This window comes from Mytilus galloprovincialis, chromosome 10, assembly GCF_965363235.1.
Source record: "Mytilus galloprovincialis chromosome 10, xbMytGall1.hap1.1, whole genome shotgun sequence".
NCBI lineage: Eukaryota > Metazoa > Mollusca > Bivalvia > Mytilida > Mytilidae > Mytilus > Mytilus galloprovincialis.
Window position 1 is genome coordinate 18,837,130 of NC_134847.1, and position 132,100 is coordinate 18,969,229.

Here is a 132,100-nt window from a genome sequence, read left to right on the forward strand (position 1 = left end):
TTGTCAAAAAAACAGTGCAATGGAATAGAAATCCTTAGCTGTATTTGGCAAAACTTTTAGGAATTTTTGGTCCTCAATGCTTTTCAACTTCGTAATTTATTTGGCCTTTTAAACATTTTTTGATTCGAGCGTCACTGATGAGTCTTTTGTAGACGAAATGCGCGTCTGGCGTAAGTGTAAAATTTTAGTCCTGGTATCTATGATGAGTTTATGGTAAAGGCTATGGATTTTCAAAATAAAAATAAAAAAAAGGTCTACAATTAAACCAACATAAATGAACAAAATGGTTAAAAATTCGGCTCATGTGCATGTATAAATGGAAATGTGAAAGATAGTAATTATGTGCATCCCCTTTGCCATGCCCTGATATACTATAATTGCGTGATTTTTGTTGTTGTCGATATCCAGTGATACACACGACAACATTTAAATACCATGTGTCCATATCTACGCTGTGATGAAATTCATTCTAAACTATCAGAAATTCAATATACATTGTGTTTACATATATTACTAAAAGTCGATCCCTTTTCCCCACATTACATGCATACATCCAAATTCATAATTGATGACAACTCCATAATACCTTCATGAAAAGATTATTTAACGTTTCAAGTTTTAATCAAACATAACACACAAAACTTCAATACCTCAAATTTTTAACTATAAAATGGATAATTTAATCTTACGCCTAAGCACAAAACCACAATATTTAATATTCATTTTAATCTTTATTGATAAAGAATATTTTTTTTTTTTAATTAATTCTTTGGTTAAGCGCAACTGAAATAGCAAGTCATTAGCCATTGACAAATACAAGCTGAGAATATCGAAAATCAGTCAAGGTATTTTTGGTATTCCAACAATGTGTCTAAGCACAAAACCACAATATTTAATATTCATTTTAATCTTTATTTATAAAGAATATTTTTTTTTTAATTAATTCTTTGGTTAAGCGCAACTGAAATAGCAAGTCATTAGCCATTGACAAATACAAGTTGAGAATATCGAAAATCAGTCAAGGTATTTTTGGTATTCCAACAATTTGTTAACGTTGTGTCGTTTGTTTTCTCTTATTTTTGAGTGTGAATTCACGTAACTATAAGACGTGTCACGGTACTTATCTATCCCAATTCATGTATTTGGTTTGATGTTATATTTGTTATTCTCATAGGATTTTGTCTAATGCTTAGTCTCTGTGTGTGTGTGTGTGTGTGTGTGTGTGTGTGTGTGTGTGTGTGTGTGTGTGTGTGTGTGTGTGTGTGTGTGTGTGTGTGTGTGTGTGTGTGTGTGTGTGTGTGTGTGTGTGTGTGTGTGTGTGTGTGTGTGTGTGTGTGTGTGTGTGTGTGTGTGTGTGTGTGTGTGTGTGTGTGTGTGTGTGTGTGTGTGTGTGTGTGTGTGTGTGTGTGTGTTACTAATTAATGTTGTGTCGTTGTCCTCCTCTTATATTTAAGGTGTTTCCCTCAGTTTTAGTTTGTTACCCCGATTTTGTTTTTTGTTCATGGATTTATGAGTTTTGAACAGCGGTATACTACTGTTGTCTTTATTTAAGATTTATTTGATTATAATAATTAGTGATGCAAAATTTTATGTATAGTTTTTTATTTGAATTTACAACTGCATTGACACTTCTATGTAAAGTAATAAGACAAATTTGTTATGAGTTAGCAATGAAGGCGTTTTTTATTTTTTCTAATATCTTTAGATGTTTATTCCCTTGATGTTTTTCAGTATTTTCCATGATGGTTGAAGATTTGGTAAGCCTTAATTTCAGAAAAAGATACCCGGCACGGTAAATGAAAAGGTTGATTCTTCGGCAAGGGTTTATTCTAATGCAACAACGTCTGTAACGTTTATTTTGATTTGATGACGTCACACAATATCATGGCATTAATTAGAAATCTGCAATGAAGACGTACGCGCAAGCGCAAGCGACGTATGACCTATTTTAAATGTATGATTTGACGTAGTTTTCAGCAAGTTTCATTAGAATGGAGATAACATATTGTACTTTAAGGTCCGACAGCATCAATATTGATTTGATGGTAGCAAATACACGTTTACAAGCTCCGATAGCGCGTCGCCTGTAAACTTAATGTTCGACAATAAAATCACCAATTGATACCGTCTGATCTTAACATACAATTCAGCTGTCTCCTCAATCTTAAATAAATGTTTAGTTATGGTTGGAAAACATAGACTGAGTTGCGTTAAATTTTTGATGGATTGAATTTTCTCTGACCGCTTTATTTTTCATCCCTGGGTACATCGAGGTTTGACCTAGACTTATTTCTAACTGACAGTACAGCTTGTTCGGTGCAACATTTTTACAACGAGATGCCATTTTCTTAGGGTTGCTTATCTGCACTAGGTTCAAGAAAACTCGTCCTTAATAAAAAAAAGAAAAAAAAGGCAATAGATGCATTTTTTTAATCATGATAATAGCAGGAATCTTCTCAGCGCAGTTTCAGTTTACATCGTATATCATTTTATATTCGACGTCACGCGATCGGCATAAACTTTAACTCTGAAACCTTCTGTTAAATTGGATACTATCTAGGTATGCTAGATTCTTAAGAAGTTTAGTTTTCGAAATATGTTGATGACCTAAAAACATTGGCACCAAAGGTTAAAACAATGCGTACATTTAGAATACACATTAGCAAAATCAAAACAAACAAAAGATCTTCAATCGTAAAATAGAAAAACCTAGTTAATAAAAAATAATGACATCATGCTGAGAAAGAATCGTCATACAATAATTGTAAAAATTTAAACATGAAATATACGTTATGCTGTGAATGACAAAATGCATTCAAAACATTATACTAGATATATGTATTATCTTTTCAGAAATTTCCTGAAATTTAAAAAAAATGCACTTTTATTTCTGTTTGAGAAGTGTAATTGATGACAATGAGGATTTAATCAGAAGGACGATACAGTGAAACCTTCCAGGATCGAAATATTGTTGCAGCGCACCCTGTGTGCTGATTTTTATTTTATAGTTTTTGAAAAAATACTTGTTTGTCACAATAGATGTAAATCTGTTTCATACAAGTGTATACTATAAGGGACAACAGACTGTCCACATGATATTTCTCTTTCCTATTTTTACATAAAGTTCAAACTTATATGATAGTTAAGCACTGTGTTCATAACTCCTTTTCTGTTTTTATTTCTTTTTTTAAAACAACATATGAAATTTCCATCAGCCCTTGCACAGTAAAATGAAGAAAAAAAAGGTAAAATTGAAAAAATACCATGAGAAAATTCAAACGAAAAGTCATTTCCCAAATGGCACAAAGCTCAAACACATCAAACGAAAATAGCAACTGCCATATTCCTGACTTGGTACAGGGATTTCCTTATGCACAAAATGTGTCTCTCATTTTATTTTCGCCAAATAAGGGTTTTAAATATAATTAGTTAATATCGTTTTTATCCAAACTTAATTGGTCGATCTAGTTTTGAAGATTGTAATGGACAAATACGGTATTTTCATAGGTCAAAATACCCTTATGAATACTTGTAATGGCTGTTCCCCTTTTCCTCGTTCGGATGTATGAACATTTCATTTCCATATTTACCAAGCTATTTTAATAAAAACAGGGTGAATATAAAATGTTTTAATATTATATAGCAAGAATGTTAACAGTCAGGTTGTGCGCATGTTTCAATCATATGTTGTTCTAATTAGAATACGGACTTGTTTAAAGGCTAAATAAGGACGTCAAATGAGAATACATGTTATCACCTGTTATCAATGACCGTCTTAATTAATCGCGTACAAAAGCTGGACTATCGTTAATATCAACAATTTTATCAAAATCATTCCTTCCGTAAAAGAACAAAATCTTACGCGGGGTCAATTTTTGGTTCGTGCGGTCATCTTTTATTAAAACAACAAACTCACGATCTTTGTTTTATCTATCTTTAAAGTTTACACAATGTCTTCTCCATTGATAAAATAGTATGTTGTGGTTTCCTAACCTATTTTTTTTTATCGTTTTTCGTCAACAAAGCCAAGGTTATCTGTCAAAAAGGAACTTATTAATAATAAACTCATCATAGATACCAGGACATACGCCAGACGCGCGTTTCGTCTACAAAAGATGTTGTAGCTATCTTCCCACATACTCGACAAAAAATCCGGTTATTAAAATCTTGTTTAGGAATGAAATTCTTCTTTCCATAATTTTATTGGAATAGTAGCAGCGTTGACCAATTCACATTTTGTTTACCTTAATCATTTAAAAAACAAGCATTCAATTCTTTAATTACATTTTCAAGCAATTTAAATCGAACATTTATCCATATGACCATTGTTAAATCTTTGTTATGACTTATTTAAACATGCGTTATTGTTCAGAAACTAAACAAACGGACGAGACACAAGAATTACAACTTAGCGATGTCTTCTCAAGTTGTCATACAGAGCATCAGCAGTCATCCATTTAGCATTTTTGGGAGTTGTTTTCTTAAATGTTAATTTTGTTCTTCACATTTTTTCTCCAAAGTTTTGGCTTGGGAGTTACATATATTAAAAAAAATCGTCTCTTTAGTAATATTTATTAAGGAGTTTAAATCTACTCTGTGAATCTTTTATGTATGTGTTATTTGAGATCCCTACTTGTTTTTGGTGGGATTCGTGTTGCTTAGTCTTTAGTTTTCTATGTTATGTCTTGTATGCTATTGTTTGTTGTTTGTCTTCTTTTTTTATCCATGGCGTTGTCAGTTTATTTTAGATCTATGAGTTTGATTGTCTCTCTGGCATCTTTCGCCCCTCTTTTATTTGATCCATCATACTAAATGTTTCAAATTATAAGTAATAACTATGAAGCCTTTTTTATAACAATCAGTAGTACTAAATCAAGCGTCTCCGTGTAGGGTAATATTGTGTATTGGCCATGAGACCTGGTAAATTATGTCGCACTTGTTAAACAATTGTGATCTTGAATATGTACATGAAGGATAAAAGAGGGACAAAAGATACCAAAGGGACAGTCAAACTCATAAATCTAAAACAACTGACAACGCCATGGCTAAAAATGAAAAAGACAAACAACAGCACACACGACACAACATAGAAAACCTAAGAATAAACAACACGAACCCCACCAAAAAACTAGGGGTGATCTCAGGTGCTCCGGAAGGGTAAGCAGATCCTGCTCCACATGTGGCATCCGTCGTGTTGTTTATGTGATAACAAATCCGGTAAATAATCTAATTCGGTAGGTCACATTCATAACAATACATCATTTTTTATGATAAACATGTGTAGTAAGATTTGAAGTTCAATAAATACTTTTTTGGATATTTCATGTGAAACAACTTTGCTCCCAGCTCACATGACAATGTGTGCAGTAGTGTGTTATTGATCTTATTCACATGTGAACATATACAATTTTGTGTAATATATCTTTTCTTCCGTGCTTCATGAAAATGGGATGGTCTTTTGCGTTCGTTTTGTTCAAAATGTGCAACAAAACAAAACACCAACGACCATCTTTATAAGACAGAGCTATGAATCAATCAAATTAGGGTCATCACTCAAGAAATTTTACGGTCGCCATCATGAGCTGATTGACCATTATGACAAAAATGTGTCAGAAATCATATCTGATATTCTTCCTCAGTCATAATAACCTTACATCATTACCGAACTGAACAAAGAAATAACACGACGGGTGACGTATTCGGTGCAGGAAATGCTTACCCTTCCGGAGCACCTGATTTGTGGAGTTCGTGTTGTTTCTTATTTACTATTTATAACTGTTAATGTAAAAGTCCTTTGGTTTTGTGAGTCTTTGTTTACTCCTTGGTTTTGGTTGTTATTGTCTTTATTACGACGGACAATGTGGTAACATTATAATATATGAACAAAATATAAAAATCAGTCGAACATGGCTAACCCACTATATTGACATGAGGCAAATTAAAAAAAAAACAGAAGTAGAAAAGAAAAAAACGCAGATATAAGAGACTCGGCACTTGCTGTAACTGAAATCTTGTTAAACAACAGCTGATAAATAAACCATTGTCTCCCATATTAAGTATTAACCAAATCCAACTGATTACACAGAGGTTCTCTCCAAAATGTATGACTTCAGGCGATCGAAGTGACAAAAATAAAATACTGCATAATGGCTTGATTCCATGGTTTTTATCCCCATAATAATATAATAACAAGAAATGCAATACCGATTTATATATTCTAAATAGTACGCTTATACAGACCACATTTACACAAATATAAAGTGCATAAAGAAACAATTGATTTTCTAATTTCATTCAATTGACATATTACCATAACTCTATATATCTATAGCATGTGACACAAAATAAAATTAAAACAATATCAATAACATCATTAATATATATAATGAAATTTAAAATACTTTAAGAGTCATCTGTCCTCCGATCTTAAGACTGTTGTAAAAAAACAATCTCATTTATAAAAAAAAATAAGACTTTTCTTTTGTAACTGTAACTATAACACTTTAGAAAGAAGTACATTTCATCTTCGATTATTTTACAGTTTTTTTTAAATCTTTCATTTAAACAACATTTAAAGTGAACTATATGATCCTATGTTAAATGTTCGGGTTTACGATAACAACCTTGATAGCATGCAAGTTTATTATTATGACTTATTACTGGCCTTTCTTAACCCAAATTACCAAAAAAGAGGCTAAAATAAGAAGGTCATATTATGAACTTCACACGGTTCTAAAATAAACAAAAATCAGCAAATACAAAAGCAAGTGTAATACAAAGATTGAAAAAAACAACCACAACAAACGAAACACACAGAGTGCTTATTATCAATGAAAAGGTATTAAGGAAGACTTTAGTAATAAGATATACAAAGAATGTATTAGTAGTGTTGATAAAAGTCTACCGTATGAAAACAATTTAAATCCGTCGTTTTAAAATTACAATTCTTTCATAAATTAGATCCTTTTATTGAAACAGTTGTCGCAACTCCTTTGTATATATAAGAGAACGATAGTCACTTTTTTAATGATAATGTACAATAGACAGAGAGTGTTCATCATGAAAAAAAGGATGATTATTCTCTTAAAGAAATGGGATATAATTAAATGGTCAATACCGGCTGAAATGATCTCTTGATTGATTTAAAACAAGATTTTTTCTCAGGAGCTACCGAGATTATGTTTACTAGTAGTGTTAATTCGTATATTTCATGTTTTCTATAAATAAAATGTATTATATAACCTGTTTACTATAGTTTTTTTTTTCATTATCAGTGCAATGTTCATTATAAAACAATGACTTCTTTTTTGTGAAGGAGGGGGAGGGGGCAGAGTGTCTTATTTATTGATAGGTCTTTGTATTCCCATTGTTTTAAGAGGAACAATTAACATACAAAATATAGTTACACTACACCATATATTTAAAGTATAAAGTACTGCTGTCAAAAAAATGGAAGGAAACAGCTTATAATTGGTTGCATACATGTTTATATAGGCAATACAAACTCCCATAGGAACTATGTTTACGACTAATACTGTACCCTTTTAACTATTTATTACATTGGTTGCAATAAATTACATTGATTTCCCAATAATTAAATAAAAACCGATAACTTCACATGTGAAATAAACGTGGTTATTTCACTCTCTGACGTCATGTAACAATAGGCGTTGTCAAGACGTCGATAACGGCGGTATCAAAATAAATTGTGAATGCGTAGAAAAAAGATATAGTTTCTTACATGTTTTGCATTAATTAAAAAAAAAAAGCCATTTGCCAATGTAATAAAAAATAATAACTAATTAAAGAATTCAAATATCGAAAACTATTCAACTCGTGACCGAACAACACTGATAATTAATTCATGCGGTACGCGCATTCGTGAATTAATGTGTTGTTCGGTCAATCGTTGAATATTTTTCTCTATTTGAATTCTTCGATTAGTTATTCTATAAATATTGTTCTTAACATTTTATTGTATCGAGGTTATCATTTTTAATATTGTGCCTAGTAATTTACAATTCATGTTTTAAACGATGCTTTATAATTATTTTATAGAATAAACTATTTCACTTTATTTCATTTTCTATATAAATAAAACTAATTCCTCATTTCAGTTTTGATATATAATCACTGAAAATGATAGTGATTATAAATAATCCCTAAACTGCCCAGTGATTCTACATAATCCCTGAAGATTTTAGGGATTCTACATAATCATTGATTATACAAATTCACTGTTACATATATATACCCAAAAGAGGCGGAGTTTGTGAAACAGTTGTATTTACGAAGTGCAACTGAAACTTATCAAATGTATCAAAATCATTAATAAATATGTGTGTACTCCACATGGGTTAATTTAGTGCGGAGCCATCCTTATTATAGCTTATTAAATGCCTTGTACTTTAAATATTGAATATATATTGTACATATGCATTCCTCTATACATTGTCAAAATGTGGGTTTATTAAGAATAAATATATATCTATATTATGTAAGGATCGAGTTCGGATACAGGAGGTTGTAAATAATTGCGTTTTAGACCTAAGGATAATACACCTCTGAGGAGCCAAACATTTCAAGAATTAATATTTTCTTTTTAATCTGATTTTTGGGTTTATATGACTGTAAAAAAATAATTAGTGAAGAAAACGTTATATGATTTTGCACTTCTTTTTTTGCTTCAGCCCTTTGAAAGTACCCAATTATGAGGATTTTCACATTTTTTAGTTCAGCCATTACAATTGAAATTTTATAGTGGTCTTTCTATGTTGTGCTGTTACACTATTGTTTCAGATAAGGGTGACGGTATAGTACCATTAAAATGTTTAAACCCGCTGCAATTGTTTGCACCAGTTCTAAGTCAGGAATATGATGTTCAGTAGTTTGTTGATGTGGTTCATAAGTTTCTCTCGTTTCTTATCCCAGGCATAGATTACCTTAGCCGTATTTGACACAACTTTTTGGAATTTTAGATCCTCAATGCTCTTCAATTTTGTACGTGTTTGGCTTTATAAATATTTTGATATTAGCGTCACTGATGAGTCTTATGTAGACGAAACGCGCGTCTGGCGTATTAAATTATAATCCTGGTACCTTTGATAACTATATATTCTCTTTTTTTATAAAGATAAGACCGTTGGTTTTCCCGTTAAAATGGTTTTACATTACTATTTTTTAGCCCTATAAAGCTTGCTGTTCGGTGTGAGCCAACGCCCCGTGTTCAAGACTGTACCTTGACATATAATGGTTTCCTTCAATAAATTGTGACTTGCATGGAGAGTTGTCTCATTGGCACTCATACCACATCTTCCTATATCTATAAAGGGTAATAAACTAAAATTAAATGATTAAATAGCATGCATTTTAAATTAAATTCACAGGTTTAGTGACACTCTCGCTCCTACTCATATCGAGATATTTAAGAAATAAAAATTTTCACCAATCGTATACTGCGCTGTGATAGGTTAGATGAAGATTGAGTGCTCACAAACATGTACATTCTGTAAATGTTTGTTTCAATTCGGGAGACTATGATGCTTTCGTTTTCGCAGGTTCATGTTTGTCATATTGATCCTGTTTTTTTTTTTTTGTAAATGATATTTTACAAATGGAGACCGTTAGTTTTCTCTTGTCTGAATAAAATTGTTCCACATTTTCTATGTCGGAGCGTTTTATAGATGATCAGGTATGTTGGTTTTTTTCATTGTTTACGACTATTTGGTTATCTGTATTTGCATGTATCCTCTATTTGAACTCTGACGGATGGTTGTCTCATTGGCAATCTTATAACAGTTACTACATTTTGTCATTCGTAGCATATTTTAAGGAGAAAACTGCATAATAGATATAAAATATTTTTGTTTTTTTTTACATAGACCATTGAAAAGTATTTTCTAACTTTCAAAGTTTTAGCTTTGCTGAAGAGTCCCTACCCTTATTCAAAATCTTTTTAAAAACATTTTCAATATTATTTTCCATTTGATATTTTCACAATCACTGGGTACTCTCTGTTGTTAAATTTTTATAAATGACTTTGACTTTCCAGATTATTTATCCAATTCATCTAGCCACCTATCTTTAAGTATACCTAGAATTGACTGTCTAATGTTTGCAGATGACTTCATTTTATTATATCATTCTCCTATGGGCCTCCAAAACAAGCCCCAAAAGATTACAAAAAATCTGTGATGATTGGTAAATGTAAATATAAATGAAACAGAAATTATATAATAAATTATAATATTTGATAAATATGGAAAATTATTACGTGACGTATACACACTTAATTGCACAACTCTGGAATGCGTGAAATCATTTAAATACCTGGTCATCATATTCTCCTGTTCTTGTTCCTTCACTGGAGCACAAGATAAACTTTAGAACAAGGCAAATAAGGCCATATGGAAACTTAAAAAATATTTACTTTCACTACAACCATCCATTTAACTTCAAGTCATGTATTTGACCATATTATGAAACCCATTTTGTTATGTTGCTCTGGAATATAAGTGATATTAATATAAAGGTTAAATCAGATGTTTTATGCAGCTTTGTTAAATAAACAAATGTTTTCCCTGGACCAGCCACCATTTTTCGAAATTTACTCTAGGAGTTTTAAGGAACAGCTCAAATTTTGCTTTAGTGAGCGAAGTAGGACGCTACACTTTAGTTATGGATATATTCAAAAATATAATTAAATATTTAGTTCGATTAGAAAAGTAAAAAAACTCATTATTGGAAAATGCTTATGTAGAAAATGAAATGTTACACTATCAAGGAATCTTATTAACACTTGGTACATATATTTTCTACTTGTTTCAAACATTGTACATATTGATATTTCAAAATTTAAACAGATACAAGCCACACACTTTAAACAGTAACTCAAAACATACTTTTCTAAATTTTACCAAAAAAAACGTGGGCAGATACAGACAAAAGTTGATCATGGAAAGTTGTAAACTACGTACATATTTTAAAGTTTAAATGTTCATTGAAAAGGAGAAATATCTGGATTTTATTCAAAAATTCAATAGAAAAAAAATATACAAAGTTTAGAATAAATAATCACAAATTAATAGTTCAAACTAGGCAATATATTAAACCAAGTGTGCCTTAAGCCTCGGTCACACCTTACTGGATACGGACGCCTAACGGATAAAAAAAAAGTTATCCGTTGACAAAATTTTTATCCGTTGAGAGTTCGTTGGTTTACTAACGGACATGTAACGAATGCCTAACGGACACACAACGGACATTGAACGTACGTGAAACGGATACGTACCGGACAGAACGGACGTCGAACGTACATCCAACGGACGAGTACCGGATAAAACGGACACCTAACGGAAGCGTAACGGATAAAATGGATGAACAAAATAATCTGAAAATTTAAGGCAATAAACCATCTAAAAATTTAAGGCAATAAACCATCTGAAAATTAAAAGCAATAAACCATCTGAAAATTAAAGGCAATAAACCACATACACGTGACCTTAAAATGATTGTATCTAGTACATGTATATATGTTATAATATTTGCTTCTGGGAAAGTGTGGTCAGTAGGACAGGTATCAAGGTCACACGTACCAAACAAATAGAACAGTTTATCCGATTCTTTTTTTACGTTTTTACACACGAGGGTCACTGTAGTTAACAGGTTTAGTTGATTTTATTTTGTATTGCGTCTTGTTTAGCATGATATGTGTGCAAATATAGAGCTACTCTGATTAAAAAAAATCAAGGTAGAAGCAGTGTGGTAATTCAGTCTTATAGAGTTTAAGTTGATTTTCTGAATTTGTTTATATTATGAACCTCTGGTATGAAACGGGAAAATGTGTTATACGGAACTCTTCATCCGTACTGCATTCTACGATATTTTGCTCCAGAAGCAAGGTGTCTAAGTGTAATTGCTAACTTGAGTCCTGGTTCCAGTGGATTTCTGTAAAAGGTATTCTGCTTGGCTATGCGAGGTCCAACTTGCAATATCTCGTCGAACATCTCTGTGGGCATTCGAAGGAAGTGTACAAAGGACTGCCAATCCTCCCGCCTAAGTTCGGTCATGAGTTGGTCATATAGACCAAAACTGCATCGTCTTTCAGGACTAAGCCATGGTCGTGTCCACCATCTCCTTTGTCTTCTCCTTCTTCTCCTTTCGACAGCTAAAAGGTTTATATTTGCTACATTTAAGTTGAGTCTGGCCTGAATTAGAGCTGTTTGGTAGCGAAGACGTGCTCTTACTCCAAGATCCATCACGAATAATAAATATTCATGACACTCAAGAAAATCTGACATACCAATTATTGGCATTTCTAACGCGAAATTTCAATTGGCATTTGTCCGTTTTACATCCGGTAGGCATCCGTTTTATCCGTTATCCTTCCGTTAATGTCCGTTTCACATCCGTTTTATCCGTTAGGCGTCCGGTAGACGTCCGGTAGACGTCCGTTGGTGAATTGGTCTACCGGATCTCCAACGGATGCATAACGGACACGTAACGGATACAAAACGGACGAGTACCGTACAAAACGGACGCCTAACGGACGCCTAACGTCCGTCAACGGATAGAACGGACGCTTAACGGACATGCAACGGATATGGACGGACGCCTAACGGATAAGAACGGACGTCTAACGGACATGAACGGATTGAAAAAAGTTATCCGTTAGACGTCCGTTCGAGCTATCCGGTAAGGTGTGACCGAGGCTTTATAAAGAAACAATATGTGACAGGTGTTCTTCTGATGATGTTGACATTTGCTGTGATAACATATGAAAATTATATGTACCAATTTTCATGAAAAAGTCAACAACTTTTGTTTTAAATTTCATAAATATAAAACAAAAATTACGGGTTTTTTTTCAACATTCATGAACATTTGAAAAATAAAAGTTATTCAAAAAAAATAAAATGTACAAATTTATGGAAGGTTTATATAAAACAGAATTTACAAATGATTTAACAAAAAATATGGGTTTATTGTTAAAACAAAAACATTATGTATTTCTGTCGCAAGGAAAAATACGTTCACAAATCCGAATTTAAGCAAATATCTGAAATTTTGACCTCTACTTATTTAAATAGTAGCACATGAAGGTATATTTTTATTACATACTTGAATAAATCAGATAACAAATTACCTATATTGAAATTTTCATTAAAATTTCTTTAAAGAATCAAAACTGTTTCGTATGCCCTTAAGACGAAATGCGCGTCTGGCGTATCAAAGCCTGGTACCTTTGGTAACTGTTGTCAACTCCTCGTGTCATTTGCTCTCTTAAAGTGAGTTGTCTCATATGCAATCATCCCAAATCTTCTTAAATATTAATCGAATTTATTTGTTTACAAGACCCTGATCAACTGTTTTTGACGATCCTTTTTTTCTGGAATATGCGCGTGTTCGTTCGTTCGTACGTTCGTTCGTTCGTATGTCCCGCTCCAGATTAACGTTTTTTGGTCAAGGAAGATTTTGATGAAGTTGAACTTTAATCAACTTAAACTTAGTACAAATGTTCCCTATGATATGATCTTTCTAATTCTAATGCCAAATTTAAGTTTTTTCCACATTTTCACGATCCACTGAACATAGAAAATGATAGTGCTGATTGGGCATTAGTGTATTATGGACATATTCTTGTTTGATGATATTTTGTTTAAATAGTTCAACTTGTCAGGGTAAAGTGGTCGTCAATATTTCAAACTATCTGGAAGGTAATGATTCCTAATTGTATTCTTTAAACATTTGTAAAATCTATTCATGTCAACTTCAAATCATATCCAAATCAAATGGTTAGATTTAAAGGAACAGGTCTAACGTTGAATGTATAACCTTCAACACATGGTCATTATAAAGTATTGATACCAAGGTTGTTCTCTCAATTCTTTCGGTGATGACCTAATGGATAATACCAATTGACTTCTATCTGAAATAATTTAATACTTTAGGAAGGTTTAAGTTATTTCAGAATAAACACTATCGTGTGTCAGTTTAATCATGAAAATTCATTTTAACTATTTAAAGGTTTGATTTTTTTTTTCTACCGTAGCCAATTCATGACAATCAGAACGAAACATTTTCTATGTCAAGTGACACTGTGCATCATATCAATAATAATTATAAAACTAAAACATAGTAAAAGCATTCGAAAATTAATTACAACAAATGGAAATATTATATCAAAAAAAAACTCTCTGTCGTTTTTACTAAAAAAAATTCCACAACAAAACCCAATCCACCATCGTGTAAAGTTATGATAGACTTGTAAAGACTTTGTTAAGCATGCATACAAATGATAAATTTGTGGAAGCAGTTACCAGCCGCTTAGACACAAGGATTAACTTAAAAGACTAAAACAAATTAAAAGACAAGTATCCAACAAAGACGGGGGTTCCTAAGTTATTAATATGTCAACAACATTCCATATTCTGTCTTCTTCCAATACTATATAAAGAGTACTTTAAAACTGAGTGTTACATTGGCGTTATATTATAAAACAAAAATGAATAACACATCTTTCAACAAATATTGCAGTCATTTGTAAAATCCTAAGAAAAAATCCATTGCAAATCAAGAATATAAAGAAAATAAACTTTAAATAATTCTGACTTTAATTTTTAATATTATACTCATGTTCTTTAATAATGTTGTCAAAGGTCAGCAGTTACTTAATAGTATGTTTTTTTATGTTTTAGTAACGAAAAATCATCATCTAAAAATATGAAATATGGTTAGGCCTCTAGCTATGAATTCTAAGTTAACTAATTATTGGAATCCATGTGTTTACCTTAGGACGATCGGTGGAAAATAAATGAAGTTTGGTTATGATTATCTCCCGTGAATCAAGTTTGACCTGTGACCTGATTTCTCTATCAAAAAATTCACCTGTAAAATTGATCAAATGATTATTTCTAAATCTTATATTTATTTGCAGCGACTTGAAACAAAGGTAAGTACGGGTTTATAATGGACTAAAGCATCTTTATCAGAAAAGGGAAGTTATAATATCTGTTAAGTAATATATATATATCTTGTATACTTTGTTGACATTGTAACGAACACTTGATCATATTGATCTATCAATCAAGGTAGATAAAATTTCATAATCACATTATATTCTAAAATAAATTATTTTGACCTCAAACTCTATGTAAAATTTGTCCGTTTTTATTCTGTGTTATTTATTTAGATTGAGGTGCAATGATTACAGAAGTGTATGCATAACAAAAGAACATTATCACATTTCATGGTAACATAACAGGAAGAAGTAATCACTTCAGTTAAACGTCAAGGAAACGATTGTAAAATTTCCGGTTGAACATGGTGCATCAATTCATAATTATACACGGACGAACAATAACATATAATTGTAAGTGTAATATGCTTGCATACAAGCCTAATAAGAATTAAGAAATACCTATATTGTAACATTAATACGTGATCATATCTGAGAAGTATGTAAAGAGTATTTGTTTATTCATACAATGTACATTTGTATTATGTAGATTGTTTTTCTGACGTCAGACACGCGAAATTGTTTCTTTTAAAATTGTAACAAGATGATGACTGTGTTTGGCATGCCACAAAACCAGGTTCAACCCACCATTTTTTTCCTGTTAAAAATGTCCTGTACCAAGTCAAGAATATGGCCATTGTTATATTATAGTTCGTTTCTGTGTGTGTTACATTTTAACGTTGCGTCGTTTGTTTTCTCTTATTTTTGAGTGTAAATTCACATTGCGATAAGACGTGTCACGGTACTTGTCTATCCCAAATTCACGTATTTGGTTTTGATGTTATATTTGTTATTCTCGGGGAATTTTTTCTGATGCTTGGTCCGTTTCTGTGTGTGTTACATTGTAGTGTTGTGTCGTTGTTCTCCTCTTATATTTAATACGTTTTCCTTAGTTTTATTTTGTTACCCCGATTTTGTTTTTTGTCCATGGATTTATGAGTTTGAACAGCGGTATACTACTGTTTATTTACTGTACCCATATTTTTACTATTTTATTTATCATGTCTGTTTAGCTCACGCATCATTGTACATATAACGGAATTTGATGAGACTGTCGTACAAATGAGAGGTTTAGCACTATAAAACCAGATTTTACCCACCATTTTCTACATTTGAAAATGCCTGTACTAAGTCAGAAATATGACAGTTGTTGTCCATTCGTTTTTTATGTGTTTTGTCATTTGATTTTGCCACGTGATTAGGTGATTAGGGACTTTCCGATTTGATTTCCTCTGAGTTCAGTATTTTTGTAATTTTCCTTTTTACATTGATGTGTTTTCAAGAAATAATGGTATCAAAGTGGCACATTGAAATCTGGTCAATATACATACATGCTGTGAAGTATGCATTTGTCTTTTGTAATTTGATGCAAAAATACGAAAATTGTTTCGTATTTTCTGTAGCAAGTTCAAACAAGAGCTTCTTTATATTTGGTACCAGACTTTATATTAATAGACAAAATATTTTTATTTCAATCATGTTGAATCTTTCCACATTGTTTACAATATGTTGTTTTTCTTTTTTGCGTGAAAGAGCACAATTCACAAATCATGTAGACACTAACAAACACTCACAACTTTACACACTAAATACAAACATTCGTGATATTTATTAGTTCGAATTTGAATTTTTGTCTAATGTTCATGAATTGGCTTTATAGGCGGTATTTACAAAATATCAAGCTACGCAATGGATGTTTATATAAAAAGCAGTCTTTAGGGCAACAAATAAGTGACACGTGTTGTTTTCTTTTTCAGTGGAAATAATAGCACTTAGACTGTAAAGTTTGATTGCTGGCAAATCCGAATAAAAAAATCAAGATAGATCTGAAAATCTACGAACTTCATTAAAAATTTCAAACCCAGGAAACTTGCAACATAGCAGTGACAGACAATAACATTAAACCAATCATATAGATAATACTTTGCAACTAAGAGACATTATCTCGGACTAAATCAGCGGTCAGTTGATAGTACAAAATTACAACAATAAGCTGGAGTCATGATAGAAGAGGTCGATCATCTTACAATTGATACAGAATTATTTCGTAAGTGGTCACAATGAGAAACCATTGAGATTAAAAGTAAATCGATGGACACTTCTCTAGAAAGTTAATTTTGGAAAACCCTAATGATAGAAAAATTATTACTGAAAACTGAGTTCAAATGAGCGACTTGGCAGCAAAAAGCGGCCAAAAGACTATTGATAACCCGATAGACTTGATTGAGGAACATACTCATTTGGTTAAATATAGGAATAGTGAAAAACATGTTGACGATTCTGTTGACCAGTCACACGACACAATCTTCTTTTATAATATGAATGAAAATTCTCCTACTGAAAATCAACAAGGAGCAACTCGCGAGTCAATTCATGTCGCAAAGATTGAAACTAAGTCTAATGACAACGAAGTTCACCAGAAGACCGTAACATATACAAAATCTTTAATGGATGTAAATACTAAAGCAGAAAAATCGCCAGACGAATTACATGTTGTCAATCCATCATCAAAAAGTTCAAAGTTAGACGATTCCCCGATAATGCAAAGACCCCCGTCACACATTACTATCTATAAATTGACACAAACAAATACACCTTCAAAAGAAGTGAAACAATTTGATTTAGACAAAATGACTGAAGAGCTAGATACCCTAACAAGACAAAATTCAAGAAAGAAACTAAACGATGTAGGTCTTGATGATATTTCTGAAAATGGCATAGAAATAGGAAACTCTACATTTTACATAGATATTGAATCCACTTTAGAATCGATACAAAAGAAGGACGAAAGCGATTATTTACTTGAAACAAATAATGATGATAGGGTATACTACGATAAAGACCGATTCTCTTGTAGCAGTTCCGATGATGACACGGATTCAAATATTTTACACTCATCTTTTCAATCGATGAAGCATGATGAGAGTGAGGCTGGTAGAAGTTGTATGGATTGTATTAAACCAGTAAAAGTTAAAAACTGGAAGGAAATCAACCAAGGCGACCATATTATTCTTTCAAGGAGTTTATATGACCATCATGCAATTGTGGTAAGAGTATTTCCATCGAAAGATGATAACAGTGATCAAGTTGGTTTGGAGTTAATTCACCAAACAAACAGTGCTATGGGTGCGTTAAGGGATAGTATGCGTCGTAAAGGAAAGCTAGCTAAATTAGAACGTGCTACTAAATCTGTGAATTTAAAGACGGATATAGTTAGTATTTGTAAATATTGGGGAAGTATAAAGCCGAGATCCCCCGAAGAAGTAGTTAAACGGGCAATTGGAGCTTACCTTGCACGTGGTACTAAGGAAGAATTTGCTTATGATGTGTTTGATAATAATTGCGAACATTTTGTTTCTTGGTGTGTAACTGGGAAAAAACTCAGCATTCAGATAAGGAAAGCTGTGGTTGTTTTTAAAATATGTTTTCAGTTACAGAAAGGATTAAGTGGACTTAGTGACGAACTATTAAGGAACCAGGTTGAATATAAACATGGCATGCTTTGTAAAATGTGCTTCGAGAGAAATGAGAAAATGCTAAGTGTTACAAAAAAGAAAGTTTGGCTTAAGGACGACTTACAAAAAGGTGACATAATTTTGTATAGATATTTCAAACTTCAGCACTGTTCGGTGGTTCTCGACATAATCAAACGAAAAGAAAAACATATTAAGTGCGAAATTGCACACTATGCATTCAATGGACTTTTTAAAGAGAAAAAAATACAAAGTGATATTTTGAAAGTTCCATTTAATGGAACAGTTTCAGTATTTGATTATGCGAGCGATTTTACAACTTATGAACCAGAGGAAGTAGTTTGTAGAGCTAGGGAGCGAATAGGAGAGAAAATGTTTTCTTATTTTTCTAATGACTCCAGCCATTTTGCCCGCTGGTGTAAATTGAAATTGTTAAACTAGTGAAAATTGACATTTTTGTTCTCTCTAGAATTTAAAACGAACTTGAGTTGGACTGAAATATTCGATTGCTGATTCTGTTCATTTATTTAACTGGTCTAATGTTAAGGCAAAAAATAGAATTAAGATTGTTTGCTGTTTCCTACTAACCTTCTTTAAAAACAGCCTATCCAAACAACTTTATGATACAAATCGTTTCAAATTCATATTTTAAAGATTTCATTCTGCTAGAATGTCGTTGATCGTGTCTAAAACGTGATAGAAAACATGAGAGAACACTGTTGCCTTTAGAAACTTATCTATGACTATCTTTTGTGGCGTTAAATCCTGTCGTTGGACGGACAATACTTGGTTCTTTTGTGTCGTTTTTATACGACCGTCTAAGACGAGACGTATTGTGGTATACCGCGATCCGTCCGTCCGTCGTCCACACTTCGGACAATTACTAAAAAACGCTTCCACAAACTTTTATGAAACTTTGTGGAATTGTTTATATCTATTGATGTAAGCTCCCTTTCGATTTTTTATAAATTTCAGATTTTTCGTTTCCATGTTATGAAGTTTTATCCTTAAAAAAGGGGGGATTTTCCAGTTTTCGGACAATAACTTAAAAATTCTTTCATCAACTTAAATGAAACTTTGCTGAATTGTTTATATTTATTGACGTAAGCTCCCTTCTGAAATCATAAATGCTTCCATCAACTTTAATGAAACTTTGGTGAATTGTTTATATTTATTGACGTAAGCTCCCTTTCGATTTTTATGAATTTCAGATTTTTCTTTTCCATGTTATGAAGTTTTATCCTTAAATAAAGGGGGATTTTCCAGTTTTCGCACAATAACTTAAAAATGCTTTCATCAACTTAAATGAAACTTTGGTGAATTGTTTATATCTATTGATGTATTCTCCCTTTCGATTTTTTAAAATTTCAGATTTTCCGTTTCCGTGTTATGAATCTTTATGCTGAAAAAGGGGGGGTTTTCCAGTTTTCGGACAATCACTCATAAACACTTTCACAAAATTTGATGAGACTTTGGTGAATTGTTTATATCTGTTGACTTTTAAGAAATTTAACAACTATAGGTCACGGTATGGCCTTCAACAATGAGCAAAGCCCGCACAGTCAGCAGTAAAAGACCCTGAAATGACAAATGTAAAAACAATTCAAATGAAAACACTAACAGTCTAATCAACGTACCCAAAAAAAATTTAAAGCATAAAGACAAGCTTAAAGGGCAACGGGCGTATCATGCACTTATAGCGCAGCTCTTTATTGTGTGCTGTCCGAAGTTGTTTTACGTGTTCGTTTATATTCTGTGGTCAGCATGTCGAAATGTACTAATGTGTTGTTTATTTGTGTATTTCTCTGACGTGAATGTTTTTGCATTTATTTGTTAAGTATTTCTGTCATTTGAGTGTTATATTTAACATTGCCAGAAAAGCGCGAGGTTTGGCTAGACATAAAACCAGGTTCAACACACTATTTTATTCTTAAAATGATCTGTACCAAGTCAGAAAATGGCAGTTGTTATCATATAGTTCGTTTCTGTGTGTGTTGCATTGTTGTTTGTTTTTGTTGCACCTCAGTGTTTCTGTTGTTTCGTTGTTTTCCTCTTATAGTTGATGTGTTTCCTCGGTTATATTTGTAACCCTGGTTTTTTTTTCTCTCAATAGATTTATGACGCTCGAACAGCGGTATACCACTGTTGCCTGCATTTTTATAGTTTGGTGTGACGTCCATTTTCATTGAAATAGTACACATTTTGTTTAAGGGCCAGGTGAAGTCCGCCTTCATGTGAGGGATTTTCATGCTGTGTTTGTCATGGTGTCTCTTTGACACATTCCCCATTTCCATTTTCAATTTTGTTAATTCGCTCAAAAAACTATTGTTACAGCCTGTGTTTTATTCCTTATTGTGACATTTTGACTCAGTGGGGATTTGCAAGATGGTTGGCCTATGCGCATCAATCATTTTCTTTTTTAAGATCTTTATTTTGTATATTTTTAACTGATTTGAATATTGGAAAACTACAGTTACTGGTAATTATACTCCGACTAGATCTGGTCATGAAATTAACATGATATAGAGGTAACGAATCTATTGTTATCTCCTAAATTCCGCGTGTTCTATTTCATAAGAAAAAAACATCGGACCTTTTTTACAATAGAAGTCATTGGTTGGCATTAAAAATAAGATTGTTATGCTTCCAATAAATAAATAATTGTAATTGCTTTGCATGATGTTATTGTGTAAGAGTTGAAGGGGTACATTGTAAAGGTATTTTGTGATAAAATAAATAAATATATATTGAGAAAGCGTTATTTAATCGTTAATGATAGTGCAACTATGAAATTTTAAGTACAAAATGATGGGGTACGTCTGACATGGTATTACTTAAGCGCCAAAACTTGTCAGGTATGACGTAAGAAAAGTTTTAAAATATTTGAAGATAAAAGAAAATATCCCCCCAAAAAAATATATTAAAGTCAATGCATGGCAATGTAAATCTTTTTTGAATTTGAATGGAATTAAATGCAAGTGAACAGGCAAAATTCAACTTTGAATTTAAGTTTCGGGTTGACATCTTTAACAAGTGAATATGATCTGTTTTAGCACATTTAGCAGATCTTCTTTTTTGTCATTTATACAAAGAAAAAAAAACATCTATATGAAATTATACTCATAACAAACAGACCCACATAAGTGAGAGAAAAAGTCGGGTACTCCGCACTGAAACCTTGATCCTCAGCTGGAAATGATTGCGCTATCTCTCGTATTGATTTATTCTGATTGTCAACAATAACAACTGTCTGATAGAAATAATCTTTCCATTATGATTTCACAATACCCTTGAAAGGGTAATACACACCTTATTTGATACCAAATTTTCAAAGCAAATTGAAAATTACACGAATAAGCAGTTTGTTTACTTATGTTTTAATGTATATATACATATAGATTTATTGCCAGACATTTTTAAGTGTAGCAGAGCTCGAGGTTATTTACTTCATTTTATTTCAAAGATCAAAATATATTTTTTTTACCTCATTTAAGTATAACGATTTGTTTTTAATAGCGTAATTTCATTGAATTGTGTTCAATTTTTTTATCTTGATTTAAGATTTTCTTACGACTGCAAAAAAACATGTGAAATATTTTTAAAGTTATCATCACATATTTACATTTCCTTAAGAATTGCAATAAACTTATATAGATATAAGAAGAAGTGAGTGACAATGAGACAACTCCATCCAAGTACAAATTAATAAAAGTAAACCATTTTAGGTCAAAGGATGGTCTTCAACACGGAGCTTTGGATCACAACGAACAGCAAGTTCTATAAGGCCTCAACAATTACTAGTGCAAAACCATTCAAACAGGAAAACCAACGGTCTAATCAATATAAACGAGAAACGAGAAACACTTATAAACCACATCAACAAACGACAAGTACTGAACATCAGATTTCTTACTTAGAAAAGGTGCAAACAATAGCAGCGGGTTTAAACGTTTAAATGGTACCAACCCTTCACTCTCATCTGAAACAATAGTGTAACATCAAAACATAGAATGAGACACTGAAAAATATCAATCAAAAGACGTATTGACACAAGTGAACATACACTGAACGAATAAATTTGATCTATGATACAATGCAAATACAAAATCAATAAAATAAGGGGTGAATAATTATAGTAAAAGTATTATCCCGTTGTGAAATGTTAAACAATTTCAGAAAAAACACAACCTTGAACAAAAATCCGCCATTTGCAAAAATATTATACACAGGTGTATGAAAATAGAATTGTTTTAGATTAACAGTATAAAAGGGGAAAAGAAATAGTTTTACAAACAAAAAAAATTGAAGTTCATAGTAAGAAGAAGTGAAAATGTATAGTATTACTAAACAGTTATCAAAGCTGGTATATAGACCAGATATAACCCTCAATAAGTAAACATTAAATAACAAAAAAACATTACAAATAGTATCAACAGGTCAAATTAACAAGAAAGTACGATTTGAGAGTACTTGCAGTTACTGACAGCTAGATAAAAGCTAAAAACAATTAATAATAAAAAATCATGAATCAGAGACAAAAATCAACTAAAACACAGGGTTTTAGTATTTTAACTTCATGGACAGTCAAAGACAACATGGCTTTTGCAATGCCAAAATAAAATGTATCGACAGGCAATAGGATAGTTAGGAGTTAACCTCTTTATAGATAAAGAATGAACGTGGATGTGTCTTTATGCATCCCGTTTGAAAAGAATACAAATTTAGTTATGATTAATTTGCTGATGACAAAATAGATATAATTGTCAATGTAAAGTATATTCAAAGATCGAATTAGGCCGTGTTCCCATTGTCCTAAATTCGGTGTTGTGTTAGTGTAACTCACACGTAAACTAAACACAATTGCTTTCCCATTGATAAAACTCAATGTTTACATGTAGTTTAAATCATGTTTTGTCTACACACAGTCAATAGTCAATGTAGGCCTTGTGTAGGTTAAGTGTAAACAAAACTAGGCATTTAGGACATTAGTTTTACCGTGTATATATTTAAGAAGGAAACTATTTTTGAATAAAATTGATTATTTTGATAATTATTAATAAAGTTCTTTACAGAAATTGTTGTCTAAAATTTATATGTTTATTTTGGTTTTTTTTCAGAATGATATTGAACTTCGATGTACCCTGAGCTAGAAACATGATACATTTTAGTCAATCGAACACTAAATTCAAACTATTGTTTCAAACCATTTTTCCTATAGAAAAACAACAAGTTGGTGTCAGACAAAAATCAATTATTACAACTGTCATGAAAAATGCTGAAAAGTTACTAAACAAGTTTCATACAATAAGCAGTGTTGAGTTCGTCATTCTACATCAAATATACACGTCAATGTAGTTGAATCAGATTTTAAGGAGCAAATATACAGATAACATTGTTATGATTACTTATTAGTATAAAACTTAATCATGTCTAATCAAATTGATAAAAGTACTTGAAATACCTCTGATAAGTTTTGATAGTCTGATAAAGTATTTATGAATGTTTGATTATTTGATATATTAAAGATGCGGTTGACCTAATGAAAAGTTTATAAATAAATGTTTTTGAGACGATATTGTGTGTCAATGTCTTACAATTGAACAAGTTATATTATATTGCAAGGTTAAAAAGGCCATGAAATTAAATCTAGTGTATTCATATTATATAAAAATTAAAGATTGAATGGCTTCATCTGATATTGGGAAAAGGGATTGACTTTTTTTTATAAATGAAAACACACTTTAGTGAATCCATAATACTTTATGCTATCCGTTTGAATGTTTAATTTTATAGGTAAATTTTCCAAACATTTTAAGTTATTTTATGATAACTATACTTACGTTATACAGAATAGGACTAATACATTTACATATCATTAAACAATATATATTCAGTTCTGACGTAGATTAAAAGAATGCAGAAGTTACGACCGTTCACAAAACACTACATTCAAAACTATAGACTAAGAACCAAGAACCAAGCCAAACATTTTGCGTGATATCAAGTTCTCTAAAAAAAGTAAAATCACAAAAACACTTAACTCCGAGGAAAATTAAAAACAGAAAGTCCCTAATCAAATGGCAAAAGCAAATGATAAAACACTTCAAACGAATGAACAACAACTGTCATATTCCTGACTAGGTATAGGCATTTTCAAATGTAGAACACGGTGGATTGAACCTGGTTTTATAGCGTTATATCTCACTTGTACGACGGAGGCATCAAATTCCATTATATTGACAACGAAGCATTGAACACAATGTAACAAATAGGGGTATAACAACAACACGAACCTCACGAGCAAGCAAATTGTGCTTTTTCAGTGACACCCGTAAAGTTCTAATTAGTTGTACAAATACGGTGACAAGGGATCAGATATGTCATACTCGAGGAAAAAAAGGATGGAATTATGTTTACGAGATTTGGAACAAATCCATGGTTCAAGATTATATGTGACATAGAATTTATAAACATTAAGAACAACCACCATATACAACCAGCAACGTTGGAAACTTGGCAAGTTGTTTGAGTTTTCATATTAATCATTGAAAAAATACACTTCTTGTGTTCTTGTTGCACAATCTTTAGGTTTTTGATGGCGTTCTCGCTGCTTAATTAATGATTATTTTTTGTTTAATTATTTTCGGCTCATAGAGCTTTTAAGACAGTAATTTTGGCAAAAAATACCAAGGTAAAAATCATGATGTACAAGTTTATATAAAACTGGCAAAACAAAACGTATGTATCATTTAAATTAAAAACACTGCCATTAAAGCGGGAAGTTTGGCATGCCACAAAAAACAGGTTCAACCCACCATTTTTTCATAAAATGCCCTGTACCAACTGAAAATAGCCATTGTTAGTTATAGTTCGTCTCTGTGTGTGTTACTTTTCTTGGTTGTGTCTCTGATGTGTCGTAGTTCTCTGATATTTGATACGTTTCCCTCAGTTTTAGTTTGTGACCCGGATTTGGTTTTTCTCTATCGATTTATGTATACTACTGTTGCCTTTATTAGAGGACGTTTTCCCAGTTATATTCCAACAGGAATATTAGTTATCAGAAGAAAAAAAGTTTTCAAGACCTTTGCTCACTAAAACTGTTCAGTAGATAATATTGACTTCCTATATGAATCAACTCAAGACAAACGTATTATATACTTCTTTCCTAATGGCGCCTCTAAGCACAAATGTGTTTGTTTTGCTGTTTTTTTTTCAATCGAAATACAAATAAACAAAGTGATAATATTTTAAATGAGAGATTTCGAAGGTTTTAACTGGTCGATGCAATATTTGATCTCTTAAAACGTGACTAGGTCTAGGTTTTGTTTTCATTATAAAGAGAAACATCTAAATAATTCGATTTTGATAGAAAGTAATACAACACAACGCAGACAAGTTACGTACGTCGACAATTAGATAAAATACGTAATATAATTGCATTATAACATCATACTATAAATAAATCAGGAAAACGATACGAATGATATGTTTTTACAATTAATTGTAAGTTGTTTTTACCAGACGGATTACTAAAAATACAAATAGTAAGAAAAAAGAAATATAACGATTTTCAACAATTTTTGTCTTTCCTTTTACGATCCTAAAAATGTGTATTTTATCAAATGTTGAACATCATCGCTTTTGGGGTAATCTGATATGTAACAAACGATTAATGACTTCATTAAGGTACTATTTTACACTGATCATATAAAGCTGCCATTAATGTATTTAGTATCTATTTAACCGATGTCGTTTTCATAATATTTACATTTTCTTTGTTTATTGGCCACATTTTGATTTTTTATAAAATATATGTATAAAAGGTTGAATAATCTCACAAACTATACCAGGCTCACAATATGTAAATCATATTTACTATAAATTGAGAAATAATCAAATAAAAGGAGTTCCTTAATCATTAGGAAGACTTGCGGTTAAAATGTTTAAGTTTCGTCCTTCGTGAAATTGTTTAACACCATGTTCCATTGTTGTGTATACTTAGTGGATAATTGGTGCGGCGAGTTAAATCCGGAGCCTACTACATTCCTCGTTTGGAAAACCCAAGGTCGATACAGTTGTGTTTGTGAAACAGCTAAAACAGTGATGGGTAGTATACCTATCCAAACGACATATAAAGTACTAATACAAAAGGAGTGTACATTTTTGAGGCATTGCAACTCAGATGTCATTTTCCCTCCAACATGTTTCTAACAATGTGAAGGTTGGTTGAAGGCTATAAAACTAAAAAGCTCCGTATAGCTCTTAAATTCATTCTCAGCTTTATTTGCAATATGAAGTTTGTACAAACAGGACTTTTGATATTGGTTATTTTTCAGCTGGTCTCTCAAAGCATGGCACACTGTGGTAAGTTTCCTTTCTTCAGAATTTTCATTTCAAAAGACTGAATTTTATTTTTAATAATAATAATAATAATAATAATAATAATAATAATAATAATAAATATTTGAAATCCAAAGCTTATATAAAAGATGACGAGCCATTATCCAAAAGGTTCAAAAAGTATAGCCAAATCCGTGAAAGGAATCAGACCTTTCCATGAGGGAGATACATTCCTTAATTTATAATAATTTCTAACCTATTATAACAGCAAATTTTAATAACACAAAAAATCCGTATTTTCATGCCAGTACCGGAGTACTGGCTACTGGGCTGGTGATCCCCTCAGGGACTAACAGTCCCCCAGCAGAGGCATCGACCCAGTGGTAGTAATAACATTAACGGTAAAATATGCAACATTGAATGTTTTTCTAAAATTTGCAATATTTAGAAAGATCTTTAATCTAGTGACAAAAAAACCCATATTAGGATAGAAGCAAATTTTTACAGTAAAATGGTTGACATCAAGTATATCAACAAATATATCAAAAAGAAATTAATTAAAACCAATGCAAAACAAAACAAAACAATTACACAAAATACAAAGATAAAATGCTGAAAAGAAGAAAAAGCGGGAGTTTTTTATGGATATTTGTTTCATTTACTTTCACGACGTTTTTTTTTAAATTATTTATCATATCTTTCAAAGCAGACATTATAATTTATCAGTTTTCAATAATAATTTACATAAATGCGTTTTTTTATTATCTACAAACCAACATTGTAATTAAAAGAACAAATGTTTCAAACTCATAGACAGAATGTATAGCTAGTAGGTATGACCATTTTTATAAAGTTTCAATTTACAGTTAAAGTTTAAGGCCCGTGTCCTGACTTACTAAAATAAAAAGGCGAAAACTATAGATGATAAAATCTTTAAAATGAAGTGGGGGATCACTTGAAAATTGTGCTGAAATAAAATTAATGTCCGCATTCAAATCGTTTTATTAATTAACGAACTACGTTATTAGACAAACGGACATCAATTTCAAACAAAACTACAGTTATTAATAAAACATTAAATATCATTCAATTTTTTAACAATTTTCGTTTATAAACAAATACAACAGCTTAAAATCAGGGCAAATAAAAAGGAAATGCACAAAGGAACAATTTCTATCACCAGCGTCTAAGATTAATGTACAAACCTAGGAGATACGATGCAACTATAATGCTGAATTAATGTTATAATAAAGTCTTTTAAAAATTAATCTGATTATTAAATTTATACAATTTTATTGTAGCCTAAACTATACAAGGATGGCGTGCATTTAATTTTATACAACTTATAATTTAATACATTTCCTTGACCGAATTCTTTATTTCATTACTCATATATATGTATGGTTTTCGCGACAATAAGTATTAATGATGTCTTCCAATTGTCTTTCAATATTCTTAATATATATATTATTATTCAGATTTTGATTGACGATCACCTTTCTATTACGTATGCTTTCTATCATTATTGAATGATTATTTTGTTACATTTTGAACCTTGAGTTGAACAAATATATGTAGTAAATAAAAACCCGCGTTTTGAAGAAGCTATTTACACCACGAAAACAAAATCGACGGTATAAATACACTATACCTGTGGTTTAAGAATTACACAGACCATTAAGCAAACATAAAATTATAAATAGGGCATATCAATTTCATAAAGGGTGACTAAGAACTATATATAGTCAGACTGTTACATTAAAACTAGAGGTAGTATATTTTATGATTTATACAAAATAGAAAAAAATAAAATAAACCAATCTGTCATTTTAAATCGTTTAGTAGTTAGCGGAAAAGGGATTGGACAGTTATATTATATATTTTGTTATTTATAATATGTTGTTTCAAACTTGTAATCTGCTGTTTTCAAATGATTTATATTGTATTTTTGTAGACTGTTCCATTAACGATCTTGATCTTGTAATATGTGGCAATAAAACAGCCAAGAATTGTCTTCATTTACAGAACAAGGTATAGTTGTTAATCCTTTTACGTAATCGAAAAATGGGTTCTTTATTAAATAAGCTTTTGTTTTATACTTTACAACCCTAATAATGTATTACATCCTACCACATAGTGTAGTTTAACGATTTCTTAATGGTTTGGTGTTTTTTTGGCTATGAACACAAAGATATTATCACATTATAAGCACAACTTTCCGGAGTTTAAGAGAAATTTAATTAAGTGGCGACAATTGAGATAATTGACTACTGGTTTGAAAAAAGTCAAAGTCCGAAAAGAACATGCATGTTATACATTGTCACATGATCCCTATTGTAATTAAAGAAATGCGATGTGTTAATAAAATACAAAGTAAATTGGATGAACAGTTGAACAGAACTACAAGTAGATATATTACGAAAAATATAATTATGACTCGACTCATTTGTTTTCTTCTTTTAAATGTCATAACATATAGATATAGGAAGATTTGGTATGAGTGCTAATGAGACAACTCTCCATCCAAGTCACAATTTATAATAGTGAACCATTATAGGTCAAGGTACGGTATGCATGTTTTAAAAAAATAGTATAGCAAAAGCACTTAACTCCAAGGCAAATTCAAAAAGAGGATGTCCATAAAAACTGAAAACGTTAGACAATATTAATCAACGGAACAAGAGAACAACAACTGTCATATTCCTGTCTTGGTATTATTAGTTACATAGTGTGCTAGTGACCTAATACGGTATATATGGGGTCAGTAAATTCCATATAGGGTGAGAGCGAAGCACGAATCCCCATATGGAATTTACTGACCCCATATATACCGTATTACGTCACTAGCACACTATGTAACGAATTTATCTTACCGACTATCTGAACGTGTGAAATTAAGACTAGTGATTCTCAAAATGAGCAAGTCTTCAATACTGTTAGCATTAAGAAAATACTTCCATTGATCCTACAAAAACAGATGCCAACAATAACGACTTGTAAGGTTTGAATGTGTTTTATGAATTTATTTCAATCTTAATCATCAATTTCTTTGTCAGTTGGAACTTTTAAGATTTTTTCTCAGTACCGGTTTGTTTTTATAAAAGGACATAACACCATTACTAACCGTGTATAAAATACGCCCCGCCCCCTCCTTACCTAATATGGAATATAAAGGGACGTAACTCCACTACTAACCGTGTATGAGATAAGCCTAATATCAAATATACACGGTTCGCACGCGGACGCTTTAACCAATCATATTCCTGGAAATGTAGAGTAGGTAAGATTTTCAAATGTAGAACACGGTGGATTGAACCTGGTTTTATAGCGCTATATCTCACTTGTACGACGGAGGCATCAAATTCCATTATATTGACAACGAAGCATTGAACACAATGTAACAAATAGGGGTATAACAACAACACGAACCTCACGAGCAAGCAAATTGTGCTTTTTCAGTGACACCCGTAAAGTTCTAATTAGTTGTACAAATACGGTGACAAGGGATCAGATATGTCATACTCGAGGAAAAAAAGGATGGAATTATGTTTACGAGATTTGGAACAAATCCATGGTTCAAGATTATATGTGACATAGAATTTATAAACATTAAGAACAACCACCATATACAACCAGCAACGTTGGAAACTTGGCAAGTTGTTTGAGTTTTCATATTAATCATTGAAAAAATACACTTCTTGTGTTCTTGTTGCACAATCTTTAGGTTTTTGATGGCGTTCTCGCTGCTTAATTAATGATTATTTTTTGTTTAATTATTTTCGGCTCATAGAGCTTTTAAGACAGTAATTTTGGCAAAAAATACCAAGGTAAAAATCATGATGTACAAGTTTATATAAAACTGGCAAAACAAAACGTATGTATCATTTAAATTAAAAACACTGCCATTAAAGCGGGAAGTTTGGCATGCCACAAAAAACAGGTTCAACCCACCATTTTTTCATAAAATGCCCTGTACCAACTGAAAATAGCCATTGTTAGTTATAGTTCGTCTCTGTGTGTGTTACTTTTCTTGGTTGTGTCTCTGATGTGTCGTAGTTCTCTGATATTTGATACGTTTCCCTCAGTTTTAGTTTGTGACCCGGATTTGGTTTTTCTCTATCGATTTATGTATACTACTGTTGCCTTTATTAGAGGACGTTTTCCCAGTTATATTCCAACAGGAATATTAGTTATCAGAAGAAAAAAAGTTTTCAAGACCTTTGCTCACTAAAACTGTTCAGTAGATAATATTGACTTCCTATATGAATCAACTCAAGACAAACGTATTATATACTTCTTTCCTAATGGCGCCTCTAAGCACAAATGTGTTTGTTTTGCTGTTTTTTTTTTTCAATCGAAATACAAATAAACAAAGTGATAATATTTTAAATGAGAGATTTCGAAGGTTTTAACTGGTCGATGCAATATTTTATCTCTTAAAACGTGACTAGGTCTAGGTTTTGTTTTCATTATAAAGAGAAACATCTAAATAATTCGATTTTGATAGAAAGTAATACAACACAACGCAGACAAGTTACGTACGTCGACAATTAGATAAAATACGTAATATAATTGCATTATAACATCATACTATAAATAAATCAGGAAAACGATACGAATGATATGTTTTTACAATTAATTGTAAGTTGTTTTTACCTGACGGATTACTAAAAATACAAATAGTAAGAAAAAAGAAATATAACGATTTTCAACAATTTTTGTCTTTCCTTTTACGATCCTAAAAATGTGTATTTTATCAAATGTTGAACATCATCGCTTTTGGGGTAATCTGATATGTAACAAACGATTAATGACTTCATTAAGGTACTATTTTACACTGATCATATAAAGCTGCCATTAATGTATTTAGTATCTATTTAACCGATGTCGTTTTCATAATATTTACATTTTCTTTGTTTATTGGCCACATTTTGATTTTTTATAAAATATATGTATAAAAGGTTGAATAATCTCACAAACTATACCAGGCTCACAATATTTAAATCATATTTACTTTAAATTGAGAAATAATCAAATAAAAGGAGTTCCTTAATCATTAGGAAGACTTGCCTTTAAAATGTTTAAGTTTCGTCCTTCGTGGAATTGTTTAACACCATGTTCCATTGTTGTGTATACTTATTGGATAATTGGTGCGGCGAGTTAAATCCGGAGCCTACTACATTCCTCGTTTGGAAAACCCAAGGTCGATACAGTTGTGTTTGTGAAACAGCTAAAACAGTGATGGGTAGTATACCTATCCAAACGACATATAAAGTACTAATACAAAAGGAGTGTACATTTTTGAGGCATTGCAACTCAGATGTCATTTTCCCTCCAACATGTTTCTAACAATGTGAAGGTTGGTTGAAGGCTATAAAACTAAAAAGCTCCGTATAGCTCTTAAATTCATTCTCAGCTTTATTTGCAATATGAAGTTTGTACAAACAGGACTTTTGATATTGGTTATTTTTCAGCTGGTCTCTCAAAGCATGGCACACTGTGGTAAGTTTCCTTTCTTCAGAATTTTCATTTCAAAAGACTGAATTTTATTTTTAATAATAATAATAATAATAATAATAATAATAATAATAATAATAATAATAATAATAATAATAATAAATATTTGAAATCCAAAGCTTATATAAAAGATGACGAGCCATTATCCAAAAGGTTCAAAAAGTATAGCCAAATCCGTGAAAGGAATCAGACCTTTCCATGAGGGAGATACATTCCTTAATTTATAATAATTTCTAACCTATTATAACAGCAAATTTTAATAACACAAAAAATCCGTATTTTCATGCCAGTACCGGAGTACTGGCTACTGGGCTGGTGATCCCCTCAGGGACTAACAGTCCCCCAGCAGAGGCATCGACCCAGTGGTAGTAATAACATTAACGGTAAAATATGCAACATTGAATGTTTTTCTAAAATTTGCAATATTTAGAAAGATCTTTAATCTAGTGACAAAAAAACCCATATTAGGATAGAAGCAAATTTTTACAGTAAAATGGTTGACATCAAGTATATCAACAAATATATCAAAAAGAAATTAATTAAAACCAAAGCAAAACAAAACAAAACAATTACACAAAATACAAAGATAAAATGCTGAAAAGAAGAAAAAGCGGGAGTTTTTTATGGATATTTGTTTCATTTACTTTCACGACGTTTTTTTTTAAATTATTTATCATATCTTTCAAAGCAGACATTATAATTTATCAGTTTTCAATAATAATTTACATAAATGCGTTTTTTTATTATCTACAAACCAACATTGTAATTAAAAGAACAAATGTTTCAAACTCATAGACAGAATGTATAGCTAGTAGGTATGACCATTTTTATAAAGTTTCAATTTACAGTTAAAGTTTAAGGCCCGTGTCCTGACTTACTAAAATAAAAAGGCGAAAACTATAGATGATAAAATCTTTAAAATGAAGTGGGGGATCACTTGAAAATTGTGCTGAAATAAAATTAATGTCCGCATTCAAATCGTTTTATTAATTAACGAACTACGTTATTAGACAAACGGACATCAATTTCAAACAAAACTACAGTTATTAATAAAACATTAAATATCATTCAATTTTTTAACAATTTTCGTTTATAAACAAATACAACAGCTTAAAATCAGGGCAAATAAAAAGGAAATGCACAAAGGAACAATTTCTATCACCAGCGTCTAAGATTAATGTACAAACCTAGGAGATACGATGCAACTATAATGCTGAATTAATGTTATAATAAAGTCTTTTAAAAATTAATCTGATTATTAAATTTATACAATTTTATTGTAGCCTAAACTATACAAGGATGGCGTGCATTTAATTTTATACAACTTATAATTTAATACATTTCCTTGACCGAATTCTTTATTTCATTACTCATATATATGTATGGTTTTCGCGACAATAAGTATTAATGATGTCTTCCAATTGTCTTTCAATATTCTTAATATATATATTATTATTCAGATTTTGATTGACGATCACCTTTCTATTACGTATGCTTTCTATCATTATTGAATGATTATTTTGTTACATTTTGAACCTTGAGTTGAACAAATATATGTAGTAAATAAAAACCCGCGTTTTGAAGAAGCTATTTACACCACGAAAACAAAATCGACGGTATAAATACACTATACCTGTGGTTTAAGAATTACACAGACCATTAAGCAAACATAAAATTATAAATAGGGCATATCAATTTCATAAAGGGTGACTAAGAACTATATATAGTCAGACTGTTACATTAAAACTAGAGGTAGTATATTTTATGATTTATACAAAATAGAAAAAAATAAAATAAACCAATCTGTCATTTTAAATCGTTTAGTAGTTAGCGGAAAAGGGATTGGACAGTTATATTATATATTTTGTTATTTATAATATGTTGTTTCAAACTTGTAATCTGCTGTTTTCAAATGATTTATATTGTATTTTTGTAGACTGTTCCATTAACGATCTTGATCTTGTAATATGTGGCAATAAAACAGCCAAGAATTGTCTTCATTTACAGAACAAGGTATAGTTGTTAATCCTTTTACGTAATCGAAAAATGGGTTCTTTATTAAATAAGCTTTTGTTTTATACTTTACAACCCTAATAATGTATTACATCCTACCACATAGTGTAGTTTAACGATTTCTTAATGGTTTGGTGTTTTTTTGGCTATGAACACAAAGATATTATCACATTATAAGCACAACTTTCCGGAGTTTAAGAGAAATTTAATTAAGTGGCGACAATTGAGATAATTGACTACTGGTTTGAAAAAAGTCAAAGTCCGAAAAGAACATGCATGTTATACATTGTCACATGATCCCTATTGTAATTAAAGAAATGCGATGTGTTAATAAAATACAAAGTAAATTGGATGAACAGTTGAACAGAACTACAAGTAGATATATTACGAAAAATATAATTATGACTCGACTCATTTGTTTTCTTCTTTTAAATGTCATAACATATAGATATAGGAAGATTTGGTATGAGTGCTAATGAGACAACTCTCCATCCAAGTCACAATTTATAATAGTGAACCATTATAGGTCAAGGTACGGTATGCATGTTTTAAAAAAATAGTATAGCAAAAGCACTTAACTCCAAGGCAAATTCAAAAAGAGGATGTCCATAAAAACTGAAAACGTTAGACAATATTAATCAACGGAACAAGAGAACAACAACTGTCATATTCCTGTCTTGGTATTATTAGTTACATAGTGTGCTAGTGACCTAATACGGTATATATGGGGTCAGTAAATTCCATATAGGGTGAGAGCGAAGCACGAATCCCCATATGGAATTTACTGACCCCATATATACCGTATTACGTCACTAGCACACTATGTAACGAATTTATCTTACCGACTATCTGAACGTGTGAAATTAAGACTAGTGATTCTCAAAATGAGCAAGTCTTCAATACTGTTAGCATTAAGAAAATACTTCCATTGATCCTACAAAAACAGATGCCAACAATAACGACTTGTAAGGTTTGAATGTGTTTTATGAATTTATTTCAATCTTAATCATCAATTTCTTTGTCAGTTGGAACTTTTAAGATTTTTTCTCAGTACCGGTTTGTTTTTATAAAAGGACATAGCACCATTACTAACCGTGTATAAAATACGCCCCGCCCCCTCCTTACCTAATATGGAATATAAAGGGACGTAACTCCACTACTAACCGTGTATGAGATAAGCCTAATATCAAATATACACGGTTCGCACGCGGACGCTTTAACCAATCATATTCCTGGAAATGTAGAGTAGGTAAGATAATATAGTAACATAGTGTTTTAGTGTCCTAATATGATATATACAGGGTCAGTAAATTCCATATAGGGTGAGCACGAACCCCATATGGAATTTACCTACCCTGTATATATCACATTAGGTCACTAGCACACTATGTAACGAATATATCTTAACGACTATCTTTATTTTTTTTAATTTAGACTAAAGATGTCTTATTCGCTATCATAACACATCTTCTCATTTCTGTATTAAAGTGTTCAAGACAGTGTTCAATTTTAAGAACCTTCTTCAATTGGTCTGCACTAAAACACTAATGTAAACGATAAATATTTATTGTCAACAACCTTAATATAACAATATTAAACAGAACTTTCAATACTTTTTAATTATCAAAAAGTCTTAAATCTTCTACTAACCGTGTATTGAAATAAGCCCCACCTCCCTACTAACCTAATATGGAATTTACACGGTCTCCACGAGGTCGCTTTTAACCAATCATATTCCTAGAAATGTATAGGAGTAAGATAAATGTTATTATCTGTACAACCCACATTAAATAATAGAATACAATACTTTCAAACATTAAAAAAAGTATTAATCGGAAGAAAAACATGTGTTGCGTCAACGAACTGACATTATTCATATGTAGATTTGCTATAATAATATAACCACATATATTTTTTAATGTGTCTTCACTTTTGTGAATTTGTAAAAATTGTTTCAATGTTTACTCTATGTCAATCGTAAAGGTCCTTATCAAGGCCAATATATATGAGAAACAAAATCATATCGTATGACCAGTTAAAGATTTTATTTATACTCATAAAATGTCTTATTAACATATGGGCAGATGAAAAGGATAATTTGATTCCTCGCAAAAAGTTCATGATTCCTCAAAACTATATGTTAATATTGATCATACTTTACTACATGATAAGCCTAAATAAGGACTTTATTGTTTTCATAGCATATTTAAAATAAGAGTATAAGCGAGTTTGTAAAACAATACACTAAAATACTTATATTTTTATATGCCAGACTTGTTGAGTAAAAATGCTAGTATTTGATTGAAAATTTGTCTGTAAAAGAAAATAAAAAGTAAACGATTTTGAGTCTATTATCATATAAGAATTTTTTATAACAATAGAAAAATGTTTAGCACAGTTTTTACAAATCATTTACATCATTATTTACAGGCTATTTTGTTCCTTTTTTATATTAATATTTGCAATGTTCGTTCCTAGATAAATTAACAAGTAAAACTTTATGTAGTAACAAACTCATGGAAAGTATAATAATGATTATACACAAATTACATCAGATCTAATCATCGTCTAATGCTAATTTGCTTTATTCTTTCTGAAAAGGACAAGCCAACTATATACTTATCATAAAGTTAAATATAGCTCTAAATGCAACAAAAACCTGTATGTTGTTATGACAGATATTCAAGGATTAATTTCTACACCACTTAGCATTTTGAAAAAAAGGTGTCATTCTGTATATACTGTTCATGCCAAGTCAACTAATTTATCAATAATATGTGCTCAAATTATAAAAAGATACGTAGATGTGTATGATCATACTTGTACACGAAACAGTTTAACATGCAAAATAAATCAATCTATGACCAAGGAAAGATAACTCCAATTCAAAATATTGCCAATTTTTTTATTCGCTTAAGGTGGTACCCAACACTTTCACTAATATTAATTTGGCTTGTTTAATTTTAATAAAATTTTGTCAAAGTATTAACTTTGAGACTTTAATAAAAATGTATAAATTTAAAAAAGTTTGAACCAACCGTTTTGTCAGAAAAAATACACTGGTTATATAGCAATTTGACAAACACCAATTTTGATCATTGAGAAGATAAATATTCCTTTTACAACACAACGTAATTAAAACGTTTAGCTGACTTTACAGAGTTATCTCCCTGTAGTGTAGTGTACCACCTTAATACTATTAATTTTACAATGCCACACGAATGAATAAATCTTTAGATCTCACACGTCTATTGCTATATTCTGCTAATACCTGTCATATCTTCATTGGAATTTGAAGACAATAAATTCCAATTTGTTAGACAACAAACTGTTACATTTTAAATTGGATTTAATAATTGTGTATATTTGATCTTTGAACACCGGTCTTGCTCGAAGACATGTCATTTTTTTTTAAAAAGGGCCTTGACTGCAATGTTAGATTTTATAAAACCTTATCTATTAACAATAATATGCGGTAAATGAAAACGGAGTTATAAAGCATTTTTAGATATAAAGAAATAAGTAATTAATATTAACCGCATTCATGATGCATTTACATTAAGAGTGTCTTCCGTATTATTTCAGGTTAAATCTTGTGGGCAATGTCTTAAACGTGCAGAAAGACGACGTAAATTCCTGTCTGATTAAGTGCATTTATGAAACCGTTGGGGGATCATTGAGCCAACGGGACAGCTAAATGCAGTTAGGGAATCATTGAAACAACAGGACATATAAATGCAGTTAGGGTAATCATTGAAACAACAGGACAGCTAAATGCAGTTAGGGGGATCATTGAAACAACAGGACATATAAATGCAGTCAGGGTAATCATTGAAACAACAGGACAGCTAAATGCAGTTAGGGGGATCATTGAAACAACAGGACATATAAATGCAGTTAGGGTAATCATTTAAACAACAGGACAGCTAAATGCAGTTAGGGGGATCATTTTAAACAACAGGACATATAAATGCAGTTAGGGGAATCATTGAAACAACAGGACAGCTAAATGCAATTCGGGGAATCATTGAAACAACAGGACAGCTAAATGCAGTTAGGGGAATCATTGAAACAACAGGACAGCAAAATGTAATTCGGGGAATCATTTAAACAACAGGACAGCTAAATGCAATTCGGGAATCATTGAAACGACAGGACAGCTAAATGCAGTTAGGGGATCATTGAAACAACAGGACAGCTAAATGCAGTTAGGGGAATTATTGAAACAACAGGACAGCTAAATGTAATTCGGGGAATCATTGAAACAACAGGACAGCTAAATGCAATTCGGGGAATCATTGAAACGACAGGACAGCTAAATGCAATTCGGGGAATCATTGAAACAACAGGACAGCTAAAAGCAGTTAGGGGAATCATTGAAACAACAGGACAGCTTAATGTAATTCGGGGAATCATTGAAACAACAGGACAGCTAAATGTAATTCGGGGAATCATTGAAACGACCGGACAGCTAAATGTAATTCGGGGAATCATTGAAACGACAGGACAGCTAAATGTAATTCGGGGAATCATTGAAACAACAGGACAGCTAAATATAATTCGGGCTATCATTGAAACAACAGGACAGCTAAATGCAATTCGAGAAATCATTGAAACAACAGGACAGCTAAATGTAATTCGGGGAATCATTGAAACAATAGGACAGCTAAATGCAATTCGGGGAATCATTGAAACGACAGGACAGCTACATGCAGATCCCTCGATACATGTATACTTGCGAAGTACTTCGGTACTTGAAAACTGACATGTGTACCAATGGAATGTTGAAGGACAAACTTAGAGATACAATTTCAAAATCGACATTGATTGTGTAATGTATTTGAATAAATGTCTATCCTTTATATTTGTCAGTATTTATGGACTTTTTCTAATTTAACTAACAGTTCGCTATTTTGTTATACTTTTTATTCCTTTAAAAAAAGAATCTCATTAATACTTGAATTTTAGCTTGAGAGCAATTTAAGAAATGTGAGTCGCCGAAACAATTTATGATTTCAAAAAGTGGACATATATGACACTTTATATAATAAGTGTTTCAGCAGTCCTGAATTATATAGTTTAAGCAATGCAGGTGCAATGCTACTACTGTTATAGGTTGGGGTCGGATACGACGTCTGTAACGTTCAAGTATATAGATAATAGATCACCTTAGCTGTATTTACCAAAACTTTTAGGATATGTTGTTCCTTCAAAATTTGATAAGGTCTCTGTTTAATTAAAGTATTTTTTACATAATATCAATTTTAACGTTCAGTTCTGCAAAATATTTACTTCTCAAAAAAACAAAAAATCTGTAAGTTAAAGTGTGACCTCAATATCAAGATAAAAATGTTTTGGTACATGGTTATATTGATATCAACCAGTAACCAACAACTGGTCACATTTAATACAATAGTTACATAATAATTTGGTAAAAAATAGTATGATCTAATATATATGAAAGTTTCAGGATGTGCTAGTGTGTTATACTATTTCGTATATCTCATTCAAACTACATTTTTTGATAAAAACAGTGCATTTGATTATCATGCTCATTTAGAAAATATGTAGATAAATGATGGTCAATAGGTACCCATGTGGAGCAGGATCTACTTACCCTTCCGGAGCACCTGAGATCACCCCTAGTTTTTGGTTAGGTTCGTGTTGCTTATTCTTTAGTTTTCTATGTTGTGTCATGTGTACTATTGTTTGTCTGTTTGTCTTTTTCATTTTTAACCATGGCGTTCTCAGTTTATTTTCGATTTATGAGTTTGACTGTCCCTCTAGTATCTTTCATCCCTCTTTACTGATGTTCAAGACACGACAATCAATTGACAATATACAAAAGAAGAAAAAATAAAAGGCCACTTGTATGAACACCAAATGGTTCGTCTTTAAGAGCAAGCGACTTTAACAACTCTGCGTGAACCGTTCGCAATACTAATCGATCTTCGGTTGAAATTTCACAAGATACTATGAATACATGTATGAACAGATTACGCGATTTGTCTTGAAAATAAAGATCTAAGAATACTACAAAAAGTCAATCATGGTATATATATGATGAGTTTATTTACAACCATTGGTTTGAAGCCACTACTGGTGGAGTTTTTATTTCCTGAGGGTATAACAAGCATAGTTGTCAGCATTTCTTTGATGAAGCAAGTTATCCTTGATATGGTGACAATTATAAATTAACTGTTTACAAAACTTTGAATTTTTTAGAGAAAAACATAAGGTTTTTCTATCTCAGAAATAGATTACCATAGCTGTATTGGGCAAAATTTTGAAGAATTGTTGGTTCTCCATGTTCTTCAAATTTGTACTTTTTTCGGCCTTTTAAACTTTTTTTATTCGAGCGACACCCATGGGTCTTTTGTAGACGAAACGCGAATCTGTCGCAAAAACAAAAATTCGATCCTGGCATTTTAATGTGTTTATTCACAACAATATCCTTTCTTGGAAAATCCAAATAAAACACACGAATAGTTTTCTTACGGATGAAATTCGTTATAGATAACTAGTCTTGTTTCTTTAGTGTTGTATATATTTTTGCACCATTTAGTGCATTACCATATTGTTGTCGTGTTTTGTTGATGGTTATTTCCTGCATATTTTTTGTTCAAATACATCAATCGCTTCGTGTGTTTATCCCTGTACCAAGTCTGGAATATGACAGTTGTTTTTCCAGTCGTTTGATGTGTTTGAGCTTTTGATTTTACCGTTTGTTAAGGGACTTTCTGTTTTATATCTTTCTTGGAGTTAGATATTTTTTTAATTTAAAAAAAGCAACAGTAGTATACTGTGTTCATTTTTTCTCTAAATCAGCCAACTACCACTTTGTACTGCTAAGTCTGACAACAATCCGGGCTTGTAAACCACGAATGTTTGACGACTGATGCTGCTGATTTCTTTCGTGTTTTTTTTCGTTTTTATAACGTTATTCATACTTAAACATAATATGACAGACGAATATTGCAAGCTAATTTCTTCTTGTTTTTTTACTCCGTTTTTGCACAATGTTATTCATGCTAAAACATTTTTATTTAAGTCAATGAAAAGAACTGGACAAATTGTTGAAATAAAACCCGATATTTTAAAAGAAAATTTGCCCTGTCTTTCTTTCTTCATCTCAATATTTAAGTAATGAAAACATTAAATACTGCTGAATGAATTTTGCTTTTTTATAGAATTGAAAATGATGGAAAATGCCATTACATGTTTGGAATAAACATCCCTATAATGCAAATTGCTAAAGATGGCGTTAATGATACTTTTAATGATGCAAAACTTCTTTCTGTATCATGAAACATATAACGATTATGAGCTCTATGAGTAAATTAATATTGCTTCCCTAAAATATATAAGGTTAAACGTTGCAAAATGTAAAGGAACATTAAACAATAAAATCGAACGTACGATTTTTGTGCTAATTTCCTATGGTAATTACAATTCCATTATATGTGAAATATTTAAACTTGTTTTTTAATGATCAAAGGTACCATACGTAAGAAATATTATATGTAAATCTTTAAACTTAAAAGGGTCAAAATATTCAGGTACTTGTAAAAAGTCGTATTGTGATGAACCACGCTTTTCGGTTCATTGTTAACACAACTTTTCTTAGAGAAAGCTTCTCAAGTTTCCATTCATGATTTCCTTGATGAAGGGTTACTGCTCAATCGAAAGCTATTCATCCAAGAGTTCCATGAAGTGAATTGAAATCAATCCTTCATAAATTTTACAGACGCCATCACAAGTAATTTGACCGTTACGGAACATCCGTTTCATAGATAACAATGGATATGTTCCAATTGTATTAACTTCAATCCCGTCCTCTTTCACCCGAAAGGGCCCTACATAATAGACTTATGACAGTGCTGTACTAACACCACGAGCAACACGGCAGATGCCACATATGGAGCATGATCTGCTTACCATTCCAGAGCACCACAGGTCATCCCCTTTATTAGGTGGGGTCCGTATTGCTCAGTTTTTTTAGGTTGATATCTTGCGTTCAGTTTACTGGTGTTTATTTGTTTGTTTTGTTTAAGCCTTTGCGTTGTCTGTTTTTTTTTTTTTTTTTTTTTTTAAGGGGGGGGGGGTGCATAAGTTTCAGTGTCCCATTGGTATCTTTCACCTTTCTTTTCCAACATTCCTTCGTCTTTTTCCTAAGGTTTACATTTCTTAAAAAAAACTTGTATCTCAAATACAGTCTAGGTAAATAGAGGAGGAGGTTATTAAAGACACATTAAAAACTTTTACAGTGCTTATCCAGTGACCTTTGGGGTATCACAATAGCAATGGCCAAAACAGTTTACCAAATTGCTGTTAGATTTCTTCTCCAACTAACTGATCAACTGGTAAAATGTTTTAGCAGATTGCTCAAGTAAAATGTTGTTAGTATGAAGTGAGTGCTGTGAAATCAAAAGTAATACTTACCATCCAGATCCAGTTAGTTGATATCTTTGTCATTTGTTTCAAACACAAAAATGACTTACTATAGTATGAGTCACTGAATAAGAAGGTCTAATTTTGACATGAAAACTTCTATCATAAATAGATTTTATAAATAAATAGTTCAAACCATTGTTTTGTAGATGTATATTTTATAGCTTTGTCTTCTAAGACAAAGTTATTGTGTAATTATGATTCGTATAATATTTTCTATACAAATTACTGATCTGCTGGCATTAAAGGGAAATAATTTTTATTGAGTTATTGTACACTAATAAATTAATCAATGATACCTGGCTTCTGATTTTGCCTGCAATTTTTTTCAAAATTTTAATCATCTTAAAAATGAATTTCATTGTTTCTTTTCAAAACAGAGGATAAAAGTTTAATAATCATAAAAGTAATGTTACAAACAAATTAAATGAGGAAAGTTGATATTTGTCAGACAAAAATTGTGACAACATTGTGCTGATTTTCAGTAATGTAAATTATTTCCCTTTAATGGTAGCAGATAAGTAATTGCTTAAGAAAAAAAAATCCAAATTACAATTATGCACTAACTTGTTGTTTGAAAACGGAGTTATAAATCATAGACTTACAAAACAATGTTTTCAACTATTTATTTATAAAATGTATTTATAATAGAAGTTTCCATGTCAAAATTAGACCTTCTTATTCAGTGACTCATACTATAGTAAGTCATTTTTGTGTTTGAAACAAATGACAAAGATATCAACTAACTGGATCTGGATGGTAAGTATTACTTTTGATTTTACAGCACTCACTTCATACTAACAACATTTCACTTGAGCAATCTGCTAAAACATTTTACCAGTTGATCAGTTAGTTGGAGAAGAAATCTAACTGCAATTTGGTAAACTGTTTTGGCCATTGCTATTGTGATACCCCAAAGGTCACTGGATAAGCACAGTAAGTCAAAGAGAAACTTACTACACCATTGCAATAACGATAGACGAAGAAAACACTGCATAGTAAACGAAACAGCAAGCAACACGAAACCAACCAAAACATTTGTGTAAATTTTGCTCCAGAAGGGTAAACCGATCCATTTCAACTAGTTTCAATATAATGTTATGTTATTCTAAATTATTGAGTGAGAGGAAATCTTCTATATAGAGGATCGTGAAGTTAAAGGATAATGATAGCTTATTTTCAATTTTCCTGAGAAGCTCTTTTATAAAGTCTGCTTTATATGAATAGAAACACTATAGACATGATAAACTACATCAACAAACGACAACCACTGAACATCAGTAAATATTTGTATTTTATCAATCAAAAAAGAAGCATTTACTAATTATACTATCCTAGATTCATTCAAGAATCAATACATCCTTGACGTCCATGTTTCGGGTTTTAAGCGCTCCTGATGAATGTTGGTCCAGGACAGCGTGTTGGAGATACCAAGTTAATACAGTGTTATTTTCATTGTATGAAATGTTTTTTTTTCCTATTTCAGAATCTTTGATCGAGTTTTTTTTTATGACATTATTTACCAGGTTGCTGTTTTAAACATACTCATTAGTACAGTGGCTGATGTTTAATGTTTAATGTGTATTTCAGTAGATCAGGTATGAACGATCCCGAACATTAAGTCCAAACTTAATCATGCTGACAGCAATGGTTGGGGTACAGACGCTTCTTGTAGATTCTAATTGTTAGCTTTATATCAGAAAATGTTCATTAGCATGCAACGTTTCGTGCTTTTATTATAAAGTGGTCAGTTGTGCAAATGACTATTGGTGGCCATTTTGATTGTGTTGGTTATTTAGGAATTTGTTAAAATGACTCCATTTTCCTAACTTATTAACTAGCACTGTGCCAAGTTTCTGGCTGTTACTATAAAAAGATCAATTATACCAATAAATTTGACTTAGCCTCTGAACCATTGGTGGCTATTTTAAATTTGGCGACTGTCAGTTAACTTTTTTAGATGGCTCCGTACAGGGTTTCCCCTGGGTCAATTATTTTTTTCGCCACCTCTTTCGCCAAAACAATATATTTTTCGCCACTTTATTATTTTTTTCGCCAAGTAAGATAACTATATTTTTCGTTTAAAATTTACCTTTGTTTCTTACACCCCACCCCCTTTTCCCCATAAATAAGGTGCTTTTGCCCAATTGTGTCTATAATTATTCTGTCAAACTTATTTTAGAGTCTACATTGAATGAATAAACACTAAACATTTACTTTAAAACAACAGATTTTGTTTTTAACATAAAAGGGAAAAATATTCATTGTATTTTAAACAACTTTTCTAAATGAGGGGGCCACTATACTTTTAATAATAAAGAAGATATAAGTCCTGGAATACAACAAAATTAATGGACAGGTTTTGATTATATAATACCAGTATAGTTCATAGGGAAAGTTTCTTTAAAAGAAAAATATTGATGTGCCCTTTTGTACTAAGAAGTGGTTTTACAACAAAACAAAAGCTTTTATCACATGATATTTTGATCACTCATTTCATGTGTAGTCATAACATTGAAGGGCTACTCTCATTCAAGGGGTTGTTCCCAACCTTTTGGATAGATTTCTTCATAACGACAGGTTTCATTTCTTGACCATCGTAAATGAAAAAGTTGAGACGTAAAACTATGCTTGAAACACACGTGTCACTCAAACAACTTTAAAGTAGTCTCCCTAATCAAATACCTTTATTAAAGTCAAAGGATAATTAAAGTTTTAAATCGGAGATTTTTCTTGTTTTTGAAAATTTTTCGTCACAACAACAGGTTTCTTTTCTAAACTATCTTTAAAAAGAGAGGAGACGTCAAAAGTTTGCTTCAAAACACGTGCGTCGCAAAGTGGTAAATAAATTATGTATGTGACATTTAGCGGAAGCCATTTAACCATATCATTTTGTCAAACAATTCAATCAACACCTTTATTAATTAGTCCTTTGTTGTCGATAGCTATAAAATGCAATCAGCTGATTATTGATTTTCTGTCCAAATCTTAATGATGTCAAGGTGAATTCCGAGTATTGTCTGATAGGTAAAGTCCGAGAAACTCGATAAAAGTAAATAAACAAGATGGAGGAAAATAAATCGTTCTATATATTTCTTTCGCCAAATTCTTTCGCAAATGACGAATTTTTATCGCCACAATTATTATTTTTTCGCAAATTGCGAAAATGGCGACCGCCAGCGGAAACCCTGGCTCCGTATCCCAAAATGATTGTTAGCGTCATAAATAGCACTGTGCAAGGTTTCAAGCTCTTTAAATTAAGTGATGAAATACACCAACAATATAGAACTTTATCTCTTGACTATTGGCCATTTTTAATTTGGTGGCCATTATTTTTATTTTTTTATATGGCTCTTTACCAAAACTGTAAGTACGCGTCATAACTAGCACTGTGCAAAGTTTCCTGCTTTTACGATTAAAAAATAAATCATACCAATAGATAGGATATAGGCTATTGACTATTAGTGGTAACTTTGAATTTGACGACCTTTTTGGAAATAATTTAAATGGTTCTATATCCAAAGTTGTTTATAAGCATCATAACTAACGTTGTGCGAAGTTTCATGCCATTACCATAATTGCGTCAATATATTGAATTTTGCCGCTGAACCAATGGTTGCCGATAGCCTTTTCCCCAATCTAAATTGCGAAGAACTTAAGCTGATAGCACTTGTCTGATAAGACACAACATGCAGCATATTTATGTGTTTGTGATTTAAAACAGATAAAAACAATAAGATTCATGATTTTCAAATTCAAATTTACGAATTTGTTTATAGTGTCACTACATTCTTCTTCAATCGATGAACCCACGTACTTACTGTTTACTATCAAAAGTCGGACATGACTGATTTTGACACGAGACCACAGATATTACTTGAGTGGAGTTACACACTCATGCCAAAAGATGTTTATCCTATCAGTACACCTGGTTTCAATCTAATTAATAGCCATCCGATGATTCAGACTACAGATATTTCTCTCGCGTTATCTATTTTTTATTGGTTTTCTGGTGTTTAAATGGACACAATTATACAACATTTTCTGTTTTTGTATCAAAATGGTATACACTTTAATAGTTTACTGGTGTTAATAAAACCTTCGTCTGAAATGCTTTTGTGCAGCGGACAATTTGTTAGGTAATAGACTTGCTACTGATATGTTCAGTAAATTTGGAATATTTTTTTTTAGTTTTGAGGGGTTCGTGGCATTGATTATACCATGAGATATCATTGTTGTCATCTTATTACTAGTTATCATTTTCTAGTTGATTCGCTACCAGACGCGCATGGTAATGAACAGGATAGCATTACATGAGCTGAAATATATTTGGCTTTATTATATTTGTATTGCTAAAAAATCAATAAAATAGTGTTCATTGCATCTAGAGCGAGGCGGATTTCAAGATATTTTTGGTCTCATTCCAGTCTTGTTGTTGATTTTTTTTCTTTGGTTCTCTTTAATGCCCCTCAAATCGTTCTTTATTTGTTTATTCATAAATGAAATTTTTAGAAAGGACCTTAGACCCCTTTCCAATTGAGTTTTAAGTTGAAACTACTAGCTGAACGCCCTTGTAATGTTAGACTTCCTAGAGTGAACACGGACACATGGTTGTCCCCGTCACTTTCTGTGTGTGCCTGTCCAAAATCCTGAGCCAAAAGAATGTATGCAGACTTTGCCAAAAGATCGAATGTAAATATCCTCGAAAATACAAGTTTTACTTAATCAACGAAGATTGCTTCCCCAGAAAATAAATGGATCCACATTATACAAAAAATTAAATGTTATGATACAAGTAAAAACAACAATTAACAAAACAAGCAAGATTTTCATTGCTATAAAAGGTTTAACAATGTATCGCAAACTTTACAATAACAGCAAATCCATTATTAATTTAATAACACACATAAATGTATATATCAATAAACGTGTGACAGCGATGTCGACATGGACGATAATGTAACCTGATATATACCATCCAATGCCATATACCATCAAAATATGGTTTACCAGCAAACAGTAGGAAATGTTTCTACAGCAATAAGCTGTCAAAGGGTTATGTGTAAAAGAACAATGGTGTATTTTAAGTTCTTTAACAAACATCTAAAAGATATGATATCGTGGCTGTTCCAAAAAGCTTGTATTGTCACAAGACTGTGAGGTATTTGATCACACTTCATATGAAAATTAAAATAATAAAACTACTGAACTGCGAGGGAAACTCATAACAGAAAGTTCCTAATCAAATGGCAAAAGCTTAAACACATTAAACACATTAAACGAATTGATAAAACTGTAAATGTTAATAATTTGTTGTTTGTTAATAAGAGGGTAACAATCTTCTTTAACACATGTCTCTGTTGGTAATAAATTATTAAACTTTACAAGGTTATGCCAATACTCATTAAACAAACATTAGCAAAATAAAAACCAATAATTTAACTTTAACTATAATCGAAAATACAATAGAAGAAATTAAATAAAATAAATAACTGAGACGGTGTTAAAAGTAAAAAAAACAAAAATACCGAACTCTTATAAAAATTCAAAACTGAAAGTCCTATTTCAAATGGCAGAATTAAAACCTCAAACACATCAAACGAATGGACAATAACTGTCATATTTCTGACTTGATGCAAGCATTTTGTTATTTAAAAATGGTGGATTGAATCTGGTTTGAAAGCTTGCTAAACCTCTTACTTGTATAACAGTCTCATGCATGAAACTTGCTTTTATTGAAAACAATGTGTGACCAAAACAAACGAACAAAAATAGGTTAAGAGCCTATAGTTTCGGAAAGGCAACTAAGACATGTTTATATTCACAATTTTTTTTTTATATTGCCTTCTATTTGAGTTATTGACTGGCTGATTGGATGTGTTATAGCTCTTTGTACCATGTGTCTTTTACTACAACCAAATAACACGTGCATCGGGTATTTTTAACTCGTTTTCTTATCAAGTTTATAAGTTTCGTTTTACTTTAGTTTGAGCTTATTTCCGCATTGAATCAATCCGCTGTTAGTCCGAAACAGTATCATATGTTCAGATTTTTAAAAATTGGTCTAATTTAAAGCCTGGTATCTATGATGAGTTGTTTAATTTTTGAAATTCTCCTTATAGGATGGTCTACCTTTAAATCACAATAAAAAGACAATTAGACATTTCTTTCAAAAAAGTACATTTACAGAACAAAAAATAGTTACTCGTCATCTCCATCTCCTTTCAACAGAAATTGTACAGTTGATTCAATACTAAGATCGTGTCCTTACATTCAAAGAAACATTGTTTATCATTTTTGATTAAGATGTAATTCTAAATTGTACAGTTGATTCAATACTAAGATCGTGTCCTTACATTCAAAGAAACATTGTTTATCATTTTTGATTAAGATGTAATTCTAAATACTAAAACAAGAAAAACAATATTTGAAACATTAAGAATGTTTTAACAGACATACAAGTGTCCGAATTAATTAATATATATGGCTATGCTCATAGTTTTCCATATTTGTTGAGAAGCATATATTTTTTTTATCTATCGACTTATTTTGTTATTATTTTCCAGTTTCAATTTATCACACATATAAATCATCGAAAAGTTTCTGAAATCAGGTCATACAATTTTGGTCTGCCATAAGAATGTGTTCATACATTGTGTGTATTCAAGTCAGTGGCAAATTATCGCTGTCATAATCTTCTATCTTTATTTATTAAAGCTTCCTCTATCTTCCTAAAGAACGAATTTGCCTACAAAATTAACAAATACAATGTTATTTCTAAAAGGGAAAAAATACATAAATGAATAACCGATATATGTTCATCTATGTAAATATATTTACAACTCTAATTTCAATGACAATGCAAAAGATCAAGTGTGCATGTATTGAAATAGTTCTGTTAGTATTTATTTCTTATGTATAAGGGGTTATGGCAAAGGTATATTACTATTTTTATCTGTGATGTGCTGATTAGTCCTAGACAAAAGGGAAGTTCCTTTTTTATCAGGTGATGTGTTTTAAAGTAGAACTACTTAAAGTAATGTTATTCTTCCTATCATTGATGTGTTGAGTAGATCTAAGTAAAGGGGGTTTATTCTTTTATCTGTAATGTGTTAGCGTTGTAATAGTCCGTTTCGTCAATGATTTTTGAGCATTTAAGTCAAATAGAACGGGGATAATATGTGGTACTTAGAATATCAGAATATATTCATGGAAATGGTTTACACAAGCGTTTTAGTGATTGGCAAAAGCTCATGTCTCTTTATTTAAGTCTACTAACGCCATGCACATGGAAAAGTGAGATAGATTGCATGCTCGTTTATACATTAAGGTTCACTCGGAAAGCATATACATTTGTATATAAACTAATGTTAAATAAATACACAAATAAGTCAAGTTTCCATTTACTGTCCACATTACCATTCTCATCGTACTTCGATGACTGAATGATGTTACTATTTGAAAGGTTAAAAATTCATATGATACCTAGATACCTTTTAAATAAATACGCTTCATCCGAACAAATACTTCAAGAGTTAACATTTGATTTTCGTACATGTAGTTTCACAGATATTTCTCATTTTTTGTACAGTTATTTTTTTCATGCTGAATATTTTTCTAGATGTATTGCGTTTTGTGATTGTCCTTCCGGCCATACTAGTAGTGGAATTAAAATAAATTCTTTTTCAAGACTGGATTGATCTATTTTGATTCAGTATTCTAAAGTGGCAATCAGTTGCGGTTTCTATGTCAGTTGAATATCTTGAACCGTTAAGTATGTCAAACTGACCTATTAGTTGTTAATTTCTGTGTCATGTTGGTCTGTTGTGGAGAGTTGTCTCATTGGCAATCATACCACATCTTCTTTTTCTTATATATATATAAAGACAAACATGACGAAAACACATTTATGAAATCAGTATTTGTAGTGAAATTTTTGTTTTCTTCAAGAATTTTCATGGTCAAATAAAATAGTTTGTTAAGATTGACATTCAACATTAATCGAACAAAAGAAACAATTTTTATAAATGTACATACCCATTTAAAAAACATACAGCCAATTAAATTTTCATCTTCCCCATTGGGGCAATTAAGTTGTTGATCACAGAGATGGCGGTCTTCTATGCAATAAAATGTTTGATAGGCATCTGGTGTTGGACATGCAATTAAATCTTCTGAACCTTCATACTTGTTACATTCTGAAAAAAATGTTGGAAATTAAAATTCATTTTTAAATAAGCTATTAAAAAAATTGTTTCCATACACACCTTTATAAAAAAATAACAAATAGTGTAAGATAAATTGAAATAGGGGGAAGTCCGTTAAGCTTACAAAACAAAACGTTCGATTACAAAAACCAACGGAACAACCAAGAAACAGCCATCTGACTTGGGTACGTTCTGTAACAAGTAACCCATTTTTGCAATTGCTTATTTTAATCTACCTGATTTTTAAACCAGTAGTAAATGTATGGCTTCAATAATTAGTGAATGCATTGTTTAAAGATGACTATTTTTCGGTGCAGACTGGTAAATCATTATAAGGTATGCATATGTTATAAATAATGTACGTGTTAGTCTATCATTATAATATGACTTGCTTCTTTATCTTTGTAAACAAACCCATGCTCGAAATCCAATAAAATGTGTTTGCACATGCGTATATTGACTACTGCAGAAAAACTAATTTTATCAAATTGGCATATTTCATTAACATTAAAAAACTTTAAACTCTTACATGATGCACATGATGTTACTAATAGGTTACAAGAGCGCAATTATTCGTAATTCATTTTCCATAGGGTACCACTAGAGTTCCGTATTTTTTTTCTCGAAGACTACACAAACTAGGGAAAACGGGTAGCAGTTCCTGTTACTAGAAATGCCAGTGTTGCATTACAACCAAAAAAAAATATAGGGTCATGCGGCTCAAATTGACTTGAAATGCAGTTGAAAAAGATCGTCTCCTTTTTTCGCTTAATGAAAAAGGCATATTTTTAATGGCTCCGACGTGCAGAAATGGAAGATATGTTCTATACTTCGTAAAATGTGAATATTATTTTCGGCAAATTTTAAACCTAATTGGATAAGCTTTCGATTAAATGTAATTCCAATCTTGCATCCACCAATTACAAGCCGTATAGGATTCTATTCTGAGTACCATCTTGGGGTAAAAACTTGCCGGTAAAATGTAAACAAATAATTGCGCTCTTGTAACCTATACATATATACAATGATTACGATTCGTAGTTGACATATTTGACCACGATTCGTGTTTGCTGTTCAAAACCACTCCCTCCGGAAAAAACACATTGCATGCGTAATCCTGATCATGGAATAGCATTATTTCTTAATCTAAAAGGTATGGTTCTACAGCGTGCACCTAGAAGTGAGAACAACTCGATAACACAAATGTTTATATAATGTCGGCAATATATTTATGTAATCCTCGACACAAAGCTGCTTTAGCTGATGACGAAATCAACATGTCACTTTTACCAAAAACATTTTTATTTTATGGGGAGAGTAAAAAAGTACGCTCGGATATGTCTAAAAGTGAGCTCCTACATGTACGTCTGAGTAGATAATACATATAATAACAAATGATACTAAAATTGCATGCATAAGTTTGGTTTTATTATTATTGTATGATTAATTTTCTTTTCACATTCCTACATAATTCGCGACCCTCAGAGAGGATGGTGCTTGTTTTTGCTTCACGGGCGTATTTATTGTAATGTCACACTTAAGATCATTAACTAAAACATAAAACTTAAACCGAAAACGATAGAATAGCTGCTAAGGAGTTAAACTTTCAACGAGTTCGACACTTATATTTACAAATAATTCAATTTCTTCTATCTGATCTTTTGTTAGCTTAGCTTGTTTTATTTGTCGACATAAAATCAAGTATTACCTAAAATGACCACAATCTATATATTCCTATTAATATTTCATTTTGAAACAATCAATCGAATGTTCAGTGAACCGTGATGAATGGTTAAGTAATGCGCCATCATCATCTTCCTGTAACGTCAGTGTGTGCTCAGTCATGCATCACACATGAAAAGATAATTGTATTTTAAATGACCTTTTCTTCATAATGGTCTCTTCACAATGTTACAAACTTGCTTTGTTCCAACAAAAACTACAATAACTCAATGGAAACATGAAATGATAATTGCAACATCATTAGCTATGGCGACGATAATATACCGGAAGTTGAAAAAGCGACCCTTTTCAATACACCTACTAAAACTAACTTCATATTCTTTCAAATTGGACTGGTTTGAAACTTAAAACAGTTGATTGGGTTTATTTTTACTTTAGTCATCTAGCACGTCTAACTTATTTCCATGAAATCGATTAATCGTGGAAATAATTGTATCAATATTATCATGCACTTTAAATTTAACGCTTTGACATGTTTATCTTGTCCCAGAGACATATTTAGAGTAAGGTCGATAGTTAATGCCAGGAACGAAGTTACACAGGAATTTGGTATGATTTTCTACTTGCCAATCTTCGGTACTATAAAAATATCGGTCTTGTCCAGCGACTTAAATAGACTGATTTATTTAGTACCGAAAATTGGCAAGCGACTAAAATGACTGAATGTGCAGGGGCTGTATGGCCAGTTAAGGTCGTTACAAACTTCCACATATATAGCGACTAATTTATCTAATATTCTTTGGTCTTGTGGTGCATATCGATACAGTTAAAAGGAAGTAACACTAATACATTGTTGCCATAAAACTGCAAATTTCCGGGTTCCAAAAAACTTTAAATAATTGGACAAAATACGTATTCAGTGGATAGATAGACAATAATAGTGCATTGACTTGACTTGACGCAACGTCAGATATTGCTACCATTTAGTATAACAGAAAAATGACGTTAAGGTGGTACCCAACACTATTAATAAAATTAATTTGGCTCGTTTAATTTTGATAAAATTTTGACAAAATATTTACTTTGACTCTTTAACAAAAATGTAAAAATTTCAAAAGTTTTGAACCAACCATTTTATCAGAAAAATTACACTGGTTATATAGCAGTTTGACAAACACCAATTTTGATCACCGAGAAGCTTAATATTCCCTTTACAACACAACGTAGTTAAAACGTTTAGCTGACTTTACAGAGTTATCTCCCTGTAGTGTTAGGTGCCACCTTAAATTGGAAACGCGCTTTATCTAATTCTTCCTGCTTTCCTTTTTGGGTAAATGCAAAGTATAACACACAAGTATAAATGCCGTAAGAATCCAATCCAATATGATTTTATAATTAACATAGGATATTCAATTTTACTGATAGTAATTATGTGTTTTGGAGGAGTATTGCTGCATTATATACTCAACCCGAGTATGATTTTATTCAAGCAGTGACATACAATAGCTTATACTTATGATACTAAAGTTTTCTTACTTTTTGATCGTCTTATAGATGTGTATTTTTGTAATGTGTGCGTCATTTCGTTTTGTTGAAAGCAGGACATTTATATTTAGGGGAGGAAGGAACACGCGAATGCAGTTCATGCCGTCTCTAGCATATTACGCTTTTGGCGACGTCAAATTATGATAACGGACAATCTTGCAAGACATTTTCATTAATTCGTATTTTTCATAGATAACCCTGTAATATTAATGATGTTTGGTGTACCAACTTCAACTTTAAAAGTACTTTTTATTGGTATAGTTATCAAAGCCGAAAAATAATCTTCACGAAATCAATCTGTGGGTTTTTTTTTTTTTTTTGCCGTAAAAGTTTTGTGAAGGCATGAAAGTTAAACTCGGACATTTCCGCAAGACCTTGCAAATCTATTGTTTTGAATTGCAAAAGTAGCTCAATTTATTTTTCAATTCGAATTTTGAGAGCTAACACTTAGTACAAAACGATCAATTTAATGAATTATCTGTCAAAATTTTATTTTTGAACTGAAATGTTTCAAGTTTCCAAATTAAATTTCCGATGGGACATTTCCGTACATCATATTCTTTTGAAAATATGTATGCAAATTTTAAATGGAGACAGCCATGTTAACCAATACTGAAATAGATCACGTAATAGAATGTTCATGTAAACTTTCGAAGAGTTGCATGAAGATTTCGCGAATTGTTCGAGTTTTATGTTTCGAGTTTGTTACATGGGACAACGCTAAGTAAACGTTTTTCGGGTAATCTGTGTCTTCCTAAGGCTATGAATATTATATTTTTATTCTTTCTCTATCATACTGTAAAAATTTAAGAATCAATCTTTATTTCCGTGTATAATTTGAAATATTTATTTCAGCATTTTTATGAAAATTTTCCCGTCAAATATTTACTTAACGCTATTTTTTCGTGGTAGTAGCAATATCTAACGTTGCGTCACTATTATCAACGATATAAGGGTGAGGCTTAGAAACGGGGAAATGCGAGGCTCTGTCGAGCTATTTCCCCGTTTCGGGCCGAATCCTTATATCGTTGATATGTCAAGTCAATGCACTATTATTGTCTTTATACTGCAATCTAAAAAAAAAACATTTTCGATTGTTGTTTAATGTGTTAATGTTATCATTTTGATTTAATATTGGGAATTTCCCCCTTTTATGAGGCCCCTCATGGGGGGGTCCTAGTAATCACATAATCACCATTTTTTTGCCAATATAATCACATAATCATTACATATTTGCTTATCTTTAGTAATCAAATAATCATAAACTAAAAATACAGTCCTAGGTAATCAAATAATCATGAAATATTTGGCTTAATAATCAAATAATCATTAAAAAAACGGCCAAGTAATCACATAATCAAAAACCCCATGAGGGCCCTCTTTTATAAAAAGGTCTCATATCATGCAGGCCGAGAAATATACAACACGATGAAATGTACATTACCTGTTGAAATTCGCAATCGATGGGGAACGAATTTGTTTAAGAATGAACTAAAATATCAACAATAAGCATAATACATAATAATTTATAGTTTGCAGACCAAAATATGAACAAGTTAAATCTGTTTTTTAACAAAATAATTAATTATAATTTCGGAAATTTCTATTTAAATATTCATGGGAAAGTGATATCATGTCAGTGACTGTATTTGACATAGAAATATACGGTCAATGCATTCTGACTGCACAAATAGAACGAGTGCAGTATAGGTGGCACGGTAGTATTTGCATTCCAAAATTTAGGTTGCTCTTTTGTGTACCCTACTTAGGTAAATGTATCTAAACAGTGTGATTGAACAAAAAATACAGTATCAACTGAGCATACTTTCCAAAACTGAGGGATGAATCAGGTGTAGAAAAAAATGAAATAATTTTACATACAGAATTGAATTTTTGAGAAATTTTTTTAATTTTGTATTCACTACACCATAAAAGACCTAAAAGTACTAGTGGCCTTAGGTTTTTAAAAATAGCAAAAAAAAAGTAACTGTCATGATACATATTCAAATTCATTTCTGAATAGTAAAATGAAAGTACTTCAGTTAACTATGAATGTAGAAATTTTTGCAGTGTTAGAAAGTGGTTAAAATTCTAAAAAGGCTATCATTATCCCTTATGGACCAGGAAATACTACCGTGCCACCTATAATTATTTTAACTATACTCAAATAGTTCATCTGCAGTCTACACCGGAAGTTTGTAGAGAGAAAAAAAAATAATAAAACATAAATGGTCGACCATGATAAATACATTTTTCAGTTTTCAAGTAGTTTCCCATTAAGCAACATGAACACAATGTGTATAATTATGACGAAGGAGTTCGGTTAGTAAAACGTAGTTTAGTAAGCAACCTAACATAATAAGGATAACAAATAGGTGACATACAAGCGCTGTGTGTGCAATATATCAAGCACTATAGATAAGTTACGTTGAAATCTACAAACGACTTTAAATTTCTTAGCTCACACATATAAGAAACAAGCATCAACACATACACTTCTATGACGAGTTCCCTAATTTAGCATATAAAAACATTTTGGTGGACTTATTATAGTTTTTCTTTCTTCGAAAGGCTTCAGCTAAATACACAGAGAAAATGTATTTAAAAAATCTGCCATGAATGCATTCTTTCCATCATTCATGAATTCATATTTTCAAACAAGACATTGGCGTAGTCTATCGAAAGTTGTTCATCTTTCGTAGTTCTAAATCTAATATTTTATAGAAGTTAGTTTTGTATCTATCAGGTACCATACAGTACAGAAGTCGATAAGGGCCATTCGCCCTTATCGGCTTCCGTAATAAAAATGATAAAAACTTGTAATTTTTATAAATTTAGGTAAAAGTGTATTACCTTTTTTTTAGCTTACAATGCGGTATGGGTATTTATCTTTTTGTTTATTGTTGAAGACAGTATAATGACTTATAGTTGTTAACCTCTATGTCGGGTGTTTGGTGGAGAGTTGTCTTATTGGTAGTCAAACCGAATCTTCTTTTTAAATGTTTTTACTTTATTTTGATTGTGGAAGGTTTCTTTTGCGAGTTTATAGTTCTTTTGGCAGTTTTGAGGGCTCCCAAATTAATTTTTTTTTGTTCTCCTCAAACTTAACTGGAGCAAAAGAAATTTCCCTGTCAAACTAAATGGAAGATATTGACGCATATGCACGTATAAAAGACCTAATATTTTTTTATGTTGGTATTTGTTAATAAAAAGATAAATAATCTCATGGTCATTTTTCTTACATAAATCAGTGACAAATTTATATCTTTCGAGTTTTTAGGTTCAAAAACAATTTTAAAGTGTAAAATCTTACGGTAAATTGTTCTATGACAAAGAGCGCTTAAACAGATGTTATCATAAGCAGATTTGCATTTTAAATTAATTTCAAACCAATATTGTAGGCGGCTTGTTAAATTGAATGCTAACAATTCTTTGTATAATTGGAATTATTCAAATTTGTCGATGTTGTCCTCTTTTAATCTTATTATTCCAGACAAAAGTAAACTTTGGCTTGCAAACGTAATTTCGATTTACCAATTTAATTTTTTAATCAATTATATATAAATATATATTCCTCTGAAGAATGTCTGATTATAGATAGTAATGTTATATATCAAATGAATTAATCAATATGAAAATAAAAAAAAAAATGCCATGATTTAAAGCGTTTAATTTTCCTTACCGAATGTCACGTGCGGGGGTGTCGTCTGCTTATCTTATAATTGAAACGATATCATTTAAAATTGCATTCTTCAAATATTGCATGTTAAGTGACGTGACGTAACGTGATTATATCGGGACCATAGTTGACAGCGTCCTTATATGCAGATCTCAATGAAATTTTAAAACCCAATATCATCAAGTGAGATATTGATGTCGTTATGAGATTCCATGTAATAGTATTGTTCATAGGGCTTTGTAAAATAGATAAATAAAAAGGAAGGAGAATTACAATACCACCACTCATTATCATAGCAAAAAAGTACTGAAGACGAGTTAGGGAGATACCATTTGATTTCCATAGGAGGAGGGAGCTAGGATGAAAAATTTTGTTCTGTATATTTTGTCTTTTTTTTTTTTTTTTTTGTAATTGCTGTCATTTCTTTTTTATTTACATTCGATTCGGTCCTACCTTTTTTATTAGTTTATCATGACTTTTTTAATTTGCAAAGTGTCTCATCCTGCCTTTTTCAAATTTTATCCTGGTCCACAAAAATCAAATCATAGCTCCCTTAATTATAAAAGAAGTAGAAGATATCAAGGGAATATTCACAACTTTAAAGTCGAAGAGACCCAAATGTTTCTCAATGATAAGTGTTTGCATGTATATTTAATCTGTATTATATAGAAATACCGATAATGGTGCGCAATGTTTCGGAGTAGTAAATATGTCTATTCCTAAATGCAGAAAGACCGGTATAACAGTTTGGTCCAATATTTCGGAATAGTTATTGTTTTCGTTGGGTTTTCTTCTGAAGTAAGAGCTTACAGCAACCCTTTAGTGTCCGTGCTGGGTAATCTGTTGTTTTGGTTGGTGTTTAATGATAGTTCTGACGCTCTTAGCTATACCATGATGCCCAAATTGCATTGGTGGAAAACAACATTTTTAATACCTTAACTGTTACAAAAAAAAACGTTTGTTTTCGTTGTTCCAAGATTGTTATCTTTTTATTTATTATTATATTTTTTTCATTATCATCATCCTGAAGAGTAGTAGTATTAGTGTTGTTGGCACAATAGCTATGATACTTCAGTTTAATATTTCACAGGAATTTCTTTTTTCAGTGAGTAATTATTTCGTGGATTCGTTTCCAATACCAGAGCATTAAAGCAGTGACTTAAACACCTTTTTTATTATTCATTTACACAAGCAAAAAAGGCAAATCAAGTAATAGTCTTGATTTATTCATAGCCAATTCCTAAATTAATTAATATTGTGAATACGGCGGTACCATATAATATTTCTGCTTTTTGATTCTGAATTCTTACGTCCTGATTATTCCAATATTCCTCCAAAAAATCATTATCCGCCCCCGAAGCAAAGTAATAAATTCTTTATTTATTCATAAGATTAAATAATCTCCTATCAAAAGAAATATTGTGTTTCATGTGTAAATAGGCATTAACATAATCTTTCTTTGGACATTGTATTGCCAATTTTGCATACACTTCAGGATATCTAATGACATGTAATAAAATTGTCTGCACTTACAGCTTAACTTACTCCTACACTGCTGCGTGTAAAGACTGTCACGTGATCTTTTTGAAGTCGTTCACTACATCAGATTTCCTTATGTTAACTTACAGTACCGATGTGTAGATTCAAAATTCACACAACAAGTACATATGCGCTCCTCGGCTATCTGTCTGTATCTGTATTGGTATGTGTAGAATCCTATTTAGGCTGTGATCCAGTGCACAGTGTTGAAGACCTACTTTGACCTATAATGGTTTACTTTTACAAATTATGACTTGGATGGAGGATTGTCTCATTGATACTCGCATCACATATCTTATATGCATAACAAGTAGGGAAACAGTTAAGTCCAGCTGTTTGTTTTGTCTTAAACTCGTTTAGTAGACAATTAAAGTATGATTTTATATATTTCATGAGAATGACTGTTGAGCGGGAATTTTTTTTAGAAAGTACAGAAAACAATGAGAGGAAAGAACCCAACCCACATGGAAACTCTCTCATGTTTATCCTCATGTCCGCAAAGTCGAATAACTCGACTCAATATTTTTTTAATTTGTAACTTTAGGATACGGTTAAGTTTTTCAAAGTGCACTACAAATGCCAGGAATTATATTCAAACAAAAAATTCTAGAGCTGCCTGACTTTAGTTGAATGCATTTATCTTCAAATTGATTTAATGGTTGCATATGCATTTAATGAAATGTCATTTTCAGTGCTACCGGCTGTATTGTGTTAGAATTATACATGGGGGGAATTACAATTAAGTGGAATGAGGAAATACTTTTTGAAATAAGAATTAAGAGAAAATAGTACTTGTTCTTGCTACATAACATATAACAATATTTAAATGCGTCAATGAATATTCTACATATTTACTATACTAAACAAGTGTGGACACAGATCAGTGTGGATAGTATGTTTTGATGTTTGACGGTGTTTTCTGACAAAAAGAGTTCTCTGGTTTCCGGATATGGTTCTATGTTGAACTGTTGTGCCTAGTGACGACTGTCAACCTGTACCAAACACTGAAAATGGCAGTCTTATATTCAATATTGCGTTTATTCTTTAATATATATAAAAAAAAAGATGTTCTACGACTGCCAATGAGACAACACTCAATCCAAGTCACACTTTTTACTATACTAAAACTTCTGTTATATAGATGATTACACATGTTATTTTTATAATAAGATTAAGAAAAATGAATGTCGCGTATAGTGATGAAAATTCGTAATTGTTTACAGTCACTAATGAAATAAAATGTAAAAGTACAAGATACTGTTTGTTTTATTATCGAAGCGAAATTCTGAACAATCAAGAATCGTAAAACCCTCACAATAATGTGATTGCATTGGTAATGTTCAACCAAACAGGGCCTTCAAATGATACCAACAGTCTGTTGTGATTTGAAAATATACTTTAATACAATAGTTATTTGTATAGGCTTTCTTAATGTTTAACACATGTTTAATACTAAACGCGTTTAATGAAGCACGTGTTCACTGTTTTATACTATGCGTTTACGAAAGCACGTGTTCACTGTTTTATACAATGTGTTTAAATAAAAGAAAGAACGTGTTTTTTTATTTAATACTATGGGTTTACGGTAGCACGTGTTCAATATGAGCCTCATACAGGTGTAAGTACGTTGGATGGCCTATATGGATCTATATGGTTAGGAATATATACTGGTATTACAAGTTGTTCGAATTCTAGAAGCCTGGAAACGTAGATAAATTTATTGTTTGTATCATTATCGGTATGATTCACTTTTAAAATATTTCAACTTTTATTTCTTTATGCAATGAAAAAGTTAACAGTATTTTGGTGGGTGAATTTTGAGTAAATCACTACTTACTAAATGAATATATATAGCAGTTCCTTTGAAGATATTGTAAATATGATATCGCACTTTCTTAGTGTATAAATTTATACAATTTTCCCTCAATATTTGAAATATACCGGACTATGGTCTGTGTAATCATATATTGGATACCTCATGGGGTTAAATATTAAGTTATGATACTTTGAAAAGTTTACAGTAACGTGAATAAAACATAAATATTGGAACAAAATTATTCAATCATGTTAAAATTTATATATTTTTAGTTCATTCTGCATCAATGAAAATTACAATCGTCCATTCGTCGTGAAAATAATATTTTGAAGGCATGTACAATGTATGCCTACATTTGTTTCGAGATGACAAAAAGAGGTTTTTTATCGTCCTGCGTTTTTATTTCTTTTGATATCCACTTTACACTTTTTCAATGAACTTCATCAGTTTTTTCTCAAATAGTTCTCAACAATTACTAAAATACCTGCAATCTAATTGAGTATGAAACAGTCTAAAATTATTTCATAACATAGAAATTTGGTATAATTAACTATATTTAAAATCTCTTCAACATTTTATTACAATCAATTACACTGTTCATTTGACATGGAATGTCTCCTGTGTTTTCTTCATAGTTCTCACTTGGAAACAATTCAATGAAAGAGAATATTTTCATACATTTTTATATACTTTTGACTCCGGATTATATAGTTGTCAGCCAGGTTACCTACATTTGTTTTTGTTTTTTGATTTTTTTCAATATTTTTCAGATACAGTTAAGTCGGCCTCATATCTTGACTTACATCTAGAAATTGACAATGAGGGTCAGTTAAAAAAAACTGTACGACAAAAGAGATGATTTCAGCTTTCAAATTGTGAACTTTCCATTTCTAAGTAGCAACATTCCAGCAGCACCTGCATACGGGGTATATATCTCCCAATTGACACGATATTCCCGTGCTTGCATTTACTATCATGATTTTCTTGATAAAGGGTTGCTGCTCAAAAGGAAGTTATTAAACCAAGTGTACCAAATGGTGAAATTGGAATCATCCCTTCGTAAATTTTACGGACGCCGTCAAGAGTTGGTTGACCGTTATGGAATAACCGTTTCACAAATGATATCGGATATTTTCCTTACGTCGTACCTACAATCCCCTTCTCTTTCATGAATGTGACCTACCGAATTAGACTATTTACCGGATTTGTTATCACATAAGCAACACGACGGGTGCCACATGGGGAGAAGGATTTGCTTACCCTTCCGGAGCACCTGAGATCACCCCTAGTTTTTTGGTGGGGTTCATGTTGTTTTTTCTTTAGTTTTAAACATTAAACAGTTATTTTTCCCTAAATTGCCCTGATATTTAGCTTGTTTGACTTCTTTAAGTTCCTCTTACTTTACCGAGTAGTGTCCTATCAGATGGCACGGTCGTATTTCCTGGGTCATAGAGATAATGATGCCCATTTTTTGAATATTCATCTCTTTCTAACACTTCACAATTAAGAACCTTCATACATGTACAGAGTTAACTGAAGTACTCTCATTATAGTATTCAGAAATAAAATTGAAATGTATGATGAATTGTTCACGACTTAAGATCAATCTTGTGAAACCAACTCTTGTGATACACAAACGCAAGTATGGTACACAAGAGGTCAACCTAAACCAGAGTGTAAATACTACCGTGTCTAGATCTCAGGCCATCTCATGCAATTACAAAGTCCGGAGTCAAAAGTCGGTAATTCGAAAAAGGTCTATTAAAAATAAGCACTGGCATTCTTTGCTGGAAAAAAAAATTAAAGTGAAAATGGCATGCATAATAAAACTAATGCTACCTGAGATAATTGAAGGAGGTCTCCTAAAACAAATACCACGTTTTAAAAAACGTTTTTGTTTTTGAAACTAAATAGTAACCATACCCCATCGTCATGTAGATATATCATCATGTTTTAATGTCTCCTATTTAAAGGAAAAATTGAAAGGCGTCCATTTCTTATCAGGTGATGTCTAACAAAAGATGCATTTCTGGATGGAAAAACGTGTATATCCTTTATGAAGACAAAGTAACTAATGATTTTTAAAAGGAAATGCAGTATTGACTTTCTACTATGTAGGGTGATCATTCGAAATAAAATTCTATATAAATTGTGAATAATAGCTAGAACGGATTGCTCAATTACATTATTTGTATTATGTAATCACAACCAATTATAACATTGAAAACTCTGGGAATTTGTTTGTAAAGTTTATTGCCGGTAGACATCACACCATATAATGTAGGAGCTGGGAATCCAGTTTTATCAACTACAATATCTTTTCATTTTTCTAATTGTACAGTTGCACTTCTCAGTTAGGTAAATAAAAATCATATAAAAAAGTAAAATCACAAATATACTGGACTCCGAGTAAAATCCAGTCCCTAATTGAATGGCAAAATCAAAAGCTCAAGCACATCAAACGAATGGATAACAAGTGTCATATTCGTGACTGGGTACAGGCATTTTCTTATGTAGAAAATAAAACCTCTACCGACGAAGAGAAAAGTAGTTTATAGTCCACTCTTGTTATAAATCATGTAAATCAAAATATGTGTTATTCCTATTAACCAGGACTATATGAAACAAAGAATTGGTAGTCTCTTTGTGCAGCGCTATCTTCGAGTGCCGGATATCAGATAGTCAGATCCCCAATTGTGAAAAACAAAATTACTTAAAACTGCGTTTCTCCTCTAGAAGCAGATAGGTAACTACATGTAGTAAACAAACGGATTGGATCAGAGTCCGAATAACATATTCGATAGTGTCCCCCTCTTATACTTGTGTGGTAGCTAATACGCTAACATGATTAAAATTTTCGATGTATTGTGCTATTACAATTCAGGTAACACTTATTATATCTCAGTATCACGTAATTCTGAGAATTACACGTGTAATATTTGTAGAAGGTCTTGCATTTATTGATGCATTCTTTCATACATTCTTCTAGGCTCAGCGTTAAATTGGCAAACCATAATATATGCTCAAAACGAACCAGATAAGTCGGTATTCAAAAGTTTGGTGACTGATTTGAAAGACGGCAATGTGAACTGGTTCTAGAAAAAATATGAGCATGTTTGACAAGGCTCTTGCAACATTGAAGCTGTGGATTCACATATGTGTTGCAGGTGCTCTTTAACATGCAGAGAGCTTAGTACTGTCACAACACTTTTTTTTTTTTTATCTTTTCCAAAAAGCCATTTCAACTGGAAGGATGAAGTACTTGAAATTTCCGACAATGACTGATATATCTTACAGTGAGAAGGTACTCCGCAGTCGTAGAAAGATGTTCCTACTTTTCTCGAACCTATTTTGATACTCCAGGAATTACATGACAGGTTCTAGATTTATGTTAATCGTTGACCTATTTCCGTATAGCGGGTTTTTTTTTGCGGGTTGTAAATTTATAACATATAAATGAACTAAAATTTAAAAAAAAACATATAAGACAAAGGTCAAAGTCTCAAGATTTGGGACAGGCACAAAAATGCGGTGGGGTTAAACATGTTTTGTGAGAACTCCCCCTCCCCTAATACCTCAGTCTAGCAAATGTAGGATTATTCCTATTTTCTTCTTTTTTATAATCAGATTAAGCATTTTGTTATCTGAAACTGCATAAAGAATGCATTTCAATCAGTCATCGCAAGAATTTCATAACATACTCATATAATCGAAAGTAATACCTCCATAAACGGTAACAATAAATTTTGAATATATGTGATATGATCTGGACGAGATTAACAGAATAAAGATAATAAGTAAAAGGTACAGAATAAAGAGCAAACAATGCGAAAAATAAAGAATAAAATATATAGAATAAAGAATAACGGGGAAAAAACATTAAAAAAAATAGAAGAAAACAATGTTAAAAAAATCAAAGAATAAATGACCTCCAATCTAGACCCTCGTATATTCTACTACAGTAAAGCCTGACTAAACCGAATACTTTCAGGACTTGAGATTTTGTTCGTTTTTGGCAGGTATTCAGTTTCATCAGGTTCACAATGCATAAAATGTGATATGATTGGTCTTCAGAACAAGTTTGGATTAGAAAGGTTTCCGGTTTATTCAGGGTTCGGTTTAATCAGGTTTCACTTAATATGATTTGACTTGTAACGCACAGTCTTAATAATATTATTCCTACTCATTTATAATCAATGATTATCACTCTATACCCGTACATAGTAACTATGGGTATTATATTCCATTGTACATGGCTAGACAACAAAAAACGCTAAGGGATTGCTAATTAGAGGTTTATACAGGAAAAACGCAGCGACAAAACCTAATCATATTAAACATCAAGCAGTATATAAAGTTTTGTATGATGTATTGATTTGAATAGTTTGTTAAGGTACAAGTCAGTAAATGAACAGTTAAAATCTGTTAAGAGTACATACAATCTATGTTTTTTTCTATGTCGTGCAATAGTATGAAAAATAATAACTTTTTACCCTTTACAAATATTCGCTTTTCAAACTAAAAGACTTTTATGAAAACAATATTCCCTTTTTGTTTCATGGAGAACGGAGATACTTGTAACGTGTCTTAGTAAATGATAAATCGTACTTTTAAAAAAAATATCTCTGATTCAAACAACAAATTCTCTGAAGCTGAAATAATCGAGAAGTTTGATGTCTTCATTGATAGCTTTATTATTGCCATATTTGTAACGTTTAGAGTGCGTGTTTTTCAACAGTATTTGTCATTCCAATGGAAACCAACTGTGCTCCCTTATTGTTTTATTAACTTGTTACTTTAAACAGAAGCTTTTAAGGAAGAATGAAAAGAAGCTCTCATTATCATTTGACATCATGTTCCGTTATATAGATAATTTTCTCTCAAAATAATTCAAAGTTTGGTGACTACACGCATCTATCCCATCGAATTTGAAAAAAAAATACATTGGCATTTGGTACTTTATTTGTATAAGACACAATCCCCTCTATCCACAAGACTTCGTTTAAGACATGATTATAAAAATAAATATGAAATATAAATCAATTGCTTTCAAAAAGCAATTGTAGACGGTCTTTCCCTCTTTGAAAAATGATTGATTTGTTTGTTTGTTTGTTTGTTTGTTTGTTTGTTTGTTTGTTTTTGTAAAGGGTCTATATTATTATGTTACCGGAGAAGTTTCATGTTTAGTTTGGAAAGTTTTTATCTTATTTCAGGTAGGTCCAGCGCGCGACTCTCGCGCCAGATTGAGGAGACATCACGTGACACGGGTTTATAATAACGAAAAAAAAATTATTCCTTTTTAGGTGGGGACGTTGAACAGACAACATGTATAGAGACGGAATGTACACAATGTATTTCTTTTGTCATTGTAGGAAATTGACATTTTTTATCAAAGTTCACCAGCAGTGCATGATTTGGATTCAATTGATCCGGTGTAACTTTAAAACACATTTAAGGATTATTTTCTGATAATGTACATTTTCAGCACCTGTTTGTAACACAGATAAGTATTTCAATCTAGGAGCGGACATTTTATTGTAGGATTTCACTGAGATTTACGGACCTAGCAAGCGATTTTTACGGCATTGCCATTTCTTTTCTCTAGGAAAATTCTTGAGAGGTAGCTGCACCACGTTGTTTTATGAACTTTTAGTACATGTATGCCCTGCTGACTGCAAATTTTGAGGTCGATTGGACTTGTAGTTTCAAAGTACATGTGGATTTTTTTTTCAGAAGAGATGTAAGAACAATATTAAAATTCAATTCTTCTTGAATAATTGAGTTTTTTCCTTCCATATTGTTTTAAATATACTGTCATAAATAAACTGTCATACATATTGATTGATTGATTGATTGATTGATTGATTGATTGATTGATTTGTTTGGTTGATTGGTTGGTTGGTTGGTTGGTTGGTTGGTTGGTTGGTTGGTTGGTTTATAACTTAAACACTTGGGATGGGGTCTCTTGAAACCGCGAAAAAGAAACAAAGAAGATCTTGGACCCTATATTAAACACATGAGACGGAAACATGCATGCACTGATTGATTGATTGATTGATTGATTGATTGATTGATTGATTGATTGATTGGTTGGTTGGTTGGTTTGTTGGTTGGTTGGTTTGCATTCAAACACATAAAACTTCAAGTAGTGCCAAAACCACATAATTTGTCCCTTTGTACATGACCTTGACCTTTGACCTTGTGACTTGTCAAGGTCATTGCTCCACAATGTCATTGCAAAAGACCCTATGGGTCAAGGACATTTTGTTTAAGAGTTTTGCCTAATAATGGCTTTATATAAACCATCAATAGGGATTATGCCCCTTACACAATGGTAAAACCAATACAGTCATAATGTAACAAAGTTGCCCCTTGAAGTACCAAGCATTTTTCACTATGTAAATTTTCTGTATCTATAACCATTCCAAAGTTATAGGGAAATCAAAGACAAATACAAATCTAAAATACGACCTTGACCTTTGACCTTGACCTTATTTTCATTTTTTTGGCCCAAGGATCTCAAATCAAAGGTCTCTATCACTTATGGTTTTCCAGTTTAAAATACATTTCAAAATTTCAAATACAAAAGGGGAAATAACTCCCATATGGAGCGTTCATATTGCTTCGGTCAAAATTGGACAAATCATGCAAAGGATATAACGAGCAATTTTGTAAAATAAATTTGTCGTAATCTTTTACGGTTGCGAAGGAGTAGTGGACACAAGGAAAACAGTGTTTGGGGAGATAACTCCTACAAAGACATGTATTAGGTTACGCAGGGTAAATTTCAAAGCGCATAAACTGTTCGATATCATATACCAAATATCTAAGTGACATATTGCGAAACAAATATTTATCGCAAGAACAAAATTAGTCGGAAGAAAAAAAAATAATCAGAAGAAAAACAATAGGTCTTTCCACAGAAAAGTGGAAAGACCTAATTAATAAATCACCAAATTCAAATTAGACATTACTTACTGCAAATTAAGTCATTACTAGATGTACATCATTATTGGCTTATATATTACGTTGCCATAAAGATCACGTGGTATCATCTCCTCTTTTTAAATATGCAAATGATATGCTTACAGGGAACCCTTATTTAACTAAAAGTTCAATAAAGCCTTTCATGGCGAGATAATTATAATAAAATCACTTATATCGATTGTAAATGAGTAAAATGACCAAAAGGGCCACCACACCTCGAATTAGTCTTTAACGTCTACAACACCATTCTTTACATCCTAATCTTTGACAAATTCCCCATTTCCATTCTCAATTTTATGAATTGTTCATAAAACTTATCTTACCTCCTATACATTTCTAGGAATATGATTGGTTAAAAGAGTCCGCGTGGAGATCGTGTATATACCATATTAGGTTAGGAGGGAGGCGGGGCTTATTTCAATACACGGTTAGTAGTGGTCACGACTTTGGCACTATTTGATTATTGAATTGGAAGTTCTGTTTAATATTGTTATAACATTTTTGACATTTTTTTATACAGACCAATGTAAGTAGTTTCCTAAAAATTATCACTTAAACACTTTGATTTATACATAAGAAGATGTGGTATGATTGCAAATGAGACAACTCTAGTCTAAATTCAACAAATAAAGATAGTCGGTAATATAGGTTCGTTACATAGTGTGCTAGTGACCTTATACGATACATGAGGGGTTAGTAAATTCCATATAGGTTCGACCTTCGCTCTCACCCCATAAGGGATTTACTGATCCCGTATCTATCGTATTAATTCACAAACAGACTATGTAAGTAATATTTTATATTCAACCTTTCATACTTTAATATGCTGTACGTTAACAGGGCTCGATCAGAAAATTGTACAGAATTACAAAAGGAATTATCCCTTTGATATACACGCATTGTAATTTTCCTGCTAAAGATATGTCTGTACTTATAAATAGAAATACTTTTTCCCCACATTGAAATAGCATTTAGTTATACAATAAATTCAAAATACCAAGTCCATGGATAATTAACCTTTCTGTAACTGTTTTTTTTTTTTTTTTTTTTTTTTTTTTTTTTGTCAAGTGTTTTATTTTTATATTCTATCATAGTAATAACCGTTTAAAAAAAGGTCATTTTGGGATTGTGCGCCTGATTTAAATGTCCTGATCTTATTAAAAGACTATGTATAGTAAACATGTAACGTTTATAGATACTACTATTGTTTAGTTGCAAAGGTCAGACTGTAAAAATGTACCAGTAAGAGCCATCTTAAAATTCGTTCATAATTATTATCGCTCATGTATATTAATTGTGGAAGTTTAGATTTTTAGATATCGTCACATAATTATTATTTGAAAATCGTGATGGAAATATGGCATGTACTCGACTTACTTTAAACTAAAGGTTGTTTAATAAATTTGATATTTGAATATGCTATACGATGTATGTGGTTGATTGGTTGATTGGTTGTTGATTAAAAATCGCCGCGCCAGGACATATGGGCTATGGAAAATAGGAACAAAATATACAAGAGGGACATTCAACGCATACTAGTAATTAGAAAACAAACTGACAACGCAATTGCTGAAAAGAAACAGACAAACAATAGTACACAGAACACAACATAGAAAAATTAAGACTAAGCAACACGAACCCCATCAATTAGTACAAGGAAATAAAACCTGTCAATTATTTTTACAAAGGATAATTATGATAGAATTATCTTATGGGTTAGTGAGGGGAATTTGTGACAACTAGAGAAAGTTTCTGGCGACATGTAAAATCTTGAATGTCCACTGAACATGTCTAAACTGTATATATGCCCAAACTTGCAAAAATGTTTTTAATATAATATAGGATTTTGTATATCTCATATTCATTTTTCTAGAATGAACTTTTATGAAGTATGTCAAAGAAAGAAATTTATTAAGGTGTATTCACTTCTTTTATGCTGTATGGTGTAGTAGAGGTTAGATATATGTTCTGTCCATCTTACAATTCTGTTTGATTTCATCCTGAGAAAGAATCCTTTTTGTTTGTTTACCTGGTGTTCTTTTTTTTTAAAGAATCATGGTTGTCCATGTGGCTGGACATCTTCGCTAGCCCAGGTTTACGATCAACTTCCCTCCTCTTCACCCTTGGCGGATTAAGGGAGAATTTCAGTGTTTGATAAGTTTACAGTGGCAAAAAATTCAAGGACAATAATAAATTATACCCTCTATCTATCAGCAGGGGCTTATTTTGCAGTCAACTTGTCAATCTGTTTGTCTAATAAATAATTCCGTCACACTTTTTTCTAGCTTCTCCTAATCAGAATGATTTCAGATATGATTACTTTGTATGAGTTTGTGTTAACCGATACTTTGACTCTTTCAATATGTTGAATGAATTGAATGACTTCACACCTGAATGTACTGTAGCTTGATGACTTGTAACCTGTCGACACTAATTAGGTTTTTCAAACATCTGCTTCCTATTCTGTATAATTTAATTATGGCACCCTCAACGGAGTTGGGGTGACATATTGTTATTCTACGTTTCTTTTTTTTTTTCTTATTATTATTTTTCTTGCAACACATTTTGTCCAGGCGATTTCTCGAAATCCAATGGACCAATGTTGATTGAACTCTACTATAGTGAGGACCCCCATATCAATTTGTGCACGGAGCATGGAATGGTTTAAGATGTCTGCCGTTACCATGGAAACGTAACAAACGTGAAAAAATCCACTTTTTGGTTTTGGTGAATTATTTGGACATGCTTAAACTTAGAATCATTATATTTTGATACAATGTTGGTGCCCACTATATACTAGTTTTGGAGGATTTTAGCAATCATTGGAACTACTATGTTGCCATGGAAACAACACCAAAAATTTCAAAAATATAAAAATGTTCCAAATTTTATGAAACATCACAGTAATGATGAGCAACATTCGTAGATGTTGAATTTCCAAAATGGCCACCGTAACCATGGAAACAGCAAAAATTTCCAAAATATTAAAATGCTCCAAAATGGATGAAACTTTACAAAAATGTTACTAGACATCTGTAGATACGCTCTGTGACTTTTGAATTTTCAAAATGGCTGCCACTCACCTGGCAATAGGGGAAGGGTGCCATCAGTTATTGCTAGCAATTACAAATCTAGTTATGTTTAGCATTAACTTTTCATTGGTTATCATATATACAATGTAGATTCTGCGAAGTGATTCTCGACCGGGCCGAGTCTGAACATCCATCGAGAAGAAACGGTGTGTTTGATAAGGCCATACATGTCTTTGTTTTGCATCAGATGACCACTGATATATCGAAGAGTTCTAGCAAGGATTATCTCTATCTGCCTGAGAGCGTAGCACCATCTTACACATGGTATTTAATCAAAAGTCTCCATTGTCGCTGGACGGGGCTGGGTATCTATAATTCCTGCGCAGCTACACAGAAAAAGAAAACTGGCGCTATAAATCCAAGAAGAGTATTTCATTTGCTTGAATACGTTATCAGTTACCGCCTCACTGGTTGGACCTTTATGTTGCTATATCAATGATATATAACTGTGAACTTCCTAGACGATGGACGACTAAAATCGGGTTCATAATGAATAATATGTTAAAATTGTTTAACGTAAATACCAAACTCCCAGGTACGCATCAATGTAAATATAACGGAATTTTATGGGACTGTCATCAAAGTGAGAGGGTTAGCGCTATAAAACCAGGTTTAATCCACCATTTCCTACATTTGAAAATGCCTGTACCAAGTCAGGAATATGACAGTTCTTGTCCATCCGTTTTTGATGCGTTTTGTTATTTGATTTTGCCATGTGATTATGGACTTTCCGAATTGATTTTCCTCTAAGTTCAGTATTTTTGTGATCTTACTTTTTTTTCAAAATTCTGTAATATTTGACAAAAAGCATAAGTTAAACTTTTTTCGAAAAACGGAACGAATGGAAAACAACTGTCATATTCTTAAATTGTTACAAGCCTTTTTAAAAGAATTGTCAGGTAAGAATATTTGAAAATGTATTAACATGTGGATTCTTGTTCTTCAAAAAATCTAAACTCTTCAATTTATAATATTTATCAGTTTGAGTTTTGTAAACTCCAACATACCCACAAATATGCAAACACTTGTATCGTACGACTGGGTCGACACCACTGTTGTTCGACTGGTTGTGTCTGTATGTATCCTCTGCCTTATAAGTAAAGGGTGGTACCATTTTAGAAAAGAAGAAAACATAAAAAGTGTTAATCGTTGATCAAAGAAATACAGACGCTACCATGGCAATATAAAAACCAGGCAACAAACAAAAACAGTCTAGGATAACAATACATGGAAACATCCATAAGATTGAGCAATGCCAACCGCCATTAAACAACTGATGTGAACGCCGGAACAAAGCAATTCATCAAATAAATAACGCCTCAATTTCACTTTTCACCTTATCCAAAGTTACTAGGGGAGGGGTATGAAGGTGTACAAAGATAAGATAAAAGACACATGCTTTCCAGCAGATTCCAACGAGTATGAAGCTATATGTAGATTCTTTGGTTAGCTTCCTTGCTAGCTCAACCATGAAATCATTATTAGGTAAGGTACACAAGCCTGTAGGTGGAGTCAATAGTTAAACAGAGAACCAATCAGAACGAGTGACAGAATATAAACATTGTAAAAACTAGTTTTACAAGTCAGTTTAAAAATAAGTTTTCAATCTAAATTTAAAATTCATTGATTGACAAGCATGTTGTAGGTGTGTTTGAATTGCCAATTATATTTCAATCAATTACTCAGTTCATTTATAAATACAGTTATGGTATATACTTTACAATGGTACAATCACGGCGGCGTAAATATCCTTCTGTTGCCTTTGAATTACGAATTTTTCAAACTGCAATAGTATAAAAACAGCAAAGATAATGAATAATAGAGATGGGCCATTTTGTACATATACAAAGGGGAAACTTCAAGCAAGCATTATTATTTATAGTTTCATTGCATTTTTAAAGTTAAACGGGATTTTGTGGCAAAAAAAAACCCAACAAAATCCACAGATATTTTTGTTATAAATTTTTAAGCATAGGTTACTCTCTTGATTTTCTATGATGTGTTAGCGTTTGAAGTTTACAAAAAGTCCTATTACAACCTTTAAATTAAAAAAAAGGTGTCATGAATTGGTCCATATTTATATATATTTGTTTAAACCAATATTTAAATTTCTAAACTTGTTTTTTTAGGAAATCATTGCTAGCACTACTTGCAATAATTCTCCGTCTATCAAGTACCAAATTGCCAACTATGAGAGTACAAGGGGAAATGATGTTGATTTTCTATAAAATTTCTATTTGTTTAGCATTGAATCAACACTAAATATTATCGTCCTCAAACAAAACATACACCGTAACTCCGCTTCTAATTTATTGTAAAGAGAATTTTTTAATTCAATCAAAGACTATAAGAAATGAAATATAATTTGCAAAGTTGTTTAGGTAAACCTGTTTGTATGAAACATACATTATTATTATAAACAGGCCATTGATATGAGTGTTTTCATTGGATGACGAATTAGTGCTATGCTCCTCCCAATTTTAAGGTAATAATCATTTCATGGTTGAGCTAGCAAGGAAGCTAACCAAAAAATCTACCTGTAGCTTCATACTCGTTGGAATCTGCTGTAAATTATCAGGAACTTCAATATATTATTTGAAAAATAGATGAGAAATATCGTTAAATCATATTCCACTACAAAAGACTCGGCATGCATCTAAAAAGGAAATACCAACCACCAATTTGTATTTTGGAAAATCTGATATTGAGACTGATAATCAAATTTGATAAGCTTTTGTAAAGTGGATATTCCTTCCATCTCGGTCAATCCACTTTAAAAAGCTTAATCAAATTGAAGTAATTAAATTCTGGATAGGGGTAGACATTTTGCTTTTCAGCAGGTTACCTCTATATACTATTTAAAGCATTGTTGCTTGGTACTTTTAAAGCACCATCTAGGAAAGTTCTGTTTGTTCCGCTATAAGAATATTTTAGAATTTCTCGACATTTCAAACTTATGACCTATTAGAAAGTAGCATGAACAAATATACATTTTGTAAGCAAATGATTTTTTTTAATCAAGATTTGTATTAACAAATGTGTTTAATTAATAAAAAAAAATAGTTTACATAAGTGACATCATTCGTGGCAGAAATGTCTCTATTATTTACAATTCATTGCAAACTGATATTCTATTGTTTGCAGAGAATAAATGCATGACATGATTGTATCTAAAATTTGAATACTTCATAATGTATTTATGAAAATTAACGACCTGGTGCCATATCCTTACAAATTGCAATAATCCGATTTTTAATATTGTATTTTTTCTACATTATTTTTATTATTATCATTGATTTCAGTGAATCATTTTACTATCTTATCCCTTTAAATGTCACTTGTACTTTTGTTGTTATGTGGGATAATGTCCTGAATAAGTTGTATAAACCTTAACATTGTAAAAAATTAAATCACAAAAAAACTGAACTTCAAGGAAAATTCAAAACCGAAAGTCCCTAATAGAATGGCAAAATTAAAAGCTCAAATACATTAAACGAATAGATAACAACTGTTATATTCCTGACTTGGAACACACATTTTCTAATGTGAGAAATTGGTTGATTTAACCTTGTTTTATAACTAGCCAAACTTCTCTTTTCTATAGTATCAGTGTATGTAAAGTGCGGATCCTAACATATCATTTTCACTGTATATGCCAGAAATTTCTGATGTAGAATGATAAGTAAACAGACGATTTTTTTTTTTTTTTTTATTATTTTTGAAGAAAATGAGGAAAATTAGTTAAAATGTATATGTTAAGAAATACATAATACTAATAAAACAAAGTAAGAGATGCGAACGGGGTTTTATCGCGCCTAAAGCTATTCAGCTGTGAAATATATACCGAAATAGGTGAATATTTAGGACATTTCACGAACAGATCGTACAGGTGCTTAAAAACTAACAGGTAAGATGTTGTTGCAGAAAAAAATATTCATTTCAACACAATTATTAAAGTTGTATAACGTAGAATACGTTTTGTCATTCAGTTTCTTCAAATTGAACTAAATTCCACTATGATGCTTTATATACGCGAGTCATGTTTACCGTCGAATAATGATACTATTCTTTCATTTTATAGCAGTCAACATTGTGTTTAAATCTTAATACCTATTAAACAAACAAATATGTAACAAAGAAACTCCAAAAGGTATATAGTCAAAGCACATTTAGCAAAAATGAAAGACAAGAATACAAATATTTACAATAGCACCATGACACAATGACGGGATGTATAAGTACAGAGTCACGTGATATGTGTCATAGAAATACTAAAAGACATACAAACAAAGCACATGAGAAAAAAATGAAAGACAAGAATACAAAAATTATCATAGAACAATAACACAATGACAGGATGTATATGTACAGAGCCACGTCATGTGTATCGAACAGACTTAACAGTCAAAGTAATATCCATAAAGACAAATAAAACTAAAAAACGTTATTAAGATGATACACAATGTCAGTACCCAATATCTATACTACAAGACCACCGTGTATTATTTATAATATGGAAAATTTATCAACAAGGTCGTGGTACCTTCAGATGAACATTTTAAGAAAAAGAACAAGACGTTTTTTGACATACACTTGGTACATCAACTTTCTGATCAGACACTGGAGACTTTTCACAAGTCAGATTAGGAGCTGCAAGCTCTTAAATACAGAATAAGATGGGAAATTTATATATCATATGCAGATAAAGTAACTATATTACTGCTAAGGTGGGGAAATTGATAATTTCAAAAAATTAGAATCGTCTCGTTTGTCTTGGATTCTGATACTGCGATGACAGTGTAAATTGAATTCGAGGTATAAGTCTAAAGTTGAGGCGGAGGAAGCCGTGTCTGTTGTTTTTTTTTTTAATTTCTTGTTCTGGGGATGTACTAATGGAACCCAATCAGAAACATTCGGATCGTCAATGGAAAGAACATCATCAATATCTCTGAATAACTTTCCTTTACCATTGGTTATTTATTTTATATAATACCTCATCAAAATTAGTACCTTATGCATATTTGATACACCCATGAGGTCTGATTGTATGCATCTTGTTTACACAAAGATATTATGTTTTATAAAAAAAACAATATGGAAATTTCGATAATTTAGGATAGGGTATTCTAATTATTTTAACTTATGTTGAGAAAACCAGTATAAAACTTAGTATATCCGTTTATATTTATTGTAATCATTGTGTCCATCTTATACAATAGATTATCATCAATAATCAAAACATATAATGACTTATCTATGAATGTACACAATAGATATATAGAATAAACATATAGAACTGCAAGGTCAATTCAGAAAGGGAAGTCCGTAACAACTGACAAAATCAATCACTAACAATAACATACTCAACGAGTGAAAAAGAAACTGTCATACTCCTGACATAGTACAAGCAATTTGAGCAGAAAAAAGATGAGTTAAAACTGGGTGTATAACTAGCTTAAGCTGGCACTTGTATGTATATATTTTATATCTCAAGCAAGCCGAGTTATAAATATTGCATTAAGTAAACAATAAGTCTCAGTTTTAAAACCAAAAACCAAAAAGTAGTAACTGGAAATACAATTTTCGAACAATAATTTCAAATTATGATACTTTCATTGTACATGAGCTTTTAACGTTAATTCAATGTTATGAGAGCATAAGTTTCAGAAGTACAAATGCAGAATACTATTAGTTACATAGTGTGCTTATGACCCCATATATACCGTATTACGTCACTAGCACACTATGTAACGAATTTATCTTACCGACTATCTTAACATGTGAAATTTAGACTAGTGACCTATTCAAATCAGCAAGTCTTAGATACTGTTAGCATTTAGAAACCAGCTACTTTCATTGATCCTACAAAACAGATGCCAACAATAACAACTTGTTAGGTTTAAATGCGTTTTATGAATTTATTTCCATCTTAATCATCAATTTCTTCGTCTGATTTTTTTTTCTCAGTACCGTTTTTTTTTTATAAAGGGAAGTAACACCACTATCAAACGTGTATGAAATAAGCCCCGCCTCCCTTTTACCTAATACGGAATATAAAAGGGACGTAACACCACTACTAGCCGGGTACGAAATAAGCCCCGCCTCCCTACTAACCTAATATCAAATATACACGGTCTCCACGATGACGCTTTTAACTAATCATATTCCTAGAAATGTAAAGGAGGCCAGATAATTGTTCGTCCCCGAGGGTATCACCAGACCAGTAGTCAGTACTTCGGTGTTGACATGTATATCAATTATTTTGTCATTTTTATAAATTGCCTGCTTACAAAACTTTGAAGTTTTCGAAAAATTAAGGATTTTCTTATCCCAAGAATGGATTACCTTAGCTGTAATAGACCCAACTTTTTTGAAATTTTGGGTCCTCCATGCTCTTCAACATTGTTATTGTGTGGCTTTATACTATTTTGATCTGAGCGTCACTGGTGAGTCTTATCTAGACGAAACGCGCGTCTGGCGTATTAAATTATAAGCCTGGTACCTTTAATAACTTTGTACAATTCATGTGATACAATGTATAATGTTAGCCGCTAACCCAATTTTTCTTAATTTATTCAACAATAGAAATTTTAAGGAGTTTTACACACACAAATAATGAACACATCTATAAGACATCGTACGTAATGCAAATGCATGAATTTTATCAAATAAATGTCCTGTTTTTTAATAAAAATATTAATATTAGTTTATCAGTTCTTTATTAAACACGACTGTATCCTTCAAACGAACGCAGTAACCAAATACAAAGCACGTAATATATATAAACGATCTATTATTATTGTCTTACAAGCATATGTTACTCAAATGGCATAAATATACAAGTAATATTTATATCGACAACGCCATAATTTTTAATTTAATAAGCAAGCACGTATCCTACAGAAATTCTGGAGGACTAAACATTAGCGCTTACTATTCATTTATAGATTAATATATTTGTTTGAGAAAATGAACAGAAATACATTTTACAAATACGGGTTTCTATAAATGATTTTATGGTCATGAACCAGACATGTTTTATCTCTGACATTCAAAACTATACAGTTTATAAAGATTTGTCATAAAGTAATATCACTAACGGACTAAGTAGTACAACTTCCTTTCCGGAATGTCTATTACTTCGACATACGACATCACACTAAAAGAATGTTAACACGCATACAATTTGAGTTTTGCGTGATTATAGATTTTTGTACTATAATCCATTCAATATAAAAGTCTTTTTTCTTAAATTCGAAGAATTATGTTCGTAAAACAAAATATAAAATTCAATGCATCCTCAACTTTAACAGAAAGTTTTATATCGAAGACTAAGACATTTATGCATATGTCTGTGATTCATAGATATATTTCTAACTTCTTTTTTTTTTCAGAAATTGTTTAAGTACTCGTTGTAGTTTTCTAAACTGTTCTAATAAAATGTTGAGATTATACCTTTACTGTCCGAAACAACAACAAACAGACGTAGTTCAAGTCTTCTCTTTCATATAAAAATGAACATAACGGAATCAAATACTCACAGAAACTGATAAAATTGAGAATGGAAATGGGGAATGTGTCAAAGAGACAACAACCCGACCATAGAAAAAACAACAGTAGAAGGTCACCAACAGGTCTTCAATGTAGCGAGAAATTCCCGAACCCGGATGCGTCCCTTAGCTGACCCCTAAACAAATATCTACTAGTTCAGTGATAATGAACGCCATACTAATTTCCAAATTGTACACAAAAAACTAAAATGAAAATAATACAAGACTAACAAAGGCCAGATGCTCCTGACTTGGGACAGGCGCAAAAATGAGTATTGATTGGAAAAAAGCGATCAATTTTGAATAAAAGTTACACGTATGGAAGATATGATTTCATTTTACAAATTAGTCAAATTAGAACTGACACTATGCGTAATACGCACTCTGTCTTTATAGTGTCAGTTCTAATTTGTCGCCCTTCATCATAGCCAATCATCGTACCAGAACTTTTGAGTTAATTGTTAGTGTTCTCGCCCTCAATGAGCAATTTATATTTTCTACTGGACGTTAAGCAAACAAAAATTAATCAATCTATCAAAGGTTCCTTGATATGAAGATGACATATATGCACCAACTTGAAATATGTGACCATTTTTACCGCTGTTTGTTTTAATCGGCTGGTTGGGTCATGTTGTTTAATCTTTAGCCTTCTGTGGAGTCTATTTTATCTCTATTAATATTGACCACGTGTGTGTATGTCATATGATTATTGTATTGCCCACTTTATATCTTACTACGTTTTTCCACATCTAAAAGACTCAAAAATGATTTAATGGTAGTTTTAAATTTACAGTGTATCTACGAAAAAAAACATCTAAGAAAAGAAAGACTTCATACCATAACACTGCCCTTTTGATAAGGTTTTGTGCTTTGACTTTTTTTACTCAACTTTGTTAATTTATTCTATTGATATCTGAGATTTGTTTACATTTGACAGTTGATCCCGGAATAATTTTTGGGTTTAGCCGCAATGACAACTGTGTAGTATTTTATCTTTCCAAAATGAAGAGGTCATCTGATTCAATATAATTCTTTTAAAGATAATGACATTTTTAAGTTAAAATTTCCATTGTGTAAACCAGCTTCTACAAAAAACAAAAATATATCAATGTTTGTCAAAATAATAGCTAAAATAAATATTGCCTATACAATATAAACCCAAATCGACATTAAAAATGAGAAAAACATTTCATTCTCCCCCAACAAATTGTTAAAAGATAACAAGTAGCATAATAACTTTAAGTTTTTTTTATTGTAAATCGTTTAGTTAACGTTATTAAATTTCAAAAGCTGTCTGGCTTGATTTTAATCCCGTAAAATATTTACATGTATGTATGTATGAACAAAAATATCTTACAACATGAATGTAAGATATGAAGACAAAATTCAATATGGATTAAGAATAAAGTTAGTATATATACTCTGAATGTTTAAATTTATTGCATCTGGCTTATTTGGTGCAATGTTCATCGTGTTTACACCATTCAGTCTGAAACAGCATTGATAATCGCAATAGACAATTCCATAAAAACCAAGGCTGAGAAGATTTTCTATGTTATATATTCATTGAAATCTTGACATTTTACAAATATCAATGTGCTTTCCTAGCACTTGGTAGACTTCGGTAAAATCCATTGAAAAACTTGATGACGTCAAGGGCTGCTATAAAAATACTAACTTTATTCTTACTCCATATTGCATTTTGTCTTCATATCTTATATCATTTATCTCTATTGTTGTCCTGTCATATAATAATGTCATTTTAATGTTATATTTAACATTACCATAAAAGCAGGAGGTTTGGCAAGCCACAAAACCAGGTTCAATCCATCATTTTTTTTTCTTAAAATGTCCTGTACCAAGTCAGAAAAATTGCCATTGTTATATTATAGTTCGTTTCTGTGTGTCTTACACTTTAATGTTGTGTTTCTGTTGTGTCGTAGTTCCCCTTTTATATTTGATGTGTTTCCCTCAGTTTGTAACCCGGATTTGTTGTTTTTTTTTCTCAATCGATTTATGAATTTTAAACAGCGGTATACTACTGTTGCCTTTTTATAGATATGAGGTAATATAATTTTGTTCGTAGATATATATAGGAAGATGTGGTGTGAGTGCCAATGAGACAACTCTCCATCCAAATAACAATTTATAAAAGTAAACTATTATAGGTCAATGTACGGCCTTTAACACGGAGCCTTCAAACGGGAAAACCAACGGTTTAAACTATATCAAAAAAACGAGAAACGAGAAACACGTATAAATTACATAAACAAACGACAACTACTGTACATCAGATTCCTGACTTAGGACAGGTGCAAACATTTGCAGCAGATAAAACGTTTTAGTGGTACCAAATATTGTATGTACATACATACATACCATTTCATACATTTTGTCGGGATTGAAATCAAGCCAGACAGCTTTTGAAATTTAACGTTAAATGTGACGAATGTAAGATTTTTTAATTTTGTTTTTAAGGTATCTGAAAAATTATTGTTGGACATACCGTAGTCAAACAAGATCTGTCTTTTTAAATTCACTGTCTCTCTCACCTCGTTCATGCTGAACATGCCCAGAAATTAACTATTTATCATTTCATTTTTGTTATAGTCCTTTTATACTAGGATAAGAACAGAGCTTACTTCCAGGAGCTTAAAATTCAAATAACTATTTTTTATTTTTTTAACAATAGTTTGTTTAATTATATAGGCAAGGTTTCGTCTGATTTATTGAATGGTGATATATAAATATACTAACCATTAGATCAGTCAGATACCACCTAAAGCATTTTTTTCATGTTAAGGTAATTTCAATAGCTTATAATGTACATACTCAATTTTAATTATTGAGTTTGATCAAACAATAGATTACTGAATTGCATAGTTCACCTTTTCATCTGAAATATGAATTATTAATCGTGATTTATGATGTATAACTTGACCATTTAATCAGTCAGCCCACTTAAAGGTATTTATATTCATTGACAAAATAATGAATATAAAAAAAATAATCTGCTGCTATGTTGGAAGCAGACTGCTTGTGATGTTGTGTTAATATTGTTAATCTCTCTCTCTCTCTCTCTCTCTCTCTCTCTCTCTCTCTCTCTCTCTCTCTCACACACACACACACACACACACACACAAAGATTAAAACAAATTAGAAAATGGTAAAAGTTCTCTACACCCCAACAATTAACAAAAGGACATGATATATGAATATAACTTGTCAATCAATTTTATCTGTTACTTTATCTTCTATAACATCAAGTTTACAAAAAACAATATCGCTATTCATTAAAATTCCACGCATATGAGGATTCAAATTACAATGCACCTTATTAAATATTAATTTGTATGATTTGTGGTAAGTTTTTTACTCTTTCTACTGCCTAGATTTTAGGAATTCGATAACAAATGACAGCATTTAACATTTAAATGTCACACTGTTATTCAATTTTATCAACGTTTTTATCTTCTATATTGCTGCCATATCTGATTGTTGAACACATATATCATATAACACAATCAGATAGCTCTACAATCAAAGTTTAAAGCTTTGAATGACAGTTGAGATTCCTCAACACTATTATAAACATTTCAATATTGTCCCTATTGTATGATAGGTAAATAATCCGTAACTTTTCAGAGTAGTAGTGTGACGAGGTATCGTAAAAACCCTACAAATCAATGTTTGGTTCAAAATTCATCATTCTGATTGCGATGTGATTAAGATTCAGAACGTTTCATCTATCGGAATGTTAAATAAAGAAGGGCATATATATAAATTTATTGCTTTACTTCTTAGAAAAAAAGAATATGATACCCAAAGCAACATGATTTATTTAGGCCAACGTATTCATGTCGATATTATTATTGCAGTTGTTGCAAAGTTTTTCTATATAAAGCACTATAACACATTTCATGATTTGACCATCCTTAAATCCTGACGGATTGTAACCGAAACGAAATTATTTCTCTTAAATTATATTTGTTTTAAAGCCAAAAATATCAAATTATTTCAAATTATCACTGTGAAGATCTTGTTAAAATGTTTCGATAGCATCACAAATTGATTTATTAATCGAGATGGACTTAAAACGGTCAAATTTAAATTAAGATTTGTAAATAAATAAACTTTACCAATTCTAGGGACGTGTCGTTGTTTACTTTCTGATTCTTTTATCCATCCATGTGCTTTGTCTTTTTCCAAGTCACTATTAATTCTGCCTTTTAAACTTAAAAGTTTTATTCTTGGGTTCAATTGCTTTGAAACTTTTCTTAAAAGTTTTAATCGCCATGATAAAGTTCGTTTGTTTCCATTTTTACATGCTTTGCCTTTGCGAGCATAAATATCTTTCGTCAATATAGTCACAGAATAAGCCACAAATACAAGATGAAACAGACGCATTCCAAACTCTCTTACACGTTCACCAATTCCATAACTATTTACTTATATGAGAATTATAAGCACAGAACGGACTCCCACATATAAAAAGCCATTCTCCAATTAAATGCCTATTCTATGTGTTGACTCTGAGACTACTAACGTTGTCATCAATATTTGTTTTATATTCAACACCTTCGTTGGTAACAAATATTGTATTTGACGTGTCGTGGAAGCATCTTCTATGCTAACTTGCTTTATTGTTCAAATTAGAAATGATTTAAACAAAAAAGGATATCTTCATAAAACAATATTAGTATTTAAACTGTAAATCAATGCGATGTCATCGACTTCAAGTGAGCACATTCGATGTAAAAACGTAATTGTATTGTAAGATCCTTTTCTTGGAATTTTTCCCATTCTTTGTATATCATCACGGAAGTACCTGTATAATATTGAGGGATATACTTTAAACTGATAGTGGACACAAATAATTTCTTCGTTAAGGATTTTGTTTACAGTTATTGTAAAATATTGACTTTGTCAGTTATTGTGATTTTTAACTGATCATTCAAATAAATGTTTGTATCGAACATAATTATACGACCACGATTTAAGGTAGAGATAACGACCATGTCCATTTAAATATAATGATTTTCCCCATTATCTTCAAGTATTGGAGTCGTACACCATGTCCATTTAAATGTAAAGAGTTTTCCCCATAATCTTAAAGTATTGGAGTGCAGCAAAATTCTTATAATATTCAAATGATTTCAAAAACATGATACCTTAACAATTATGTAAAGATATAGATATAAGATGTATACATGCAAATAATTAGGATAATACATAGATAATCAATAAATTAACAGGAATAGTCAAATAAGGAACACTAAATCTATAAACTGCAAAATAGCTTAAAATTATAACATCAATAAAAACAGATGAATTCAAACATCGAATGCGTTGTTCTGAAGTTAAACTCAAAACTTTAGATTCACAATACATACTTTACCGTTGACTATAAGTGGTATTATGCATTCAAGAAGAGATAAATTTGCTCGATTGGTTTTAAATCTTGCATTTGACCTTAAGTTGATACGTTTTGTGCGTCGGTGTACTTTTGTCTGGAGAAAGTATTCTCTCAAGTCTTATTCTGCATAATTAAATGGATATACTGATCTAAAATACATATTAATCAAACAACAGATCTTTGTCAAATATACAAGCAAACATTTTCTTATACACTCATATTCATCTCTGTATTTTTAAAAGAATTAATTTTTACATATGATTTGCACCCATTGAATTTGGTTAATTATTAAGATTAGCCTTCCTTGATTATGCTCCTTTTTCACATATAAATTTACCCAGTATAAGCTTCTACATGGCTGAAAGTGGAATACATGGGAGACGAAAACCTTGATCGACTCGTCATAAATTATATAACATGCTAGTAACATATCTTTAAGCTAATATTTGCTTTGCTAGCCTGGACAGTTATAAAAATGTTTTCCCGTTATAGTGCATCAATAATAATATCAGATCAAAAAGTGTTGGGTAATCCTGTATCGTATTCAGAACAGATGTCTTTCTTATATGTTTAAACAAAAATGATAAATAATACAACACATCAGTTTTCAAAAGTCGATGCAACTATGTAAATGTTCAATCCGGGCTCTTGGTTATAAAACTTAACTTATTTATCAGTGCACAAAATTCGTGCTCAAAACAGTCAATACATTATTTTGATTGGTGAAGTTCAGATTCTGTTTATTCAAATCGTACCCGAAACTGGTATGATCGCTCCTTTTCAATAGTGTGCAATTTCTGCAGTTGATTTCTCTTGTTTTATATATTCAAAATAGATTTACTAGATTTGAACATCGGTTGCCTCTTGTGCGTTGACATGTTTATTTTTTGGACTGCCTGTCCATCCAACCACCGATTTTGCAATGGTATATATTATATACATAAGTATGTGGGGTTTATGTATACCGTTTTTACTTTGATAGTCAATAAATTTGAATAAAAAAAGAGAAATGGGGTATATATCAATATAGTTGGACCCGTACTATTACTTTTACATTTATGATTCACATTTCAGCAATATCAATTCAAATGAATATAGACAATCAAAATCATCTGTTTTGCTCGCCAATCGCATGGCAAACTTTCAATGGTATATTATATTTTTTTCCATATACATGCAGTGATTCCTTCATTTCAAAGTAACAAATTAACTCATTATAGATACCAGAATTGAAATTTTGTATTTGCGACAGATGCGCGTTTCGTCCTCATAGGACTCGTCATTAGCGCTTGAACAAAACTAAGTAAAAAAGGCCAAATAAAGTACAAAGTTGAAAAGTATTGAGGACCAAAAATCCTTAAATTGTTGCCAAATACATCTAAGGTAAGCTAATGGATAAAAGCCTTAGTATTTCCATTCCATCATCTGCATATGCTGCATATATATCACAGTTAGTTTTCTTCACAAGATCTAATATTTGTCACCATGAAACGTCTTTAGTGTATGATAGTAAAATCACAAAATACTAAACTCCGAGGAAAATTCAAAACGGGAAGTCCCTAGTAAGCAAATGGCAAAGTCAAAATATCAAACACTTCAAACTCATATTCTTGACTTGGCACAAGTATTTTTCTATGTAGAAAATGCTGGATTTAACCTGGTTTTTTTAAAGATAGCTAAACCACTCACTTGTAAGTCCGTTGCATAAATTAAATTTCACTTTATTGACAGCAATATGTGACATAAAATGTCAAAATGTCAAAGATAGGGGTATAGCGGTCAAAATTGTGTTTTAATCATTATCAGTGCAAATATGTAACAAAGAAGATCAAAAAGGTTCTCTAGAGGTGACGTTAATCAGACACCAATCAAATAATATTGATGAGTGACCATATCATTCTGTTTGTGTGAATTTAACCAATGTATCATGTGATATATGCGAACTAGTATTGTTTAGGATAATACAGTTTTAAACGTACATGATTATGAAGAGAAAAACACAAAATTTCATTTTTCAATAATTTAAAAAAATATATATCAAACTTTAAACGGAAAGATATTATGCGTCCGGGTTTTTTTTTTTTTTTTTCGTCGTTTTCCTTATATTGTAATTCTTTCAGTACGTCTATAAAATAAAGACTACTTGCAAGTTGATTGTTGTTAAATCACACGATTCTTGGCATTATAATACCGTAATCAGTTGTCTGCACAAATTCATACACAACAAGATCTATACCGTTTATTTTTTTATTGCCACTCTTCATAACACTGTTGAATCAGTAAATATTCGATTGAAAAGGAAAAATATACAATATATAAAAGTTCAATGAAGTAAAAAATAACCCAAATTTTTAAAATACTAGCGTCCCCTTTTCTTTTCTTTTGACGCTAGATTATTTATCCTTGCAACATCGTCGTACTTTATTTCCAGACGTATATCAAAACTCTATACAAATAACTGTAATAACATTAACGGTACCAATTTTTCTGCACCAGATGCGCATTTCGACAATACATGTCTCTTCAGTGATCCTCGTGGCCAAAATATTTGAAATCTAAAGCTTATATAAAAAGATGAAGAGCTATAATCAAAAAGGTCCAAAAAGTATAGCCAAATCCGTGAAAGGAATCAGAGCTTTGCATGAGGGAGATATATTCCTTAATTAATAATAATTTCTAACATTTTGTAACAGCAATTTTAATAACACAAAAACTCCGTATTTTCATGCCAGTACCGAAGTAACAGTCCACCAGCAGAGGCATGTAAAATACGAAATGATTGATGATAGACAGCAATCTCTATTTGCCACCCGCAATAAATTTCGAGTGCTCAGCTATTCAGCATCGTCGTTTTCCTTTGCAAATGCGTTCAAATACGCATAACAATAACAATGTGATGATGTTAGTGATTAATCTCAATTATGCTTATCATTAGCAATTTCGCTAGATAACGCGTAAAATTTTGTTGCATTACTATCTACCCTTACTATTTTTTCGTATGTCGTTAACATCAGAGTTTTATCAATTGTTCTTTTTGTATTTTTTTGTTTTTTGCTTTTTTTGATGCAAATCCTTAGTTTTTTTAGAAGACTAACGAGTTCTAAGTATGATCCATCGCATAGTTTGGTTCTTCATGATATGAAAAAACTATGAAGAGTATACGTCAATAAAAAACGAGATTAACGTGCTACAAGGGTTAATTCGATTTGTTTGCTACAGTATTAGCGCAACAGTGAATCTAGCTCAAACTTTTTTTTCATTGTCTGTTGATTCTGGTAATTAGAAAAAAAAATATTTCATCAATGAACACTAATTATACAAAGTATTTCAGGGAAATTATGTTATAAATAGTATTCAGGTTTTACTATAGTAATAATAATCTTTATTTGACATATAAGTAACATTATACTTGTGACATAAACAAAAGTAACAACAACAATAAAATAACTGAGTTGAACACACACATATCTATATATATAAGTAAAACTAACTAAGAGTCCCCTGTCCTCAGCTCTAAAGACTGTTTTATAAAGGAACTTGTTTATTTTTCACTTGGTTTATATTAGAAAGATTTAGTAGGACTACTAGGTTTTCAGTATCAGATAGATTTGGAAACATAGGATTATCTATCGCCATGCCATTAAAAAGTTTTATACGTAAAACATTATTTATTAAAAAAGTTTGTTATTTCCGTTCAAACTGTTTATTTTATTTTCCAGTAGTTCTGAATAAAAGTTGCTTGTAATATTCTTAATTCAAGTCTTTAGTTTGTTTATTTGTTCCATGTTTTTACAGGACATTATTTTTGTATATCAATATTCTTTTCTTGTGTTGAATCTTTGATAAAAGTGGACCAAATATAAATTCCTTGTGAATCAAGGTGTTTACTTAATGTATAACTTTCTTTTAGTAATGGGTTTATGTTTTCAGTATTTAATCCAGCCCAATAAAGAATTGCTTGTGTTTTTATATATTTTTCTATTGGTTGTCTACCAAGTTCAGCTTTAACACCTAAATTAGCAGATGTTTTTTTAGTACCTAGAATATATTTACAGAAATTAACATGAACCTTTTCGAAGGGAGTCTTATCTAAATATTGGAAATTATCTATATCTTTGTTTTGGGGGTTTTAATCTGCCTTTTGCTCTATAATAAGATTGATATGTATCCATGTATGATATTTCAGCATTATATGTTCAAATCGGTTGTATAAGAGAATCAAAAAGATTACAGGATACTTTAACAGGGAAATTTCCCAAAAAGGCTGCATGTGTTTTTAATGAATATAGTTATCAAAGGTACCAGGATTATAATTTAGTACGCCAGACGCGCGTTTCGTCTACATAAGACTCATCAGTGACGCTCATATCAAAATATTTATAAAGCCAATTAAGTACAAAGTTGAAGAGCATTGAGAATCCAAAATTCCAAAAAATTGTGCCAAATTCGGCTAAGGTAATCTATGCCTGGGATAAGAAAATCCTTAGTTTTTTCGAAAAATTCAAAGTTTTGTAAACAGGTAATTCATAAAAATGACCACATTATTGATATTCATGTCAACACCGAAGTGTTGACTACTGGGCTGGTGATACCCTCGGGGACGAAACGTCCACCTGCAGTGGTATCGACCCAGTGGTGTAAATAGTTATCAAAGGTACCAGGATTATAATTTAGTACGCCAGAGCTTCTCTAACAGAGCTTCCCTAGCTTTTTTTGGCTAAATCTGTTAAACTTGCATAATTTATAAAGCATTCCAATTCTCCAAAGGGAATCAAAAGCCTTTTTAAAATCTACAAAACAGACATAAAGTTTTCTTTTGTTTTTATGAATATGTTTATTAATCAAAGTTTTAAAGATAAATACACTGTCTGCAGTTTTATGATTAGCTCTAAAACTCTAAATCCAAACTGGGCATTAGTTAATTTTTTTTCCATAGTTTTAATCTTTCTTTGATTTAAGATACCGCTAAATAATTTGGATATAGAGTTGATTAAAAAAATTCCTCTGTAATTGCTTGGATTACATTTGTCACCAGATTTATGTACTAAAGTTATGTATGCAGAATTCCATGAAGTTGGATAGTATCCTGTTTTTAACATAAGATTAAATAGTTTAGCATATGCTTTGGTAGTTACTGGACTACTAAATTTAATTACCTCGTTCAACACACTATCTGGACCACTTGCTTTTCCATTTTTTAAGTTTTTTTTATAATACATTTAATTTCAGGGCAAGTAATAGGCCTGTCTGTGTCCGGGTTAAAAGAAATAGTATTTTCAATATTTTTCAGCTTTTGCTCAATTTTGGTTTGAAAAAGCATTATTTATTTTTGAAAACTTTCCTTGATTTTGGAAATGTTTTATTGTGCTTTCAACGTCCTTTAACATTTCTTTTAAATCATCATCTCAATCTATATTCTGGTTTTCTAGTGATTTTAGTATTTTCCAGTATTCTTGAGGATTTTTATTCATCGAATCTGAAAGTTTATCAAAGATTTTCTTTTTATATTCTATTTTTTTTTTTATTTTTTATTTCGTTAACTTTCTAAAAGATTTGAGTAAACAAAAATATTTATGTTTCAATGAACAGTTAAAGGGATTTTGTCTTAATTCTTTTACGACTGCATTTATTGACTTTTTATATTCATATACTTACTAAACATTCGTAACAACAACAATTGCAATTGATATATAAACACCAAGTTAATCCATTGTTTGACACTTGTTTGGTAAACGTGAATTAGATTTTTCAAATGTTGGAGAACTGTGAATAATCAGGTGTCTCCACAAACTCCGATTATCGTCAACTTCGTACTTTATTAGGCCTTTTTAACGTTTTGGGATTCCAGCGTAACTGATGAGTCATTTGGCGTTGTCAGTTTGTTTTAGATTTATGAGTTTGACTGTCCCTTTGGTATCTTTCGTCCCTCTTTTGTAGACGAAACACGCGTCTGGGGTAAATACAAAATATAATCCTGGTATCTATGATGAGTTCATTTATATCAGATGAAAAAAAGGGAAAAAAAGGAAAAAAAAGAAAAGGTACTGCTATTGTCAAGAATACAATTCCGTTCATCTTTCTATGATGAAAATAGCAAATCTTAGGTGATAAAACATATTATGCTATTCTCTTATATTTGCAATTATATGCGACAATTTGCTAAGATCCCTTTGAAATTCTTTTTCTTTCAACTATACTTAAGGTATCTGGAGATAAACACCGAAACTGGTATTTGCCACCGCTAACAGAGACAACGACAAAAGTGCACACTGACAATAAGATTTCGAGAACAAGAAAAACATCTTAAACAAACAACAAAAGGACATCTTTGTGCAAAACAAAAAAACCTCTTTAAAACAATATGCAGGTTATTCATATTTGTTCTGTAGTTTGCTAATTAAGTTCAAAAGTAAGTCTGTTCTGTGATTGATTCATTCAGAAATATTTTCTTACCTGTGAATAAATGGTGTTCCACAAAATAAAGTGCCTTTCTAAGATCAAAATAAGAATAAACATAATTAAGATAAATTACGTGCTTTTGATGGTCCTTTTGATTCTGTTAATAGTTTTGATTTTTCTACTCTTTACACTACACTTCCACACTATCTTATTAAACAAAAGTTTTCCTATTTAATTAAATGGTCGTTTGGTAAAGCTGAATGTAGATATATTTGCTACAACTCACTTAAAGCCTTCTTCTCTAATGAGAAGGTAAATATGCAATATACTTACTAGAGGTGTGATGAGATGATTGAAGCTGTTAATTTTCTCCTTGATAATATTTATATACGTTTCGGCAACAAAGTTGATCGACAGGTTGTAGGTATACCCATGGCCACTAATTGTGCCCCTTGAATAGCAGACTTGTTTTTGTACTGTTACGAATCACAGTTTATGACTTAACTCAGTAAAGACCCGTCGAAATTGCATTTAATTGATAAATTCAACAACACTTACCGTTATCTTGATGATATTTTTTCGTTAAATAATCAAGAATTTTCTCAAAATACTGCTGAAGTTTACCCTAAGGATCTTACTTTAAATAAATCAAATTTATTCGGTGATTACTGTCCTTTCCTGGATTTAGATATTTCGGTTTTAAACGGGAAACTCCACACTAAAATTTACGACAAAAGAGACGATTTTTCGTTCCCTATTGTTAATTTTCCATTTTTAGATGGTGATGTTCCTTTGGTACCATCTTACGGTGTTTATATTTCACAACTTGTTCGCGATGCCCGTGTCTGTTGTAACGTTTTTGATTTTAACGAACGCAACCTATGTATTACTGGTTAATTATTAAACCAGTGATATTGTTACCATAAATTACTTAAAACCTTTACTAAATTTTTCCATAGATATAAAGATTTGGTTTTGAAGTTTGGTTGTACCTGTAGAAAACTTATTTCAAACGGGATAGCACATCCTTATTTTTACGGAAATGTTGTTAACCGTGCCCGGAAATTTAAAAATGATCCATGTAAACTTGTCGCTCCTTTAAATAAACTTCGTCTAAAAGCTTACCTATTCAACACTGTAATAAGATCATTGAATATTGTTTTTATTGGTATAAACATTGATTTTGTTATCAGTAAATTAAAAGCCAACTAAATATTACTAGTATGTTATATACATATACATATTCATGGATCTACAATCTGTCGATACCTGTAACTTGGCATTGTACAATGTCATGTTTTTCTCTGGCTGTTTATGACGCCTTTACACTAAATTCATTGGATGTTGGATGTGTACGGATTGATAGTTTAGTCTTAGATGCATGATTTTTTTATTAGTTGTTAGTGACTTTGAACTAGCTGTCAGATAACTGCGAGTATTCTCAGATCTGTTCATTGCGTCTTTTTGCGTCGGGATGTATAAGTACCCGGCCACGTACGTCCACTTGTATTTTTGTCCATCTGATGAGTTAAGCCTTTTTCAACTGATTGTTATAGTTCGTTCTTATGTTGTACTGTTATACCACTGTCCCATGTTAGGGGAGGGTTGGGATCCTGCTAACATGTTTAACCCCGCCACATTATTTATGTATGTGTCTGTCCCAAGTCAGGAGCCTGTAATTCAGTGGTTGTCGTTTGTTTATGTGTTACATATTTGTTTTTCGTTCATTTTTTACATAAATAAGGCCGTTAGTTTTCTCGTTTGAATTGTTTTACATTGTCTTATCGGGGCCTTTTATAGCTGACTATGCGGTATGGGCTTTGCTTATTGTTGAAGGCCGTACGGTGACATATAGTTGTTAATGTCTGTGTCATTTTGGTCTCTTGTGGACAGTTGTCTCATTGGCAATCATACCACATCTTCTTTTTTATATAAAAAGATTTACACCAAATTTCGATGTCCCCAAAAAAATATTTGCTACAGTTGAAATATTTTTTCTAGTATTATGTCTGAGTAATGTTTGTCTTATGTATTCAAATTTTGAATTGCTTAATTTTTAATGATTATTTCTACAATTTCCCTTATAATACTATTGCAGTAAATTTACTCACAAAACTGTTCCTGTGCATATTTAGTCTTAGTCTTCAGTTTTGTACTATGTTGTGTCTAGTGTACTATTATTTGTCTGTTTGTCTTTTCCTTTTTTTATCATGGCATTATCAGTTTATTTTCGATCTATGAGTGTCCTTCAAGTGTCTTTCACATCTCCTTAATGTTATTATTTATATCTTATTGTTTTTATGAATATTTTTTCTTCAGTTATTATGTTTAGCCTGTCTTCTTTCCTTGCTTGTAAATCAATCTTGATGTGTTGATAGTTCTTCTGACAAAGTGTATATTTTCTTTTGTTTTGGCTTCTATTTTGTTCTTTTGTCAAATCATTTGTTTTATTTTACACTGGGTTCGCAGTGACTGTAACTCTGATAACAGGTGAAATTGATATTTCCCTATTTACATAATAATCACTTTCTCTAACCAGAAATAATTTACCTGTATACAAATATATCAAATGTGTGAATACATTAACAGATACAATCAAATATATGTAGTCCTAAAACAAAATAAAACATTAAAATTGGCATAATACATTAAATGAATTAATCGAATTCAAATCTAATCTACTTTTGCATTGAATGTACATAATTATCAATTCAACAATTGTCATTTTTTTCAAGGTTTGTTTTTATAAGTATTATTTTGATAAAAGTTTACAAAAGCAATGGTAAGAAAACAGTTTGACAATAAGGGATTTTTGAAAAGTTTGTGTATATTTAGGAAGACTCACAAATGTCCAGTTGTTTTATGTGCTAGAGCTTTACATTTTGCAATTTGATTAATGACTTTTTGTTTTGACATTTTCTTAGAGTATTTTTGCTTATTTACTTTTGACATACTAGTATACATATCATTTTAGGTGTTCTCTACATTTTTTGCTACAAACATGCGAAAAGTAAATTGACAAAAATACTGAACTCTAATGTAAATTCAAATCGGATAGTTCCGCAAAATATGAAAGCTCAAATACATAAAAAATGGAAAACAATTGTCATATTCCGGACTTGGTACAGGCATTTCCTTATGTAGAAAACGTTTAATTAAAAATGATTTTATACCTAACTAAACCTCTCCCTGGTATGACAGTTGAATACAATTCAATTATATTTACACCAAATTTATAAACAAAATAAACAGATATAATAGGTATATAGCAGTCAACATTGGGTTATAATCTTAATCTCTTTACAAATAAACAAATATGTCAGCAAAGATATACACAATTGCATATAGACAAAGGACATATGCAAAAATTAAAGGACAACAATACAAAAAAACTACCACAGTACAACAACGGATTGGCGGGATGCAAAAGTATCGAACTACGACAAAAGGATATTACCAAAAATGACCTAAATAGAGAAGGCAGATAATTTTCAAAGACAAATAAAAGAACACTATAAAACGTAATTATGATGATACTTCAGTACCGTGAATCTATACTTCAAGACCATAATGAATTATTTGTGGAGTTGATAGGGAATATTTATTAACAAAGTTTAAGTATCTTCTGATAAACTTATTTAGAGAAGAACGAGACGTTCTTTGACATGACCCTGGTTCGGAAACTTAGAGAAAGGGAAACGAGGGGGAAAACATGAGACAAAACAAAAGTAAGGTTCCTATAATAGTAAATACTCAATATAAACATACAATTCTTTTCATTTCTAAGGTTTCTCTCTGTACCTTTCATCTTATTACAGTTTATGAAAGGTGTGTAAGCTACAATTTTTACCAGTATGAGTAAAAAACAAATAGTGAATTCACATTAGTGGGTATTTTATCAGTTTTATTCAATTTTGTACAATAAGCTGTTATGTTGTTGACTTGCAATGATTCCACCTCATATATAATCAAATTCAAGTGAGATATTAATTTTCCATAGTAAAAATTTTCAGCATTTTCAGTTACTGACACAGTGTCCGCTGTAAAATAGAATCTTAGAACTGAAATTGGTGGGAATAAATATTGCAGCTAATGCCTTTTTAAAGGATGGACCCGAAATTTCGCATTAAAACAAGAATTTTGAACGTTTTGTCCTTATAACGATTGCATTTAATAATTTACAGCTAAGTTTTAGGGATTATCTTGCACATTATTCTTTTTTATTATTTTTTTTTTTAGATAGATATGTTGCTCTCTTATTATGAAGTTATATAGCTTGTTCATTATGAATCCCTCACTGAATAACATGCTAAAACAAACATAATAAACCAAAAAACTTTAAAGGATTGATACTTTTCATGTAAATGTCATGATCTTCAATTTTGATAACTAGAAAATAATGAATAAATTCAATCAATTATGTTTCCTTATTTTAATGAATTGTCAATTAAAAATGAGTGGATCATTGATTTCAGAAAATATCGACAAATAAATTCAAATAAATATTTATTTTCGAGATAAGATCGTTAATCTAAACAGAAATATACGAGATTTGATGAGGGTCAATGCGTACCAAACAATTATAAATTTACGAGGTTCCGGATAACAAGATATTTTGCGTGTTCTACTGGTCCATAGATCGCATAAAGAATATCTTATTAAGTTTGACCATAGTGCCTCCTGATAGGACAAAATGTATTGTGTTGGTGTTATCAATCAATACAAAACTTTCTGAAGACGCATGAGGGAGGTACTATTTAAATGTATTATCTATACAACTGCTGCATGTTTTACAGTTGATAGGTGGTATGCGATGTTCTTAGTAAATAATATTGAAAACTTGTGTACATAAAAGTTGATGCAGTAATTGATAATCAAATATGTTATACAAATTTGATTCTACGATGGATTTTTTTATATTTTGTTGTCTAATGCCTCCTTTTTATTACCATCATAATTAAAGTTATTGTCTCGGTTTAAATCCCAAAGGTACCGATCATACCTTTTTTTATCTATTGTGTTCTTTTCTGAAAATTTTGCACACGATTAGTTGTGGATTTTATTTTATTTATGTGATTGATAGAAAATCATTACGGGATTTACAAGAAATTTTAAACCAAGAATTCCAAATGATGAATAGAAGTCAACTCTACTAAAATGTTGACGGTCGCCATAACTAGTTGGTTAAGTGTTATAGAATATCTGTCTCACATATGACGACAAATTGTCGTTACTACAATCCTTTTAACGTTCATCGTCTGCATACAGAAAAAAATACAACAAATCGTAAGCATTTTCATGTTACCTTTTTGATTTTGAAACTCTTAAATGTTCTTTGGTTGATTGTTATTACTTTCAAATCACTGCAAAGCTCTTTTCCATTATTTCTTTCTTTTAAAAGCAGAGATTCGAAAAATTTTGCTATACTTACTAAATGTGTGAAACAAACAGAGACTTCCATTGGGGAAATGCTATTGAAAGGTAAGCAGGTCCTTCTCCATATATTGCACACGTCGTGATTCTAATCAAAGTAAAAGCCATGTGATAGTCCAAATCGTGTGTAAGATACGCCGAAAAGATTACTAAAATAAGCAATACGCATGTGCATGATGTCCTAATCTTGTTGTGTTGTAAAACAGCTTCATTCGATCAAGGTTAAGATATTTAATATCACATGGGCTTAACATATCAATTAATTTCAGATACTATGACTATTGTATTGTCGAGAAAAGATTTTCCAAATATACCATGTTTAATTTCATTCGTTTAAATAATTTGATATATATTTAGAAAAATGTTAACTGTATAAATCTTTATCTTAAGCTTTGAAGAAGGTTGATATACACTTTTATTTGCATCGATAGATCAATTAAAAAAAGGCAGAAAGAAAATTGCAAATTTCTAAGAAGCTTTATAATTGATGCTTAAATTAATTTCTATGTATAATTGCTATATACATTAGACGAATACTAACATATGATTCCGATTTTGTAAATAAAAAGTCTTTAAACGAAAACCGTTTTCATATTATTTTTTGTTGTTGTAAAGTTAAAAACAAAATTGCATTGAAAACATTACATAACTACAAGTTCATCTTTCCAATTCTAATCCAAAATAGTAAGAATGAAGTTTAATTTAAAGTAAACCCGGTATCGAAGCAAAATGATTTTAAGGTAAATAAAAAAAACATATTTGTTTTACATTGTGTACGTCCGAAACGCTTTTCTTAATCTAACTTTATCATGATCGCTCAAACCCAAAATTTAATGTTGAAAGCTTGTTTCATTAGTATTTTGCTTGATTTTTATCACAACCGGGTCTAATGAATTGACCTTCTTGTAAACGTAGAATTCCGAGCGCTCCTAATTTATAACTTAAGACCAACTTTGTAGAAAATAACAGTCACGATTTATTTCACTACATGTTTTATACAGACGTTACATAAAATACCAAACACACGACATACACTCCGACAGTTCAAACCTGTTCAGCTATCTTGTTCATTCGACCACAAAAATGTATAATATAAAAAAGAAGATGTGGTATGATTGCAAATGAGACAACTATCCACAAAAGACCAAAATGACACAGACATTAACAACTATAGGTCACCGTACGGCTTTCAACAATGAGCAAAGCCCATATCGCATAGTCAGCTATAAAAGGCCCCGATAAGACAATGTAAAACAATTCAAACGAAAAAACTAACGGCCTAATTTTTGTAAAAAAAAATGAACGAAAAACAAATATGTAACACATAAATAAACGACAACCACTGAATAACAGGCTCCTGGACCACATTCTATATGTTCCTGTTAGAGTCAGAAACCTGTGAAAATGGATTGATTGTTGCTGAGTGCTAGTATCACATTTGTTCTTTGTTTATTGTTTTGAACAGTTTTATTTTTCGTTTATTGCACTGTACATGAATCAGACCGTTGGTTTAGTCGTTTGAATTTTTTAACGTTTGCCATTTTGTGGCCTTTTATAGCTTCCTATGTGGAAATGTTTTGTTCTCGTTGTTGAAGACCATATGGTGATCTATTATTGATATCTATATCAAATCTTCTTATTTATTTTCATTGAAAGAGTTGTAACGTAAATTTGTTGACCTTTTCTAAACTTTGAAGACAGAAAAATATCTCCTGGCGACCAACAATTTTTCAGCAAACCGTATTGGTATAATAAATCATGTCAATACAAAAGACCTACAATTACAGTCTTGTTTGTCAACCTGGCCAACGTCTCTTTCCATGCATAACCCGCCATGCGAATACACAGAGACGCATTTCACAATCAACTTATGTAAGAATTTGGGAAGCTAAAATCGTCTGGTTTTTTAAAGATTCTAATTTGAAGTCATCCGTCTGTTTCAATATAAAAAAAATACTGTTATATCACACTTTACACAGGAATTACTATTCCAAACTAACAGAAAAATTGACAGAGTTGATATTGCGTTGTTTCATAAAAAAGGATGGTCAACTTAGATACAAGTACCTTGTCTTAGTGATTGCTAAATCCTACTAAGTAAAAATCACTCTCATTTAAACAAAAAAAATCTCTGAAACTGACATTATCAAGACGCTTGATATCTTGATTGACAACATATTAGTTACGTTTGGAAGACGTGTTTTTCTAACGAACTATCGACATTCCCATGGGAACCAATAGTGCCGCTCTTCTTGCCGACTTCTTCCTTTATTTATTTTTTAGGCTGCCTTCATACAGTAATTTCTTAGGAAGAACGAAAAGAAATTAGCAATATCCTTTAACTTTACTTTCTGCTATATAGATGATCTCTCACTAAATAATACAAAATTTTGTGACTATTTGGAACGCATCCATCCCATTGAACTAGAGATACAGGATGCAACAGATACAGTTAAGTCTACCTTATATCTAGAAATTGATAATGTGGTTCGGTTGAGAAAAAAAAACCTTCCGAAGCACCTGAGATCACATCTAGTTTTTAGTCGGGTTCATGTTGCTAAGTATTTATTTTTTTATATTGTGTTTTGTATACTATTGTTGGTCTATTTGTCTTTTTCTTTTGTAACCATGGGGTTGTCATTTTATTTTTGATATATGATAAAATTGAGAATGGAAATGGGGAATGTGCCAAAGAGACAGCAACCCGACCATAGAGCAGACAACAGCAGAAGGTCACCAACAGGTCTTCAATGCAACGAGAAATTCCCGTACCCGGAGGCGTCCTTCATCAGCTGGCCCCTAAACAAATATATACTAGTTCAGTGATAATGAACGCCATACTAAACTCCAAATTGTACACAAGAAACTAAAAGTTAAAATATTACAAGACTAACAAAGGCCAGAGAGTTTGAATGTCCCTTTGGTATCTTGTGTCCCTCTTTTTACAATCAAGTTTCTGTAGTATCCTTACTCTTTAGTTAATTTGGATAATGTGTAATGAAAGTATTCACTGAAATGTTTGTTTTTGAGTGAAAATACGTCATCAACTTATCATAAAGTGAATTAGAAAAAAAACTTTGAAAGTTTTTTTTTTTCTTTTAGAATATTATTTACGGCTTCTGGCTCAAGGAATTATAACCAATTCTGAAACAAATTATTGTATGCAAATCTTTAATACATTTATATACTCCTTTTTTAAACATGAAGTTGTCATCTAAGGTAATGAAAAGGTCATATTTCATCATTAAAGCTTCTGATTACTCACTCTTGCTATGATTACTTGTTAATCATATTTAGATACGAATAATGGAAACTAGTTTGCAGCGAACTTTAACAAACCGCTTTACTATATCTGATACTGACAGTGAATGAAAATCTAATACTACAAATAAGTCAGCTGTATTACTATTGATTCATGTTGTAAGGGATGTTATAAATCTCTTATGCCTTAGATTTATCATGTATTTTGATATGTACTCAATTACAATGTCTGTTCAATCTAACATCTAACAGGTAAGGTATATTCAAGTACATACATTGAAAAGGTTATCAAAATTCATGCGGCTATAACAAAACATGTAAGAATGTTTATAGTTTATACCAATGTAAACTTTTTTAAGTATTATGGTAATCAAATGCATCCTGCTTAAACAAAAAAAATACATCATAATTATAAAAAAGAAGATGTGGTATAAGCCTATTTGGCTGCCTGCAATTACTTGTATATATGAATGTAATTGTTTGTTATAATTTGATATTAAAATATTCATTCATTCCTTAATTTATTCATTTATTCATTCATTCATTCATTCATTCTTAAACACAAAAATACGTGTAATTAATGCAAAGATTAATCTTATTCTAATATCACCTAGATGAAGACTTTCTTGAAACTAACTTTACACAGGAATTAAAATCAACTCTAGGCTAATACAAAAGTTACCAAAGACACCTGCCATTTAGTTCATTAGCAGTATTTTTCATATGCATAAGGATTATCAGAGGCGCTTGACTCATAAAAGGAAGAAGACTAAATCGATTAACTTGTCATTGCTCCAACTATACAAAATGTGGATACAGCTGTATTTTCCTGGGCAGGTGAAAACAATAGTGTTCGATTGATAAATACATTAACTGTTATTCAAGCTTGGTTTCTTTTCAAAACATATACGATCCTTATAGTACTAGTAGAAACTCTTAGCAAACCAAATTAATTTCACCGTTGATAAAAATCAAAAACAATGAATTCAAAACAAATCACCAAAGAAGTGTGCCAAATCTTGTTAATGTCATCTTTGTCTTCGATATAAAACTGCCGACTCAATGGTTTTAAGAACTCGCCACAATGCCAGCCGTGTGATTGAGTACACTAGACAAAAGTTTGGTAACATAAGACTAATGATATAGGGCTCGTGATAGGATCAAGTCCAATGTTTTTACTTCTTGCTTTTGTATGTAAAAAATTGCTGCTTAGAATCTTAAGATATCAATCGATCAATCCTTTCAAGGTAAAATCATATCAAGACGCATATATCAAAAACCTGAAGACTAACTACTTTGCATACAAAGTTTAAGATTCAATTATTACTAGTAGTATCCTTTGGGTAATGCTGCATTGACGATGAATGTATTTAAACCTGGTAAAGAGGGGCGCAGGTTTGACGGGTAGAAATGTATATATATGCAGTCATGTCTGGACGCAATGGTAGATCCCATGCCTTATGATAGGATAATGCCTCAACTACCTCTATGTAACCTACTCTTTATTTCCAGTTGCATAAGGGTGTTTTATTTGGGTTTTTTTTTATCTTGAACGTTCATGAAATATTTACCATTGGAAGATAAGCAATATAAGCAATCAACAATCAAAAATCAATTAGTAATGTGTGAACTGTTAAAAGTTGGATTCACAGGTTTGTTACATTTAGTACTATTGGTCTAACCGTTATACGACAGATACAATCGTTAAATTTAAACAAATCAAGATGTAGTTTTTACCCTTGTAATCATGTGTTATGCAAATTTTCTTTAAATTTATCATCTTTCTTCTATCTATTTATCTATTTTATTTGTTTGTTGTTTTTGTTTATCTTACTTGAATGTGTTCATTTAAGTCATTTAAGAGCAAAAGTTAGATTTGTTTTCTCTTCTGTAAATTTATTCTTTTATTTTGTGTAAAATTGATCTTTTTTTAAGAAAAGCCTCTCATACTTAAAAGGTATATTGTCTCTTCATAGTGTAAATTTGATATTGAATTTTGCGATAATCTATTTACCAGAATTTACTTTTAAAGTAAGATTATTTTTTATACACACTTTGCTAAAAAGATATTTAACGGTAATCATCGTACAAAAATATATAACATTCAGACTTTATCTTTCCTGTCCTTTTTATGTCTATCTATCTTAATTTTCTAAATGAGAGAACTTTTGTTTATTAATTTAAAATACAGTTTAAGCAAAGGTAAAAAGCGCAAAACCAAATGTAAATTGTTAAACAAGAACATTTCAAAATTTGAAACGTATAGAAAAACAAAACAATCATTATGATAATTCATCATTCATTTTCCATGTTGTGGAACTACTAAACAGAAAGGGTTTCATTATAATGTAATGGAGTAAACATAATCAATTCAATAGAAACTAACTAAAACAAAATATTTTTAATATTCATAAATGTAAAAATTGAAATGAAAAGAAATAAGTGCCGCAAAACACACTGACAAATACATCTCAGTTATATTACTTTAACAATTTGGACGATATCTGAAGACATTTGGACGATATCTGAAGACATTTGGACGATATCTGAAGACATTTGGACGATATCTGAAGACATTTGGACGATATCTGAAGACATTTGGACGATATCTGAAGACATTTGAACGTTACATGAAGACTCTTTTTAGATGTGTAGCAAATTTGGCAACACAAAAAATTTTGAGTTTATAGATGAAAAAGGATAACCTAATTAAACATTTTTTGAACAAGTATATATGAAATGTACTTTGGAGGTAAACTTTATAGAAATTCTCATTGAACAAACACCCTTAATAACGCAAAATTTTGAATTATTGGAAAAGAATCTTTCTGATTCATTGCATGACTTGATCTTCCTTATAACAGAATATGAAGATGATATTGTAACCATGATTCTAAATGACTTTGCATGGATTTGTTTCAGACTTAGTCGAATTGTGAGCTTTAGTAGTCAGTTAACTACTGTGAGCTATATTTGAACAAACACAAACACATATTAAGGGGTCTTGCCTGTGTTACATCGCTATTTCTACTAGAAATGGGGTCCAGGTGAAATTATATCTTTTAAAAAGAAATGTCTTAATGCTTAAAATATGGTGTTATTGCCTTCTGTTCATGATATTGTTTAATTCTTCCCGTTTTTCACTTTATATAAACTAAATGAAACGCATAGTTGTTTTTTTTTTCAGTTAACTTGTTTCACTTCAATGTTTCTCAATGAATTATTTACTCACATATATGAATATATATAATATTTATGACCCGACAGTAATAAACTATATGATCAACTCAAACTACTTAATGATTTATATTTCAAAAACAATTTTTGTTACATAAAAAAAACTTCCGACTGATCAATATTTACTGATTGTACTGTTACTAAATGTTAATTAGATAGGATTTATATTACTAGAAATAAACGTCATCCATATTTATTTTGATATACATTTGATACCCTGTTTTTGCTGTTACACTGAAATCCAAAACAAATAAATGAAACCAAAGTTGAACAAAAACAATTATGCAATGATTAAAATTAGTATGAGTGCAAAATTGTTGATAATATAAAACGTCATTCTCCACAATATTATTTTTGAAAATATACTGTAAATTTCTTTTAATAAATGTATTTCGCAACAAAGAAACGAAAGACTTTTAGGAAAATGTATAGCAGAAAATTCAAAAAACATAGATATTGATATCTGAGACAATAATGTTATGTATTGTACCTTTTGGAAATACATAAGACCATAGTGTGTTATTTTCTGAATTAAAATAACAGTTTCTATATGGGTTAAATCATCAAAATTAATATATGCGACATCAGGGACCAACACAATTTCGGGAAGAGCTTTCTGTATAACACTAAAGTCTTGTGCTCTCATGATTGGCAGATAATGTGTGAAGTAAATATTTTTTTGATAGATGAATCAAAACTAGAGTTAAAATATATAATATTTTAAAATGAATGATACGTGCACCTTTTTTTTTTACTACAGGGTTGAAAAATAATGGGGGTCAGTATAGGAATTAAGCGCGAATCTACAGTTTTGTAAACAAGGCCATTTTAAATTCCCAAATAATACTGCATGACCCTTTGTTTTTATTGTTGGAAAAGATAGGCTCCATTTGTACGAGCATCACTGAAGAGACATGTATTGTCGAAATGCGTATCTGGTGCAAGACAATTGGTACCGTTAATTGTATTACTACCACTGGGTCGATGCCTCTGCTGGTTGACTATTAGTCCCCGAGGGTATCACCAGCCCAGTAGCCAGTACTTTGGTACTGGCATGAAAATACGGATTTTTTTTTTTTTTTTGTGTTATTAAAATTTGCTGTTACAAAATGATAGAAATTATTATAAATTAAGGAATGTATCTCCCTCATGCAAAGCTCTGATTCCTTTAACGGATTTGGCTATACTTTTTGGACCTTTTGGATTATAGCTCTTCATCTTTTATATAAGCCTTTGATTTCAAATTATCTGACCACGAGCATCACTGAAGAGACATGTATTGTCGAAATGCGCATCTGGTGCAAGAAAATTGGTACCGTTAATTTTATTAATGAACTATAGATAAAAGCTTCTGGTTTTTAAAGGTAAATCGAAAATTAATTTTATTCAAAATATAGAGTTACATTAAAGTCAATGGGAGATTTTTTATGAATGTACCCCTATAATGCTGACTCTTTACCTGTTCAAATTATCATTAAACATAGATATTTACGCTATTAATATTAGTGTTGAGAGGGTTGAATATTCAATAATTCTCTTTAAAAAGGCAACAGTAGTATACTGTTGTTCGAAATTCATAAATCGATAGAGAAAAAACAAATTCGGGTTACAAACTAAAACTGAGGGAAACGTATCAAATATAAGAACTATGACACAACAGAAACACAACATTAAAATGTAACACCCACAGAAACGAACTATTATATAGCCATGGCCATTTTCCGGACTTGGTATAGGGCATTTTAAGAAAATCATGGTGGGTTGAACCTGGTTTTGTGGCATGCCAAACCTCCCGCTATAATGGCAATGTTAATTGTAACATTAAAGTGACAACATTACATGACAGGACTACAATACAAATAAATGGGAGAAAATATAGGACAGAGAAACAAACGAATAATAGCCAACAAAAGGTATCAGGTTAAAAATTTAATACGCCAGACGCGCGCCACGTCAACACAAGACCAACCAGCGCTAACACTGATTTGGTAAATTTTAAATGAAGGCATAGTATTCTTATGTTGCAGATTGATATATCTTTGTAATTTCAAAAACCCTACTACGAGTATCTCAGTGTCGTGCAATGATTAATGTTAGTAAAAGAAATAAAGTGCAAAGTATTAATAATATAAATCGTCCTCCTCCACAAATTTTGAAATATTGTAAATTTCGTTACACAATTATTTTTTTCGAAATTGAAAAAAAAAGAACACGGATGACCTTTCAATGAGTTATCACTGTATAATATCATACACAGGGTCTGATGAATTAAATATTTTTTCTCCATTTTTGCAATCATATGTAGTCAATACTTGCTTCCTCTCTGATGATTCATATCTTACATTTTTTTTTGTAATGAACAAAGGTGTATGAAAAAGTTTCATATCTTAATATGAATGATAACATTTGAAAGTCGTATTATTTTTTTAAACAATTTTTAATTGAACAATTTTATATATTGTGTTATCCCTTATATAATATTCACTGAGAGCGGTTTTCGAATCTCTTAACTTATGAGCCTAATGTGTCAAGAAGTGAAACTTATTCCTATAGGAGGCGTGGTGATCAAATTCATATCACTATTGAATTTCCCTCCCACATTATCAATGATGTGTTGGCTGACTATGATAGTTGATTGACTTTTCTTTACTAACTTCTGTTACCATGAACTATGTCGTCACTTGCACTGATACGGTTTGCATTTGACAAACGATTATTTTAAATTGATATAAATGTTTGTGTTTTCGCCCTGCTTAATACAATTACAATCTCTGAAAGGTTTCTAATACTTGCATTCTGAAAAATAAGTAAACATGTGTATTCTTTTTATCAATTACATAAAATGAAAGAAAAACCATAATAATTAGACATACACTTCGTTCGAACTCTATAATAGTTACATTTTTTTTTCTCACTTTCATCGTTTTTAGATTTTTTAAATTATTGTTGATTTTGATGTATGTATGTGGATCAAAAAAATGTAACGAGGTTTCATTTACTTAAAGAGTTCAATCTCGCAATTAAAAATAAGTAAAATCACAAAAAGACTAATATACTGAAATCCGCGGAAAATTCAAAAAGAAAGTTCCAAATTAAATGCCAAAATCAAAAGCTCTAACACATCAAAGGAAAGCGAGTATTTAAGGGCATGTTTGTAAAGCTCTCATGTTTCATATACTATTTACATTACGGCTTACTTTTAAGTCTTTGACTTAAACAAGGACTTTACAATAAACAAAAGTTTAAGCCTTTACTGATTTGAGGTTTTTATCACATAAGATGAGTAAGGGGTTTGTATTGTTTAGAAGTGATAGAAGTCAATTGTTTTTTGCTAATTGTCAAGCTGACAAAAAAATATGACTGAGATGAATTATTGTAAAATTACTATTTATGTATTTGGTAGCATTAATTTTACAGATTGTGGGATATTAAAAGAAAAATATCTATATAACTCTATGGAAAATTCAAATCAGAAAGTCCCTTATCAAATGGCAAAATCAAAAGCTCAAACATATCAAACGAATGAAAAACAACTGGCAATATCTTTAATAAACTCAGAAAGGAATAAGATTGGCGGCATCATTATTTCTTAAATAAACATGTGAAAGCCACGGATGAATTGATAACATAAAACGTTATGAGTTATAAGAGCAAAGTCTTATATACTACAACCAATTTATTCTTGTGTCAACCTCATGGAGATTGAACCTTAGTTTAAAATAATATATGGGTTATTATAAAATCGTATGTATGACACTACTGAAAATATAGAGTATGCTTTATAAATTTCTTTATGAAATACAATTTCTGGAATGAGATCAGGGAAAAGGTTTATCTAGTATCGTAAGCTCTCAATCTTTCATACACGAGACTTTTCGGTTTGGTTGTTATATCTTTTTTTGAGATAATGACATAAATCCATTTTGTGTTTATATTCGTATTAATCTATACAGTCTTCTGAAAAAAGTAAAAAACAGACTACCAGTACGCTTTATTAAATCCAACTGTACCGATTTGTTAATCAGTATTCATACGAAATGACGTTTTAATGTAAAAGTTATAAATTCGGATAAGATTTCTTGACCTAGTGTCAAAAACCTTTTACTGCTTACATCCTAGATATGATATATCACATCCGATCAGGTATTGTTTCGCCATTATTTTTCCAAACATTGTCAAATTTTGATAAATCTTAGCTGCGTTTGTTTTCACATTAAAGTATTTTAGTATGCAAAAGAGGATGACAAAAACAGACTGACTCGCGTTTCATTTGATGATCAATATATTAAAAGGAGCATATGGTATTATTTACAATGTTTGAATTCAATTGTATTTTTTTACTTCAAAAGGGTTGGAATGTTTATATTAAGAACTAAATGAAAGTTAATAAATAATGGAAACTAAAGTATAGTTTATACGGTTACAAAGTCAATTTATAAAAATTTAACCGAAGAGCGGATGATATCATTTCTAGGAAACTTTAATGTGTACAGTAGAGTATTTTAGTAGTTTCCGCAAATGTCTAGCAAAAGTAGCAATATTATCACTTTTCAATGAAAATACACCCGGATATGAAAATGTCAAATATCACTAAAGTACAAAAATCAACACAGTAATATTTTCAAAATTCCTTTATTTGAAAAGTCTTCAATAAACGGTAGAGACCTGAGTCATGTATTGATCAAATTATTTTATTAAATAAAAAACAAAATTATGCATTTTTTTATTGATAAATGGGTGGATGTTAAACAGTTACAGGTAATCTTTTAATATATTCAGGGTTGAGATATGGTTATTTGATAAACATATAAACCACGATTTAGATTTTTAACGTAATATCTAACTTGATACTGGTTGTCAAATTTTTTTTACATACACATTATTCTGACATAAAACTGATCAATTTTGCTAAAGTCCTAATGCAGATTCCTTTTTTAAACTCGTGAAAGATCTCAAAGCTTTCACTAGTAAGGGTAACAGATTTAATATACTAGTTCTACTAACTTATTCATTATCCGATGGTCTTACTAATTGGGATTTTACTTTTTAAATGATTAATTGCCTTTCCAAAATAATGCAGATTTCAATTAAATTTTCAGATGAGCATCCAACATTTTTTAGCAGTAGTATCAATTCAACAGATGTTTTGATAGCCTTAGCTAGATAGCATTTCTTTATAAGTGCTGACAATTTGACTATGTTTTCCAATTCATGTGCCTCCTTATTTCTTTTTTAAAAAACGAGGTCATCCGTTTGGTACCTGGAATCTGAATATTTTACCACATACGGTTTGTTACTAAAAGAGATGGTTACTGTGCACGTAATCTTTGTTAAACCTTATCATGGTGGTTGTGTTTGTGTTTCATGCTGACCAATTTCTTTTTTAGTCCTGTTATCCTTTACAATCAGGTAAAGGACTTAGTTCGATCAGTAAAATTTATTTGACGAGATACTTTTGAAATCGGTCATTTTACTAAAGTACAAAAATCAACACAGTAATATTTTCAAAATTCGTTTTTTTGAAAAGTCTTCAATAAACAGTAGAAACCTGTATCTAACTTGATACTGGTTGTCAAATTTTTATTTACATACACATTATTCTGACATAAAATTGATCAATTGAGTCCTAATGCAGATTCCTTTTTTTAAACTCGTAAAAGAACTAGTAAGGGTAACATATTTAATATACTACTTCTAATAACTTGTTCATTATCCGATGGTCTTACTAATTTAAATGATTACTTGCCTTTCCAAAATAATGCAGATTTCAATTAAATTTTCAGATGAGCATCTGATATTTTTTAGCAGTAGTATCAATTCAACAGATGTTTTGATAGCCTTAGCTAGATAGCATTTCTTTATAAGCGCTGACAATTTGACTATGTTTTCCAATTCATGTGCCTCTTTATTTCTTTTTTCAAAAACGAGGTCATCCGTTTGGTACCTGGAATATGAATATTTTACCACATACGGTTTGTTACTAAAAGAGAAGGTAACTGTGCACGTAATCTTTGTTAAACCTTATCATGGTGGTTGTGTTTGTGTTGACCAATTTCTTTTTTAGTCCTGTTATCCTTTACAATCAGGTAAAGGACTTAGTTCGATCAGTAAAATTTATTTGACAAGATACTTTTGAAATCGGTCATTTTATTTTTTGGCAAATAGAAAATGTTTTAAAAGAAATTGTGTGAAAACTAAAATAAATGGACTGACAAACACAAATGTAAGGCACAAATGTACAACTATTATGCACTATCAGAATCAATAGATTGTATCTTGAGGGATTTCTATTGGTTAAAACACAGAGGTCAACATTAGACAATGCAAGACTCCACTGCAAATATATTTGTGCATGCATTTAACGATATTTTTCTCACCTAAGGGATAGAATATCTATAAACTATCTTGTAAGACTGGCGACAGCTTCACTTCATGGTTCTGTCATAGAAATGAATTACAAAGTTGAAAACGATACCTGATTCATCCAATTATACAACTATGTACGATCCTATCTATTACCGACGAATTTTCAACATGGAGAATTATATTTAAGAACACCAATAAAACAGACACAATATTCAATAATGATCAGAAATTAACAAGCATGTGAACTATAAGGCAATTTATAACTATGTTCAAAACGAGCTGTGTGTAATAAGAACATGATTATTAATTGTTGTAAACCTTCCTTTAGAGCTCATAGTCACATGACCTGTGCAGTAAGGGTTTCATTCAGCCTATACTATTACCACTTAAACTACTTCCTACAAAAAGCAAAATAATTGTCAACTGACCAACCCTTCTAGAGTTAGTTCAGTCTATATCATAACCCTTATCAAATGGCAAAATCAAAAGCCCAATCACCTTAAACTATTGAAAACAGCTGTCGTATTCCCGACTTGGTGGGAAATGGGGGATTTATTCTGGTTATGTAGCTAGCTTAACCTTATGCTTGTATGACTGTCGCAAAAATTCCATTATATTTTCTACAATGAGTGAACAAAGCAATCATACATAATAGGTAAATAGTCCGAAATATGGATAATGCAGTCAACATTGTGTAATAATCTTAATCACTATTTAAAAAAAAAATTGGAAACTAAAGTAGAAAAAGACAAAGCACGTAACCAAATATAAAAGACAAGAGTACAAAAACTGACTGTAGCATAATAGTCTAATGGCGGGATGTATAAGTACACAGCCACGTCAAAAGGGTATACCACAAAATGTACTGAACAGTTAATTTACAACAACAATAATAAAAAAAAATTAACTCATAATGAGAATTAACAATGTCAGTACCTAGAATCCATTTTACAAGTCCATCAAGTATTATTTTTGAAGTTAATATGGAATGTTATAACCAAGGTCTTGGTATCTTCCGATGTACTTTTGTTTAATAAAAGACGAGACGTTTCATGAGATAAACTTGCTTCATCAAATATCTGCACAGACACTGGTGACGTTTTATAAAGTCTGAAAAGCAGCTACAAGCTTTTGGATACCGAATGAGTTGGTTAATGTATATCCCATATGCAAGTGAAGTAAAAACAATTTACAAGTATTTACCAAAACGAAACTTTTCCTAAATTCTATTTCATTTATATGCACTGGAACTTAAACTCCTGAACTACTGACCAAAATGTCAAAAAGATCTTGTTTATCCTAATTAGCTTTAAAGCAAAATATTATAATAGTAAGACATGTGATCTAAATTATATAAACCCATGGTTCTATACATATCATCTGAAAAACAAATGGTTCTTCGTTTATCTTTTGAACTATTAAACTATTGAACTATATAATAGTTAGTTCAGTCTATGGGGGATTTATTCTGGTTATGTAGCTAGCTTAACCTTATGATTGTATGACTGTCGCAAAAATTCCATTATATTTTCTACAATGAGTGAACAAAACAATCATACATAATAGGTAAATAGTCCGAAATATGGATAATGCAGTCAACATTGTGTAATAATCTTAATCACTATTAAAAAAAATGGGAAACTAAAGTAGAAAATGACAAAGCACGTAACCAAATATAAAAGACAAGAGTACAAAAACTGACTGTAGCATAATAGTCTAATGACGGGATGTATAAGTACACAGCCACGTCAAAAGGGTATACCACAAAATGTACTGAACAGTTAATTTACAACAACAATAATAAAAAAATTTAACTCATAATGATGATTAACAATGTCAGTACCTAGAATCAATTTTACAAGTCCATCAAGTATTATTTGTAAGGTTGATATGGAATGTTATGACCAAGGTCTTGGTATCTTCCGATGTACTTTTGTTTAATAAAAGACGAGACGTTTCATGAGATAACCTTGCTTCATCAAATATCTGCACAGACACTGGTGACGTTTTATAAAGTCTGAAAAGCAGCTACAAGCTCTTGGATACCGAATGAGTTGGTCAATGTATATCCCATATGCAAGTGAAGTAAACCGATTTATGGCTAAACACGTATTTACCAAAACGAAACTTTTCCTAAATTCTATTTCATTTATATGCACTGGAACTTAAACTTCTGAAAAACTGACCAAAATGGCAAAAAGATCATGTTTATCCTAATCAGCTTTAAAGCAAAATATTATAGTTAGACATGTGATCTAAACCCATGGTTCTATACATATCATCTGGAAAACAAATGGTTCTTCGTTTATCTTTTGAACTATTAAACTATTGAACTATATAATAGTTAGTTCAGTCTATATCATAACCCCTATCAAATGGCAAAATCAAAAGCCCAATCACCTTAAACTATTGAAAACAGCTTCCGTATTCCCGACTTGGTGGGAAATGGGGGATTTATTCTGGTTATGAAGCTAGCTTAACCTCTTGCTTGTATGACTGTCGCAAAAAATCCATTATATTTTCTACAATGAGTGAACAAAGCAATCATACATAATAGGTAAATTGTCCGAAATATGGATAATGCAGTCAACATTGTGTAATAATCTTAATCACTATTAAAAAAAACGGGAAACTTAAGAACAAAAGACAAAGCACATGACCAAATATAAAAGACAAGAGTACAAAAACTGACTGTAGCATAATAGTCTAATGGCGGGATGTATAAGTACACAGCCACGTCAAAAGGGTATACCACAAAATGTACTGAACAGTTAATTTACAACAACAATAATAAAAAAATTTAACTCATAATGATGATTAACAATGTCAGTACCTAGAATCAATTTTACAAGTCCATCAAGTATTATTTGTAAGGTTGATATGGAATGTTATGACCAAGGTCTTGGTATCTTCCGATGTACTTTTGTTTAATAAAAGACGAGACGTTTCATGAGATAACCTTGCTTCATCAAATATCTGCACAGACACTGGTGACGTTTTATAAAGTCTGAAAAGCAGCTACAAGCTCTTGGATACCGAATGAGTTGGTCAATGTATATCCCATATGCAAGTGAAGTAAACCGATTTATGGCTAAACACGTATTTACCAAAACGAAACTTTTCCTAAATTCTATTTCATTTATATGCACTGGAACTTAAACTTCTGAAAAACTGACCAAAATGGCAAAAAGATCATGTTTATCCTAATCAGCTTTAAAGCAAAATATTATAGTTAGACATGTGATCTAAACCCATGGTTCTATACATATCATCTGGAAAACAAATGGTTCTTCGTTTATCTTTTGAACTATTAAACTATTGAACTATATAATAGTTAGTTCAGTCTATATCATAACCCCTATCAAATGGCAAAATCAAAAGCCCAATCACCTTAAACTATTGAAAACAGCTGCCGTATTCCCGACTTGGTGGGAAATGGGGGATTTATTCTGGTTATGAAGCTAGCTTAACCTCTTGCTTGTATGACTGTCGCAAAAAATCCATTATATTTTCTACAATGAGTGAACAAAGCAATCATACATAATAGGTAAATTGTCCGAAATATGGATAATGCAGTCAACATTGTGTAATAATCTTAATCACTATTAAAAAAAACGGGAAACTTAAGAACAAAAGACAAAGCACATGACCAAATATAAAAGACAAGAGTACAAAAACTGACTGTAGCATAATAGTCTAATGGCGGGATGTATAAGTACACAGCCACGTCAAAAGGGTATACCACAAAATGTACTTAACAGTTAATTTACAACAACAATAATAAAAAAAAATTAACTCATAATGATTAACAATGTCAGTACCTAGAATCAATTTTACAAGTCCATCAAGTATTGTTTGTAAAGTTGATATGGAATATTATGACCAAGGTCTTGGTATCTTCCGATGTACTTTTGTTTAATAAAAGACGAGACGTTTCATGAGATAACCTTGCTTCTTCAAATATCTGCACAGACACTGGTGACGTTTTATAAAGTCTGAAAAGCAGCTACAAGCTCTTGGATACCGAATGAGTTGGTCAATGTATATCCCATATGCAAGTGAAGTAAAAACGATTTATGGCTAAACAAGTATTTACCAAAACGAAACTTTTCCTAAATTCTATTTCATTTATATGCATTGGAACATAAACTTCTGAACTACTGACCAAAATGTCAAAAAGATCTTGTTTTATCCTAATTAGCTTTAAAGCAAAATATTATAATAGTTAGACATGTGATCTAAATTATATAAACCTATGGTTCTATACATATCTTCGTTTATCTTTTGAACTATTAAACTATTGAACTATATAATAGAAATTTGAGACGAACCTAAAACCTCTCTTAAATGTGGATTCTATATCTTAATGCATACTGACTTTAGTCTTGGACCTTTAGTCACTTTCAATTACATCAGAAAAAGACGAACTTTTAAGCAAATATTTATTGTCAATACTAGACATTGACAATCGTGTCTTAGACTGAGGCGGTTTGAGCTTGTTTGAGATTGAGATTCTTATAATTCTAAATTTATTTACGAAAATTTTAGAAAAGTCGTATTTAAAATCATTGGTGGTAGATAAACCACCTAAATCAAGGATACATTCAAGAAATGTTCTCCATTATATATAGTCTAAATAAGAGAACGTATAATCTTATTTCTTTCAAGACATGCTACAAATAACACTTTCCCTTGAAAAGAGGATACTGCGTTTGCAACGGCGCATTCAGCTTGAAAACTAAGTTTATCACCAGCCCAGTAGTCAGCACTTCGGTGTTGACATGAATATTAATTGTATTGTCATTTTTATAAATTTCCTGTTACAAAACTTTGATTTTTTATTTTGGAAAACTAAGGATTTTCTTTTCCCAGGAATGGATTACCTAAGCCGTATTTGGCACAATTTTTTGGAATTTTGGTCCTCAATGATCTTCAACTTTGTACTTGTTTGGCTTTATAACTATGTTGATCTGAGTCTTATGGTGACGAAACGCGCGTCTTGCGTATTAAATTATAATCCGGGTACCTTTGATAACTATTGTCGACGAGTAGTGAAGTTTAAACGGACATTTATAATCGTGTAACAAATGTTGGTTATGTCTTTTGATTTAATGTGATGTGGTGTAACGTGTTAATGCCAATTAGACAACTTATGTTAACTTTAGTATTCTCTGTGAGTTTAAAGTGTTGACTTTCTATTATTAACACTATAATATATACAAGAACAATGAAAATTATCTCGAAAGCTATTCTAGAGAAAATCTTAAGATCACATTACATATCTTAATTTGTAGATTCAGTACATTTCTAAACATTTAAAATCATACTCGTAACTAAAAGTCGTATATAAATGTCGATTTTTAAGTTAATAACAATAAAAAAATATATATATATATATTTTGACATATAAGCAGGTTTAGCTAGCCATAAAACTAGGTTCAACGCAACATTTTTTTCTTGAAATGACCTGTCTCAATTCAGGAATTTGGCAGTTGTTCTCAAATCGTCCGTTTCCATGTATATTGGCGGAATTTGTTTTTAGTTTTTTTTAATTTTTTTGTGTAACAGTTCAGCGTTAGTGTTATTCCTTTGATGTTGATATGTTTCCCTTGTTATTGGTTTCTGACCAAGATTTGTTTACGCTTAATCGATGTAAGACTAGTGAACAGCGGTTTACTACTGGTGCTTTAAATTAATTAAAGACACAATAATGGTGCAAAAAGAAATGTTTCTATTAGTATGATTTTAATCAGTAATTCGAAGGGTTAATGAGAAAACATTAAATAAAACAGGAAATATAATCAGGTCGGTCATTGGCGTTTAATGAAATGTTCAAATTTGATGCATTTCGAAATAGGTATTGATAAAATGTATTTGATGTGTGTGACCTCATTCAGTGTGTTTATGTATATATAGAAAAGCTAAATCCAAGTGCAGCATATACATTGAGCTGCAAAATTTTCTTATTTTCAAGACAGCTAAATTCAAGTGCAACATAGACATTGAGCTGCAAAATTTTCTTATTTTCAAGGCAGCTAAGTGCAACATATACATTGAGCTGCAAAAGTTTCTTATCATCTACATCCGATTTCACCTGGATAGATGCACACTTGATAAAGCTAGTCTGTATAGCGATATATTGCGCTTATTTTCATCATTTTGTAAATATTTTAAACATTCTTATATTTACATACTAAACAGTGTGTTAAATTTACATTGTTAGGCAATCTATAATTTTATTTGTGTAATTGAATTAATCTCTGTACTGATTAATCCACACTCTCATAGATTTGTATGTGATGTGCTGCTATTTATAGGCACTTATATATGTCTATATAAATATATGAATTGGCCATACTTTTCTGCATTAGTTCTTTGAAATGTTATAGTAAAACTTAGAAAAACTAAGGATTTTCTTATCCCAGGCATAGACTACCTTAGCCGTATTTGGCACAACTTTTTGGAATTTTTAGATCCTCAATGCTCTTCAACTTTGTACTTGTTTGGCTTTATAAATATATTGATATGAGCGTCACTGGTGAGTCTTATGTAGACGAAACGCGCGTCTGGCGTACTAAATTATAATCCTGGTACCTTTGATAACTATAGTATAATGGCCAAAAGGTTTGTGTTGATATCCAATCTTAGTGGTAAATGTACAAAGGTACACCAAGAGGAATATCTCAATCAAAGAATCGGAAGTGTAATAATAAAGGAAGAATTGTATAGGTTTCTTTCATTCATTTGACTTTTTGTTTCAAACTTAAAATGGTTAAAACTGAATTAAAGGAATGTTATTTTTCTGTGTTCACATATGTATATAAGATGTGGTGTGATTGCCAATGAGACAACTGTCCACAAGAGACCAAAATGACACAGACATTAACAACTTTAGGTTATCATACGGCCTTCAACAATGAGCAAAGCCTATACTGCATAGTCAGCTATAAAAGGCCCTAATATGACAATGTAAAACAATTCAAACGGGAAAACAAACGGCCTTATTTAAATAAAAAAAAGAACGAAAAACAAATATGTAACACAAAAACAAACGACAACCACTGAATTACAAGCTCCTGACTTGAGACAGGCACATACATAAATAATGTGGCGGGGTTAAACATGTTAGCGGTATCCCAACCCTCCCCCTAACCTGGGACAGTGATATAACAGTACAACATAAGAACGAACTATATAAATCAGTTGAAAAAGGCTTTTGTCTGTTTATAGTGGTTAGGATTATAAAAAAAAATGGTGACCGCTGTATCCATATATTTTTTTTTACATTTTAACCTATTATGTCTGTTTGGTTTTTTCACACATTGTTTGCAAAATAATGGAATTATATGCGATTAGCAATACAAATGAGCGGTTTGGTTAGCTATAAAACCAGTTTAATCCACCATTTCCTGCATAAGGAAATGCCTGTACCAAGTCGGAAATATGATAGTTGAATTGCATTCTTTTGATATGTTTGAGCTTTTGAGTTTGCCATTTGATTACCGAGTTTCCGTTTTGAACTTTCCTTGGAATTCTATTTTTTTTTTTTTTTTTTTTTTTGTTATTCTACGTTTCACGTGATTCTTTGTCTGCCAACCTGTTATGTTGGAAATGTTTGTTGTATTTCACAATTTATGCACATTCTGTGTCTTTCCCACTAATAAAAAAAGACTGAAGGTTGGATAGAATTGAAGATCAGTTTGTATTGATACAACTAGTTTCCTCGGTAAGCAAACAATTCATTTCATTTGTATACTGCTGTCTTTCTTATTTATGGTAAATTAAATGTAAGTCAACTATTCAAATTGTTACGGTTAGATCGACATTAAAATGCAAAAGCTTCAATTGACGTATATAAATTATATAAGATTAGACATAAAACAAAACATTTATATGCAAATCTGGATATGTAAGATGTAGGAGTGCTATTCAGAAATATCTTATTTTATATATTCTGATTACTAACTTAAAATGCTAATTTGTCCATCCCTACTTAAAGGGACATTTTTGCAGTCTTTAATTAGAAATACGACATTTCTACACAGAACAAACAACCTTTTGAATTTAGACAGCGCGTGATCCTCATTCCAATATTTTTTTTCTTTTCAGTATAATGTCATACTTGTTAAAGAAACTGACATGAATTCTCTTCGATATTTCGAGATGATAATATCCTTTAGTACAGGACAGAACGGGAAAATTGAATTACCTTTTACGGTTTAGCTCCATTGAAATATTATTGAAGATGATTCTCGGTAATTTAATTTTATTCAACAATATGAAATAAAGATCTTGGTATTTATTTATAGTTCAAAGTAGAGTACACCTTTGTAATTTATTAACCAAGATAGAGGGGAGATGGGTACTCTCAAAATAATTGATTAATTTAGAAAGATAACTTTCAAGTCAACGTGTTTTGTGATACTTCACATTTAATATATTCGTTTTATAAGAGCACGACTGTCATTCGGTATATTGAGATAAAATTATCGTGAGGAATAAAAATTCATAACGTTTTAAGAAAAAATGAAATGTGCAAATTTGAAAAGAAAAACACGTTTTGGAATCAATAATGATGCAATATTAAAATATCAATGTTATACAAATGTATTTGAAAACTGAATCGTTGGTTTATTAGATAGTATGGGGAAAACATTGGTTTTTTTTTTTGGTTCTATTTAAAGGGTTCAGATTATTTATGGAAAAACAAGATCTTTTAAATGAACATGCAAACATATTTGAGCAAAAACTAAGGAATATAGAAGGAACCTTTACATGCTAAATAATTAGTAATATAAGATCAACATTAAAGAGATTTTGTCATAAACTATATTCTACCATGTTAGAGAGTGTCTTTTGTTGAATATGCATGTAGACAAAAGTGACCGACACAGGCTCTTTGGAGCATCTAGTTATGCTTGTTGTTTATCTTCAAGATGGATTTATTCAAAAGAAATGATGGTGCAAGATATTTATACACAAGTTATATTTGAGAAAGTATAGGAGTAGCAGTATTAACTCTTCTGAGCTTTAGTATTACCAAATATTGTTGTCAGTTTATTGTTTGAAATCTTAAAACATTTGTGATTTTTATCATATCACAGAACATATGATCTACTACGTCAAAATGCAGTCAGTCGCATTCAATATGTACACTATATGTTTGTCCATTCCAATTATAGAATCATTTTACTATTTTTATACAATTAATGGATTTGACTGGCCAACCCTTAACTATACAGAGATGGTAATCGTAAAATCATTCCATTACAAAACATATAACAATACATCACCAGTGCTGAATGATATAAATTAGGGCGGTAATATGAAGGTAATTATAACTGATTATTCTGCACCCTGCTTGTTAGATCTGCTAAAAACATTCATTTATGTGGTGAATACTATCCCTGTCTCTTTATTAAAAACTCTTGTGGATTCAATTATTTGGCGAATCAAATTCCACAGCATCATCTTGTAAAAATCGTGTAAAATGACTATTTTATGTTTCTTTGATCATGGTACAAACAACTAACAATAATCTTATATATAACTGCATAAGGTCACATAAATCTTAATTTTAAGTTCGCATCCCTTCCCTTTTTCACATTAGCTTAACATTGAGCTTACATATGAATTTTTGAAAGAAGTGGAATATACCATGTAGGGTGCATTTAAAATTTATAAGTCGAGGAAAATTGACAATTCAATAGCACTTGAAAAACGAAAGAGGAATTGAAGACAAACAAGTTCAAACCCTTAAGACTGAGAGACACAAACTATAAACTGGGGAGATCTCAAGGGTTCTGAAAGGGTAAGGGAGCTACCATTTGATTTTATGGGGGTGGGGGGGGGGGGCTAGGATGAAATTTGAAAAAAATAGGTAGAACAGGAGTAAAAAAAAAAGGCAGAATGAGACACTTGCAAATAAAGTCAGGACGACAATTAAGGTAAAGTCATGATAAACTAAAAAAAAAAAAAGGCAGGACCGAACAGAGTGAAAAAGCAAAAGGCAGACAGAGATTACAGCTAAAAAAAATGCAGGACAACTAAAAATCAAATGGTAGCTCCCTAAATAGAGTTTGTTCCACTAATCGCACCCTTTGTTATAACTTATCTATATAATAAGTACAAATTAGGTGATGAGTTAAATTATTGTCTACAGTTACACCGTAAGAGAAAATTTGCAAATCATGCTGTGATTTGCCTTACCAGGAAATCCTATAAATATCCTATAAATATATCGTACTTTAATCAATAACATTAAAAGAGCAAATAACAGCAATATGTTAGAACTTCAAAATTATATTCTAAACCTCATCTGACAAATTTATTACATTGTCAAATAGCGATGCTCATCAAGATTTCGATGATGCTAATTGGAAATGTTTTTGTATCTGGGACGCACGTGTCAATAGATTAAATAGATTTACTTCTATTGTCTCCATAAAGGAATGTTATGAAAATTAAAACTTATATTATCTCTGTAAAATTCAAACGTTGTTGCAATAAGTGCTCTCCATTTTTTTTTTTTTTTTATATATTTGACATTATAAACTTTTGGTTCTGCGTGACAGTCATTTATTTAGATATTAAAGATTGTAAAAAAAAAATCAAAATGTGGGCTTTTTCCTATCTTAGATTTTTGTCCGCCCAAATTTTTGGTTACGAGAATGCATCTGTTTAAAAATTATTTTTCTTTAAAATGTAAATTCACAAAAATACTGAACTCCAAGGAATATTCAATACGGAAATTCCCTAATCACATGGCAAAATCAACAGCTCAAACACATTAAACGAATGGATGTAGATTAATTTAAAAGCTAAAGTCACAGTAATGGGTTATTTTTCTTTGGTATCTTATATTTTTGATTTTCCAAACTTGTGGTTTTGGCCAGTTATCAGTGTGAATCGCTTTGTTTGAGAACTTTGTTTGTTAATCTTATGAAGATTCATCAGGTACGCTTAAGATCAAAAGTCTTGAAAGTCAAATATATAAGAGCGAATTGTGAATCAAGCTAAGGACAAGTATCTTCATCATATGTACAGCTTAATCTAAGTCTATGCCATATTAGAAGCTACAGACGAGTGTCTGTGTCATGTATCAAGCTCAAGATAAGTGTTGATAACATAATTATGTTAAGCTAAAATCAATAGTGTGTATTTATACCCAACATCATGACAGTGGTTTCAAAGCAACTTTTTGAAATCAATTTAATTTTGAACTAGTAGTCCAAAGCTTGCACAATAAAGTACATTACCTTTTGATGTTGGTGTAACTGTGTCAATGATATTATATAAATTACATTGTTTCGACTACTATCGCACGCCAATCTTTATCATAAAGGACAGTTGGATAATACTGATGAATTGTCACGCCTATATTAAACTGAATTCCTATGAACTTAGCTTTGCGTCCTGAACCGATCCTGTCAAGCAGTGGGCCAGGATCACAGGCTCCTATGAACTGACTTCAGATAGCTGTCTATATGAGGGAAAATACTACAGATTCATTTGACTGTCACTCTGGTATCTTTCGTCACTCTTTTATAACCACTGGGTCGATGTCTCTGCTGGTGGACAATTTGTCCCCGAGGACATCATCCGCCCAGTAGCAAAATTTGCAAAGATTGCATGAACTTACGAAGATCAAACAGGAAACTGGCTCAGACGTCGCCCAGTATAAAATGGTCCGAAACAGACGTCACCATGGACACGGTGTCGTCTGATACGGCAGGTGTCCCCTTATCACCAGACATGACAAATATCTCAAACATGACTCATTAAGATCATCGTACTAGTGAAAATAGCAATATTTCACATATACAGCCATGTTCAGTTCTCCTTTAAGACATTTTGGAGTATGATGACTCAGAACAATACTGTCTCATTTCGAAACGTGGGACCAAAGGCTGCAAAACTTGTGAAATTTTAATAATAGATGCTGAATTCACTAGCAATTTAACGGATCAGAGTGCAACCTTTGCGGATTGGTATACGTCGGTGAAACGAAAGGAAGACTAAATAAACATATGTGCGGTCATAGATCAGACATTAACCTCAATGCTAACCACATTCTTTACCAGCATTTCAATCAGCCCGATCATTCCATCGTTTCTATGACAGTACGCATTATATACCATAGCTCTAACAATCCTAATCTTGCAACGCCTCTCCGTAGACAAAAAGAGGACTACTGGATTAGACACCATATGTTTGCAATGACAAAATTGATGGTATAGGTATTCTATCTAGTCCTTCGTGTAGCTCGGTAAATGTGATGAATATTTTCAACTCTACTCCTCGACGTAGACGCAGCCATGGTCATCGTCATTATACATCACCTACTCTGCATGATGTCTCTATTAATGACTTGCTGCCATTTATACAAAAGCCGTTAGGTATTCATCACATTCGCACGAAACTTTATTCATTACCCCTTTCAAAACTTCATTCTCTATTCAATTTATGTTTGGAAACCAATGTTACAAACCCTCATTTAAACCAATACAAACTTACAGCTATAATTTCGGATATTGCAAGTCACAGACTTTTCAAGCCAGTCCGCATAGGAAAAGATGAAAAAGAGAAAAGATATTTCCTTAATCTTTCCTTTGCCAACAAAGGTCTCGACGGCGTCAACTTAGGCAATAGCCTTCATCATAAATTAGTTCAATCCTCCTTATTTCAAAGACCAGTCTGTACCAATCATTTCTTATAGTTATACCAAACCTATTGCAATTAAAATTTTCAATTACAAACACGTTTTGCAGGATCTTAGTATTGACGACTTCAAGTCTAAACCTCCTGATTGCACTTGTGCTAGTTCCCAATTCACATATAATCCGGCTGGCCACGTTATTACCGGTGACCTCAACATTGTTAATGACACTTCCCTACGAAATGTGTTATCGAAAGGTCCAGAATATCGTGAGCCGAAATCAAACAATTGGAAATACAACTTTAAATTTTTGATGGATTCAGTCGAGGATTATGCCAGGCAATGGGCTAAGCGTGAGAAGGAAGACGTAGACACTCTTTCCGAATGGATTAAGGCAGTAAGGTCGTTGATACAAATCAGAATTAAGAAACTGAATGGGTCTATCAATGCCCATGCTACGTCAATCTTTAAAGACTCTAATGTTGCAAAACACTTCCTACCTTCACGAAAAAATATGTAATTGTACCCGCAGATAAAGCCCCAAACAACATCGTTTTTGTGTGTAAAACACATTACATTAACTGCTTGATGAACTAATTAAGTATTGACAATTCACTTGGAAACCCAACATATACCCTCAAGACACTTACCAAAGAGGAAATCCTGGATAATCATAGGTCTGTTCTATGTTCCTTTGGAATTTCAACCAAAGATGATGAACTGGATCTTCCATCACTGTATTGGATACCTAAACTGCATAAGTGTCCTTACAAACAACGGTATATTGCTGGGTCTTCCAGGTGTTCCACGAAACCTCTTTCTAAATTATTAACATATCTTTCATCAGCAATCAAAGACGGGCTTCAAAGTTATTGTGAAACTACCTATTCTAGAGGTGGCGTGAATCAGATGTGGATACTTAAAAATTCCAAAGATCTAACTCTCTTTCATCTCATAATAGTATTAAAACATTTGACTTTTCAACTCTTTATACAAGTATTCCACATTCCAAACTAAAAGACAAAGTGAAAGAGTTGGGATTGCTTTGTTTCATCAAAAATAATAGCCGACGAAGATACAAGTATCTTGTCTTAGGAAGGGATAAATCCTACTTTGTAAAGGATCACTCTGATTCAAACAGAAAATTCTCTGAAACTGACATTATCAAGATGCTTGATTTCTTGATTGACAACATATTTGTTACGTTCGGAGGACATGTTTTTCAACAGACTATCGACATTCCAATGGGAACGAATTGTGCCCCTCTTTTTGCCGACTTGTTTCTTTATTATTATGAGGCTGACTTCATACAGGAACTTCTTAGGAAGAAAGATAAGAAGTTAGCAATATCCTTTAACTCTACTTTCCGCTATATAGATGATGTGCTTTCACTAAATAATTCAAAATTTGGTGACTATGTCGAACACATCTATCCCATTCAACTAGAGATAAAGGCTACAACAGATACAGTTAAATCGGCCTCATATTTTGACTTACATCTAGAAATTGACAATGAGGTTCGATTGAAAACAAAACTTTACGACAAAAGAGATGATTGCAGCTTTTCAATTGTGAAGTAGCATCATTATAGCAGCACCTGCATACGGTGTATACATCTCCCAATTGATACGATATTCCCGTGCTTGCATTTCCTATCATGATTTTCTTGATAGAGGGTTGTTGCTCACAAGGAATCTATTAAATCAAGAGTTCCAAATGGTGTAGTTGAAATCATCTCTTCGTAAATTTTACGGACGCCATCACGAGTTGGTTATGGAATAACCGTTTCACAAATGATATCGGATATGTTCCTTACGTCGTAACTACAATCCCCTTCCATTTCATAAATGTGACCTACCGAATTAGACTATTTACCGGATTTGTTATCTCATAAGCAAATCGACGGGTGCCACCTGTGGAGCAGGATCTGCTTACCCTTCCGGAGCAACTGAGATCACCCCTGGTTTTTGGTGGGGTTCGTGTTGTTTATTCTTTAGTTTTCTGTGTTGTGCCGTGTGTACTATTGTTTGTCTGTGCGTCCTTTTCATTTTTTGCCATGGCGTTGTCAGTTTATTTTCGTTTTATGAGTTTGACTGTCCTTCTGGTATCTTTTGTCCCTCTTTTAGACATTAAGGTGGGATATAGTATTCGATATTCGGAAAAGAAAATATTGATATCTCTAACTGTTGTCGGATTCAAAAGCGTTGAGTAACTTACATAATTGTAAAATAAGTTTTGGTAGTCATTCCACATAAAGAAATACAAAAAATCTGCAGGTTTTGTGATTTAAAAATAATTGCAAACATTTAACTAATTCAAATTCTCATACAGGATAAAAATAGAAAATTCTCATCATTGCCTGCTGAAGAGAAAAAAGTAAAATCACAAAAATACTGAACTCCGTGGAAAATTCAAAACGGAAAGTCAAATTGCAAAATCAAAAGATCAAACAAATCAAACGAATGGATAACGACTTTGTACAGAAATTTTCTTATGTAGCAAAGGGTAGATTGAATCTGGTTTTACAGCTAGCTTAGCCTCTTAATTGTATGACAGTCGCATCCAATTCCATTATATGCGTAATCAAAACAAACAGACATAAAAGGTAAAAATGTCAAAAATAGGTGTACAGCAGTCAACAGCGAGAGCGAGGGTATGTCATCTCCAATTTCCGGGGTGAAAAAACAAAAGCTGAATACTGAAATCCCGAAAATCAAACCATTTTATGCCGAATCCCGAAAAAGATAATCATTGATTCCCGAGTTCCCATGTGTAAATTCTGATTCAACCAAAAACATAGACACAACCGGACGTCCGAATAAAAAAATGTGTTTGCGAGCACTGTTTATTTAAATTTTCAGTGATTAAAATCGAACAAAATTTGTTTACACAAAATCGTCTGGAGAATCCTTAATTGATATAGTATTGGCTGGATTTTCATAGAAAATAGCCAATGAAATGCATACAATATCGTATGGCATGGGTCACGCACGCACTTCTTTCTTTATATGGATGTTAATGCGGCACATCAAAGATAAGATATATTTTAACCAGACATTTACCCATTGTACGACAGGACTTAATTTAACCTGAGTACATTGTTAGACCTATTATCCTGTCGACTTTGAAGCCCGTCAGTCCGTTCCACAAAAGAGACCATGATGAAACTTGAAATCTAAACAGCACTTAGTTTTCATAGGAACGAAGATTTTGCAAGTACTTTGCAGTGATAAGTTCATCAACAAAGTATTTTTGAAAATAAGACGCCATAGTCGAAACTAGCTGTAGCTCATATTAAAGAAAATGTAAACCATCTAAAAGCAAGAAGGTTTCCCAGTGTACCCGGAGTTTTGTTTTGTGGAAATATGTTGCTGGTGGATAAGTCGCACCAATTTTTCAACAATGTAGGATCGACAAACAAATGACAATTTTACAGTTCGATGAATAATGTATGTTTTTGTTGAATACAAATGTTATCCATGTAGAATTTTGCTGTCATTTCCACTTGATTCAAACTCATTTATGTATATATTATTGTTTTATAAAAAAAATCACTCCAACCACAGACCCCTAGTCTTGTGATATAAGACTTCGGAGGTTCACATCGTTTGCATTCAACGTAAAAATATCCGAGAGATAAAATCGTATATTAGATGTTATAGCAAGTATAGCTCATCGTACGGCCTACATAAATAAGCAAAACCCATAATGCGATAAGCATGTCATTAAGGACACAGACATAACAAATTATAAAGCACTCCAAACGAGAAAACAAAAGCCTGTAGTAATATGTGCACAAAACAACAAACGAAATACACAGAAAAGAATGACAACCACTAAATTACAATCTTCTTATTTGGGACAGGCACATATATAATGCGAGTCAAACATATTTTTGTGCGTTTTAAATTACACCACAGACTTTCTGTTTTAATGAATAAGTTTGAAAGAATATAATTATTACCAATACACCACGATAAAGAAGGTTTATAATGTAATGTCTGTCAGATTCAAACTTATAAAATTTGTAAGCGATGCATGATTTTTTAAATTTAGCTTGCAAGTTAAAAAAAAATACAGGGGAAATTGTTCGTATCTGAATATTCGACGGAAACAGAAAAAAAATTATCTATCACATTTTTGGTCATGAAAGTTATCGAGGGTTTTAGTAAAAAATAACATTGAAGACTCGTGTGTGAAATGCATTAACTCTTTGACAAAAGTATATTCACGCATGTATCGAAAATGTATAAATTTCAATTGACAAAGAGAGGCATGTTTTACTGTTTTACTTACTTTAATTGCATAAGAGAACGTTCTTTTTATACACAATATTTCAAGCAGGTAAATGTACACTTGCAGTCATACAACTCATGATCAATCCTCTCGCGTTTTCCATAAAATTATTTCAGTGAGATCTAGTAAATTTACGACTTCATAATATTTTTCACAGTTAACTAGTACATATTTGAAACATCGGTACTTAATATATCATGCTGAAATTTTAAGTCCTATATGCACCGTCGGATTTGTTTTTCCCTCGCAACTACAAGTTGTGGGGGGCATATTGTTTTACCCCGTCGGTACGTCCTTCTGACCTTCCGTATGTCCGTTCCTCCGTCGTTTCGTCCGTCCGTCCGTCCGTCTCATCAAGGGTATATAGTTCTTCCTCATAACTCCTCTTGCAGTTAGAATCCCAGGAAGTTTTCACTTTGCTGTCTGTTTGTGAATATGTTGAAGATGTGCATGTGTTCAGGGTTTCGAAATATTAATATTTGCTTTTTAGGAGATAGTTGAACGTAATTGTTTTCCGTATTTACTTGCAAAAGAGGAGCGTTTCGGGTTTACTTCTCCTACAGTTTGAATGCTAGGAATTTTTCACTTTGCTGACTGTTTGTTCATATATTGAAGGTGTGCATGTGGTCAGGAATTTGATTTTTATTCATATTTGCTCTTTTGAGTGATAGTTGAACTTTGTCATTTTTTATGTATAAGCGGTTAAATGTTATTGTTCCGAATAATTCCTCCTACAGCTTGAATACTCAAATTGGTGTATTTTAAAATAACACTCTGCATCTGCGGCGGCATCAATTGTGTCTCCCAGACACAATAATATCTCAAAGAAGTCCTGCATTTACTTTGTTATAATACAGTTACGGGGTCATCACTTTGTCTAGTTTTATTTTTTCTTCCAACATCTTTATTTAAAAAAAAGTCACTAATTAAATCATTTTAATTTACTATTTATTTTCTAGTATACATTCAAATATTAATAATTTCTGTCCATCCACAACCCAAAGGCGATCTTTATACCAGGCGATGGATGTTGGTTTTCCTAAGTCATTAGTTGCGTCAAATAGGCACCGCTTGAAAGTGAGAGTACTATCTAACAAAAGAATAGCTGGATGTGATTCGTCGGTCACAATGACAGTTTCCTCTGTAGGACCTAGGCTTAAACCTGCTGTTTGAAAAAGTTTTGCCGGATTCATACCAAAAATCCCGTTGAAATGTTTGTTTTCGTTGGTATCTAAATGCCTACGGTCAACTGTCGTTTTGTTGATAAAAAACAGCGAATGGCACTTGGTTAGTTTTATTCCGAGAATACATTGGAATGAAACGGGAAGATCGACAGACGTTATTCGGTGTAATTGTATACCTCTGTTACAAAATATCACAATGTGGTAATCATTTGATAATTGCAAACCTTTTCCAACCCATTTATTTTTTTTTTCCGTTACAACTATTGCAACTTTATCTAATGAAACGTCCAACCAAAGTGGAGAACAGGGGTGTACATTGGTGAATTTAACTATTTGTCCATCTCGAACTCGCCTAGTTATATTTTGATTTGATTTATTCAAAAGAAGTAAAGATTCATCCTTCATCATAGTGAAATCATCAACATTGTCTAGAATGTTCACTGCAGCTACTTTTTCCTGATCTAGCTGATACAGAAAATTTCCTACTTGCATCCATATTATGTTCTCTGATACCGGGATGATTTTTTGTATCTGATGTTTCAATCCATGTAGCTTCAGGGTAATTGGAAATTCGTTTTCAACATCATCAGAGGAAAAATCGAATTCGGAGTTGGAACTATTACCATTGTTCTTACTTGAGTCGTTGTTGTGTTTATTACATCGATTCAAAGTAATTTTAGTCACAACTAAATCGTTATTTTTACAAATTAGTGTGCTATTTTCTTTCGATTCAGTCATAAGCTGTCCACCTTTTCTCTCTGTTAGTTTTGGTGGTATATATGTTATACCTACTTCGTCCGAAATCATGTTCACACATCTTGACTTTCTTGTGCATTGTTGCAACGCGTAGTAATTCTTAACCATCCAATCAAAATCGTTTGATTCTATTTCATTTTCTTTTGACTCGCTGACTTCTTTTGATTCTATTTCGTTTTCTTTTGACTCACTGACTTCTTTTGATTCTATTTCATTTTCTTTTGGCTCGCTGACTTCGTTTGTTTCAGAGATCAAACTTTGGCATTTACTTATTTGCTCCTTAGTCTGCAATAGGCAATTCCGTTGACCTTCAAACAATTCAGTAAGTCTTTTAAGCGAAGCGACCTCTATTTCATCTATTCGTTCCTTCAACTCAATATTAGTTTCTCTAATGTCATTTTGAGTATTCATTTCTTCCTTGCTTTGTACTTCCAGTTTTCTATCAACTTCTGTAATTATTTCTTCAAATTGAGTTTTTAACTTCGATAAGTCCTCCTTTAAAGTTGTTTTTAATTTAGATTCCAAAATATTTTTTACCGAATAAAGTTTTGATAGTTTATGACCATTGTGGTTTTCAACATTACATGAAACACATATAATATCCTCACAGTCCACACAAAACAGTTGCAGAACCTCTTTGTGGTGTTCAATGCAAAACACTTGTTTAGTATATGTTTCCTCATGGTCCGCCATGTTTGCACTTAATGTATGAATTGATAAAGTTATGTATATAGATAGAAACTAATAATCGTTATAAGTTTTAATTTTTATCTCCTTTTATTCATGTGTATTGAACTGACAAACTCATTCATTTGCACATAATATATGTTATGTAATATAGTTCTTTTATACGAAAATATGTGTATAACTTACTAGTGTTCAACAATTGAAAAGAATGAATACGAATACCATTTCACATGTATATAGTACTAAAGTATATAAAAAATGAACCCATACCGCATAGTCAGTCAGCTATAAAAAGGCCCAGAAATGACAAATGTAAACAATTCAAACGAGAAAACGATCGACCTGATTCATGTACAAAGCAATGAACGAAAGACCAATATGATATACAGCAACAAACAACAACCACGTACCGACTCAGGACACTGAGGCACATACAGGATAAGGTGGCCCAAGGCGCCAACCATCCACAACCCGAGATAGTGGTGTAACGGCAGAACACAAAAACAAAAAAAAACACCTAAGTTAAGAGTTGAGAATTCTCGCAGCTACTGACAGCTAGTTCAATCCTAATAACAACTAATAAAATAAATGGGGAATGTGTCCATGAGACACAGATGGTACTTCCGATTGCATACGTATAACGTAAAACAGGGACATAACTCAAGAACGGTAAAAGTGGCACTATCCACATGTGTACTCGATCTGACTTTTGTGGTAATAAACATAATAAGTTTCATAACAATTTGTTTGAGGCAAACTTAAGTTAGAGAACGGAAATGTAAAAGAATCAGCAAATTTTCGGTTTGTAAAGGAGTATAACTCTGAATGGTTAAAGTAAGGACATAAAAGATGTAAATAAAATAAAAAACGATATAGAGTTAAAATTGAAAAATAGATATGAAGAATTAATTGAAACTAAATTTGAAAACATTGATGATAAAAGTGAATTTTATCTATATAAAAAACTTTAAAAAATATTGCAAACTAGAATCTTTTCTAAATATATCTAATTTTCAGATAAGGAGATTGATCACTAAATTTAGACTACGTGACACTCCCTCTTAATTGAAAAGGGGAGATATTTTAAAATCCCAAGAGAGAAACGACTTTGTCATAAATGTAAAATACTAGAGGATGAGAAACATGTTTTACTCTATTGTGTTTATAATAAAACACTAAGAAACGCCTTTTTTGAACGCATATGTACTAAAAATAATAACTTTACAAATTTAAATGAAGAAAAAAATCACTATTTACTAAATCCATAAACGCATTTGCAAACAAATAAGTTAGGTTCCTTCTTGAAAAAGTCATTAGAACTGAGGGCAGGGGACTCTTAACAGTTTGTTTGTTTTTATAAATTTTGATGCTGTTTTTATTGTGTATGTTTGATATGTATGTATATATGTTTATTGTGTTAATATATGTTGATCACAAACTGTAAAGTTTATACGACAATAAAATATTTGATGTGATTTGATTTGATATTAAGAAAACAATTTTACCTATTTGATGCGACTGTCATAAAAGTGAGAGGTTTAGCGCTATAAAACCAGGTTCAATCCACAATTTTCTACATTTGAGAATGCCTGTACCAAGTCAGGAATATGACCGTTGTTGTCCATTCGTTTGATGTGTTTTGTCATTTGATTTTGCCATTTGATTAGGGACTTTCCGATTGAATTTTCCTCGGAGTTCAGTATTTTTGTGATTTTACTTTTTATCTAAGTGATCAACTTTTCTTCTATTAACCATGTTCGATATTATTTTCTTTTATTTTTCAATAGATTAATTAAAAAACATTAAAGCTCACTATATAACTAATGTATTTAAATGTGCTTTTTTTTCTTCTATTTTACATTCAAATATTAATATGTTTTGACCATCAACAACCCAAAGGCGATCTTTATACCAGGCGATGGATGTTGGTTTTTCTAAATTATTAGTTGCGTTAATTAGGCATCGCTTGAATGTGAGAATAGTATCTAACAAAATAATAGCTGGATGTGATTCGTCCGTCACAATGACAGTTTTCCTGCAGGACCTAGAGTTAAACATGCCGTTTCAAAAGTATATGACGGTTTCATTCCAAAAATCCCTATAAAACTCTTCTTTTCTTTTGTGTTTAAATCCATACAGACAATTTTCTTTTTGTTGATAAAGAACAGTGAATTCGACTTTGTTAGTTTTATTCCAAGAATATGTTCGTACGAAGCGAGAAGAAACACCTCATCTATCTCATATAATTTTATACCTTTGGTACAAAATATTACAACGTTATAATAACTTGAATTGCACATTCCTCTCCTATTATTTTGAATCCTCTCCTCTTTCACAACTATCACAACTTTATCTTCTGTGATGTCCAACCAAAGGGGTGACAAAGGATGCACACCGACAAAGTTAAGCATACGTCCATTGAAATCGCCTAGTAATATAATGATTTGATTTATTCAAAAGAAGTAATTTAAAAGATTTATCATTCATCATAGTGAAGTCATACTTTTCACTGCGGTTCCTTTTTTCATGGTCTAGCTTATACAGACCGTTTCCGTTTTTCTTCTTGTGTCCATATTACGTCCTCTGATACCGGAATGATTTTTGTTATTTGACGTTCTTTAAAAGTCGTGTAGCCTCAGAGAAATTGGAAATTCGTTTTATACATCATCTCTAGAGTCAAATCGAAATCGGCATTAGAACTACTAACATTGTTTTCACTTAAGTTGTATTTTTGTTCATACCATCGATTCGGTTCACTTTTAATTAACTAAAACTAAATCTACATTTTGACTAAGTAAAGCGTTGTTTTCGATTGATTCAGTCATTTTTATGGATCATGACATTTTTGTATATTGTAGAAACGATCTTTCCTATCAAAGTTGTTTGATTCTATTTCATTTTCTTTTGGCTCACTGGCTTCGTTTGTTCCAGATGTAAGAACCTGGTATTTAAGCTAATTTCTCTTTAAACTTCAGTAGAAAATTGTAAATTCCGTTTATCCTCAAACAATCCAGGAACAAGTTTCAGCGACGGCTCAGGCGGCCTATATTTCATCTATTCTTTCCGCCAACTTAATGCGTTATCGTTTATAACATTTTAAATATCAACTTCTTCCTCGGTGTGTACCTCTAGTTTTCAATCGACTTCGTTTATCATTTCTAAAAATTAGTTTGTAACATAGAGAGGTCATCCTTTAAAGTTGCGTTTAATTTAGATCATAATATTTTTACCCTAACCAAGTTTTGATAGTTTATGACCGTTACGGTAATGGCTTTCAACATTACATGACACACAGATTATATCCTCGCAGTCTAAACAGAACAGTTGCAGAACCTCTTTGTGGTGTTCGACGCAAAACACTAGCTGCAATGTTTCATTATGGTCCGCCATTTCTGCACTTCATAAATACGCATATATAAAGTTCCTAAGGATGTACTTAAGTGAAATTAGATAAATCATAAGTTATATAATAGTTTTTTCTGACGAAAAAAATATTTTG

The 132,100-nt window shown here is 31.4% G+C and overlaps 1 protein-coding gene and 2 long non-coding RNA genes across 3 annotated transcripts; 2 read left to right on the forward strand and 1 right to left on the reverse strand.

Annotated features, from left to right (window-relative positions):
- The first annotated feature begins 14,803 nt into the window (after positions 1–14,803).
- On the forward strand, positions 14,804–21,244 carry LOC143049969 (uncharacterized). Its single transcript, XR_012970378.1, has 3 exons — positions 14,804–14,950; positions 15,191–15,370; positions 16,774–21,244. It is a non-coding gene; the product is annotated as an uncharacterized LOC143049969 (long non-coding RNA).
- A 10,957-nt stretch (positions 21,245–32,201) lies between these two features.
- LOC143049970 (uncharacterized) lies at positions 32,202–38,383 on the forward strand. The gene is made up of 3 exons (XR_012970379.1): positions 32,202–32,331; positions 34,283–34,359; positions 37,945–38,383. It is a non-coding gene; the product is annotated as an uncharacterized LOC143049970 (long non-coding RNA).
- A 9,241-nt stretch (positions 38,384–47,624) lies between these two features.
- On the reverse strand, positions 47,625–83,743 carry LOC143049971 (uncharacterized). Its single transcript, XM_076223751.1, has 3 exons — positions 83,048–83,743; positions 50,848–51,008; positions 47,625–49,558 (listed from the first exon to the last, which is right to left on the reverse strand). Exons 1-3 carry the CDS (start codon positions 83,313–83,315, stop codon positions 49,499–49,501), a joined length of 489 nt encoding a protein of 162 aa, XP_076079866.1. The 5' UTR covers positions 83,316–83,743; the 3' UTR covers positions 47,625–49,498.
- Positions 83,744–132,100: the final 48,357 nt, after the last annotated feature.

Coding starts and splice junctions, on each gene's coding strand:
- LOC143049971 (XM_076223751.1), bottom strand. CDS start 83,315: ATGCGTCTGTTTCATCTTGTATTTGTGGCTTATTCTGTGACTATATTG. Junction 51,009..83,047: donor ACGACACGTCCCTAGAATTG/GTAAAGTTTATT, acceptor CATTTTTTTCAG/AATGTAACAAGTATGAAGGT. Junction 49,559..50,847: donor GCTGTATGTTTTTTAAATGG/GTATGTACATTT, acceptor TTAATTTTGTAG/GCAAATTCGTTCTTTAGGAA.